The sequence below is a fragment of the Urocitellus parryii genome, chromosome 1 (assembly GCF_045843805.1).
Source record: "Urocitellus parryii isolate mUroPar1 chromosome 1, mUroPar1.hap1, whole genome shotgun sequence".
NCBI classification, from domain to species: domain Eukaryota; kingdom Metazoa; phylum Chordata; class Mammalia; order Rodentia; family Sciuridae; genus Urocitellus; species Urocitellus parryii.
This window is the reverse complement of record NC_135531.1, coordinates 219,866,174-220,010,352: the sequence shown is the minus strand read 5'-3', so window position 1 is coordinate 220,010,352 and position 144,179 is coordinate 219,866,174. Positions and strand designations below refer to the sequence as shown.

The following is a 144,179-nucleotide window of genomic DNA, read 5'->3' as shown; positions in this document are numbered from 1 at the left end:
AAACCTGGACTGCCAGGTTAGAGAGAAATAAATTTCTGTTGTGTTTAAATCACTGCTTTTTTTTTCTTCTTCTTTTTCTATAGCAGCAGTCAAATCTGCCTTCTGAACAGGATGTGCACATGTCGAATGTTTCTCATACTTTCATAAAAACAGCAACAGGACTCCCAGATAAATGACAACAAATTGCAATTTTATAATTATATGTTTTTCTTTTAGTTTTCCCACATGAAAATGCTATGGGCCTCTGCCAAGCCTGGCTAGGAATTATTTGATAGATAATTGTTGAACATGAAATTACAAATGCAATGTATTATAGTCAGGAACATTTTGAACATAAACTCCTGATGTGTCTGTGATTTTTGTAGTCAGATTCCTGGGGCCAAAGCAATATTAGTAAATAAATACAAGCAGAAAAATGTCCAACTCATATTATATTAGTGTGTTTTTCCAGGAGAAGTTCAACATATTTTTTTTCTTATGATTTCCAATATTTAGTTTATATTTTTCTAACATATTTTAATTGATTATGCCTATACTTGGAAGATATTTGTAATGTCAAACTGGGGCAATGTGTTTACATGTATATCTCAGAGGATCTGAGAAATTGGAACCAGTTTAGAAATTTTTCAGCTGATAATTAATGTTCTAAAAGGGTTCTTATCTACTCTTTTTTATAGAGAAGTTCAAGTGGCTCTTACCATCAATTACCAGTTCTTTCATTTCTGAGAATCCTTAAGAAACAAGCTGTTCATTTTGTTCCTCTGTGATTTTCAGACAGCTCTTTACAATTTTTTTTTCCACTGCCAGGTCCGAATTCTTATAATTCTGACTTAGAACAAAGTTGAAGACTGTGACAAGGTTCTCTTGGCACAATTCCAGGAACTCAAATCACAATAGAGCCACACGTAAATTTTTATGTGTATTCTTATACACATAAAAATAGTGATAGGGAACTGATTCTGGTTTTGTAGCATTGTCTTGTATATGTATTTAAGAGGGTAAAAACTGGGGGAAAAAAAGGATCATAGATATTTTCCAGCAATGCTAGCATGACACTTGGAATATCAATGGGTATTTGCAAAGAAAATATGAAGTCTTAAGAATGAGAAAATCCTGAACTAGGTTATGTAGCTTAGTGAAGAGCACTTGCCTAACATGTGCAAGGCCCAAGATGTGATCCTTAGCACCATAAAAATGTATTTTAAAATTATCATGAAATTCAAATGCTCAGGACAACCAGTTTCTAAAATATGTTTATATTTTATTCATCCTTTAAAAGACATAGCCCTGTATTTTGACAACAATCAAAAAACAGTTTCTATTTTTTTTTATTATTCTACAGTGCAGACTAAGAAATCATCCCCTATATTTCTCACCAGCAGCTTTGAGGTCTGAATAAACAGCCCCATTGAAGGAGGCAGAAAGGAGAATAAGGCTCCTGGGGAGATGGCTGATTGAGGCTAGCTTGAGAGAGCAGCTTTCTCTTGATAAGGACGATCATGTGGCTCTAGAGCATCCACCTTCTAAATACAAAATAGAAAACCTAGCTTCCTAATTTTGTATTTTGGTTTTTTATAATTGACAAATAATAACTGGGCTTATTTCTGGGGTGCGTTGTGATATGCACACATTGTAAAAAGACTTAATCCAGCTAATTAGAATATCCATCAACTCACCAACTTATTTTTGTGGTAAGAGCATTAAAAATTTTGTTGTAGCAATTTTGCAATCTGCAATACCTTTTTAATAACTGGGTCACCAGGGAGTACAATAGGTGAGTAAACCTTCTTCTTTCAATCTAACTGAAATGTTTTACTCTTTCATCCACATCTTCCTTTCCCATCCCCTCCCTGGCTTTAACCTTTCAACTTTGTTTCTATGAGATTGATTTTTTTTTTTTTTTTGGCTTCCACAGTTAAAATTGACCATGTAGTATTTATCTATCTGTACTTAGCTAATTTCATTTAGCATATTTTCTCCAGTTCCATCCACACTATTGTGAATGACAAAATTTCTTTGTTAAGACTGCATGGTATTCCACTGGTTATGTGTACCACATTTTCTCTATCCATTAATCTATTAATGAAAACTTAGGTTGTTCTAATTTCTTAACTACTATGAATAATGCCAAAATGAACACAAGAGTGTAGATATCCCTTTAACATACAAATTTCAGTTGCTTTGGCTATGTACCAAAGTGAGAATGTTAGATCACATGTTAATACTATTTTTAGGGTTTTTTTTTTTGAGAAATTTCCATACTCTTTTCAAAACATACTCATTCCCATCAACAGTGTGCCCTTTTCTCCACATCCATGTCAACACATTTTTATCATTTATCATTTTGATATCACAATGGGATATTATTGCCTTTTACCTGTTAGAATGGCTATGAGGAAAAAGAAAAAAAAAAAAAACAGAGCTGCTTTTTGACCTTGAGTGCTTATTCTGAGACCCCTGGCATTCCTCACATGCAAGCTTGGACTTCCTTATTTTCACCATTTCTTTTCAGGCAAGTCTGTGCTTTGTATGAAGTTTCTGGAGCATGTTAGAAATTGTCATACCTATATAATATAGCAGCATCAACGTATGTTTGTGCAGCATATTAAGCAGCATGAAATCAGAACAGCAAACAATTCTCATGTCTTTCATGTTACATGTGCCGTGTGGTGAATCACTGCTTTCTTCCAAGAAAAAAAAAATGTAGTGGATTAAGCGATGCTTGGATCATTCCTTTAGAAAATTAACTAGGTACTTACTCAATTACAAACTCTATTTAAAATACTTTGATACAGTAGGAAATAAACACCTCCCAGCTTTCATGCAGCATGCACATTGTACAAAACAATACTTTTTATTTATTTCAAATATTTTAAGTTTTCAGATAATTTAAATCAGATAAATTCTATGGAGAAAAGCAAAGAAATTTTTCTATGATGAGGTTCAGCCTGGGTGTGGGAATTAAGAGTGGAGGTGGTGTGAAGAAAAGGACAATCTATGGCAGATAAAATCAGAAATTTGACTATTAGATGTTCATCCCAAGCACTATTGCATCTAAATGAATGAATCATAAGGTTCTTAAGAAGGACAGCAAGAGTTCAAGTGGAGGGCAAGACTGTCAACCATAAAATCCATAAATAAGAATGTCCATAAAGTCAGATGATTGTTATCAAAAGAAAAAGTTGATAAAACTGGAGCACATATTTCAATGTGCAGCTCACTATTAAGAGCTTCATCATTGTAAAACTACTTCAGGTCCAGTACTATTATCTGACAGTGTTGACAAAATATTCATTCCAGAACAACAAAAAGTTTGTACAGCTTAGAACATATATTTCAATACCACTGGATTTCCTTTATTTGCCTCATTTTCATAATACTGGTTTACAAATCTTGCAATCGGTTGCCTGATCACTGCACATTGTATAAAGCAATACTTTTTAATGATTTCAAATATTTTAAGTTTTAAGATAGCCAACTATTGTTAAGTTTATGTTGTGTTTGAATTCACTAAAAGATGCATAGAATTTTACTGGGTAAATGAAAGTCAGGTTGCTTTAAGAGAAAGTTTCATGCACTGGAAAATGTACTTGCATTTTCACTTCAGTAAAGTAAAGATATGCTGGCAATGCATACGTTATCTATGTAAAAGAAATCAGTGATTGTTTGACACTATAAAATAATTACTGCCACACTTAAGACATGATCATGGTATGGGATTAAATTTGGGTTAAATGCGCTTATCATTCAGAGATCTACACTCATATATTTTTGTAGAAAATGATGTGATGTCTGGACAAGATAGGGTTATAAAATGATTGTTCTATGGTGTGGCAAAATTTTCCAAACTCCCTTTGGGAAATAAAGTCCAACACACACTTCTGCCCTTTACCTCCAAACTTCACTGTAGCAACTCAGTGTTCTCCACTAGGAGTTATTTTTCATCTGTACCTCGTATTCCAGATCACCAGATGTGGAAAGGCATATACAGCAAGAAAATTATAGTAGTTTTCAGCAACTCTTTCCCAAACAGCTACACACATCATACACACAACAGCAACATCATAGACTCTGGATATGCAGATTGGGAAGCTGAGAGACCATTACCCTTGCAGGCTCTATCTGGACAGCTAGACAAGGAGAGGGGAAAGCAACTAGAAGAAATGAACCTGAGTTTCTCTCTTCCTCTCCTACTCCTCTCCCTCCCCCTTTCCCCACCAAACACAAAATGGAGCTCTGTCCTGCTCTTCCTCTCCTCTCTCTTTCTCCAGCCACTCCATTCCATCATGCCCTGCAGGTTGTCGCCCCCCTCCCTCTCTTATCCCCAGTCCTCTCTCCTCTGCTACCTCCCTCCCCAGCAGCTGGTGCAAACGCCACAGCTGCTGCTGCTATTGCCTCTGCAGCCAATCTCTGTCAATATCACCCCGCCCACGCCCGATCTGGATTCTGAAGTCGCGCACTGGCCTGGGGATGAGGGCGGGGGAGAGAGTGGCGTGGCCGAGAGAGGGGAGGAGGCGTGGGAAGGAGACAAAAACAGCTTCCAAGCAGCTGCCGGCAGGCGCGGCTCCACTGGGCATCTGGGCAGGAGGGGTCTCTGGATCAGTGGCTGGGGAGCCGCCCAGGTTGATTTGGTTTCTAGCTAGCAATTCAATGGGGCCGGTTTACTGCTGAGCCATCCTGGCCCGAAGGGGCAGCAGCTAGTGAGGACAGACGCCAGGCTAGCAACACCTCCTAAGCAACCAGAGCTGAGGAGACCAGAGATTGGTGAAGACACAAACCCAAGAGAAGGAAAGGCCTCCAGGGAACCTTGCTTCACAGGGTTCCCACGGGTGCTGGTGGAGACCTGTCCCTGGGTCGCAAGTAAGTGATTTTTCTTGCTATGGTGTCCAGTCTGAAGATGGTAATAGCTGTATCTGCTGCCAGCTTTTTCCCACCCACCCTGGCTGCCCACTCCATACAATGCGTGGGGTCTTCAACAGAACTGAGATCAAGATTTGGGCCATGAATTCAGAGAGCCAGGGACTCCAAGAGCACTAGAGGTCTGTGGGTGTTTGCTCTGCACTGTATGTGTGGTTAGTTATCTCTTCCCAACAGGTAAGCTTCTGAAACCAAGGCACTGTTAGTGCACTATTTCTAGACTCCTTCTATGGCAATGGCTTTTATATTACATGACACCCTGATAGTAGAAATGGAATGAAATACTTCTAAGGAATCCAGTCTCCTTATTCTATGTATCTTAGTAAGTTCAAGATTAGTATTTTCCACAGAAAAAAATCATCAGTATAAAAGGAGAAGCATAAATGTGATTGAAAATGCTTGAACAACTGGGCATTTTGGTTTTGTTGTGTTCAACAACATGTTTTTGGTTTGTGTTGTGTTTGTTTCTTCGCTTTTGCACTGCTTACATCAGGAAGATGCATATCTTCTGGAGGTTTTGCTTTTTGTGGGAAGAGAGTTGATGTACACTGTATCCAGAAGTGACTCTGGTTATGGGTTACCTCCAGCACTTGGGACACTGGACAAAGCAGAATAGATGCTGAATCCATGTGGAATTATCCACTGATGGACCACTTTCATTCCTGGAAATATTGGACTGAAGTTTGGATATTGGCCAGGAAAATATTTTGAAATAGGAGGAAATTTGGGTGTTCCTTTTTGTGGAACACAAAAGGATTTCCTCTCACCCAAGAAATCATTCAAGAGAATGGTTTGTGGTAAATTTAGAAGGAAATTGGGCCTTCTAATAAATAGAGCTACAGGCCCTGTACCTGCTAAGACTAGCCCCGATTAAAATACAATAATCCAGTTGCTGCCTTTACAGGTAAGAAAGATATTACCTACAAGGAGTAATTTGATGAAGTTGTCTAATTAACAATAGAACTGTAAATTCAATGAGAAAATCTTTGGGATTTAGAATTATAAAACTTGATCTCCATTTTTGTACAAAAGAAGCAAATTACTGAACTTGATTAAGATTTATTTTCCTGATTTATAAAGGACACATCTAAAAGTTCTGCTAAGAACTAATTGACAGCAATTACATGAAGAGTTTTATGAAAGTAAAATTTTATAGAACTGTTGCTTATATAGGGAACTATTTTATGTTTTTTATCAACTTTATCATTCCAGTTCTCAAAGTCTAGTACAATATGAAAAGAAAAGTTTTTCAATTGCCCTTTCTTGATTGACTAGAGGAAGTGAAACTCAGAACTGTCACTTGCCATTTGTACAGTTATAAGCATGTTCCAAACTGTAAGCCTTTTTTTCTTGCAAAAGAGTGTGCTTTGAAGGCTCCTATCCTTACATACTTTTAAATATTCTATAAATATGCTTTACTCTCATTCTCTTTTTAATTTAAAATTATATTTTAAGTATGTGGTGTTGCTTCCTAGGAATGAAATCATCAATTATATTGGATATTGCTATCTTTATTTGGTCCATAAATTAATAAATCAGTGTTTAGGCATAAATACTCTTGCTGTAGAACTCATTAAAATTTTGCACTCAAGTGAGAGGTATTATGAGCCCCCTTTTCCTCTGTGGATATGTTAAAGTGATAGTAGAAATATCTGAAATTGAACACAGGCTCTGGTAAAGGGGCAAGGACAAGTTCAGACCCCTAAACCTATTGCTACATATTAGTCTCCATTGTAGACCTAGAAGAATGAAATTGTTAGAAATGACCATCATTCTGTTCCCAAAATGTTTTGTAGTGTAAAGAATTTGGTAGGATAGTTGATACACATGCTTAGGATTTTACCTAAGTAGGATGATTGCAAATCTAAGCATACTAGAAATTAAAACAATGGTATTTTGTTCAATCTCCTATTTAGGGAAGAAGCATCCGGATACACCTCATACATGGCTTGTGTATTGCAACCAGGGTACTCAGAGACAGATCTGCAACTCTCTACCTACCACCTGAGACTCTTGAAAGCTTATGATGCAAGGATTAGTGTAATATAGACTTTCTTAATTTCTGCGAATCTGATTCTATTTTTTGAAATAGAATAATTTTTTGAAATAGAATAATTAGAATCTGATTCTAATTATTTCCGCTAGCCACTCTCAGTATTGGTCAGTTGAGAAGGACATTTGTAAACCCTACCTACTGCCACTGGCTACCAGGAGTGCACTGTTACCTGTCATCATATGTGACTCAATTGTAGAAAGAGATCTCATTTTTCCCTGACGTGGTTCTCTTCTTTTGTGTTAGCTTGGGCTTTAAGGTCTCATCTCTGCGACATAGAAAGAGTGAACCTTTGAGGGAATGTTTTCATCTGTGCTTTTGTGGAGATATTTTTTATTTGGGACACATCTCTTGACTCTTTTAAGATCCTGGTTTCCATACATTTGTTTAAAATGCTTTCTTTTATAAACCAGTCTCCATTTTGCTGTACTCCAACCTAATATCCTAGAAAATAGATAACACTATTGTCTTCAAAGTATTTCTAACTTAACTGACTCAACCTGAAGCTGGCTGAGAATAGCTCACTCTGTGGACAGCTCAAAGACCTTGGTAGAAAAGCTGAAGGGAGGGTCCAAGAAAGAAAATTGTAAATTGAATGTCTGAGATTAGGATTAAGATAGGATATCAGACTTTAAACTAGAACCTCGGATGATAGGGGTCTAGGGGCCATAGTCCCTGGTTGAATATACTGTGCTCAGTGAAATATTCCATCCCTTCTGCTTTAAATGTTAGGGTGAGCCTTCTAGTCCACCAGTCTCTTACTCTCTAAGTTCTTCCAGAGCCTTCATGGTCTAAGCACCTGATTGCAAGCTAGAACTTTGGCTCTCATCCAAATTTACTTTCTCCCCTAGGCCCTTGAGCCCTAGGGAAGGATATATATATATATATATATATATATATATAATATAAAAGGATATATATATATCCTTTTATATTCTAATATATATATATATATATATATTTGTCGAACTTATAATGAAATAAAAACTAACTCATGCTTACCTCAGTACATTTCAAAACTCCTCTCTAATTGCTCTCCTATTTGAAAAGGACATGGATCTATATTATGTTTGTTTCCACATTTGAAAATCTAGAGTAGCTTTTGTGGGCAGGGAGATGAGAAAAGCAGACAATTTCATAGTTATCAGGAGCAGAGGTATATAGTTTCAACAGGCCTCTAGGGTTCTAGTAAATGTGCCAATTCTGGAATTTAAAGGAACAAACAAACAAAAAAGAATTTCGTAGATCCAGTGGCATCTAAAACTGTAGACCAAAAGGTCTCAGGGTTCCTAGTGAGTAAACAAGTTGCATTCATAACAGGATCTCCTTTGTATTACTCTAGCAAAGACAAGAAGAGTACATTCCTCCCTTTTGAGCTCTTAAATGGCCTCTGGCCAGATTGTTCTGGTCAAGGGTCTGACTGAGTAGGGCCATAGGAATGGTTCTGAAAAGATTCTGGCTTGTTTTGGTAGACTGGACAAGCACAAAGAGACATTTTCCTCACATCTGTAGAAGCAGAAGACCCTTCTATGGAACCATGCTGCTTTCATAGGGAAGTTTAAATGAACATGTTTTAAGCCAGAGCAGCTTTCCTTCTTGTTCCTGGAGCTCTTCCCTGCCTCCTTTGTCTGGCTAGTCATCAGAGTTCACCCCGGGGAGACTCATCCTCCACAGAGACTCTACCTATGCTATGTCTCCAAGCATTCAAACTTCCACTGAGCTTTCCTTGGACGCTATTTCATAATTGAATTTGAGATCAGGTACTGTTCTCAGGAGTTTGTCTTATATCTAGTCTTCTAGTGAACGTTGACAGTGCCCATTGGAATTGGAATGTGTGTGACTGCAGTCCTCCTCCCTGAAAAAGAGACATCAGCAAAGACCTCAGCTCTTGGTTATTTTAATAAAGCTTCATTAGAATCTAAATTTATGAAGCTTTGGGGCAGGGGGATTCAGTCTTTAAAAGGCAATTTTTGTATTTGGGAAAAGATGGGACTTGCACCTTTGAATTTTTACTGGTACTCATTTGTTTATTGAACTATTTCCCTTGTTTTTTTTTTTTTTCAATTCAGAAGAAATTCTGGATTGATATTGTTAAAAACAAAATGACAATGCACATGACAGACTTTTGTTCTTTTTTAAGACTGGGTATTATGCCATTGTATACATATATCACATTTTCTTTATGCAATCGTCCTTGATGGACATTTGTGTTCCTTCCATATGTTGGCTATTATAAATAATGCTATAATAAACATGGTAGTACAGATATATCCTAAACATATGGATATTCATTATTTTGAACATACACTATTTTTGACAACATAAATGAACAACATAGATGACTTTATGCTAAATGAAATTTGTGAGGCATAGAAAAAATGTAGCTACTCCTTGGTATTTAGGCAGTGGGTTCTTGGATCCCCTGTGGATGCCAAAATCTGCAGATTCTCAAGTCTTATATAAAATGATGTACTATTTGCATATGATTTATGTATATCCTCCCATATACTTTAAATCATCTCTAAAATTACTTATAATACTTAATATAATGTAAATATGTGTAAATAGCTGACACGTTGTATTGTTTAGGAAATAATGATAAGAAATGGTCTGTTCATGCTCAATACAGATGCAGGTTTTCTCCAAATTTTTTTTTTTTTTTTAGTGACTGTGAAATTGTTTCCTTATTTAATCAATACAAATCAAGGACATTGGTAAATAGCTGTTCTGCTGTCAGGGTGACACACAGTTCAAAGTAAAAGTCTACAAAGTAAAAATCTACAAAGCTGATGTTGTTTTCTAGGGCACTGAGACCTCAATTGCTGAGATCTGGGGTATGATCCTCATTCAGCATATTTCACTTACCTCTGTCAATATTTGCTAAGTCTTATTAGCATTTATGTCTATGATCTAAATGGTTTTGATCCATTGTTAGTTGAATCTACAGTTGCAAACCCATGGCAACAGAGGGCCTACTGTGCTACATGATCTCATTTATAAGTATAATCTAAAATAGTTAAACTCATAATTAGGGAATAGAATGGTGGTGCCCAGAAGATGGGGTGGGGAAATGGATGGGGAAAGAGGAAATGATGTAATCAAAATGTACAGTTTCAGTTAGGCAGGAGGAACATTTTACTGATTTGGACAGCATGAGAACTATAGTTAACAATAATGTAGTGTATGTTTCAGAATTGCTAAAACAATATGTTTTAAGTATTTTCACACAAAGAAATAATATAATTAATCAGTTTGATTCAGTTATTTTATAAAGTATGCATATATCAAATGTAACTGTACCTCATAAATATAAACAATTACTATTTATCAACTAAAGGCCAAATACAAATTTAAAAACTGATAATTTATACTTGTTTTTGAGAAGGTTGATTATTTCCAATTTTATTCCTCAAAATAACATATTCTAGGAATGAGTTGGCTGAAATTTTCAGAGTGAAGGAGTTGAGTTCAAAATGAGTGGATTCTAATCATTAATTGAAGAATAAGACCTACAGCCAAAATGTCTTGACCAGAGACCCAGACATAGCTGCAGGCAGATTCTAGATCCAGGGACAAAGTGGCAAAAGTCATCTAATGTAGGCCAGATAATCTGTCTACCAAGGACAAGTAAAACACTCGGTATTAGGTAGTCAAATCCAGAATGGAAGTAACCAATCCAAGAGGAAAAATAATGCTTTCCAAAAGCAGAAAGCCAAGCTGATAGAGGATGAGGGGAAATTTAAAGAACACTTGTTCATACGGATACAAACAAGTGAATCAGTGCCATTTAAGTCAAACTGTCTTTTTTCCTCAAAACTTCAGGGTGCAAACTTTTCATTTCTAGACTTTGAAAATACATTTGCATTTTGAGTTGTGTCCAAGCAGTATGGAAATGTTAACTGGGAAGCAGCAGAATTCCCTACAACTGTTTAGTCCCTTTCCAAAAAATATAATAGTTTATTTACTTCAAGAGCAGAAAATATTAGGCACAAAGTACTACAGTTAGACAGGAATAAATTTCAAGATGTCTACTGGACAATAAGCTAACTATAGTTAATGACTTGACTTCTTGAAAAAAGTAAATGAGTGTGGATATTACATGCTATCACCACAAAAATAGCTATTTGAGTTAATGCATTTGTTACTAGTTCTGCAGTGTATATATATTTTAAAACATCATGTTGTACACAATAAAAGCATACAATATTGTCAATTTAAAAATAAATAGTTTTGCCCGAAATGGTGGTGCATGCCTGTAACCCCAGCAACTTGGGAGGTTGAGACAGGAACACCACAAGTTCAAGTCCAGCAATTTAGCAAGGTCCTCAGCAACTTACTGAGCCCCTGTCTCAAAATAAAAATAAATAAATAAAAAGGACTGTAAATGTAGCTCAGTGGTAAAGCACCCCTAGGTACCAAAAAATAAAATAAAATAGTTTCTAAAATTTACCCAGAAACAAGTGACACAATTTGTTCTCAACTTTACATTTTTCACTTAATAATTGGTTTGCAAATCTTTCCATACGAGCACAGATGTATCTATGTCTTCTCTTTATTACTGACTAGTAGTCAGTCTATGATAGCAACATCCGAGTGTTAATTGCATTATTCCTTTATACTGTGCACTTTGTTTCTCTCTGTTGAGCTAAAAGTGTGTTGTAATAAACATACTTACAGATATGACTTCTCCAAGTTCTGAAAAAATTTTCATAAGGCAGTTTAATTTTGGGGTCAGGGTACATAAAGCTAAAAAGGTATTGACAAATTTCCCTTGAGAAGAAGAAACCCACCAAATTGCACTCTTACATGAACTGTATGAGGGTGCCTGTTACCTCCATGGACCAATCTGCAGAAGGTCATATCCATTGAGGTTAATCTGTATTATCCCTCTATAGAGTTTTAGTATTAAAATTATTGAGTATGCTAATTTTATCCTTACCCTTCAGAATTTCATTATCTTCAGTCATATTTCCTCACAGGCTTCTGCTTCCTAGAAGTCAGTGAGTTTATTTTTTTAAGCCTCCCGTAAAAGAAAAAAAGTAGAGCATTGCATTTAATATCATTTGAGATCTAATCTCTGTGGGGAAAAGGAATTCTAGTCAAGAGTGCTTTAAGGGAAAAAGGTTTTGCCTCAGAGAATTTAGCTGTGAGTCATTGTGCAATGTTGGAAAAGTGAATTCTAAGCCATAATACTAAATGCAGTGAGCTCCATCCCAAAATAGTCGATTTAAATTGGTTACTAAATGACCAAATTGGTCATAAGGTGTGATTCCTACATTATCAACAATATAGATTCTATTTAATGATTGTATTTCCTTTATATCTTTCACCTACATAAATGCTACATTTAGTCCCAAGTTAACTTATTTCATTGGTCTTACTATTATCTTTTTTTAAAAAAGCAGTTTTTTGAATGTCATTAGTGCAGTAGGCTTGGTACACTGTTCATGTCTGATGCAGTGTACAATTGTTTCAAAATACCTTGAAAACTATGTGAGAAGTTGTTTTCTCCTTATTTGCTATTCTATGTCCTCTTGAAATTGGATTTTAGCATATTATCCTTAGTCTAGGGATTAACTGTCCTAATTTTTTGTTTCAGTTTTCTTTATTCTGAACTTACCTTGCTCTATGATTTACATTCTTGTCTGCTAGCCTGATTTTTCTTGAACTCATCAGATAGATGAGAGAGAGAGAGAGAGAGAGAGAGAGAGAGGTACACTCAGAGGATATATCACAATTTCCCAATTCTCTCTGGCAGAGCTAATCTAGCATTTGTTTTCTCTTCTCTTTCCAGTTCCCAGAAAGCATGTACATTGATTCTTCAGATGCTACAGTTTCTATTCCCGTAGATAGGAAAAAATGGGCACAAAGAAGCTGTGAGTGCTGGGTGCCCACAACCTACATGGGGAGAATCTGTCTCCACAGTCTGGCTGAATTACAGGCAGGAATCACATTAAAAGAACAGGGGAAGCCACTGGAAGTGGGAGCAGGAAAGATGACTTCTGGCATCCCCTTTACAGGCGAGCTGAGGGGAAAGAGCTTAGGTATCCAAAGAGATGAAGAGAATAGGGATCTTCTGTTATGGAATATTGTTAGGCAGGTGTTTGCCTCAGCAACTCTGATTTATGCTTTCTATTTGGCATATTATCCTATATAGATCCACTATCCTTTTTTTTTTTTTTTTTTTTGCTGTTGTTTCATTTATCCTCATACTCAGGATATCAAATGAGAAGAAAAAAATGCACAAAGATGTCTTATTGCTTCGTAAAGGTAGTTGGATGAAGTGTAATTATCAGCCAATAGGGTTGGGGGTTCTTTTTATGGCACCAGAAATTGAACCCAGGAGCACTTAACCAATGAGTCACATTTCCAGCCCTTTTTACTCTTTTATTTTGAGACAGAGTCTCCCTATGTTATTTAGAGCCCAGCTAAATTACTGGGGCTGGCTTTAAATTTGCAGTCCTCCTGCCTCAGCCTCTTGAGCTTCAGGGATTATAAATGTGTGCCTGGCTCTCCGTTAAGGTTCTTCAGCCTGCCAGCCTTCATCAGAGTCATCTCAAGGAACTGCAACCTAAGATATTCTGAAGTTATCTGGGTTGGACCATGGGCTCCTAGGTTTTCAATATAAGCCCCAGGAGATTTCTAATGTACAGACAAGTGCTAGTTTGATCTATACCATCTATATGGAGAGAGAATTTTCTCTCTCTACAGCTCTCAGTACAAAGGTGTAGATAGGTGTTGATAAGAGTACATCATCATTTAGTCTTTTTGTCTTCTCAAGGGCTTCAGAATTCATGAGCTACAGATTTGACACAAACACATCTAGTCTTCTTCCCAAGTCTAGTACCTTGGTGAAGTTTTATGTCCATCTAAGCTAACACAGACCCAAACTAGGTATTAGCAATTTTTGTTTGGACTTACGTGACAACTGTTTCAAAACTCTTCTGTTGGTCACAGATTCAGGATACAATTTATGGATCTATGAGCTTAACTCCATTGCTGAGAAGCTAAGCAATAATAGAGGTTCAAGGAAATCTAGCTGTGTACTCACAGATGAAGTGGACATTAAGGGAGGTCCGCTGGTTCTGACAGTTTCCCCAGAGTTTCAGAGATAGTAAAAGCTCTGAAATTTAAAAATAGAAATAGAATTCAGGTCTTCTATCTCAGGATGACTAGTTATACTAAGTACTTCAAGATCAAGAGCAAATTTTAGATTCTAATCCCATGAGAGAGCCTCCTTTGTATTCCTCTGGGAAGTGACAGAAGGCACTTTTCTTTCACTTGTTGACCCCTAATATGGCCACTAGCCAGGAATTTTTGGTCAAGGATGCAATAGACTGGGTCCACTACACATAGAATTCCAGAACAATACTGGCTCCTTCACAACTTGCTCATATTAATGGAGTAACAAGGGATAATTCAGAAATCCTAGAGGATGAGTTCACAAAGCAGTGGATGTATTGAGAACATCTGGGAAAATTGGGGAAACTGAGTGTTTTAGAATATTGTGTTGGATCACTCTCTCTGGGTGACTAGCAAGGAACCAAAGACCTTTGTTGTCTTGGAAAATTCAAGTGGGAACATTTAAGGCTGAACAAGCTTTGCTTGTATTCTTGGTAAACCCCCTTTCTGGTGGCATTTCTTATTGGGGCAGGAGGCCCTTGAGAGGATCTTTTCACCACTAATCTGCACCCCTTCCTGGCATTTTAGCTGCCACTAAGCTCTTGTTACACTCATTGCACTTGTAAATTGGAATCAGATGCAGGTAGGAGGATTTGGTTTGGTTATCTGGCACAGTTTGTGTTCTTTTAATCCTATTATGTCTGCTGACTGTGTCATCCTAAAGCTTAACATCTTTGCTTCCGTCCAGAAGAAGATAGACATTAATTGATTGTTCTTGAGCTATTGGACAATGACAGTCTGAAGAATCCACCAGTGTTTGGATAATTTTAATTTCAGTCTCTGCTCCTCGTGAAGATTTAATCATTTTCAGAAATGAATAAGGTTGAAACTTTATTCTAATTTACTCACAAATCTGTTTCAGATTGTTCTTAAATTTAGTCATTTTATTTCATTAATACTTAGAGCACTATTGTCTAATATCATGCTTAGCACTTAATAACTATATGTTCCACAAATGAATGTAAAAAAATATAACACCCAGTACAGACTGAATCAAAATTTCATATTATACATCATATATATGTATAAATAGTAGGTGTGAATCAATAATTTAAAAATACATAAAAAAATTATTACACAATGGATAAACTTATTGCCAGATAGGGACATCTCAAACTGCAGGAGCAGTCATTTAAAGAAAAATTGGAGTTCACTTTAATATATCTGAAATAAAAATAAAAATTAAAAAATAGTGAATATGATTATATTATAGAGAGACTTGCTTGTTTATACAACATTTTTCAAAAGAGAGCAAGCATATTCCAGCAGTTTCCAAGGAATCTGAGAGGAATTAGAATGAGGGAAGTAAGGAAGATAGAGTTAAGCAGTCTGGAAAGCTGGAGCCAGAAAAATCACAGAACAGGGATCCAGAGTAGGTTTATCTTACCTCAGGCAGATATATTTAGGAATCTTGGCCAAAATTTGCACTAAGAGACTCCAAAGATACATAAATGAAAAGTCATTTAAAATGGAAAATAAAATGGTCTCGGGTAATAAAAAGTTGTAATGAAGTGATAGCATCCTAAAGAGATGCAAATACAAGAATAATCCCAAGAGTATCAACCAGTTATACAACAGAGGAGGCAAGTTTTGAGATTGGAGCTTGTGTTTGCACCAGAATTACATGACCATTTCCTACCAGATGTTAGGTCTGTTCAGCTGGCTGCCTTTTGGTCTTCCCACATAGAATCAGCTCTTTCCCTTGGGAGTGGAAGTTATTAAGTAAAATTGTGATATGTCTTGTATTATTCTTATAGTCTGAAAACAAACAAACAAAAAACAAAACAAACAAAACAAACACCAGATCCTTATAAACCTGACTAGACTCTGGGAATCTACAGAGAAGTATGCTATACTTTCAATTCCCAGGAGTCATCATCCACCAATATCAACTGTTCAAGCTGGGTCTCAGGACAAGAGAAAAATGAATGACACATCGAGTAGGGCAGAGGATAGGAGCAAGGAGGCTTCTAGATATTTAAGACTTTTGTAGCATGGTGGATTTTTTTCCGTTGGACATGTTGGGTTGCCACTCAAAGCCTATTATAAGGGTGCTTAAACATAGTTGTAGACAATTGTTAGAAGAGGAAATGCAAGCAAACAACTTGAAAGTAATAAAGATAAAATCTAAAAGTCTGATGAAGAGAGATACAAATAAAGCAGAAGAAAATGTAAAAAAATATATATAAAGAACTTGGAATTTTAAAACCTATTTCAGAAAGCCACAGTATTATATATAACCATCATAACTGATTCTTGTTATTACTTTGAGCTGTGAGTAAAAAATAAATTGTATTCTGCACATTCCTTGTTTAAATTCCAATAAATTATACAATTATTTCAATTTAAAAGATGGTTAAGCTTTAGTGCTTTAAAGTATTAAGAACAATGATAACTCATATTTACTGAAGTTATATTTAGATATTTTTCTAGGTGCTTTTTTATTTATTTAGTTTTTTATACTGGGGATTGAACCGAGGGGTACTTAGCCACTGAGTCACCTCTCTAGCCCTTTGTTATTTTGTATTGTGAGATAGGGTCTTGCTAAGTTGCTTAGGGCCTCCCTAAATTGCTGAAGCTGACTTTGAACTTGTGATCCTCCTGTCTCAGCCTACTGAGCTTCTGGGATTACAAGTACAGGCTGCCATATGGCTGGCTATATATTTCTTAACTCATTCATAATTATATTACTCTAAGAGGTAGTTATTCTTGCTATTTTATTCTATAGTTGAGAAAATTGAGTTTAAGGACTAAAGTCAAAGAAATTACCACACTTAAATCTAGAAAATCTAGCTCCAGAACTAAACATTTTTTTCCCAAATATTTATCATAAGATACTTCAAACATATAAAAATATAAAAATTTTTTGATAGGACTCTGCAATCAATAATTAGTATCTTCAACTACCATTTTTAGATAATCTCCATCTATGCATCCCTCTAATCATACATTTTTATAATTATTGACATTTAATGAAGCAGTTTTAAATATTCATGCAATTATAATATATAATAAGGGGAGATCCCTTGTTCCTTTACCTGTTTTCCCCCAATGGTAACAAAACTATAGGATAACAACTAGGATATTTTAATATTTTAATAATAAGATAGTTATAAATCACTGAATGAGTATTTCTCCAATAATTAAATTCTCTATATGAATTACAGTCAGTCATATAAGCCATATGTGATAGACTATCATTACTCATGACATAGATAGATAAATAGATAGACAGAATTAGGAATTAACTATTAGGGTTTTTTTTATATTAGGAAGCACATCATTTTCTAGTTAAGACCTATTCCTATTTTTAAATACTTCTATATGCATACACCTTAAAAATTGATGTGGTTACAGATGCATAAAAAATTAATAGTAGTCATTAATAATGATATACCATAAATTTTTTAATGATTACACCAGATGTACATGTTGACTTCTTCTCTTATTAAAATTACACTACTATGAAACATCTTGTGCATATAAATTGTTTGACATGTTTACCTAAGTGGTAAGTACCTTTTACTCAACTTACTAGGGAAAAGTCTACAGATTTCAATGTAAAGAGTTAGTGCCAGATTTTCTTCTGGAACTGTTATACCAATTTGCCAGAAATGCTAACTAGAATATCTTTAGAGTATGGCCTCACCAGCACTTTCTGTTGTTCAACTAGTACTTTCATCTTGAATTATTCATAAGCTTACTTATGCTTTTTTTTAAAGAGAGAGAATTTTTAATATTTATTTTTTAGTTTTTGGTGGACACAACATCTTTATTTTATTTGTATGTGGTGCTGAGGATCGAACCCAGCGCCCCATGCATGCCAGGCGAGCATGCTACCGCTTGAGCCACATCCCCAGCCCTTATGCTTTCTTTTTATAAGTTTTATTGTTTATTTTTTATTTAAATTTCATTTTCATTTGGGTAATAGAGTCATCTAGCATTTACCTGGATAATAAAAGTATATGGAGCCAGGGTTAATAGGGATTACCCAATTATGAACCCTTCTATATATGCTCCCAAAAAAATGGAGTACAAAAAGTAAAGCAAATAAAGCTGCACAAAACCCTTATGTTATGTCAGCATAACCAGAAGGCAGAGGATGCTCAAATTTCAAAAAGCAATAAAAGAAAAGCAAAACCAAATCCATTTGTACTTTACATCATGATCCAAACCCTTCATGGAAATTGAAGTAAGGAAGAAAGAGAATGCCACTGGTAGTGACTAAAATTGTTTTAAAATAATTGACAGAAAGGGAATGCCCACCCTAACTGTAAAATACTTGGGGTTAAGGGGGGAGCATTTTCCCCAAACTTTCTTGCATCAGTTATTAAATACCTCTATTTTCCACTATAATTTAGACAAAACACTTAATGTTTTTGTAGATTCTATATTATATATACTGATAATTTAAGTTATGCTTAATGACAATAACAAAACCAAAATTGGAAAATAAAACCATATGGTAGATTAAAAGCCAACTTTGAATAGTCTTAAATTCAAGAGAGAATTAAGTTTAAGACGAATAGCCAAGACCACAGTCATTTTCAAATGGCTGAGACATTAATAATAACTCAGCCTCAAACTGCCAAATATGCAGCACTTGGGCACTGCCACTGACTCCATTGCTACAATTGTCACTGAAGTTGCCAAAAGTTGCTACTGGAGCTTCTGTTTATTTTGCAAAAATGGATTGTCAACTGCCCCTCTTACATTATATCTCCAGGTCCAAATTTAAAATCTTCAGTGTATGCATTTGATTGGCTTAGCTGAAGAAATGGGATCATATCTTAAATTCATGAGAGATTAATTATTTTCTGTATTATCTGGCTCACTTTTTCACTTCCATTGCAGGAGCTCTCCTACAATGACCCATGAAATAACAAATTCCCTAAATTTATTCAGTGGGTTAGAGGATGGGGACATGGCTCAATGGTAGAGTGATTGACTAGCATATGTAAGGTCCTGAGTTTGATCCTCGTCATTGAAATAATAATGATAATAATAATAATAATAATAATAATAATAAAGGTTTACCAGGTTAGGCAGTATATTGTCCTTTCCAAATTAATGTTGCCTATGCTTCCTGATCTTCAGTTTTACAAAATGTGAAATATTTGACTTTGGTAACATTTGCTTAAAATTTCTAGCCATTTCCACCTGACATTAACCTGACAATTACTTAGCAATAAAAGTTGGTGGCCAAGTGGACATTTTCTAAAGGATCCACACTGAAGTATCAATTGTTTAGTCTTGCCTTAAAAATTGTAAGTTTGCATGGATTTTTTGTGGTATAATTTAAATGTATACAAATTTAGATTTAAATGCAACCTGATTAGCATTCATCTCCACCACCTAAGCAGCTACACAATGATGGAGAAGTTATGACATTGATCAAGTTCTGTCTCCACATCTGTAAAATGGCAATCATAAGGATGATATAATGAGAAACATGTAGTCTGGTGCCTCAAAACTGGTAGTCATTCAGTAAGAGTGGTCATAATTCAATTGTCAATACATTATAATGAATGTTGGTTCATATTTGAATTTGAAATTTAGGGAAAATAGTTTTTCTTTGATAATTCACCCCATATTTTGCAGGTTCAACTTTTAATTTGTACCCAAAATAAATCATTTCCAATTCAATCAGCAACTTAAATTATTAGTACAACTATAATTTGTTAGAGTCCTAGCCTGAGTTGAATGTGATGCATTTATTGCCAAAAACTTACTTTAGCTATTCAATTTTTTAGGAAGGCCTTCTAATGGACAGATTAACTATTAATCTTTCTATGTTTTTCAGTCTTTAGTGCTGTATTAAGATAGCTCACTGAAAAGCATGGTGCCTGAACCATATTATATAAATACCCCACAGAAATGCTTTTACTGAATTATTATTTAATGATTAATAATTTACAGTCTGCTTTCAACCATCTAGAAGTCCGACTCATGCCAGTTCCATTTGACAAATGCAGCCTTGCTTTGCAATGCTGTAGAAGACAACGCCTTCTAGCCATTCATTCTTCTAGTCAACAATCCCACTAGTTCCATTCAACATCAGAATTATCACCGAAAGCGTCTTCTAGGATAAGTGGGTTGGGAGAATTCATATTGATGAAGCCAGTAACATGGTTCCACGATTTCTGTGTTGTCTGATTTAATCTTTACAGCATTGAGAGATGCATAAGGGCTTCCAAATTTTACATAGGAGGAAAGTAAGACTTGAGAGATGTTATTGAGATCTCATAGCTAGTAGGTAGCAAAATGAGGAGTCAGACTATTTTACCATGGAGTAATAGCAGAAAAAAAGAGAGAGAGAAATTATACTGGACAATGCAATAAGAAGGCAGGCTAGCAAATTGAATCTTGAGGTTTCAATGAAAGAATGAAAAATATGCAGATTCTTTTTCCATTAATGGAAGCATCTTTGCAATAAGTTTGAAACCTCCCTTTTTGCCTACTTTTAAACAAGATATTCTTTATATAAATAGATGTAATAATGTTTGTTAGTCATCAGACTAGGTCCCTAAAAACATCAGTAAGAATTCACTGTAAATAATTCAGTAAGTAAATCAGTAAGAATTCACTGTAGTGCAAACAGATGTAAAAATGCTTTTGATTTTCTAAATTTAATGCTGTATAGGTTTAGTTTAGTTAATAGGGTAGTCCCAAATTTTAGGTCACCTGATACTGTGGAACACATTCAATCCCAAAATCTTAACATTGGAAGCTTCCAAAATTACAATTTATTGATATTTCCAGTAAATATTTGGACCCATTGCAATCATCCCACCCACTGTCAAGTCCATGCTTCCCAGTGCCAGTTAAGCAAAAGGTCTGTTGCCCAAATCAATTCATTCCATTTTTAACAGATATTGAGAAAAGTCTTTATTGTCTTGAACCAAATTTGTTCTGGGTTCAACTCACTGACCCCAGTTCATTCTTTCTTAATAATATGGATGTCTAATTTTCCTTCCGTATCTTTCATACCTGAAAATAGTAAGGATTTATTTACATCTTTTCTGCCTCAACTGTTATACATCCTTCCTTCTTTCTGTTGGTTACTATATCGAATCTTTTTAATTCAACCAACATCCTGTCCTGACTTAAAAACACTCCAAGTAAGAAGACAGTAGAATGAATCGAACATAACTTTCCTATATTCATCTATGAATACACAACCAATTAACTCCATATCATTGTTGTGGAACAATGGAAAGTTATACTCCATGTATGTATAATATGTCAAAATACACTCTACTGTCATGTGTATCTAAGAAGAACAAATAAAAAAAAGAATTTTTTAAAAAAGGAAAAAGAAAAAAACACACCTGTGAATTGAGAGGAGAGCAAAGGGACTTCCCCTGTTTTATCAATACAGACAAGGTTGTATTAGTTTTCTTGCCAGACAAAAATTGTTATTGATTTGTAAGTCTCATTACTATCAAGTAAATTTCCTTGACAAGTTTTTTTTTTCTGCCACAAGATCGCTTCTTTTCTCTACTGTAATTTTGAAGATTGATTTATTTAGGTCAAATTTCCAAGAGTTATATGTATTTCTTTCATATATTATTCCATTAGATTTGGTCTACCATTCTAAGGTATCAAATTTTATCACAATTAAAATTCACATTTATTCCCCCCTCTATTCTGTGACAATTACTGGGTATCAATTACACCCATTAAACAGTTATCATTATTTAACTCAATTTTATGACTGAAACAACAGGTTCAAACACATTAGGTAAGTACATTTAAATGAGGTCTTTCAGAATTTTAGTAATAGTTTTGGATTTGAATGTAGATCTACCCAATTTCAGTTTCAAAGTTCATGATGTTATGTTTTTTTTTAATTCCACTGATTTATTTCTCCACCACAACCTAAATTATTGATCTGTCTGATAAGTCATGTAGGAAACCAAAGGCTTTGATATGTCATATTTGTTGGTCAAAGGGGTTTTGGATAAAGTGCCTGGTAAGCCTATCTTCTAGTATTTATCCAGCACAGATTTTCATATTGAGACATTTTTAGAATTAATCTACTAAACATTTAGTTTTGTTTTCCTTATTAAATAATCAAGGCCCGTGTCGAGTACATAAAGCACAAATACAATTGGTTTTTGTACAAAGAAAAAAGTCCATCCACAGGAATCTTTGAAGATGGTGTTTAGAGGCACCCAGCACTCACCCACTTTCTGGGGAATAGGATCAAAGCACCTGGAGAGCAGCTGCTCATAAAAGTCATGACTGTGGGAGAACACTGAAGTTCAATAGTGGACAGAGACTTGGAGAAACCCAAGGCCTTTGGATAATGGAACAGAGGGTGGTGCAGTTTCCCAGAATCAGAAGGCAGTGTGGCAGAGGGTGGGGACTGAGGTAGAAGAGGGACAGTTCCAATGAGCACCACTAGAATGGGAATCAATCAACTATTTGCAGAAATACAGTTTAAACAGGCAGTCGACCTGGAATCATCGTCATACTGGTCTGCTCTAGACAAGTTTACTACACTTAGCAGTGTATTCTCATGGAACTTTCTTGAGAAAGTTGTCTGACTTGCTGTTCTGAGAATCAAAGAGTCCTGCATTTTCCAGCCTCTAGTTCTTCATGAAGGTAATACTACACTGACTTAATGGAGGCAGCTGCCTCCAGAGTCAGTTTGGACTTGGGGAGAGCCTCTGATGCAAAGCTGCTGAGAACTATGTGCCCTGGCCAACTGGACTGTGATATGTAAGGGAACTGAAGATGCTTCCACTTTAAAACTGGCAGTCCAGGAAGCCAGCTGCAGGAGTCTAGGGGAAGGAATAGTCAACATATGATTTTACATGGGAGCTAAGTCTCAGAACAGCAGAATCATGGGCAGTCGATTGCATGGGGCCAGCTGCCAACCCCTAGTACAGATAGTTGTGACTCTCTAACCTCTACCTGCCCTCAGTGGGTGCAGCACAAAAGGTGTCAGAGTTCTTGACACATTGCAAAGCCCCAAAACAGCCCTGCCTTGTAAGTGCACGGTGCAGAGGGCACTTATGCCAGATGAGTTCCATACTCCACACTAGGTTAGCAGCATGCTGCAATATCATGTCTGCAGCACTCTTGGAGTGCACAGTCTAAATAAAAAAGACTAAATCCTCTCCTCCAGAGCTCTGAGTTCCACCCTAGTTCATTCTGGCATGCAAGGCAACTCGGTTATTCCAACTGACTTCAGCAACAGACCACTTCAGCTAGTTGACTGACAAGCACCACAAAGCCAAGAAGCATGAGTAATCCTCAAACTTTGCTGTCTTGAAGGGGCGGACAGCCTAAGAAGATATGGAAGGAACCTCTGAAAAGCACAGGTCTCAAACAACCAGTCTTGTCTCCATAATCCAGCATGATGGAGAGAACATTTTTACTCTACATTAATCCTATTTTTGTTTTTGTTGTTGTTTTTATGGTGTGTGTGTGTGTGTGTGTGTTTGTTTATATGTGTATAAATAAATGTGTGTGTGTGTGTGTGTATATATATATATATATACACAAATATATACATACATATTTTTCTTTTATTCTCTTTATATTTAATTTTTCCTTTTTACTCTATTTCTAAATTAATTTTAATACACTTATCGTACACTTATATGATAAAAATTTACATTTTATATAATATGTATATCTTTTATATACATATGTATATGAATTAGATATTTACACATACTGACATATATATGTAGTTTTTCTACTCCTTAGTCTCCTTAATTTTTTTTCTTTTTCCTTGGTTTCTCTCTTTTTAAATTAATTTTACTTTTTATTTTTTAACTTTTTAGTTTATTCTATATTATTTCCCTTCTCTTTTTTATTGTTGTTGTGTTGTGGTTGTTTTTATGGGGATTTTACTTTATTTTTTTCTCTGGTTTTTGTTGTTTTTGTTATTGTTTGTTTTCTTCTTCTATGCAGTCTTGGGTATCCAACCCAGCATCTTGAGCACATTAAGTGGGTGCTCTACTGCTGAGCTACATACCTGGCCCAGCTTAGAGAAATTATTCCATATGCTAGCAAGCAATAGTCTGAGGCATGGCTGGGTCATGAAATCCTACTCCTAGACATTCACTGACTTCAGTCGAAGCAGAGAAAAAGAACACAATGGTTGTGGATACCACATCAAGGAGAGCCCTCTGCATAGGTTGCCCCCACAACCTGTCAGACTGCCCACATTGCTGACAAGACTGACAGAGTAACCACACAGGTGTACCCACACATTTTTCTGAGCATACCACATCTGCCTGAACTACCAGAAGGACTCCACTTATGCAAGACCTACAGAGAAAGCAAGTCCCTCAGGCTCCAATGCAGTTATGCACTGCATCAGAATTCACTAATAAAAGCCAAAGAAGCAACAAGGAAACTATGCTATGAAGTTCAATTGGAATTAAGTCACCACTACACAGCAAATTGATATTCCAGGGCAAAAGAAGGCTGCTTGCAAAGAAAGCTCTTATATAAAAATGTAAGAGACACCCATCCCAATAAATCAGCAAATCTCAACACAGAAACACAAGAAGTATGAAAACACAAGGCAACATGGCACCTGTAAAGTTCAAGATTCTCTAGTAACTGATTCCAAAGACACCAAAGTCAATGAAATGACAAAGAATTCAAATGAACAATTTTTAAAAACTTCAATGACTTCCAAGAGAATACATTGAATAGCTGAATGAATTAAGGAAGACAATTTGGAATGTGAAGAGGGATTCAATAAAGAGATAGATATTTTGAAAAAGAACAAAACAGCAATCTTGGACATGAAAAACTCAACAAGTCAAATTAAAAACTTCATTGAAGGCCTCACCAACAGACTGGATCAGTGGAAGAAAAAATATCAGAACTTGAGGACAAGGTTGAGGAAGTACCATATCCATACATTAATAAATAAAAATAAGAAAGAATGAACAGAACATATAAAATTTCTGGGACACCATTAAAATACCAGACACGCACATGATTAGAATAGACAAGAGAGAAGAGACACAGGTTGAAGACACAGAAAACTCATTCAGTGAAACCATATTAGAAAATTTCCCAGATCTTGAGAAAGACAGACATCCAGGTACAGAAGGCATTTAGGACCCATAAACATAAACATGACCATAAGAGAACTTCTCCACAACAATATTTTACAGTTAAACTGCCAGAAGTACAGAACAAAGAAAGAATATTGAAAAATGCCAGAGAGAAATGGGCTGAGGGTGAATAGCTCAGTGATAGAGCACTTGTTTAACATGGGTTAGATCTGGGATTCAAACAGAAAAAAAAAAAATCTATAAATGTGAAGTGCTGAGTCACACTGAAAGGCAAATCACTGCCCATATTGGCACACACCTGTAATCCCAACTATGTGAGGACTGAGCAGGAGGACCAGAAGTTCAAGTCCAGCCTGAGCAACTTACAGGAGACCCTGTCTAAAAATAAAAATATATAAAGGGTTGGGGATATAGGTCATTGGTGGGCACCCCTGGGCACTCTATTTTTACTGCTAAATAAATAAATAAATAAATGGGGACAAAAGACAAACCTATCATTATAACAGCAGACTTCTCAGCAGAATCTCTAAAGCCCAGTGTTTGAATGATTTGTTTCAAGTACTGAAAGAGATTAAATACCAACCTGGATTGCTAGACCCAGCAAAGTTCATGCTTCAGAATTGAAGGTGAATGAAGACCTTCCTTAAAAATCAAAAACTAGGGAAATTCATTACCACTAAATAAGCATTATCAGTAGATACTTAAAAGAATCCTACATCCAGAATAGTAGGAAGGATAAATACCATCATGAGAACATGGGAAAGAACAAATCTTATCTAGAATGGTAGATAAGCAAGTAAGAATTAGAGAAGTAGCAAACATTATTAATACAAAAAGCCATCAAACTTCCAAGATGAATGAGAGGAAAAAACCCAGAATATTCAAAACTACCAGAAAATAAAATAACTAAATGACAGAAACAAGTATACGCTTTTCAACAATAATACTGAATCCAAATGGTCTTAATCTAATTAATCTACTTTTTAAAATATTTTAATTGTTGTTTTTAAAATATTTTTTAATTGTAGTTGAACACAATATCTTTATTTTATTTATTTATTTTTATGTGGTGCTGAGGATCGAACCCATCCTTGCACGTGCTAGGTGAGCACTCTACTGCTGAACCACAATCCCCAGCCCCTGGTTTTTAATCTAATTAAAAAATGCAGACTGGGGGATGGATTTTAAAACATGACCTAAGAATATGCTGCATGCAAGAAACTCACCTCACCAGCAAACACATACACAAGAGGTGAGAAGAAGGGAAAGTGGTATTCCAAGAAATGGAATCCAAAAGCAAAAAGGAGTACTATAATCATACCTGACACAACAGGCTTTAAACCAAAATCAGAAGAAACAAAAACCATCACAGCCATATTAATAAAGAAAGGAATTCATCAAGAAAATGTGACAATTATACCACTAAATGTTGGAGAACCCAATTTTATAAAACAAACACTACTGGACAAAAAGCGAGAGGTAGACTCCTTATAATAATAGTAGTTGACTCCAATACCCACTCTCACCAATAGATTGATCATCTAGACAAGAAAATAAACAAAGAGGTTTCACTTTTAAATTACACTACCTATCAAATGTACCTGATGTACATCTACAGAATACTCCACTCAACAGCTACAGAATGTACATTCTTTTCCTAATCATACAGAACTTCTTTTCCAAATAGGTCACATTTTAGAATATAAAACAAAGTATTAACAAATTCAAATTTTTTAAAAATTTCCTGCATCTTGTCAGATGATTATGGAATGAAACTAAAAATGTTATTGCAAGAGAAACTACAGAACTAATGCAAATACTTGGATAATGATTACACACTTTTTAATGATCAGGGAGGGAGTAATTGGAAAATTCAGGGGAAATCTTTTAAATTCCTGGGATTAATCAAAATGGAAACACAACATACCTGAATCCATAAAATAGCAAAAGCCGTAGTTAAGGGAAGTTTATAGCTATGAGTGCCTACATTAATAAAATAGAGAAATCTCAAATAAATAAACTAATGATGCATTTTAAGGTCTAAACTCAAAATCAGCAGAAGAAAAGAAATACTAAAGATTAGGACAAAAATAAATGAAATAAAATATTTTAAAAATAATGCAAATAGGGGTTGGGGTTGTGGTTCAGTGGTAGAGCTCTTGCCTTGATTGCGTGAGGCACTGGGTTCGATCCTCAGCACCACATAAAAATAAAATAAAGATGTTGTGTCTGCCGAAAACTGAAAAATAAATATTAAAAAATTCTCTCTCTCTTTTTTCTCTCTCTCTCTTAAAAAAAACAAGCCTAAACTAAAAAACTAAAACTAAACTTACCAAAGAAGAGAGAAAAACCTATATATAATAGGAGATGAAAAAGGGAACATTACAACATATACCATTGACATTCATAGAATCATTAGGAATTATTTTGAAAAATTATATAACAATAAAGTGGAAAATATAGAGAAAATGGACAAATTTCTGGACACATATAAACTATTAAAAGTGAACCAAGAGAATATAAAAGACCCAAATAGATGAGTACTGAACAATGAGGTTGAAGCAGTAGTAAAACATCTCAACAGTGTTATATTGTGCATATTCAAATGTATCTGCATATTATGTATGAGTGTCTTAGCAAACTTTCAATGAGTGTCAGTTTTGTGCATGATATTGACAAAGACATTTGGAAAATAAGCAAATTTTAAGGTGAGCAAGAGTGAGTTTTTATATCATTAGTCTCGGAAAGGAGCTCCAAGTAGATATATGCTGATCGTTTCTAGCCCATAATCCCCTATTTAAGCTTGTTCCACGTCCAATACCTAGAACATATCTTGAGGACTTGGGAATAAACAACCATTTCTGATGTGAAGTTGTCCCTCTTTCTGGTCACAGGTGATTATTTTAATAGGAAATGGATCCATAGGCTTGGGTAGGCTCATTAGAATAACCTTTTACTTATTTATTTTTGACACATAGGTTATAAGTACATAGTGCAAACTTAAACTGAACAATCAAAGTTATGACTGTGATAATGTTTTTGGTTGGTACATTCTTAGAAGTAAATGAAGGAAGGCTTGTTCCAGTAGAATGAAGCAACATGAAAAGCAATGCAAAACCCAGAAAATTTATGATCCCATGAAAGAAATACGTAGTCAACCCAATAGATTTTCTCCATCGTACATTTATGACATAGAAATATACTAATGTGTTCTCCCCTTGGGTATATATGAGATTGCCTTTTTTTATTTAAAATAGTTTATATCCATCATTTACCTATGTGGGTAGTGGATGTCTAATTTTTATAATAAATGTTATTCCATTAATATTAACTCACCTTTTTCTTCTGATTAACAGACAAGCAAAATATTAAAGTATTAACTCAATTTTTCACAACAGTGAAAAATTCTGAAGAGGACACATGTGCTTGTGTGAATGTAATTTCTTTTTTAAGTTGTGATGGATAGAATGCCTTTATTTTATTTGTTTTATTTTTGTATGGTGCTGAGGATGGAACCCAGAGCCTCATGCATGCTAGCTAGGCAAGCACCCTGACATTAAGCTACAGCCCCAGCCTGAATGTAATTTCTGTTGTAGAAAATCTCATAAAAGAAATTCAGCTAGTGCCAGCACTGTGAGAGACATGGCATACGGATATAAAATGACACAATATCAAGTATAAAATTCTTTATTCTTTATTGCAATAATAAAATTACAGAAAAAAATAGGCAAATAAATAAAGAAAAACCAGTCAGTTGGCATTAAGTAAGATCAATTGCGGAGCAAATTTTGACAAGAATTAGAATAGAACAAGACAGCAAAATAGTATATTTATATATGTGAAAAACAAGGTTCATAAATGATGAAATAGTGCATGAAATTCTATTTAATGAACATGCTGTCAAGTGGCCTGAGTTGAAGTAGACAAAGAATGCAAAGAGTTGACATGTGCGGATTACTAGAAGCTTCACAGATAGTGTTACAAAAAGACTATATTCAGGTGGATTTATAAATCAGTTTTATTCAAGATACACAATGGAAATTATTGTAAGAAAACTATTTTGTTTAGCAAGGTCGATTATAGAAGTAAAAATGTTAATTTTCAAAGCATTGAATGTGTGTGTGTGTGTGTGTGTGTGTGTGTGTGTGTGTGTTTTACAATGCCTCAGAGGCGAAAGAGTTATTGTAGTCATGGGGAAACACAATGACTTTTCATTTACCTGTTTAATTGGTGCCTTTGGTGAAATTACCACATAGCCATCTGGGGAAAGAAAGTGTTTGGAAAAATGTACTTGATAAATATCCATATCAAAAGAGTAATTAACCCTCTTTGTGTTTTCATTTAAAAAATGGATATAATAGAGGAGAAAGGCACAACTTTAAAGATATCAGAGTTAAAAGTTTGTTTACATTTGACCCATACAAAAATTAAGGGAAATAATAAGACATAAAAGGGAAATGATAAGAAAAAATAAAAAGAAATGCAAAAGAATAAGGCCCAGAAACAAAGAAGATTAAGTTTAGGGAAGAAAAATAATTCAATTATTATGTTCAGTTGATGTGAAATAATTGAATTTGGCCAGGGGGAAAAAAATCATCTCTAGCAACCTTATAACACTTTTATTATTCTGCAGAAGTTGAAAGCCAGATTTCAATAATATAAAGAATGTTCATGCATTAGTCTTTTGTTTTCACTCTGGTTTTGACCAAGGATTCAAAGAGATTTCAATCAATTATTAGCCAGGTCAATATTATGTACCACCCACTCCTAGGGCCAATGTTCATTTGGGACTCACCATATAAATCAAGCAGGAGCAGTTGACAACCTCCTGATAATGCTACAGATGGGAGCCAGTAGTCCTCCACTGGATACCAAAGACATAGTGGGAAGATTGTAATAATTAATGCTGTCGACTGGCCAACGTGATAGATAGATTCATGATAGATGGGTAGATAGAGAGGGAGACACATATTCCTGTATAACAAACTCCATTACTGCATTACTCTGGAATTATCAGAATCTCAAAGCAAATGCACTTACCATATGCAAAAAAAAAAAAAAGAATGTTCAAGTAATGAGTAAATAAAGCCAACTGAGTCACTTGTGAAATTATAAATTAAGTCTAATATTAAGTCCAATAATACTCAGTTATAACCATTCACATTTCTATAGAATTTAGCAATGTGCTCCAAAAATGTATGTATTTCATTTGCTTGTCTCTATTCTAAAAATATTCTAGTTTTTGTAAATTAGATTTTCTTAATAAACCCAATTTTTATATGGAACTGAAGGAAAGTAATTTCTTACAGGTACAAAATTGGAAATGTTGGATTCTACGGAACCAAAGGGCCTTGTCCCTTTCACTGAAGAATCTCTTAAACTTATAAAACAGCATATTGCTAAAAAACACAATGAAGAACACGAAGAAGATGATTTAAAGCCGGACCCTGCCTTGGAAGTTGGCAAAAAGCTTCCATTTATTTATGGAGAACTTTCTCGAGGAATGGTGTCAGAGCCCTTGGAAGATGTGGACTCATACTACTACGTGAAAAAAAATGTGAGAATTAATTGAAATTATTGTGATTAAATTTTTATTATTTTATTTCCAGACAAAGCAAAATATATAATTGAGATAGGACAAAAAAAGAGAGAGTGAATGAAGAGCAGAGAAAGAGATAATTTTATATTATATAGAACTACCTAAGATATTTTATTTGGGGAATGCAGAGATTTGAGATTTTATCAGAACCGCTATATATTGGTTGGTTAGTTTGTATTGTTTACTTCTTAATATATATATATATATATATATATTATGTGCCTTCATGGGAACAATTTGTTTTATGACAGCAAAGTTTATTAGCTATTTATGGTTATCAATTTTAAAATAACTGTGAGATATTTAGAATTAACACAGCTATTTAAAATGGCCAACTTGGTGAGCTTACTCAGGAGACAGGAAAGTGAATCGAATCTGTATGAGTTTTTTAATCACTTTTTCTCATTTATTCATTCATATTTTCATACCTGATCTCCAGAAAGACTTGTGGCACCTATTGATATATCCTAGAACAAGCACAAAATGCTAAACATGAAAATAATTGTGCTTAGAAAAGATAGATCTGTGTGGAATGATGAAGCTGAAAGTCCTCACTGAGGAAGTAAAATTTGAATTAAAGCTTGCAGAACACTTCTGATTTTAATAACACAAAAGGAGAGCCTTTTAGAAACAGGCAAAAGAAGATATTGTTCTCGAATGTGGAAAAGAAAGCTTCATCATGTGACTGGGAGCATGGTTATGTTGCAAGTTGTGGGAAATAAGATGAGATCATGAAGATGTCAATAGGGATTTAATGTGGTAATCAAAGGACAGGTATGAATAAAGTGATTAAGTAAAGTCAGTCTGGTAGACTTCTAAATCACTATTGCATAAAGTAAAAAAAAAAAAAATGAAATAAAAGGGAGAATAATCCAAACTGCTGGATTTGAGGTCCAGATTATAGTAGGGTCTTAGAGAAGAGGGAGAGAATAAACCTGACAAGAAATGGGATCTGACTGACAAAGAATGTCAGGATTCTCAGCTTGGAAGAATGGTTGGAGCCATTGACAAAAATGAAGTAAATATAAAGTAGATTAAGTTTGGGGGGATGAAGATGAGCTCCATGGTAGACAAATGTGATTTGATATTCTTGTAGTATATTCAAACATATTATAAAATGAGTGAGAGGAGACAAAGTGGTTTTTGTTGTTGTTGTTGTTGATGTTTGTTTCTTTTTCTATATTAATACAACTCTGGAATACCTTTCATGATTAGAAAATAAAAATGTGTCAGCTGCATACTCTTGAGTGTTCTTTACAGTGCAAGTCTTCATCTCCATTATTTCAGCATTCAGTTGTTGGTATGCCTAAGTGATAAGATTGCTATGGCACAGTATTAATAGTTGTGATGTGGCAGAGAAAAGAGTATTTTGTTGTGTATATGATATGGTAGGCAAAGGCAGACTTGATATTGAAGACAAAGACAAGGCTATTGAAAATTAGAGTAAAGCCCAGAATTATTCATGGTCTAGTTGCCATGAAAAACGTGGGGCAAAATCACAAGAATAGTTTCATGTAAAAAGTGCTGTGATTTATCAGTGACACTGTGTTATTTAAACACTTGAGTTGTATTCAGTTTATTCTGTTAAAGATAACATAGAAACAAATGATTATAAAATTAATACAAATTTGAGCCCTTAAAAATTGAGAAACCATTTTATCTGTAAGTATTCATCCCTTTACAATGACACAAATTAACTGGTTACACATATATTACATCTTGTGTGAAGTTTGAAATGGTTCTGGAAAACAGCATAGAAAGAACACTTTAAGTAATCAGATTTATTTTCTTTATTTATTTTTAGACTTTTTTCTCTTTACATTGAAAAATAAAAAGGGGAGAAATACAATAACAGACAAACATTCATGGATTTTACCTTGAAAATGCATTTAACTAAGAATTATATCACAGCTTGATTTTTATTGGGACTACATATTCATAAAACACCAATGAGTATATGTTGGTATTAAGTGATTTATTTTTCTACATATCCACAAATACAAGACCAATAAGTAGTTACCGCTATATTCATATATAATTTACAGTAGACTACTTGAATATAGAATAGATTATATTTAATGTAAAATATTTGCTATTTGAATGCATTTATGCACAACACATAATGAACACTATTCTGAATGGATATACATATATATTATACATATAATATATATGTTTATTCATAATTTCAATGAATATATACAAAAAAACACAGACATATGCTCCCATATATACATATACATGTATATATATACACATATATAAATACATACAAGAACACACACTCATAGAGATATGAAATTCAGTTTCAATTTTAGGACACTTCTGATCATTCATCACATTTGTTAGGATTTAAATGCTTTAATATCCCAACATATCCCAACACATCCCAAGTTTCCATAATATAAAATTTTGGATTAGCTACGTTTATATAGTGATATCAAAGAAATCAGATTTTATTTCACAGATAATTGTTAATGATTAATATAATATTTTAATACACTAAATAATCTTTACTACTGAAACCAACATTTGATTTGTTCTTTAATAAAATTAACTTTTATACTTTCCTTACATTCTGAGATTCATGAGTCATCAGGATACAGTAGTCTTCCTGTTATGCTGGTGCTGTGGAGACCTGGTGGTGTGGTCTAAGGCAACGTCCTTGACTATAGCAGTGACAGGACAAAACAAAATGAAATTGGTAGATGAGCACATAAAAGTAAATATGAATGAAAACTGTAAAAATCTTTTCATTTGACTTAGTCTATAAAAGGATATCAAAAAGATATATAGCTGTCAAAATCCTAGATGGTAATGATAGTTGGCAATGTTACATAATTAATGAAATTCCAGTTCTACATTCTTATTTCACTTCATTTGTTTTTTATTCTTATAGACTTTCATGGTGTTAAATAAAAAGAGAGCAATCTTTAGGTTCAATGCTGCTTCCATCTTGTGCACATTGTCTCCTTTCAGTCCCATCAGAGGAACAACTATCAAGGTTTTGGTGCATCCATATCCTTTGCTACTGGCTTGTGGACTGTGTTTTAAACTGTGCTAATACTAAATTCAACTATTCTGTATTTAACTGTTGCTGCCAAACTTTTCTCTTTCAAATTGATATCTCACATTAGGTGATAATGAAATGTGAATAATGCTCCACTAGTTATTCCATGTTTGAAAATACATATGAAATATATTTTCTAAATACCCATAATAGTAGAAATTAACAAATATTAATGTCCATTGATTTTCAATAATGTTTTAACCATTTAAAAAATATTTTATTATGTGTTTTTATAAATTTTGATTATAGAAATATTTTTTCTAATATCATTTATTATCCACTATTCCTTGACTGTAGCTCACCTTTTTCCGACTGTTAATTTTAATTAGCGTCCTCATTGATTGCATATTTATGACTATGACTAATTGGTCATTATGGATAACAGCAATTGAGTAAGTTTATAATTTTATTATACATAATGTCACAGATGACTATATTTTCATTTTTAACTTTTTGTAATTTTGATGTCATAACATTAAGTTACACAATATATTATATACTATAACATTACATGATATAGTACTTATACTTTATATATAATAAAATATTTAAGGTATATAATGTATTTATACCTGCAACAGAATGAGTGAATTCTCCAAATAAAAATTATCATATTTATCAACTCATTAATTTTAGTATTTTTCTACCCTTTCATTATTCTTAGTTAGATTTTAAATACCTCTATTTCTCAATAGAGAAATATATATATTATATATATATATATATATAATATAAATGTTTGAGACTTTAGTTTAATGTTTTTGTTATAATCCTTATGGAGGATATAATTTCAAACTTAATATTAAAGATTAATATATTTTAGTGCCTTGGGTCTTTACTCTTGTAACCCAACACCTGATTTGTTTCTAACTCAAATAACTTTTTTTTCTCCTTTTCATTTATTAAGAAATTGTTAGGGCTGGGGATGTAGCTCAGTGGTAGAGCACTTTCCTAGCATATCAGGGTTCAATATCCAGCATTAAAAAAATAAGAAAAAGAAAGCAATTGTTATTGTTCTGTTCCCCTTTCCTCTGCCACATGACTTGCAATAGACCACAATGATGGAAAGACCCTTTGAAATTTCTAGGTAGAGACTTTCTTGAAGTTATGTCCCTGAGCTTTATCAGTTCCTAGAGCTGGTTGACTTTGGAAGGTAACTCTAATACTGGTTCACCAAAGATATCTTTGTGTTTATATATGTATAAAATAAAGGTAAATCTTACATATTTCCTTAATTATTGTTAACTATTGTGCAATGTTGAGTAAATTGATATTTTTATTATTTACATAGATGAAAAGCCTATCATCTCTGAGATAGAAATAGCTAAAAGAAGTTGGTAGCCAAACTCATGGTTAATGCCACAAGAGGTAGCCATCCTAGGAGACCTATCTAAAATGATACTCAAGCTCAAGGGCACTTGCTGTTTTGTTTGTTGTCTGATTGGTTGTTTTGGCCTGCCTACCAGACATGTTTTTACCTTTCTGATGACTTATTTTCAAATACCAGATAGTCACTTACAGATACAGTATTTCAGAACTGACAGTATGCTATTCTCACTTTTAAAATTTATGTGAAAAATTCTCTACAGGAATACTTTACTTGGAATTTACACATTTGAAATACTTGTCAAAATCATTGCAAGAGGCTTCTGGGCAGGATCTTTTTCTTTCCTTGCGGATCCATGGAACTGGCTTGATTTTGGTGTAACCTTATTTGAGTGAGTATTTCTTCAAGTTGCAAATACCTGAGTCTTTGGCTACACAAGTGCTTTTCACTTAAAAATTGAGTTCTACAAAAACTTCTGCTTCCAAAACTTCAGCAAATAAAGAATATTTAATAAGTCATAGTTGTAGTGAGTCTCTTGGGCACTCTTTCTGAGTGAGTCCTCAGAACATGCAAAGAAAATGAAAGAAATGAGATGTTTTCTATCTTGAGCAAAAATGATAAAGATTGAATTTGTACATTTTAACTGATTTTTTTTCACTGAGTAGAGAATTCCCTGAAGACTTAGGCGAACCTAGCATATTTGATTCTCACTCCTTAGTCAACATTTCATTCCGCTACATTGCTTGGACCAGTAAATATCCTAAATATCAGAATAAGATATTTTAAACACACACACACATATTTTTCTGTAGTGTTATATATAATTCTAATTGTTTCTTGTTATTTTTTTCAATGCTTCTATTTAGTATTTTTTCAGTAGATATAGAAATGATATTATTGCCTTCAAGTTTCTTTTAAAATAATTTAAAATGATATTCTAATTTTAGTTTTTGGTCAATTAAAAAATTACCTTTATAAAGAGTTTAAGCAATGCCTGCCATATTGTAAGCAAGCAAAAATAATAGATTAAAAAAAAAAACTTTTATAAAGAGTATAAACCAAAGACCAGGTGTGGTGGTGCATGCCTGTAATCCTAGCAACTCAAGAGACTGAGGCAGTGGGATTGTAGGTTCAAGGCCACCTCTGCAACTTAGTGAGAAACTATCTCAACAGAAAACATAAAAAGTGCTGGGTATGTGGCTTAGTGATTAAGCTCTGGGTTTAATTCCCAGTACACCCTCCCCCCCAAAAAAAAATAAAAGGATATAAGCAGTTCTTGCCATATTGTAAGCAGTTAAAAAATAGTTAATATCATTTGTAATTATTATCTTTACTACTTCTGTTGCCACTACCATTATTTTTGTTGTTCCTGTTGCTGCCAGCTAATACTAAGCTAACTTAGCTAACAACAAGAGAGCTCTTACATGTGCAAAGTGCTGATCTGTGTACTTTCCATATATTATCCCATCTTTTTCGCCACAAAAAGACTCCGAATCAAGAAATCATATCCCTACTTTACCATTAAGGAAACTGCAGCAGTATTAAGTATTAGCCTGCCACATAGCTAATAAATGGTGGATCCTACATTGCCACACACAGTCTGGCTCCAGAAGCTGTGGCTCTTAACCAACATATATTCTGCCTTCTCCAGTCACCATCATTCACTACTGTCACAACCCGCATCAGCCTACCTCTGTCCCCAGTATCCTCATCCTCATTCCTGCCGTCACCTCACTTTAAATATTGAAGATGGACCTCATTTGTTCAAAAAACAGCTGTTGTTTTTATTTTAACTCTCTTCAATAATAGATAACAAAATTTTATGAACATAAGATAGAATATTTGACATTAAATTATTCAGTGTGAAACTGTTATAAACTCCAGTAATTTTTTATTATGCTATTTTTATTGGTTCTTTTTAGTTATATACAACATTAGGATTCATCTTGGCATGAATATGGAATATAATTTACTCTAATTCAGTCCCTGGGACTTCCCCTTCTCTCCCTTCCTTTCTCTTACTATTCCTTTCCTTCTATTGATCTATTTATTTAAGTTTTTTTTTTTTTTAGTCTGTTCCTCTTGTCTCCTCCTTAATCTAATCCTTTGTCTACTCCATTGATCTTCTATTTTTTTTTTAACTCCCACCCCACCTACTTATTTTGGATTAGCTTCCACAGATCCAAGAAAACATGTAACCTCTGACTTTTGGGGACTGAACTCCAGTAATTTAAGTTTGTAAATTAATATTACCTGGCTACATTTCTTTATAGTAATTTTTGTCTTCCAAGTAATAATAAAAAAGTTTGCAAAATGGAATAATCTAAGTTAGGGTAGTGCTTGGATGTATAATTTTTAAGTGGATTTCAAAGAGCACAAGAAGCCAATGATAAGTTGTATAGATTCAATATGACTCCTAAATAACTCTAGTTTACTTCCACAGGATTATAACAAGATATTCACCTCTAAACTTCGTTCTAAATCTTAAAACTGTAAGAACTTTGAGAATTTTGAAAATTATTCCTTTAAACCAAGGTAAGAAGTGGAATTGGGTTGTTCTTACTAATTGTATTTTATGTATTTGTTTGAATTTTCTAACTGCTGCTCAGAGAAAATGTTAAATTGAGTCATGTTCCACTTAGAAACCAGTGATTCATCTATCTTTTAATTCATTTGTCACTCCAGGAAAGGCAAGGAAAAAAAATACATTTGACTGTTATTTATGTGATATAGAATCAATACTTAGGATAACAGAATATAAATTAATCAGCTCTATTTTGTTTTAATTACTTATTTTTACATATTAAATGTGCACTTATAAAATTATCCTTAGACTTCCGAGAGGAGTAGTCTAGACAGATGTCTAGTATGCCTCCTTTTCTTTATTGTATCAAGATACCAGTTGAATTAACAGAATTAAATTAGATAAATTCCTCTTTGCTGTAAGCGCTTGGATAGGATACAATTCATGTGCTGCAAAGTGCGGGGAGGTTGGAACTCCTTGTAAAATGATCATATTGTTGGGAGCTACAGAGGACTAATTTACGGCTTCCATTCTGACCATGTCCTGGCAAGAGTGCACCAACATCTTCTTATTTGTTGTTCTGAATGAATAAATACTTTGGAGTCCAGGATGAGCAAAAACAGAAAGACAGTATGGAGATCATAGCATATTTGTAACCTTTGAATATTCTAAAACACTGAATTGTACACATGAAACAGATGAATTCTAGGTTTTATGCCTTACTCAATATAGTTGCTTAGCAAAAATGGTCTGTGAATGAGTCATCCATGTGGGAATACCCACAGCTCAGGCTCTCCTCTGTTCCCTAGAAATGACCAGAACATAAAATCACATCACTTTTGTCATCATCTATATGTCAGAGGTAAGGATTATAAAAAAAAAAAATCAGTTGAATTTAAGGTAAAACAGGAACACAAACGGGCACACAGGCTGGTAGGGAGCTCTTGCTGTATTTTTTTAAAGAAGAATACACAAGGCATATAGCTGCAATATGGACTGCATAAAAATATTTTTGCAATATATAGAAAGAAGTATTTTAATGTTCATGAGGGTAGGAACAAAAGAAATTATCCATTTTGTATTCATAATAGAAGAAAACCTGGACTTTTTCAGGCAGAAGATAAAAATAAGATAGTAAAACAGACAAATACAAATAGCTTGAAGATAAAAACAAAAAAAATGATAAAAATGTAATGCTCTTGGTGAATACTCAGTGATAAGAGGAACAGTAAAATGTAGCATTACCAGTGCATCAACAAAACCACCAGGTGAAGAAACACTAGAGAAGTTGTGTATTAGCTCAAAATGAGGTAGATTAATGAAGGAGAGAAAACTAAGTTTTATTTATGGATAATTGGTGATCCTTGAAAAGAGGCCAGGGATAAATATAAAAAGGAAATTGTTTAAAAACATATGAGAACAATAGATTTTTCATTTTTTAACTGGAGGAAAACATTACAAATAGAAAGAGTTCATCTGATACTAGACAAATAAAAATAGAGGATACACTTATACTATTAAATTTTTAAAAAGCATTGAAGAATAATAGTATTGTAAGACTCCTACAAACAATTAAGTAGAGAAACAGATTACAGTTTCAGAGTGAGCAGGACTGTGGCCAGAAGGTGGTGACACCCTGATTCTCTACCTGTCTGTTATTACATGTGAAGTCAATAGAAAAATATTCTCATTCATGCAAGTATTCTGAATTTTTACAAGCATCCTGAATAACTGCTGGAAATATATGAAAATGAATAAGATATTCTAAATTTAATCACAGTATTAATGACAATTTGTGTTTTAGAAAACTTTCATATAGATACCAGCATTTTTAAAAACTTGACAATTTTCATTGAAATCTAAATTAACTCAGATGAATATTCAGCATGGATCCACCCACATTTGTGAATGGGAAACACCCTGTTGTAGTTAAAGAGCTGCTTCCCCTTTAAGCTGCTTCTCCTTTAAGTTCCTGCCATGCCTTCTCAATACCCTATTTGCATGAATTTAACTTTCCTTTTAAACTCTTATAAAGATTTGAATGTTGCCTGTCCAATACATCATGACAGATTACATATAAAGCTATGTATAAAGAAAATATATAATAATGTAATAATTAGGTCTAATTATATTTTGTAAAAACTCAGAGAAGGGAAAAGAGAAATGGGGAAAATCGGTCATTTTCTTTTCTTACATAGAAGAATTGGAGCAGATACTATATCCCCCCTCCCCCAGTGCTAAGGGTAGAACCCAGAACCTGAGGCTTCCCAGGCAAGCACTTCACCACTGTATTACAATCCTCCCAGCTCTGAATTATTTTTTTCTATGTAGAGATTCACATGTTGGCCCAAACTACAACTGAAATTTGACAGAAGTTCTAAAACAGATATATTTTATCTAAAATACTAGAGATCTTTGTATACTCTGGATATTAGGGCTCTATCTGAGGTGTGAGGAGTAAAAATTTGTTCCCATGATGTAGGCTCCCTATTTACCTCTCTTATTGTTTCTCTTGCTGAGAAAAAAACTTTTCAGTTTAAGTAAGTCCCATTTATTGATTCTTGTTACTAACTCTTGGCATTTATACACCATGGAATATTAAAAAATCACTAAAAAATGACAAAATCATGGAATTTACAGGGAAATGGATGGCACTAGAGCAGATTATGCTTAGGGAAGCTAGCCAATCCCTAAAAAACAAATACCAAATGTCTTCTTTGATATAATGAGAACAACTAAGAACAGAGCAGGGAGGAAGAGCAGGAAGAAAAGATCAACATTAAACAGATACACTAGGTGGGAGGGAAAGGGAGAGAAAAGGGAAATTGCATGGTAATGGAGGGAGACCCTCATTGTTATACAAAATTACACATAAGAGGTTGTGAGGGGAACGGGAAAATAAACAAGGAGAGAAATGAAATACAGTAGATGGGGTAGAGAGAGAAGATGGGAGGGGAGGGGAGGGGGGATAGTAGAGGATAGGAAAGGTAGCAGAATACAACAGTCACTAATAGGGCATTATGTAAAAATGTGGACTGTAACAGATGTGATTCTGCAATCTGTATTTGGGGTAAAAATGGGAGTTCATAACCAACTTGAATCTAATGTATGAAACATGATATGTCAAGAGCTTTGTAATGTTTTGAACAACCAATAAAAAATAAAATAAATAAAATAAAATACTAGAGAAATAAATTAGCCCTTATTCAAAACAGGAATCACAGTAAATCAAAAGGGAAATACAGATATATAAAAACCAAATAGTTGTCAAGTGTAGTGGCACATGCCTCTAGTCCCAGCTACTTGGAAGGCTGAAGCAGGGGAATCACTAAGGTGCAGGAGTTCAAGACCAGCCTGGGCAACATAGCAAGAGATTGTCAAAAAGAAAGAAAGAAAGAGAGGGGGGGGCGGAGGGGAAAGGAGGGAGGGAGGAAGGAAGGAAGGAAGGAAGGAAGGAAGGAAGGAAGGAAGGAAGGAAGGAAGGAAGGAAGGAAGGAAGGAAGAAAGAAAGAAAGAAAGAAAGAGAAAAAAGAAAAAGATTTTCAGTTCTCACAATAAATGAAATAGTGTTCTCATTTTAAAGATAATAAATTTGAGGCGTAGAAATTTTGATAACTTGTTAATTATCACAGAGTACTATATTCTCTCATGCATTGTTGAGCTGAGCCTCTGTAAGTGCTCTCATACAGACAGACAAGAAGAGAACAGTGGCAGCAGGTGGTAAAGCAGCTGAGGAAAGAAGAAAGAAAGAAAGGCAAAGAGGAGGAAGGGAGGAATGAAGTTGCACACCAAAATGTTAGTGGCAGTTTCCTCTAAGAGGACTAATTACATTGTTTTTGCTTTTCTCTTCTAGTTTCCTATGTTTTCAGAATATAGTGTAAGTTACTTAATAATTCAAAAAATAAATATATGTCCTTAAATAAATCCAGCTTTCAGTTTGACTTCTTACTTAGGAAACTTATACAAAGTTAACCTCATTACTGATTCTCATTCCTAATCATGAAAATTATTGTCACGAGTTTTATTTTATTAGCTCCAAAATTGAATTCTTATAAAACTAAAAAAAATAGTGCAGAATGATGCTATTTCAAACTATTTCTTGTTTTAGTATCTTTAGTGCATTTTGATTTATAACTTTACATCTTTGCTTTTACACTCATCATCACAGTTGGCATGACAAGCAACAAAGGAGAGAAAGCCGTTTTGTTGTCTAGTCAAGAGAAACAAACAAAAAAATCCAGTCTTACATATTGTGTCTGAATTATCTCATCAGGTGTTATAAACTAGCAATAATACAGAAACTTCAAAGTTTGATGTTTACTCATTTTGCTAGATTAGTTAATTAGATTTCAATTGATGTGGGAGAAATTTGTCACATCATTATCTATGAAGACATGAAATGGAGTCAACATATTTTATATACAACCAGAGATATGAAAAATTGTGCTGTATATGTGTAATAAGAATTGTAATGCATTCTGCTGTCATTTATTTTTTAATCAATAAAAAATATATATAAAAAAAGAGATTTCTGTTTTTACCCAAACACACCTTTCTATTTCCAGGACTGAAGTCCCTTGTAGAGACCCTGATCCAGTGCTTAAAGAAACTTTTTGGTGCCATTATCTTAACTCTGTTTTTTCTGAGCGTATTTTCTCTAATTGGAATGGGACTCTTCATGGGCAACCTAAAGCATAAATGCTTGCGATGGCCCCAAGAAAATGAAAATGAAACCCTGCACAACCGAACTGGAAACCCATATTACATTCGAGGTAAGAATCACCTGCCATCTACATCATAAATGAAAACAGAATAGTTTGAACTCTCACCTTCAGGGCAAATTATTTAAATGCTGTAGCTATGTGAAAGATTAATTTGAGTCTGCTTTGCTTTTGTTTTTGATTTTATCAAGATAGCAAAGTTTCAATCTTCAGTGAGTTAACCTAAATTTTCAAATATTATTATTTAAAATAATATGTCTAATTTTCAATTTTATCAGAAACAGATTAAAGCATGAGCCTCATAATATTTACATTTTTCAATAATTTTTTAAAATATAAATTTGATCATTAAAAATTTTGAGATGACTTAAAATTAAAAAGTTTTCTTATATTGTGAATTCTTACTATGTTGGATTTCAATTACTATTGCACATTTAAATTAAATACTTTTGGATCTACTTTGTTAAGTAATGGAAATATTTTAGTCATAAAATAGTAATGCAGGACAATATTGATTAGCTCTAATGCATAAGTAATTCATATGTCCAGTCTCATATATTCATCATAATTTTTGAGATAATACAATATCCACTGCCTGTTGCAAAAAAAAAAATGAAATAAGAATGCAGAGAAATTAAGCCTGTGTTCTAGGGCACTGTAACTACAAGGTAGTAAAACTAGGATTGTGTCCAAACTCAAGCTGCCTTTAAAATCTGTTCCATTTTCACCAGGTCATGCTTCTTTACTGCATTTTTCTCTCATATTAAAATTATCAAGTTCTTCCTAACATTGTTTATGATAATAAAAACCTAGTTTTCAGCCATTATGAATTATATATTAATAAATGTCATGTACCTGTGCTATATTAGTTTACTTATATTTTGAATTTAGTAAGTTCTAAAGCAAATCATAACTTTCATATGATTATGATGCAAGTAACACAAAATTATTAGAATATGAGTTTGTGAAATGTTTGAATATTTGTATCTATGTCATCATCTTAAATCTAGTATTGAAGACAAGGAGAGATGAAGCTTAAATCTTAGATTCTAATTGAAATTCCCATTGCATTCTTTGATGTTGTAATAAAAATATGCTACTTACCTGAAATAAACAATTTTGCTACTTGTCTGGTCACTGCTAAGAAAACAGATCCCGGATTCTTTTTAACTTTGTTAAAAAACACTATTATGGGGTTGGGGTTGTGTCTCAGTGGTAGAGCTCTCCCCTAACACTCATAAACCACTGGGTTCGATCCTCAGCACCACATAAAAATAAAATAAAGGTCTTAAAGTATGAACACCTACAGCTAAAAATACATGTTTAAAAAAATTATAATTTTTAAATATAATTTTAAGGATTATCACTTTAAAATCTATCCAACTGTATTTATTTCATTTCCTCAAATGACATGTTAAGAACTGCAGAAAATATTATGTTCATAAAACCTTCTCAACCCAATTGCCATATCATAGCTCTTGCATGTAGAATACTTTATACCATTCAGTGCTACTAATGTCAAATTTCATTTGCTTTTTTTGACTGCCAGCCAAAAAAACTAATCAATGTTACTTAGGTATTCATAACTTCAAAATTATTCTAAAATTATTTTAGGTGACAAATTAAAGTCATATTAGTTGTATTAGGGTAATTTACACACACACACACACACACACACACACACACACACACGTCTGTCCACCCTTCCATCCATTCATTCCATGGACTTGGTCCATGTAATTTCAGTCTAGAAACTAAAAGCCAAAACTCCTAAATAAGCATGTTCACACCATGCGACATGGTATCTACTATCTACAAATACACAATTTACATTTGATACATTTTGATTAACAGAAGATGTTAAGGCATCTGGATACATTTTGTGGACCATGATTTATATTAGCAAGGATTGTGGTTGAAATTATGAGATATTATGACTAGTAGATGGCACTGTATGATCAATGTAGTAGAATCAACTTCAAGGCAGGAAGAACTCATAAATTAAACCCAGGGACAGTGGAATCTGGACTTCTTGCTTACATAGCTCATCTGGAATAAACCTTGGGGGAAAAGGTCTTCAGTTTTCAAACAATATAATCTTGGAAATTTTTCTTCCTTCAGAACTCTAGTCAGACCTGGCAATTTTATTGATTTTTCCTGAACTCTAATTTTGAAAGGAATTTTCCCCTTTTTGTACCGAGCTTATCACTACCAGGGCAGTGAAACTTCACATCCCTCAAAGGCCTTTTGACATGTGCTTCAGATGGTAGGTAAAAAACATCAGCACACTTGCTGCTTCCTTTTCAGCTGTAAAGTGGTGCTCCCCTTCTATGGAGGTCCAAGTAGCTACTAACTCAAGGTCAGATATAGAACATGATGTCTTTCCTGTCTTACAGAAACAGAAAACTTTTACTACTTGGAAGGGGAACGCTATGCTCTCCTTTGTGGCAACACAACAGATGCTGGGTGAGTAGTGCTAATGTTTTCTTCTATAAAGTCAGGAATATCCATCAATAATACTTATTGAGTGATCATTTCTTTCATCACTGCTTCCCAGTTAATTACATTATCTCATTTTATTATCAAAGTCAGACTAAGAAGTTCTCTTACTCCCTTTGGGAGGTATGTAACAAAATACTGAAGACTATGCGGCTTAAAATCATCGGAAATTTACTTCTTACAGTCCAGGAGTCTGAAAAGTTCTGATCAAAGCACCAGCAAATTTGTTATCTGGCAAGGGCCCATTTATTGGCTTATAGATATATCTTTTTGCTGTAAGACATTAATCACTTTTATGAGACTTTGCTCTGAACTGATCATTTACTATAAACTCCACCCCTTAATGCAACCACTTGGGGGGTTAGAATTTTAGCATACAGATTTTGATCATAGCAAAAGTATAAATATGTTAGTATTAATTCAGTTTTACAGAAAGGCTGCATTCAAGGTCAAAAAACTAACAGATTGAAGAGCTAGAATTTCAACTAGGGTCTGATCTTCTGTTTCCAGTGAGCTCTTACCTTAATGAGATAAAAAAAAATACCAAGAAAGACAATATAAATCTGTTCTTTGGCTGGAAGCTTTTAAAGAACAGACATATTAAAGATGTGCTGTCATTTCACTTTTTATGTCTTATATGACTTTTAGGGTTAGAATTTACCTTAATAGTGGGCTGGGGCTGTGGCTCAGCGGTAGAGCGCTCGCCTCACACATGCAAGACCCTGGGTTCAATCCTCAGCACCACATAAAAATAAATAAATGAAATAAAGGTGCTGTGTCCAACTACAGCTAAAAAATAAATATTAAAAAAGAACTTACCTTGGGCTGGGGATGTGGCTCAAGCGGTAGCGCACTTGCCTAGCATGCATGTGGCCCGGGTTCGATCCTCAGCACCACATACAAACAAAGATGTTGTGTCCGCCAAAAACTTAAAAAAAATAAATATTCAAAAAACCTCCCTCCCCCCACCTCTCTCTCTTTAAAAAAAAAAAAAAGAACTTACCTTAATAAAATTGTTATTATTGAAACACTATTTATAAATAATTGATTAGTGAGATAACAAAGTTTTCATGTCTTATATTCCTATAATTTCAGATGGAGCAAATAAAAAAGTAGAAACAGGGCACTTCTCAGCATTGTTGAACTTGTGTGATCTCCTTGTGTTACTTTGCGTAGTTGGAATGACTTGACATCTATCCACAGGCTCAACTCTTTCTTAGGATCTGGGGCCCATATTCACAAAAGGCATAATTTCTGGGAAGTAGCATAAGTTTTATAGCTTCAGTTCAGGTGATTTAGACATTTTGTCACCTACTCAGCACAAATCATTGCATCCAGTACTGCTGGGCTTCCATATTATTCTCAAATTGAACCCAAGAAACCATCTTGTATCTGTACATCCTACTTTAACTAGCTCTTCTTATGTACATCCCTAACTCAAATAAGATCTGAAATGCATTTTGAAGGTACCTGGGGATTAATATATAGAACACAATGATATATTTCAAGACAAGAAGACAATGTCATGGGATGTTTCACTTATACTGATCTTACTTGACTGCGTGGATAAACTACCTCTTGAGTTAGTGACTAAATATAGCATTAAAAAGCTGATTTGCTCATATTCTGTGGGTCTGCAATTTAGAAAGCCTCAAAGTTGTGGCCCATTTGCAGAGTGCTTGCCTCATACATATGAGACACTGGATTCAATCCTCAGTGCCACATAAAAATAAACAAAAAAATAAATAAAGATATTGTGTTCATCTATAACTAAAAAGACTTTTTAAAAAACACAAGTGCTCTTTAAACAATACTGCTTTGTTCCATTAATGAATATTAAAACATATGATACGACTAAATTCAAAATATTGTGGGAGGGAACTATTCAAGAGCTTGGCTAGAGAGAAGTAGGACTTTTTGGGTCACTACTGTAATAATCTACCACAACATAAAAGTTTGAGGAGTCCCTAAAAGGAAAGAAAATTAATATTTAATCTGATTATTCTCCACAAATGCAAGTTCTGCTTATCAATTATTGATGTGATAAATGTTTTCTCACCCTTAAATAGTAGGATCTAAGATTTGAGGAGAGAACATGTGAAAATTAAACTCTCCATCTTGGCATATTTATTTTATCAGTATCATTTTCTAACAGCTGAACTTTCATTTTGACGTTTGGATATTTCCCACTTAATTTTGGATAGCAAAGATAGAGTTAACACTATATTGTTATATTCTTGAAAATTGCCAAGGCATTTGATTTTTAAGTATTCTCACCATAAAAAATAATAAGTATGTGGGTAATACATATGTTAATTGGCTTGATTTAGCCATTTCATAATGTACACAGATTTCTAAACATGTTGTACCTGTAAATGAATACAATTTTTATTTGCTGTTTATAATAAATAAATTGATGCAATACAGTCTGAAAAATCCATTTTTTGGAACCCCTTTTTATTTAGCTTGATTAACAGTGTTCATGTGTATCAACTTAAAATCATATGTATTGTTTTGGCTATACATTTTTGGAGAGAAGACTAATTCTTGTGGAAAGGGGAGCCCGTTACTATTCATGAACAAATGTTTTATATTTATGATTTGGCCATAATCTGAATGTCACCTAAGAGTAAGCAGTTTTTCTTTTCTTCACCTCCTTTAGTCAGTGTCCTGAAGGATATGTGTGTGTAAAAGCTGGCATAAATCCTGATCTTGGCTACACAAATTTTGACAACTTTGGGTGGGCTTTACTTGCCCTATTTCGATTAATGACTCAGGATTACCCTGAAGCACTTTATCACCAGGTAAGAACAGAGAACATGTTCATTACCCTTAAAACTGGGCCAAGACCTCTCTTCTAAAATAATGATCAAATGTAAAAAAAAAAAAAAAAAAAAAAAACCTCATTATATTTTGATGTAGAGAATAATTTAAAGACAGAAGAAAAGAGAACCAGAATTAGTGAACGTCAAATTCTAAACTGGCTGTCATGCCAGGTCTGCTTTTGTATGTGATATCTTATTTAATCTTTAAAACAATTCTAAGAAATCAGTACACACTGTTCCCAACTACGATGGTTTCATTTAAAATTCTTTCAATGGTGTTGACATGATACAAATTAAGTAGAAACCACACTTCAAATTTTGAATTTTGATCTTTTCCCCAGCTTGTGATATGTGTTTTGAATACTTCATGCTGGGCAGCGGTAGCTAGATACAGCTCCCCAGAGGGCCATGCCATCAAGGGGGAAACAACCAATACTGTATGGTTGTACTGTGGTGTTAGGCTATGCAGTTCAGTAGGTTGGGTGTACTAAGTGTCACATTTAGGACTTGTGATGCTTTCAAAGTGTGATGAGTTAATTGCGAAGTGATCTCATCTTAAGTTGAGTAGCACCTCTGCTTTTTATGACACTGAGATTCAGATAGACTAGGCAGTCTTCCCACATCAGATGTCCCTGCTAGAGCTCGCTCTCCTGCTCCAAAGCCTGTGATATTTACCCCTTTGATATTAATTAAGAGCATTTCTAGATAATTCTCTAGTCAAAATATTTTAAGCCTATGAAATTACCATGTATTAAACAAATATTTTGAATGCAAACAGTGTACTGTTTCTTTTTATTCTTCTATTTCATCTCATTCCACTTTGATACTAATTCTTGCTCCAGTTACAATAACAGAAGGCTTGCTCCTATGAGATTTAAACTCCAAATTCTAAGAATTCATCTTCAGACCTAATAATTATATATGTGACACAGATTCTCAGAAATGTACAATATTTATTAAAATGGAGGATCGGTTTTTTCTTTAATGAGAAGTACCATCACATTAGAAAATGAAAATTAATTTCAAATCAACATAGTTAATAGCAAATATAGTAAACTAGTACAAATTACTCTAAATTCTGAAGGTATTTATTGGTCATAGAGACCATTATTTTTTCAAACATCCACATATGCCAGGTGTGGTAGTGCACATCTTCAATCCCAGCTACTCAGGAGACTAAGGCAGGAGTATGACAAATTTAAGGCCTGCCTCAAAATAAAAAAGACCCTGTCTCAAAATTAAAAATAAGGACTGCAACACATGGTGGCAGGTGCTTGGAATCCCAGCAACTCAGAAGGCTAAGGCAGGAGGATCACAAATTCAAGGCCAGTCTCAGCATCATAGTGAGATTTTGTCTCCCAAATAAGTAAGTAAAGAAGAACAAAGGAGCCTGGTGTGGTGGCACATGCTTATAATCCCACAGGCTCAGGAAACTGAGGCAGGAGGATCTCAAGTTCAAGACCAGCCTCAGCAACTCAGCAAGGCTCTAAGCAACTTAGAAAGAATAAAAAAGGGCTAGGGATATGACTCAGTGACTAAGCACCTCTGGGTTCAATCCCTGATAACAACAACAAAAAAGGTGATTTACTTTAGTGGTAGAACATCCCTGGGTTTGATTACCAGTATCAAAAAATAAGAATATAAAAATAAATAAATAAATAAATAGGGCCGGGGATGAAGCTTATTGGGAAAACACACCTGGGTTCAATCCCTAGTACTGCAAACAACAACAAAACTTACACTCATCCTATGCTTAGTTTGATTGACAAGATAAATTATGGGAAGTATTGTACGTATATATGTGTCATTAATAATGATATAATAATGTATTTTAGGCATAAAGGTTCAAAATATATTATCAAATGGAAATCAAATAGACTAAACATACATGTAATATAATTGCATTTGTGACAAAATAAATACAGGAAAATATTACAAATTATATCTTTTTCTTTAAAAAAACTGTTTTTCAAATTTTGCTAATTTAATATTTTTATTGTTATCTCCTAACATTTTTGACAAGTATTGATGCTTTTTCCATAATACCAGGAACTTTTTATTTCTAAAATAAAATTGGCATGTGATCCTCCTTCTAAAATTCCTTTAGTGGTTTCTAAATGTCCATGGAATGAAGTTCGAAGTCCCTGTGCATGACACATAGTGCCCCTTCAGATCTAGTTTCTACATACTCGTCCAGATTTATCTTTTGGCAATATATCAGGATGTACTATCTACTCTGTTTGAGTATATATATGTACATATATACTTTTTATATATTTATTTCTCCTAATTATATTTCTCATAATTCCTTGTTTCCATAAATGATGTGCCCTGTGCCTAAATTTTAGTCTCCTATTATCTGCCTTCAGTCTCTTGCTACAAACTCATACGATAGGTACACAATAAATGATAGCTACACTGTTAAACAGAACTCTATTCCATAATAGTGGCCCCTATTTTGTTCATTTCTGTTCTCCCTAAATTAATTAAATTATTTAATTTATCCTTTTGTTTTGAAGTATATATTTTATATCATATATATATATATATATATATGAAAATTTTTCTTTCTTCAGGTAGAGCCAGTACTTAAGCTGTCTTGTGATTATACTGTACTTATTACTAAATTATTTTCATATTTCAATTTCATTGTTCATTTTAAAATAGGAGAATACAGAAAGATGAGTAACATGTCCTCCTTTTTTCCTGCATTCTACTTCTTCTTAGATTCTTTATGCTTCTGGGAAGATCTACATGGTATTTTTTGTTGTGGTCAGCTTTTGGTTTGCCTTTTATTTGGCAAGTTTGTTCTTGGGCATACTTGCCATGGCCTATGAAGAAGGAAAGCATGCAACTGATGAAAAATCTAAGGAGGAACCAACATTTCAGCAGCCTATAAGCAAACTTCAAGAAGGAAGCGAAGAAGCTGAGGTATAACTTTTTTATGCTTCTGAGAATCACAGTTCTGGAGGTGTCTTCTCAAGGTCTTGGAATATATTGCTTTCTGATAGATGCCCTTATCTCTGTGTGAATATGATCAAAAAATCAAAATGGGTTTCATAACAGGAATTGAAATATGAATTTCCTTCCTTGATACATTATAATCAGAATGACCAACATGTTTTAATATTTAATTTCTATACTTTCTGTTTCAAAATTTACATTGCTGCTGATGATAGACTATGGAGATTATATGTCTTTAGAACTGTAATTCTCCCAATACAGCTACACTTTACTGATTTAAACTTGGTTCACAGAGAACATCAGAATTAACTTTGGAAAATGCCTATGTCCAACTTAAAAGTGATAGTCTATCATAACTTAGAAAGTATGAAGCACTGAAAGAATGGATAAGAACACAGTACCAAAATCACAGAAAGAGAAAATTTTTGACTTTCTACTTCCTTCAAAGAGGAAATAAACTGTGCCTCATAATTATAGGGAATTAATTTACCCATGGAATAATTAAATCGTTCAGTAGTAAAAACTAAAAATATTTTGCCCTAATTTTTAATTAATATTGCATTTGAATATTTTTCCAGGTTACTAGCCTCATAGCAAAAAATTTCAGTCTGTGAATTTGAAAGTCCCGATGGAGTAACATTAATGAAGTTGTGGGAAATCAATTTTTAAAATCTTAATAGTGCTAAAAGTGTGCTAAAAAGAAAAGGACTGAGGGGGCTGGGGCTGAGGCTCAGTGGCATGTGTGAGGCACTGGGTTTGATTCTCAGCACCACATATAAATACATAAATAAAATAAAGGTCTACCAATAACTAAAAAAATAAAAAGAAAAGAAGAGAAAGAGAGAAAGAAAGAAAGAAAGAAAGAAAGAAAGAAAGAAAGAAAGAAAGAAAGAAAGAAAGAAAGAAAGAAAGAAAGAAAGAAAGAAAGAAAGAAACTGAAGAAAGCCACCAGAAATACTTTTTGTTATTTTTCAGGAACTCTCACAGCTCTTCCTGTGAGAAAGAGATGAGAAAAGGGTCTTGACTAAAGCAGAGGACGAAGCATAGAGAGGAGCCATACCTGGAAACTCTTCCACATTAAGCTGATAAGACACAGGGAAAAGGAAAGAGCCAACATATACTCTGACACCAAACTGGACGTGGAGGGCTGGTAGTGTGGTTCATTAATAACAAAGTTCCCTTCTAAATTCAAAAGGGGGCAGTGTTAACTCTCCCAAAGATATAAATGTTTTATTAAGCCACCATTAGTGGTAGAAGCTCCAGAAAATCACCATACCCAAAGGTAGAGCCTAAATGACAGGATGTGGGGTCATATCCAATGGCTTGATAGATAGTTGTGTCTGTAACGCATGTACCCTTGAACAAGAAGCAATTATGAACTCTGTGAAGAAAACATGTATAAAAAGCAGGCTATTAACACTCATGAGTAAGTCACAGAAAAACAAATTACAGAAGCTGTTTTTGTCCAAAAATGAGTCCCAGGTCCTTCGGATTGAATGATTAGTGTCCTGAATGGTATGCTGAATATGTAATTTGTTCTGAAGTGGCATTTCAGGATCTCAAGGACTTGTGGGTACCCACAAATGTATCCAAGAGTAGAACAATAGTCCTCTTATCCCAAGATGAAATGCTCTATTAGCTCTGATTATGAAAGAACTGAATATTTCCCAATATCTCCTCTCAGTTTGCTACTTGGGATTATATAAAGCCTTCCTGGTTTTAATTAAAATCTTTCAATTTTAAAGATCTTCTTTTCCTGGAAGATGCTTAGAACTTTTGGTCATGCAGGGTTTTCTGGGAAGTAAGAGTTAAAAAAAAACAATTCTTAAGACTTATTTTATTTTATATAAAAGAAAACACAGGGAGAGAAGAATCTAAAATGTAATATACCAAGGATTCTTTAGGTGACTAATGTGATTAAAGAACAGTTAGATTCCAATTCCAATGCTGGAATTATAGGGAGATGGATTAGATTCTTCATATTACCATATTATAGGAAAGATGCAGGTCATATTGCTATCAGATATATATGTAGATTTATGTATTTATATAATAGGTTTCAATTTATTTCAGCCACTTAATAGATGTATGATATTTGTGAAGTCCACTATCCTTGCTAAATTTTTTTATATATCAAATATATATGATTACAGTATCTGTCTTATAAGTAGTTGGGAATTCCAAATGAAACAAACACACATAAAGCACTTTGTCATGTTTAGATGATATTAGGCAACATAAAAATTTTATAAGGAAATATTAATAAAATTATAATAACATGTCAGTATCAAAGATGGCTTTTAACCATACTATCACACACAACAATCCACTTAAAACCTTGATCATTATAGAAAAAAAAATCTGTCTTTGAGTAAACCTCACATTTCAGATGTAGATTTTTATAACAATATAATATTCATATCATGTGACAGGTATTGTTCATTTACTGTGTGTCAAATTCTATGAAGATGATTTGTATACGTGATAACATTACCCACATGACAACCTTTTGAGTCATAGAAATTATCATAAAATCTTATATGAGAAAATTGAGTTTTAGTCTCCAAAGAAGAAAACGTAGAACTAGCCATAATATAAACCCAATATTAAAATTCTTATAGTTGTACACTATCAACTTTAACTCATATGTAATAAAGATTATAAAGAGCCAATGGGCACCATTGTCCCAGTGAAGAAATGTTCATTAATACAAAATTCTTAAGTCTTTGTATGTTTGCATAATTAAAACAACATGAGCAATGATAATATTAACAGCCAATAAAGTTAATCATTAGCCTGTGTGACAGATATATGACCTGTCCTCCGGAATTCTCAAGTTTAATCCTTATTGTTCCCACTATTAGTGTGATCTATACTCACTGGTATCAGGTTTCTCTAAATTGAGGAGAACCCATCATTCTGCACTTCTCTGCCTTTTCTGGAGGGCAAATGCTGAGACACTGTCATTCCTCCAGTTACACAGTGTGCAGGTAAAACTTTCCTACTGTTTGCTACTGGCAAAACCTCAGGAAGAAAGTCAGACACTTAAAACTGAGGTAGGAGGATGGAGAGTTTAAAGCCAGCCTCAGCAAAATCAAGGTGATAAACAACTCAGGGAGACCCTGTCTCTAAATAAAACACAAAATAGGGTTGGGGATGGGGCTCAGTGGGGTCAAGTGCCCCTGAGTTCAATCCCTAATACCCCCAAAAAATAAAAAAATTAAAAAATATAGTATTTTAAATATTTTTAAAAATATTTTCACATCTAAGCCAACATCATGTAGCTCAAGTAAGTAATTAATTTAAAGCATTATTCCAACTCAACTAAGAAATGGAGATGAAAAACTTTTAATAAATACAAATACAGTGTTTATCTTCATGAAGCTAGTGCTTCGTGGGGAAATAAACTATAAAACTGACACAAACATAAAATTGTATCTCTGGAACACAAAATGAGGACGAGTAGGAAACACAATGCCCAATGTGCATTATACTCTTGCTGAGATCCCAGTTAAATCTAGTCAGCCTTTGGTATATTCTTTTGCCTTTATTAATGAAAGACAGGAGAAAGAAGCACCTATTAAATTGTACTGAAAGGATACAGTATGTCTACTAAAGAATTGGATAACTCTATATACTAGAAGTGACCCCGTATCTTTAAAAAATAAGTCGTATTAGAGAAAATAAATAAAAATCACAAGACAGTTCATAAAAATCAAAGATAGTTAATAAATCTCCCAAAGAAATATAGTATATTGACCTTGCTTATATTTGATTTGAACAATTCAACTACAGTGGAATGTTTTTGAGCAATGAAAGAAAACTGAGTATGATCTAGGTGTTGGATATTAGCGAATTACCAGTTTGCTGATCGTCTTAATGGTACTGTGATATATGTCTTTTTAAAAGGTTTTTCTGAAAATTATGTGATGTCTGAATTTTATTTTAAATATTTCAGAAAAAAAGTAAAGTGAAAATAAATGAAATAAATTGTTGGGGTGGATACTGGATACATTGCTATTCATTGTATTATCCCCTGTTTTTTAAAAAAAATATTAATTCAAATGGGACAAGTCCAATAAAGCAGAGGGACATGGTGCTTTGAGAGCCTTTAATAAATGATGTCTGAGTCAGCAAAGGTTTTTATAAGAAACTGGCACTTGAGCAGAGAGGTGGAAAGGAGCATCCACACTAAGGGGAAGGAGGGAGCAGGATGAATCAGAGGATTAGAAGGGCCTTGTGGCTTCATGAGGAGAGCAAGTCCATGATGAGCAGGCCGGATATTCAGAGATAAGTGCACAGGAAGTAGGCCAGTGTTCTTCCTTATTCATGTATCTCCAGCAAAGAAAATTTAAACCAGTTATGAAAAGAAGAATCCTTGCCCCTTTTCCCAGTCTAATCATGATGTAGGGCTGTTTAAAGTTCAGGCAAATGATAACTTCGATTTTGTGTAATAAGGAAATCAACTCTTAAATTTAAAAAAAAATAGCTAGTGCATTGTAAATAACTATATCCTTACTAGTTAACCAAATTGTGGGCATTCATTCAATGTTTGTAAGAAGCTCAGTCAAGGTAAACATATTACTAACCTTGTATGTGGTTCATTCTTTTTATATTCTAAAATATCTTCATAGTTCAGGCTAAATTAATTAAAAAAATTGAGCCTCGACTATGTAGCAGTAACATTCTTGATGATCTCACTTTCAACCCCTTTCACACATACTAGTTATCTTTGCTGGATAATTTATTTTTCATTAGTGCGATCCCAACAATTATTGTTGCTCTCTAAACAATAGCTCCATAAGAAGTAATTCCTGTGAATTTAGGAATTAATTGGGATATTCTGCACTACATTGCAAAATATCATATGTATGATAAAAATAACATAAAGTAAAATATATAAAACCCTGATCAAATTTTTCCTTTTGTTGGTTTTTATCTCATGGAAAATTAGAATTCTATACATTATAACTTCTATTTTGTGTAACCTTGTAATTCAGCTAAAATATACTTTCTGAAGAAAAGACAATTTTAGTAAATAAACTAATCTCACAACCTGAGTTTTTAGCTTACCATTCAATTTATTTTTTCAGTGAGGAAATGAAGCTCTTAGTCCCACCATGTCTGCCATTTTCCTGGTGAAGCTCAGTATGCAGTATAAGTGGTTTTTAACTCCTCTAACTCTACTACTTAAGAAATTAAAGGATATTTGGCTGATACTGAATGAACTGAATATCATGACTCCATTGCTAGCTACTAGCCACTTCAGATATGCCACAGTAGAATTTGCCAACAAGAATATGATGGCTATGCATTATCAGTGAGCCTCAACCAATTTCCTCAGTGCTGGGGCAGCAGCAGCCCCCATGACTCCATTAAAGGGCAGTCTCATCTATCTACAGCACATTAACAAATACAGAAATATTGTCATTCTTTGTGCTCCCATTGTGAAAACACTTGGAAATCACTACCATGCAATATCTACTCATTGTCAGATGAGTTCAATTTTGTACATCACTAGAAATATCTTTGGCCATTCTTGTGATTAATAGGAATGTGTAGAGATTGTAATATCTGCATCAAATCCTAGGACTTTTGAGCACCTTTCCCATGCAAGAATTATTTCAACCTGTTAAAAAGATGAGCAAAGCAGAACATCACTTAAAAACAAAACAAAACAAAACAAAAAACGTTACTCAAGACACATGAGAAACAGAAAGAAATGATACCTATCCCAGGCAACTCTTTAAAATTCATTCAGTTATCTGATATTCTTGGAGACTTATTTCATCATTAAAAAGTCAAATCATATTATTTTATCAAGATAATTTACAAAGGTATAAAGTTAACATGTCTTTAAACAAAAAATTAACATATTAGGAAAATATTCTTATTAATCAGTAGCATATTTACTGACTAGATATTTTATAATAATCTTATTGAATTGTTTCTCAGTTATGAATAATACCACTAAAATCTACTAACATTTACTCTTTTTATAGTTTAGCTCATAGTACAAAATTTTATTGGATGCAAGTTGTAATATTTGTTTCCCAAATAATCCTAAATCATTTTAATATTGCCAATAATATGAAGAACTACAAATGATAAAACCCAGAAAGTCTCCTGGAGGTTAAGAATCATCATTTTAGATTGGTGAGATACCTTCTCATAGTTAGAGTCTTGGACATGTAAAAGGTAGAAGCCAGTATTAAACTAATTTTCTTTTCAGAGTAAAACCACACAAATAGAAATGAAGAAAAGATCACCAGCTTCCATGAACACATCTTTGGATGTATTGGAAGAAGATACCCTCAGACATAAAGAAGGTAATGTGATCAAATTGTCAGATACTCACTGTGGAAGGTACTACTCCTAAGAGTCTCTTGTAAATAAATCCTGCTACCAGAATTTCTGAAGCAATAGCTTCCAAACCTTGGGTGGCAATAAACAAAATTTAAGAAAACTGTGAGAATATGAGAATGAATGATACATACAAACTTCAAAAGCAAAGTGTCTTGAACATTGGAACTTACCATCAAAGAATAATGTGGAATTTTCTCTAAATCTTAATATGTTGAACTATTAAAATGTGACTAAAATTAGAAATTGGAGTGCACAGCTTGCCCTTGTTAAAAGATTTGAACTGTGGGTCCACTTACATGCAGATTTATTGGAAGATTTGTGACAATTTTAAAAACCTTACAGGTGACTCAGGCTAAAAATATTGAAAAAACTAAGAAAAAGTTAGGTATTTGATGAAAGCCTGAAATGTGTACATAATGGTCTATTTATTGCTTAATACCATAAAATATCCACAAATCTATTATAGAAAGTTAAAATTGTCAAAACATGCACGTACAGATCTTACATGATCTTACATGCTATTTGCTGTTGAGAAAATGTAAACCAATGTAAAAATACAATATTAAATCATAACTGCATAAAATTAACTGTAGTATCTATTGTTCCATGGTAATAATCTTGTAACCATGTCCTGTTGCTATTGCATGAGCTCAGTTGGTAACACCTGCTGAGAATGTCATATGATGTTAATCATCTCCACATGAGCAGTTCCTCTCTCCAGTAAAGCGTGTATCACAGCTAAAAGTGACTCTTGATATTGGTCAAATTATACTCTTATGTTTTGCATGTACAAATATGTAACAAAATATCCCACCATTATATTACAAGTATAATGCACCAATAAAAAATTTCAGGAAAAAAGTGATCTCTCATAGTTCTAGCATATATAATACATATACATATAAACTTTTCACTGAATGTTTATGTTATCTGTAAAGCTTCTGGTCAACATGAGGCTATTGGTACTTAGGTTTGGAGCCAGTCAACTTAATCTGGGCTTTTAAAATTTTTTATCAGTGCATTACAGTTATAATAATATTTGGGTTTATTTTGACATAATCTTACCAGCATGGAATATAATTTTCCCCACATCAAGATTTTTTAATGCCCAGGTGTCTTTGTACGTAATCCCCACATTGTTCAAAGCTCAACTGTATAACATTAATATCTCAGGGTCCTTTCTAGACTCATCTCTAGTTTTTACATTTAACTGGCAATTCTTTATCTTGGGCAATACAGAACAACATTATTTGTAAATTGTATAAGTATAGAAATTTTAAATCATAATGTTCTCAATTATGTTATTTTATATTTGTTTTCTTGGGAGATACTTCTATGTTTTTCTACTCATATGTAGTTTGCCTCATTTTTATTTCAGTTTCTTTCTCCAGTAAAGCATTATCACAGCTAAACTCATCAGGCATAAATAAAATAGGGGAAATTTATTTTTCTCTGTTTTATTTTCATATATAATATTTCTAATTAATAACTCCAAATCAGAAGTTTAGTTCTAAACCTCTCTTTGCAGACAAAATTCAATCATTTTCTATTAGTTAGTATTTAAACTATTTTCTAATGTTTAACCTTTCTATTCTTTCATTTCAGAACTTAAAAAATCCAGGAAGAAGTGCCCATTGTGTTGGTATAGGTTTTCCAAAATTTTCTTGATCTGGAATTGTTCTCCCTGTTGGTTAAAATTGAAAGAATTTGTCCATAGGCTCATAACAGACCCATTTACTGATCTTTTTCTTCTCATATGCATAATATTAAACATATATTTTTTGGCCTGGGAACACTATCCAATGAGTGATGACCACAGCTATCTGCTAAGCATTGGCAACTTGGTAAGATCTTCATTGTACATTGTTTTCATTTGCAAATTCTGTTTTTTTCATTCTTCATTATCCTCATTATTTTATATCTCAAGTATTTGTAACATGCATCATTACATTATTATTAGATGATGTATTGTATTCATGCTCTGCCCTACACCCCCATTTTCCCATCTTGTGAATGTTCTTATCATTGAAAAAATTTACATCTGGAGTTTGAAATCCCATCATTTAAATTCATGATTCCTATAGCCAGGCATAGTAGCAAACACCTATGATCCTAGCAACTTGGGAGGCTAAGACAGGAGGATCAAAAGTTCAAAACCAGCCTCGGCAATTTAGCAAGGCACTAGATAACTTAGGGAGAGACTGTGTCCTCAAAATAAAAAAAAAAATAAATAAGAAGGGTTGGGGATGTGACTCAATAGTTAAGTGCCCCTGGGTTTAAAAGGAGAGAGAGAGAGAGAGAGAGAGAGAGAGAGAGAGATATTCCTACCCAGATGCTCATGGTAAACCTAATTGGAAATTTCTATTGCCTCTGCCTTCACAAATATACATTCATTCACTTGGTACCTCTGTTCCATAGGTCAGAGTAGGTACAGGTGGAGTTACAGGCACTGACACCTGAATTGTGGATTCTGAATCCTGATTCTAAAAGTTCCTGGCTCACCTGTTCCTTAACCACCTGTCTTTGTCTCAGATTGGAGCCTGTAATTTTGGCAAGGTATTTTGAGATTCACCTGTCCTTTTCCCACATACAATGCAAAATACAGAATGGATTTCTGTGAGTTTAAAAACAGGTAACATTTAAACAAATGTATACTGTTTAGATGCTAGCTACTTGGTTCCAATTCAGACAAGACTACTACTATCAGTTTCAAATTATACATTTACTCAATATTAAAACATTAATTTGGTTATTTCTGCCAGTACAGTTTTTGTTTATTTATTTAGCCTGGGGATTGAACCCAGGGGTCCTTAACCACTGAGCCACATCCCCAGCCCTTTTTATCTTTTATTTTGAGACAGGTTCTCACTAAGTTCTTAGTGTCTTGCTTAAAGTGACAAGGCTGGTTTTGAACTCATGATCCTCCTGTCTCAGTCTCCCAAGCCACCTTGCAAGTACAGTTTAAAAGACCGTTGCCATAGGTTTACTTTATAGTTTTTTCCTAGATCATACATGTACTTTACAAAAAATTCTCTCACAGATGGAAAAATTAAATTTCTTAAGATGTACTCCAGATTTTTAAAGAAACTATTCAAGAATGGAAAGTTCCATTCTCAAATATTCTTTTGATTTCTTCAACATTTCATTAAAATAATCAGAGATTCCATATATAGGTACCTTACATTAAGTTGTTAAATAAAATGCACGTGTCTCTCATTATAGACTCTAACCAGCTCTTGAGAGAGGAGCTGTAAAAAATGGGGGTGAACATTGATGTTGTATCTTAAAGCTTCTGTGCCTGAAGTTTCTGATGCAGGTATTGGAATCATTCTCACCCACATGTTTTGTTTTTATTTAGGTTTTCCTTGGAATTTTTACAGCAGAAATGATTTTTAAAATAATTGCCATGAATCCATATTGGTATTTCCAAGTAGGCTGGAACATTTTTGATAGTTTTATTGTGTTACAAGGTTTAGCAGAACTTTATCTAGCAAATATTGAAGGATTGGCCCTTTGTCAATCATTCAGGATGGTAAGTAGAATCCAGTGCCTGATTTTTGTTTCATCAACGTTTATCTCAGCTTCCTTAGACATTACATGAGTTGATTCAAATATAAAATGTTTGAATTAAATAGATGAATGAATTAATGTATAAAGGACCTCATGGAGAAAAAAAGACAATTCCCAACACTATTATTATAGAATTAAAATATTTAAGGCCACCGAGCTTTGACACACAGTGATAGGAACCAGTGCTAGGGTGTCTGGGTAAAACAATGACAAGTCCCGGAAGTGAAATTTCCACATGGGACTAAGAAGCTAGAATCAGACAAATGTTTCTAGATGTAGGATAGCAGAATTTATCTTAAACTTGTTTTAAAATGGTAGATTGTTAGTATGGAGATTATTAGGTCTACAGGTAGGGAGATGGTGAGCATCAGAAAATTTGTCAAAGAAATAAATTGTATTAGAATAGCATTTATGGAAATGTTAATCCCCCAATAAATAGTTTTGTCCTACTCTGGAGAGAGGTTAAAACATATAGGAGGGATCGGAACAATGAAGCAGGTTGAGCATCTCCAGATCATTACTTCCTAGAGGGTAGCTTCCTCAGAATCCTGCCTTAAATCCTCAACCATCAATGTTAGCGTAATAATAAAAATATATACAAGATGTAGTCATCAAATTTATGGGTGAAACAAGACTGGCAAATGCAGAAGATGTTATAAAAGATAGTATCAAAATATTTTAAGAGTTACTAATGAACTGAATCTAATATGGTTAAATTTTATATTGGTTAATATAAAGCCTTACTCTTCAGTCCAGAAAGCTAACTATATACTAGAAAAGATCGGAAGATATAGTTCATGTTATGTATAGGTTTTAGATGACTCTAAGTACACTATGCTAACTCTAGTTATAGTACCCAAAAATATTAAGCTAATTTTATACTGTATAAATACAAATTTAAAAATCTAATAAAATAGAAGGGTAACTGATGTGATACAGCAATCTGTATATGGGGTAAAATTGGGAGTTCATAACCCACTTGAATCAAACTGTGAAATATGATGTATTAAGAACTATGTAATGTTTTGAACGACCAACAATAAAAAAAATTAAATAGCACTAGAAATTAAAAAAAAATAGAAGGATATTTAGACTAAACCTGGAGTGCTGCATTTGGTCTTGGATATGTGATTTTTAAAATAAAAATATACAATAAGATCTTCAATGTCAAAATTGAGTGGATCCTGATGAAACTTTCCAGTGTCACCTGTATGTATATTGTGGAAAATTTTCCAATGCCTGTGAAAAGAAAAAAAAAAAAAGAAAAGAAAAGAAAAAAAGAAAAAAAAAGAATGGATACTTGTCCTACCAGATATTAAAACATAAATCTATAGTGATTATAAGAGCACAATACAAAATTGGAGTTGACAAATAGATCAATAGAAAAAGATATAAACAGTGTACAAAATTACAGAATATGTTAAGATGCATTAAGAACTGTATGTAAAATATTCAGAATATTGATGATGTATATTAATACTAGTTAATACTAAATATTACTTTAAAGGTGATAAATGTGTATGTGTATGTGCATATAAAAATTTTAAATGTACGTCACAATGAATAACGACCAGGTTTTCTTGTTTGTTTCTTCTTATTGTTGTTGTTTACGTTGCTCTATTAGTTGCGTATTTTCAAGTTGGGGAAATATTGGCCAACATTTGAAATATTGATGCTGACTCTTGGAAACTCACTGTCGGCCCTGAAAGACTTGATTCTGCTATTGTTCACGTTCATCTTCTTTTCTGCTGTGTTTGGCATGAAGTTGTTTGGTTGGAGTTACAAAGCATGTGTCTGCCGCATAGATGAAAACTGTCAACTCCCACGCTGGCACATGCATGACTTCTTTCATTCCTGCCTTAATGTGTTCCGAATTCTCTGTGGAGAGTGGATAGAAACCTTGTGGGACTGCATGGAGGTAGCAGGCCAACCCTGGTGCATCTCTTTTTACATGATGGTCATTTTAATTGGAAACTTACTGGTAAGGATTCCATGCTTTTACATTTTCCTTGTAGAAATTGGTGTAATATAGCCTGGTGTTTTCAATGACCCAGTGGTCCATAACTGCATTGTTCAAAATAGAGACCACTAGCCACATGTGGCTATTAAGAGTTGAAATATGACTAGTTTCATTTGAGATGTGCAAGAAATTTAAAAGACACACTGGATTTGAAGTTTTCCCCCCAAATAATATAAATTATGTTAGCAATAATTTTATTGAATGGATTTTAAAATGATTCTATTGAAACACTTTTAATTAAATAAAATACATTAGTAAAATTAATTTCACCTGTTTCTCTTTGCACTTATATATTTTTTGTTCAAAATTACATATGGGACTTGCATCATATTTCTTTTGGATAGCAATACTTTATAACCTTGCTACTAAAAGGATCATCAGTATCATGTGGGAGATGCTTAGAAATGCAAAACTCAAACCCTATCCTAGACCTCTGGAATGATAATCTAAATTATGATACTAACCCCAGGTGATTTGTGTGCACATTAAATTGTAAGAAGCACATAAATATAACAATGTCTTTCAAACTCGCCTGCACATTGGAGTTACCTGGGGTATTAATGATAATAGGCTGATGCCTTGGATCTACTCCCAGAGATTCTGATGCTATTCATATGTGGCTTGGTCATCAAAATTTTCTAAAAAATCTCACTTGACTAAATAGTGCAGCAAAGACTGTAAACCGGTAATCTATAAAAACTGTATGCATTAACTAAAAGAAGAAGGTTTCACTTTAAAATATTCAAGTAACTTAATGGGTGAATTGAATCAGTGGCTTTCTCTGCTTCTAAGAGAAAGGTGTATCTTATAAAAATGATTCTTACAGGAAAAAAGACTCAATAATTGCTTTTTATCCATATGTCATAAAGATCAAATACATTTTCCAAAAGACTAGGAAAAATAAAATAAATCACAGGTTAGATTGAATTTTATCTGTGCCCTCCCTTCATCTTGTTTATCTCATTGTTATTTATTTATCACATTGGCATTGTATTTCTTGATGTGATTGTCTGTTTCCTTATTGAACTGTTAACTCCATGAAAGAAGGGGCCATGGCACTTCTCTATGTCACAAAACCTGGAACAGTGCCCAACATAAAAAATACTTTAATTTTCTCTGTCCTCTGTCCTCTGTTGCTATGAATACACTTCCAATTCCCAGGGTCATAGAACACTATTCTAAATGGATGAAACAAAACCAAATTGATAGATCAGTACACATAATTCAAAATACCATTGCTAGATCTTGTTTCCATGGTAGTATGGCACAGAGGTTCAGATGGAGACATTGTAGGCATGCTCTGCACCTCTGTGTTCTGCCGTTCCTGTCCTCCTTGAACCTTGGTGTTCTGTGTCTTACCAAGACAGCTGCTGCAATCTAAAGCTTCACATATTCATATCATATTGTTTTAGACCGTTTTTTTGCTGTTGGGACTAAAGGATCTGAACAGAACAACTGTAGAGGAGGAAGAGTTTATTTGCGGACTCATAGAGGTCTTCATCCATAGAAGGCCAGCTCCATTCTTTGGAGTTGTAGGTGAGGCTGAACATCATGGGACAGTGTACAGCTCCCATCATGGTGATCTGGAAACAGAGACTCCACTTTCCAGATACAAATATACACACCAAAGCCACATACTAATTCCCATCTCCTCCAACCATACTCTACCACTTCACTTACCACTCAGTTAACTCCTATCAGGGGAATTAAGTCACTGATTGAGTTAAGACTCTTAGAACTTGATCATTTCTCCTCTGAACCTTCTTGCATTGTCTCACACGTGAGCTTTTGGGGGACACCTTACATCCAAACCATGATACATATCTAGTCAATAGAGAAGAGAATTCCTTTCTTAAAAGCCATAGTAAACTTTTATTATTTTACTAACTCTGAGTTACATGCTCTTTTCTGAACTAATCTCTATTACCCAGGGTGAAGAATACATTTATGACAGTAAACTACTCAGAGCCCTCCCTCCCTTAGAGGTAGAGATAGCATCAGTCCGAACCAAGGACTAATTAGAAAAGGGCAATATCCCAAGTGAAATGTAGATTTCTGTCTCTGAAAGGAAGGGCCATGACTGTTGAGAAAAGTAACCACAACCACAACAACAATAACACACATACACACACTCACACACACACACACACACACACACACACACACACGCACGCACGCACGCACACGAACATGTAGTCCAAACTCAAAGAAGCAGAAATGCTGAAGCAAATATATGAACTCCACTCTCTTCTTTTCTTGTTTCTACTGACCAGAAACTTCAAGTCATGAACTTCCATTTCCAGTTGTTGACCATCATATTTCTTCTTTCTATAAGTCCTTTAAGCTTTATTTCTTTCAGCAGTCGTCCATCTCTGGGACACCATGATAACAGCACTAGAGTAAATACAAGAGGAAAAACAAATGAAAGGGGAGAATTAGTTGAGTTTTTACCCTCAACACTTACAATGTAGATGGTGCAAACTGAAACTATCGGGCAGTTTTCAATTTAGTTTTGTCTTTTTCTCCTAATAAAATTCCAACACTGATTCAGAGCTACATAGAAAACTTTTAAACATCATATGCAAAGGCAAGAGTTCAATGTGGTTTTCAAAAAATGTTAAATTGTAGAAAAGTAGAATGCAAACCCAAACAAACATAGGTTTAAATTCTAGTTCTGTCACTTACTAACTAGTGCTTATTATGCATATTATGAAGACTTTTTAAACCTGACTATATTTAATGGGAGAATGAACACAAAAATAATGAATGCTTATGATGTTATCATAACATAAATAAAACAAATAAAATCATTTAGCATCCTATAAACAGTTTATGAATATTTGTTTTATTTCTCTATAAAATTTCAACTTCAGATCTATAGGTTTTATTAATCATTTAACATTATTTAGAAGTTTAAATTCCTAATAGACCGTTTTTTTTTTTTTTTTTTCTAGGTGTTTTACCTGTGATTTAGATAGTTGCCACCAGGTGAAATATACAGATTGTGGTTGCATAAACCAAACTGTAAATAATAAAAATATGTAAATAAATTAAAAACAATACAAAATAGAGTTGCAATGCAATTCTAATCATGCACTATTCCATATATATGTGTATATTCCCAAATTAAATGTTTTGTTAAACTATTAGTAGAATATTAAAATAAAACATCTTCAATATATGTTAGAAGCCTTGATGCATGTTTATTTCTAGATTCTTAATCATACAAATAATTACTTCACCAAATTTTTAATTCTATTTATTTTTCATATTATTTGATTTTGATATGGGCACTTAATTCTCACTCAATGTGTGGATATCTCAAAGTGAAGACAGCCACCTAGAACAGCAACTCATTTTTTTTTTTTTTTGCCTTGAGAAAGACAATCTGACTGATAAAATAAGCTTTGGAATAAGACAGTCTTGAGGCTAATCCATGTGACCTTTGATGATATCTGTAAGCATTGCCTTTTTTCATCTCTAAAGGAGAAACAAATCATGTTGCACAGAATGTTGTGAGTTTACAACCAGAGTCCTGGTTACACAGACTCAGCACAACATCTGCCACAGTGAATAAAAACCGAACAGCCTGTAGACCATATGCTCGGTCCTCAAGTCTTAGGTCAGCCTTTTTAGAGGATTGCTTATTATTGTTTTAAAAGAAACACAACATGAACTACACTTATGCTCCTTTACTGTTCTTTCTTTTATTTATTCTAATTGGTTATACATGACAGTAGAATGCACTTTGTCACATCATACATAAATGGAGTATAACTTCTCATTTTTTCTGGTTGTACATAATGTAGAATCACATGGTCAGGTAGTCATAAATGCACATAGGGTAATAATGTCTGATTCATTCCACTGTCCTTTACTTTTCCATTTAGGTACTTTACCTCTTTCTGGCACTGGTGAGTTCATTTAGTTCATACAAAGACTCAACAAGTGAAGAGAACAATGAAGTAAAAAATATCCAGCTTGCAATGGCAAGGATTAAGAAAGGAGTAAACTATGTGCTTCATAAAATATTGTGCAAAAAGCAAAATGTTCCACAGGAAACAACGGACCATGTAAATGATACATACGTTAAAGAGAACATTTCTGACCATACGCTTTCTGAATTCAGCAACACCCAAGTTTTCCTCAAAGATAAAGAAAAGAGCAGTGGCACAGAGAAAAACACAATGACTGACAATGAAAGCCAGTCACTTATCCCCAGCCCCAGTGTCTCAGAAACTGTACCAATTGCTTCGGGAGAATCTGACGTGGAAAATCTGGATAACAAGGAGATTCAGAGCAAGTCAGGCAATGGAGACAGCAGAGATGTAAGATGTTTTATTTTCCTGATTACTGATTATGTATGGTGTTGTTGATAAGGAAGTCAGTTTATGCTGAACTTCCGGAGTTAGATTACCCTTTCAACCCTATCTCCCCCACACTTAGCTCCTGTTGTTATGCTCTTGATCGTATTACTTAAATCACTTACATTTCTAAATTTTAATTTCTTCATCTATAGATGAGGATAAAGTTGTACTTCTTAAGGAAGTACAAGACTCAAGATAGAACTAAGAAAAATAGCCTAATAGCACAACCAAATATACCTTATATATCATAATTACTTAGAAAACATTAACGTAATTGTGAAATTCTATAAATTAATAAGCAGACAGTGATGAAAAGCATACTAAAAAACGAAGTTTGTAAAAATCAATGGGTATGATTGGAGAAGTCATTCAACTTCCCTGGGCTTTATCATCTTCAAGATATGAGAATGGATTAGAAGAGAGCAAATATTCTTTCTTGCTTGCTCAAATTCTAAGATTATACTCATTTTATTTCTGCAACATATAAAATAAGTAATTAAATTAGACTAAAAGAATAAGAAGAAAAACAAAGAGTTTGAATTATGAATAGGTGGTAGCTTTGTAAACCACTGGCTTCAAAAAAAGAAAGGGGTTACATTTTGTAAAAAGAGCAGGTTTTGTTGGCTTACTGTTTGCTCCCTTACTGGAAGAGTCTTATAAATCTCCATTTGCAAGCGGCATAATGACTTAACTAGAGTGTGATCTAATAGAAAGCAAAACCTACAGGATCACATAATGTACTATGGGCTTTTTGCTTTGGACCTATGTGAGGAACATTTCAGTTTGCTCAAAATCCTCAAGAAGGAACAGAGAATGCCTTTTGCAGGGGTCCAACATCTCTACACCATTTTCTCCCCCAGAACTCTCCTGGCTTGACAGATCCTCTCCATAATTACTTCTCAAATTGGTATTTTAGAAAAATTGGATTTCACTTAAAAAGGATCTTTCTAGCACCTATTAAAGACAACTTTGTTTTAGTTAGAGAAACATTTTCTCCCCTTAACCTACTCAATATTCTCAGGTATATTTACACTTAATTAATACCATTAAAAGAAGACAGGAGAAATTGCTGCCAAAAACCCTACTCTAGCATCTCTGAAGACTTTGACTACCATTCATCTCTAGGTAAATTCATATATTGGCAGATATCTGGAAACTTCTTGCAGCATCTTTAGAAAGTCTGGAGTATGAAAATACATAAGAAAGACTTAATGTAAAAATAAATGTAAGTGTTCAAATTTCAGAAGTTGTCATGTATGCTACGTGATTATTTAGTCCTATTTCTTGATTAAATACTCACAGGAGATGTATTCATTTACTTATATGTTTAGTTATGCATATAATTTCATTAATCAGATTTCAGATTCTGCATCCAGTAAATATTTAATATGTTGATCTAAGAAAATCAGAGAATAAAACATAAAAACCACATGTGATCTGATAATTCATACAGTACTATTTTTATATTTTTGCTTACAGTATTTTAATTAAGTTTTAATTAAAATATGTATTTATTTTAAAAATAATACACTTTACATCTGATTTTGTAACTTTTTCTATAACCTAGCAGTATATCATGGTCACTTTTATGCCATTAAATAATCTACTAAAATAAATTATTTATTATTTTTATCTTGATTTATGTTTAAAACTTAGAAAACAGGGTTTTATGAAAAATTTACTTCAAGAAGTATGTGAACAAGGGTTTTAAAAACTCAAAAATATAATTATAAGATGTACGACTATAACAATTGAATGCCAAAATATTATAGTTCTTTACTAATTTCCTATTCTTAGATAAATACATTTCTACAGTTTTTTTTCCCATTAGAAATCAACAAAGAAGACATAAAGCCAATTGAGACTTGAAATAACTTTTTAAAACTCAGTTTTGTTGGGTACCATTTCTCTAGATGCTTAATTTTGTTTAGTTGAGCACCATAATCATTTGCTGACAACTGGCATTGTAAGGATTAAAGCAAAACTTTCTGTTATTCATACTTATTGAAAACCAAAAGACATGATAAAATATTTATAATATTCATAATTTCCTCTTTTGTTTGAGTTCTATCCATGTCACACTGGCTTTCTTGGAAATATTAGAGAATACAATTTATATGCCATTAACTTTAGGATCATGGTGATTTGTTGGATGATATGTTGTATATTTATTCTTAAATAAGGAAAAATGAAAGACTATGTGAAAATAATTTTAATTAAAGATAAAGCATGTCATTTGCATTATTATCATATGTACAAAGCAGTGATCACCTGGGTTTAGCCAGACTTGAACTTTAGTCAAGAGTAGAGAGGGAAATAAGGTTCATCTCTGCAACAAGGCTCTTTCCATAAGACTCGTGCCACTCTCCTATGTCTGTCCTAGGTGCTACTCCTTGTGTCTTTCCCTCATTTTATTTCAACAGTAGCCTCATATCAGTCCCATCCACTGATGAGAAACACAAGACTGGACTGAATTTTACAATACATGGTTATTTATTCACATAGCATCAAGGAATGATTTACTTTGATGCTACTCATCTACATGAAAGAGCATATAAGCCACCCTTATTAATAGCCTTAATAAAAATTTAGATCCCAAATCCTTTCATAAATTGGGTGATTATTTATGCATTTTTGAATAAAATGTTATTACCTAAATGTTCATTTTAATCTAAAGTTATTTTAGCATACATTATTTGTTTAAAACCATCAACTCACACCAATAAATGCACATTTCAGTATCATGAAATTGGCCTAAACTCTTTTAAACCTAAAAATGTTCTTTCTGTACATATTTTTTCTCACTTTTGAAAATGAATGAAATGAACCTTGGTGACAATGAGCAAATTAAACTCACAACTCTTTTGGTGGGTCTTTATATATTTTAGAAAATAAAGCAATCTAGCTCATCTGAATGCAGTACTGTTGATATTGCTATCTCTGAAGAAGAGGAAATGGTATATGAATGTGAAAAGGCAAAGTATCTTAAAAATGGTAAGACAAATGTTTCTTTGGTAATGTTATGGAAATTAGACTAAATGTCCCTTAATCTAAATAATACCATTGAATTGACTTTTAATGTAAAGAGTTTATTAATTTTGCAAAGGGATACAAATATTAACATGCATGAACACTGTCCCAAATCCTGGTAGATACTTATAAAATTTCAAGAAAAAAGTCAACATTGGAGAAAGAGGGATAGAGCCTATTTCCCTGAGAGCCTAATGTAATGGTTGCAAAGGTTGACTCTGGAATCAGACAAATGTGTACTATTTACTTATCTTCTCTCTGTTTCCTAATCTTCAAAATGATAAGCCCCCTGGGGTTATTAAAAATATTAAATAAGTGTGTATGTGTGCATGTGTATGTACATATAATCTCAGAAGAGAAAGAGAACCTGACCCAAGGAAGAAGTAGCTTTCAATAAAATAACACCATCAGCAGCAGCAGCAGCATTCACTGAATTGTCTTATATTTAATGTAGAAAAGAACCATGAGTAGTGGTATGGCAGTGAAATATTGTTTATGATGTTGATTTCATTGATCATGCTTTAAATCATATTAGGTAAACTCATCATGTCCATATTTAATTTTACACTATTAATTGTGTACCTACATATATTAAAATAGAGCATGATTTAGGACTAAAACAGAAAATTAGCATAGTTAAATGAGCACTGGAAAAATACATGTGTGTATGTGTATTCACTGAAGTGAATGTGTGTGTGTGTGTGTGTGTGTGTATGTATGTTTGTATAGAAGTGGACATATTTACATGTTGAAGTATTTTTATACCTCATGGATTGGGGTCAGTATTTAAAATATTCATGAAAACATCCTATAGCTTTCATAGAAAAACAAATCATGATGATGACATACTTCTATGCTTCATATGAATATTAAGAAGTGTAGAAGTGTATACTATATGGTTCCAGTCAGTAATCTGACCCCCTAGGTATATAGGACACACCTTTCAATTACTTATAATTCAAATTGGTTTCTTAACAATATTAATGAACGATTACAAGTTTGAACATTTGACATCACTGAAAAGTCATCGAAATGGAACTACTAAGTACTCAAATTTCTATCTTCAAAATAATAATCTGTTCTCAGCAGCTTAAATTCTAGGATGCTTATTATCTAAGACAAAGGAAGAAACATGTCCTATATTTTTTGACTAGACATGTATAATTTGACTCTGAGGAAAATTGTAAAATTAAATGTTTTTACTTTAAATTCCACCCACATCCATTTCTTCATTTTCTCACCTGTTAATCACTCCCCTTTTAAGCCTCACATTTTCTTTCTGCAACTCTCTTGACTGGAAGGCAAAGTTCAGATTCAAATGCATACACACATCCCACAAAGTACTTCATAACCCTTGTTACCTCCTTAAACAGTCACATCCAATTTCCCATGCCCATGCCAACCAAGAACTAAAATTGAAACAATACACTTTATTATATCTCTTTAACGTCTTAAAAGAATCTGTGTTTCTAAACAGGAATGTCACATGATATCAAAATGCAATGTTCAGAAGATAATTGTAAAAGCAAGGAATTAGTTCTATTCTCAGATTGTCCCACATAGTGAGGGGATGTTCTAAGTCACCCTGCCTTTTCCAACTCCTTTTCTCCTACTACTAATGAGCCAACAAGTTAAGCTTTTCTTTTTCTCCTTAGTGATTATGCACACTATAGTAAAGGTAACAATCAAATGTTCACAAATATGAAACCAGCTGTATTAGAATCTATAAATAAATAAGAAGGTTTGAGATGTTTCTTTCCATGCATTTGCTAAATGCTTGTTCTGGATGGTTTCATTCTTGACAGGTTTTGAACAAAGATCTTCACCTGGTCAAATCAGTAGAGTATCCAAGAAAGCAAAAATTTGGCAGAACATAAGGAAAACCTGCTGCAAGATAGTAGAAAACTGTTGGTTTAGGTGTTTCATTGGCCTGGTGAGTCTGCTCAGCACAGGTGCCCTGGTAAGTGAGCCCACAGTTTGAGTGATGTTTAATGGGGACAAATGTTTCATAATTCTTGCTTTCAGAAAGTCACCTTGCCAGATTTATTTTCCCAGAATACTTATTACTTAGTACAGCACCAACTTTCATATTCTGTGATTTTAATTTTAGAAACTCTATGTTACACTTTCTTGGAAAGTTCATCAATGTATTATTTAATATGAATATTAAATTTAAGTGTAAAGATTTAATCAATAATGTCATTTCAAAATATATGAGTTATAGCAGGAAAGTAAATAAAAAATACCTGATTCTCCTGATTTTAATAAAGTTTTAATTAATAATTTAGGTACTCAAACTGTTATGTTGTCGTAGTACTATGGTTCCTATTCCACACCAGAAAGGAAGTATTACATGATTTTTAAGGGCCTTTGAACTGTGAATATATTTACCCTTTGACCCAAAGATCATAATTCTGGAGTATTATCCTACAAATATCTGAATATGTACTAATTGCATAAAAGAGGTTATTCACAGAAAGACTTTTTTTAATAATAGTAAAGTTTGGGTGGGGAAAAAGTTTATAATAGGTGAGAATTTCTAGTATGTTACAATGACCTCATGGATTACTGTGCAATTATTTTTTTAAAATGATGCCAAATGCATACTGATACTGCAATACTCCTTGATATAGTAAAGCAAAATAAGAAAGGTCTAGTATAATATGTAGTCATGCTGCATTTTATGTAGGAAAAGAAGACTAGAATGTGTAGTGAATTTGGTTGCATTTGGTTAAAATAGGTCAAAACTGAATATACAAGAACTAGTTAGTTGTGTAATACAGGGCAAAAACATTGAAGTCATGGTTGGGAACCAGACTTTGCAATGAATGTCTTTTCAAAGTAAGCTTTATATTGACATTTAACACACATTCTGAAGACTGTACTTCACGTCTTAGGTGTCCAGCATCAATGATTCCCATAGAGTGAATGCACCTGTGTAATTGTCACTTGGATTGATAAACAGAACATCACTGAAACTCTAGAACTGTACTCTCACCCCTTGCAGTTACTTCCCCTCTCCAAGTGGTAGTCATTTTGTGGATGTCAAATGCCATAGATTACTTTTATCCATGTTTGAACTTTATAATAATAGGTGCAAACAGTTCTGTGCTTGTTTATTTCTTCCTCTTTGCATCTTGGAGCATCCCACTTTCTTGTGATCATTGGAGTCAATTATTCCTTTAGTCTGGTAACTTCTTTTCATCTTACTACAAAATTTACCACATGACATCTTAGTTCGAGTTTTAGTGAAGACAGACTGTCATCTAATCCCCTATTATAGGATCAAAAACCTCTGATTCCACTTTTCCTAGTGTTAAGGTAATGGGAAAGCACAAATACCCCAAGCTGACTTGCTAGATACTCTTCCCTACATATTTTTCCATCACAGATTTTTTCAAGCATCATGGTATGTTTACATGGCTCAAGTGGAACAGTTACTTAGAATGTAACAAATCTATTTTAGAACACTTTCTTGCACTAGGTCCTACTGAAAAGTAACAGTTTTCATGTGAACTTTTGATTTCAAACCTGAAAAGACCCACTGTATTGTCAGTCTTTCTTAGTGGTAGAAGATGTATGTCTCTCCAAAAGACCTAGAGAATTTACTATCTTGTTCCTAAGATGAAATTCATATGATGTCATCATACAATGAAGAATATGATGTTAATTACTGTCACTGGAGAGTGACTGCATAAGCGACATATTTGCCTTTTTATCTAGCTTTATATTCTATCCTCTCTGATCAAGCTTGTAGTAGACTAAAGAATGGTTTCTAAATATGCTCATGTCATAATCTTCAGACCTTGCGAATATTAATATATGGCAAAAGGGTCTTCTCAGATATAATTAATTTAGAATCTTGGACTGGGGATATCACCCTGGATTATCCATATGAACCTGATGTAATCACAGAGGTCCTTACAAAAAAAATGTAAGAGGAGTCAGAGTCAGAAGAAAAGATGATATGAGGATGAAAGTGCCTACCCTGGCATCAGATGATCTGAAGAGGAAGAGAAACAATGCAAGCCAGGTAATGTAGGCAGTCCTCAGGAGCTGAAAAAGAATGGAGATAGATTATCTCTTCAGAGCCTCATAAAGAAATCAGCCCTAGGGCTGAGGGTGTAGCTCAGTGGTAGAGCAACTTGCCTAGTAACCTTGAGACATGGGTTTGATCCACAGCACCAATAAATAAATAAATAAATGTATTGTTTCCATCTGCAACTAAAAATGTACATTAAAAAAAAAGAAATCACCCTCCCTAACACTTTGATTTTAGCCCAATGACACAGATCTGACTTCAGTCATTGTTATAACATAGATTTGTATTGTACCCTCATTTTGTGCTACTCTTTTGTGCAGCATTGGAATGTAATACCCAGCTCCTCAGGATCCCAGGCAGACTCTCTCACTTCCTTTCAGCATATATTACTGCATCCTACCTATGAACCAAGTCCTCTAGAATACAATCCCTGTCCTTCCTTAGCAATATTAATGCTTCTCTAGCTACTTTATGAAGAGATTTGACTTTTTTTATTCTGCTGGTGGTCTGAACGGGAAGAGAAGGTAGATCTTTAAAAAAAAAATAAAGTGGTTTTTAAAGGCATTTCTGTCATTAAGGTTTCTTCATGCCCCTCAAACAATATTAGATTCAGTTTGATTTTACAGGGAAGCTCTGCAGTTAGAGGGTACAATAGTACTCCACCTTCATTGAAAAGATTGCTGACTTTAGCATCTCTGTGTCAATCAGCCATTGTCTGAGGTGTATCCCATTTGGGAGTGGAAATCTGCTCCTGGGTGAGAAATCTGCCTCCTTCTTGTATGGTAGATGCAATTCTCCAGAGAGTTTCAGTTGTGTGTTATCAAGCAATACTCAGAGTCACTATGGAATGAGTAGATTTTCCCAATAAAGGGGCCCTTGGTGAGCAACACCAGAATCAATACAGTATGTACTTTTGAAGAATATGTTATGTGATAGGATGTATTGGATACAATTATGTCATTTGTAATTTTTATTAACTCTCCATCTGCTATATTCTAACTAATGTAGTTAATACTTTGTTTCTGTTGTACTTTTAACTATAAAAAGAATGTAATTTTTTCCCACTATGACTCATCTTTTTCTAGATCTTTTGGTTTCAATTTTAAATATATTTTCTTAACTATTATTTTGTGCACACAAATTTATTCTTATGAGACCGATCCCTTGATCATTATGAAGTGCCCTTCTTCTTTAGTTATGCATTTTATTGTATTTGAGATAGAATTTCATTCCTTTACATGTGAAAGAGTTTGTTGAAATTATATTAGGCAAATCCTTAATTTTTTTACCCACAGGCTTTTGAAGATATATATATAGATCAACGAAAGACTATTAAAATCTTATTGGAGTATGCTGACATGATCTTCACTTACATCTTCATTCTTGAAATGCTTCTAAAGTGGATGGCATATGGTTTCAAAGCCTATTTTTCCAATGGCTGGTACAAGCTGGACTTCATGGTTGTCATTGTATGTATTTTACAGAAAAAAAATATTTAAAGGCTATTTGATTTACTCCTATTTTTACTCTTTCATATCTCATTCTTTTGCTTCATTATAGCTCCTGTTTCCCTTCTCTGTACATTTTTAGTGGCTCACATGTCATCTTTATTTATCTGCAGTGTTTAACATCTAATCTCATCTTGTCATTCTAAAATTTTAAAAGTTCAGGACTAGGCTCCTGGACTATTGAAATACCTGTGAACCCACTGCTAACAGAATAGGTTTGTTGCACAATATCTTGAAAATACCAGCTTCCTAAGGTCTTTAAATTCTACTGACTTGACTTTTAAATAAATAAATAATATCCACAATTGAGTAAGAATTATAGCAAGCAACAAGAATTTCTCATTAGGACCACTAAATAAATTCGAAACTTGTGTTTAATGAACAAATGACTCCACATTCTGTAGCAATAAAGAGAGATCTCCTCAATAGGGAACTCCTCAACCTACAATTAATGGCTTGCAATAACTGACCTCTGCCTTTTAAATTAATTTTTACAAATTTATCTTCTACTCCGGTCAAACTGCACTTTAACAAAATCACCTTCCCACTTTCTAGTCATTGTTCTTACATGTCCACACCACTCTTTGCTTATACAAATGACTCCCATGCTTCAAAGCCTAACTCAAGATCATCCTCCCTTTAGTATAAGGAAAAAAATGTTCATTGACTTGAAAATTTAGAAAACATGAAGATATAATAAATTGTAAGCATAGCTCTATCACCTTGCTCAATTTTGATTAATATTTCTCAAACATTAATCATTTTTATCTACACATATTTACTTTTAAAATCACTTCAGTACATAGTTATACTTTTTGTAATTTGTACTTTTGACAATAATATTCATACCTTTCTTGAGGCCTGGTTTCTGAAATCTTATTGGGCATATTTTATTAATCATAATTTCACATGGGTGAATATATGAATATATTCCAAATATTGTTTTAATGCATATATCATATATAAATACTGTGTTGCAAATAACTATAAAATTGATTCTTTAATTTTAATTTTAAAATGTCTTTATAAATATAATTCTTCATCATAAAGAATATAAGTACATATTATATTAATGTTGTTATACTCTTTATTACAGAAAAAAAATTTATATTTTTAAGTGATTTTAACAATTATGGTCTTATAAATTGTTCTAAGTCAATAATAATAACATTTTGAAACATCTGAAAATATTTCAAAGTTTTATTGAAAGCTTTGACTATCATTTTATAGTAAATATGAAGTTTATTTTATATGTTATTTCAATTAAGACAGTCATATTAACTCTTTTTAAAAAATATTACAGGTGTTTTGTCTTAGCTTATTAGGCAAAACTCGGGAAGATTTAAAACCACTTACTTCCATTAAGTTCCTTCGGGCACTCAGAGTTCTATCTCAGTTTGAAAGAATGAAGGTAAATATAAAGTTTCTAGACTGATATATGGGTTTTTATTTGAGATTACTAAATTTCTGTGAATAAACAAGATTTGTTGTCTTTTCATCAATTTCAATATAATAAAAACTTATAGCCTATAGCATGAAAATAGAGGGGAATGTTTATATTGGTTATGTTTATTGAGACTTTAGGTCCTTATTGCTCATAAGATATGAAAACTAATAAAGCTGAGCGAAAAGACCATAATAATCGACAGGGAAAATATAGTTTCAAAAACAATACCTTTCTAACTCAAATAAATACATGTTAGTGAAGTTGTCTCAATTTTTAAAGATGTAACTGTCAGAAAATGAAATTTTGATAGCTAAATTTTTAATTGTGAAAATATTTTACACACAAAGTTGTTATTTACTAAATGAGAGGAAAGTTTGAATTCTAAAGTAATTAAATTTTTAAAAATCAGACATCACAAATTATTAATTTTTGCTTACATCCTCCCCTACTACCATGTTAAAGACTTTTCTAACCCATATGGAGAGAACAAATAGATTCATTCATATAAAATGTCCAGGTTTTCATCTTTTGCACCTGTAATAGAATTCCCATATGATTAAAACTAAAAAAAACAATGGAGTCTATGGTCACCATGAACGGTAATCATATGAATGCAGATAAACAGTGGTCAATTGTGGGCAGAAATGAAAGAAAAAGTCCAATTGTACATTTTATTACATATGCACGTATATGTGCATTTTACATTTTTATTTATGTAGATTATTTAACATTAGTCTCAGTATTTAATTAAAAATACCCAATATTACATCTTCAATTCTATGATATGACTGAATAAAAAAAAACCTATTTATGTTTAAGCTGCATTATCTTTGTAATTTATATACTTTATCTTAACATATTAAGTATCATTGATTAAGAAACCATAACACTTAAAATCTTTCTGCTTGATCAAAAAGCATTTTTACATCAAAATAGAAGTGAGAAATTCAAATATAAATATATGTTATTTAAAATATATATTTTGAAATATCATAAAATTTAATACTAACACCTTTTTATAGCATATACATATATACACATATATAAATCACAAGCACATTTATTATACATTTGTATATTTTTGGGTGGTTCTGGGGATTGAATTCAGAGCCTATCACATGCAACGAAGTGCCCTACCACTAAGTTACACCCATAGTCCACATTAATTATAGTTTAATATGTATGCTAATATGATATTATTTTTATAATTCATGTGACTCTTTGGTTGACTCATTATAACAGGACTTAGGTTTGATCTATCTGTTTCTCAAATGTATTTTATTTATTGGAGTTGGGGAAGAAACAGTTTATGTAGCAAATACAGAAAAATTCTAAATATTATATAACTATAACACAAAAATCTAAAATAGTAATTGTAGTTGATAACTATAAAACAGATTTTATTAACCACATCATGGAACTTTGCAATATGGTGATATTTACCTGTGATTCTAAACCAAATTGTGGAAAATTAGCTGAATTATGTAATTATAATAGATTACATATGTAATTAGAATTTTAAAAATTTTACATTTCTGATCTAAAGTTTGCATGTTCATTTTTTTATATGCTAGGTGGTTGTGAGAGGTTTGATAAAAACAATTTTACCTACTCTGAACGTGTTTCTGGTCTGCCTTATGATCTGGCTGATATTTAGTATCATGGGAGTACACTTATTTTCTGGCACATTCTATGAATGCATTGACCCAACAAGTGAGGAAAGGTTTCCTGTATCTGAAGTCGTGAATCGGAGTCAGTGTGAAAACCTTGTGTTGAATGAATCCATGCCATGGGAGAATGCAAAACTGAATTTTGATAATGTTGGAAATGGTTTCCTCTCTTTGCTTCAAGTAGTAAGTACCCTTTTGGACTTTCTTTTTTTCTTTTTTCTTTTATCAATTATATGTTCATCTGCCGCAGTCTGGCTGGGCAAAAAATAACTGAGCCACCACAAAAGCCTTGTAGATTCAAACAGCAACTCTTTATTCCCGAACTCTCACCAACACTCTACCCACACTTTCCGGGAACACACTGCCTCTACCAGGCTCTGCGCGCCAGTTCTCTCAGAACCCCTTGAGAACTTCATGGGAACTCCAAAGGAGCGAGTGCCTGAGGCAGCAGGATATGCCCTATTCCCAGCAGGATCCATCCTAAACCCCTGGAGCCACCCTAATCCCTGAGCAGGGTCACCTTTCAACCCAAAATGCCATGCATCATTCCTACTTGGCTATGGCTCTCAGCATTCATCCACATTGTAAGTTGAATGTCAAGGACAAGATATGAATTATTAATACATTTGGTTATAAGATATTTTATCAATTACTATTTAAGGCAGAAGTTTTATAAGATATATTATGATTTGGAGTTACAGAGGTGACAATTGCCTGCCCTATTGGAAGGAAGAAGTGAAGAGAACAGAAATAGCAGGTATTGGCCAAACCTGCTTCCATCATCACTGACCCTGTGGTCACACGACCACAATTCCTTGGTCCTACTTGAGTTGCCTTTAGTATTTTTCTATTTGGTGCTTTCAAAAACGGCTACTAAGGAAACCCAGTATCTAGCAGACATTAAATGGCAGACATTCCTTTCTTATTTATCTCACAGAAAATCACATCTATACAGCTATCAGTAATTCTGGCATTTGCCAGCATGCACTTCTTTACCATCCATTTCCCTATTTTTCTTTTTTATAATATAAACTATTTTAAAATATTGTATTATTAATTATAAATAGACTAAGAAAAATAACTGACAAATAATATATTAATTAAAAAGCTAAATACCTCAGTTATCCAGTATGTTGAAGTATGGCAAGTTTTAGTATCAAATGCTTTTAAGTTTTAATAGCAAATTGAGCTGTACTTTTTATTTGCCATGAAACATAGATTTCCCTAAGAACTAAATATATATTATTTTTTATAGGCAACATTTAATGGATGGATCACTATTATGAATTCAGCAATTGATTCTGTTGGTGTAAGTACCATATAATCTTAAAGGCATTATTAAGATTCAAGCAAAGTCATTTTTGTGACTCAAGCACAAGAGACAGGTGATAATTTATAAAAATTAAATATTTTCAGGTTGTATATTTCATGGGCAATGAAATCCTTCTAGAAATATATGTAATGATTGAGTCCCAACAGGCCCACTTGAGGGATTACCATATTTTGTAACAATAATTAAGTAAATTATTGTTATTCAATAATTTATTTAAACTTTAGAGTTTAAATAAGCAAAGCAATAGCATTCTTTTTACCAGAGAGTAAACAGAAAACATTACCTTGAATAACATTGCTAGATTTTCTTATCCTAAATTGTTTTATGAATCTTAGGTTTACATAAATTATCACCAGAATTTTACTAATTTTTAAAAATTCAATTTTAGGTTAACATGCAGCCTGATTTTGAGTACAACCTCTACATCTATTATTACTTTATCAGCTTCATTATCCTTGGATTATTTCTTCCTCTGAGTATGCTGATCAGTGTTATTATTACTAATTTCAACAAGCATAAAATAAAGATAAGTATAATAGTCCTTTTTTGTTCATCAATGACTGAAAAAAACAAACACATTTATAAAAATGCCAATTCACATAGCTCAATGTCATTTTTTAAATTTTTAAAAATTTTTAGTTGTAGATGGACACAATATCTTTATTTATTTTCTTTATTTTTATGTGGTTCTGAGGATTGAACCCAGTGCCTCGCACATGCTAGGATTGAACCCAGTGCCTCCCAGTACTCTGCCACTGAGCTATAACTCCAGTCCTCCATGTCATTTTTATTTGGTACAAATGCAATAAAATAATGATTGTTGTTCTTGCACATTGTTGCACATTGCTGTAATGTTCTTCCTTATATTGCTTTCAGTATTTAATATATACACAGCCAGATTAAAAGTTAAAAATTAGGGCTAGAGCTATAGAGTGGTAGAGCACTTGCCTAGCATGTGTGAGGCACTGGGTTTGAACCTCAGAATCACATAAAAATAAACAAATAAAGCCATTCTGTCCATCTACAACTACAAAAAAAATTTAAGTTAAAAATTCCCTGTATTTTTATATGTATATTTTATAAATAATGATGTGCTGGAAAATGGATATTAATATTGTGTATCTGCTCAAATATATGAAGTATACACCAATATACTCAATGCCTCCTAAGTAGGAGTAATCAAACCCAGGAATAGAGAATTCAGACAGAAATGAACAACCACTTGTGTGCACAAAGACTCCCTTCAGGGCTGCCACAAAAGTAAAGACCTCAAAAGACATGTGAGTCCATATAGATGCCCTACTAGGGGCCCTACTGTCAAAAAGCCTTTCAAAAACATCAAAAGAAAAAAAAATGGTTTAATTTGGAATTTCATCTTCAGCTGTGTCATCAAACTAAATCACGTGCAAAATCTGGTATAACATTTTGAGTCTCTGCTAATCAGATGATAACAGAGAGTTCAGTGATCAAACACAGTTCTGATTGGGTGCTTCAGCTTCCTGGCCACTTCCAGCTGTGGGTAACTTCCCATGCTTTGCTTCTGTACTACCTGTTGTTGATTCCTGTCAGTGTTAAGTGACCAGGTTCTATTTAAGGGCATTAACAATTCCTATAGTATCATAAAATTATATGCACTAGAAACACAAAAACAATTCAGCCGTAGGCGGTGCTATGAAGTCAACACAAGGTACTTTTGGAATAAAAATAAAAATATTTTCTGATAGTATCTATAAAGCAAAGCAACATAGAATATATGAAAATATATATTTGACCAATTCTCTTCATCCCTGCATATTAAAGGGCACAATAAGCTTTACTTTTATCTTCTGAGTTCAGCCATCCTTAGTAAACCTTCTAAAAAGAGAAAGGGCCGCAAAAGACTGGAAGGAGAAAAATAGGGTTAGCTGCACACAGGAAATAAAAAAAAAAAAAAAAGGTTTTTCAATATTACTCATTGCCAGTATTACAGGTTTTGTATGTATTTTTATGCAAAGTTGAAAATGTTCAAACATGATTTAGTTTCTTACATTTAAGCTTTTTGCGAAAGTTAGATCAATAATTCTCAAATTTTCTATAAGGGAAAATTTGGATTATATGGCATTTTAACATCTTTTTCTTTTGTTGCTTTACCAAGGAGGCTCAAATATCTTTATAACAGTAAAACAGAGGAAACAGTACCGTAAACTGAAGAGGCTAATGTATGAAGACTCCCCTAGACCACTACCTCGCCCAAGAGTAAGAAGAAGTCTAGATCTTTTTTTGAAGCTTTAAAGAGATTGACTTTATTTTAATGAAAGTGTGCTTCCAAAATTCTTAACAAATTATTTTGACAATAATGTAAAATATGTTCCTTGACAAAACTTTAAAGGACCATGTTGTGCATTGTTTTGACTATACACTGTCATTGCAGTTTGGCAAAAATTTAGACTCACTTATTTTCCTAATTATTTTAGGAGGAAAGCTGTAAAATCTAAAAACTATGTGCATGAATATTTATCCTACTAATAAAACTATTAAAGTTTTTTTCTTTATTCACAGAATAAGTTCCAAGGCTTTGTCTTTGACTTGGTAACAAATCAAGTTTTTAATATCATCATCATGGTTCTTATCCATGTTCAAGCAGTAACCATTATGATCCAAAGTGATGAACAGAGTCAACAAATGGATATTGCTGTCTACTGGATCAATGCAATTTTTGTTATATTGTATACTCTAGAATGTATACTGAAGCTCATCTCTTTCCATTGTTACTATTTCACAATCATATGGAACATTTTAGATTTTGTGGTGGTAATCTTCTCCATTACAGGTAAGATTTGCTTTGTCACAATTTCATTTGTAGTAATATCAATTCAAGAAAACTCTCATAAAAAATTTCTCTAGTATTTTAAGAAGCAAAAGAGGTAGGAACTTTTTTACTCACAACATAAAATTTTGCATTTTTTGCATTCATACATACTCACATGCCTGACAGATAATATTTGAAAATACAATTCTTGAACCAATGGCATAGATTTCATATCACAAACCACTAGATAAATGCTGGTTTATACATTCAGATAAAACATGCATTCATTTTCTAGATAACACTGTAAGGATCTTTATGTGTTAGAATTCCATGATTTGTCAAACTCACTGTTATTCTGTTTCCTCTAATAGTAAAACAAACAAACAAAAAAAAAACTATTTACAACTTTTACATATGAGAATTTTAGGTTTAAATTAATTGTTTGCTGGTTTTCTATTACTTTGGAGATCTCAATTATTTAACATTTTTATAATTATTATTTTGTGAATAGACATCGTGCTACATGCAAGAGCACAGTGATCAATGAGAGAGACATAATTTCTGCATGCACACAGTTTATAGTCTATTAAAGGTTACAAATAATTGAATAGTGCATTTAAATGCTGTGCTATTGAAGTTGGTAAAGGAGGTGCAGGGTGCTATAGCAGCATAACAGGGAGAAGCAACCAGTAAGTAAAGGTCAGAGAAAAATATAAAATTCAAATAGAAACCTATAGATGTGCTTCAGGCAGAAAGAAGTTTCTTTGTCTACTGCTCCATGACACACTCACCAGAATGTAACTCCATGAGAGTGGAGACAATATTGAAGGGTTCATTGTGTCAAGAACTGCTCTATGTAGTTGTTATTGGAAAATGTAGATAAATAATTTGCCCAATTGTATTTTCAGAAATTCAGTCAATAAGGGAATTAATGCAACCAGTTATTCAGAGAAAAGTATAAAAAAAAACTTGATAGAAGAGTACATAAAGGCAGGAGGGAGGTAATAGGAAGAAAACAGGTGAATTACAGAACTAAAGCACTCTGTGAGATTGAAGTGGAAATTGTTAATCAGAAAACTAGGGTTGGGGAGGGCTATAATAGTGTAGTCAAAAGAAAACTGAATTTGAGATTTCAAGGTTGTCAGGTATCCTGGGTCAAGAATGGGGTTATACATATGGACTATTAAAATTAAATGATTAAAAGAACTATAAAAGTTTGAAAGGTTGGAAACCTAGAGATAGGCCTTTGAATGGGCTGTGAGTAGAAGATTCTGGGGTGAAACAGAAGTGACCCAATTCCTGAAGTCTTTAATGAATATAAATGTGGTGCAATGAGTAGATTACAGAGCCAAAGAATGATAGAAATGGTATAGTTGAATGGTGGTAGGATCCACAGAGTTTCAGAACTTTATTCTATTTTTTAATTAAAAACATAGTGGGAAAGAGAAGTGTCTGGAAATCTTACTGAGAAGGTAGAAAAAAATGCTATTCCATCTTTCTTCCCTGAGAAACATGGAGTTGGGGATGGAGGGTGATGAGCTTCATGCACTTGAAATTAGTGCATGGAAATAATGTCAACAGGGTGAATTCAGATTTTAGAAAAGAAAAAGTTTTAAAATTTAGTAGTGAGGATGTGAAGACAATTTGTTTAAAATTAAATGAGGATACTTCCTACGTAAGATGAGTTTGAGAGATTGAGGAGAAATGAGAGCTTGGGTCATAGTGGAAGATTCCCTAAAGCACTGCAGAGAGAGGAGGGAATGGTTGGAAGAATGTCTCCTGAGTCCATGAGCAAGTTTAACAGCAGTATAAGGCAGGATTCTTCCTGTCAGCAAGCATAATATCTCATTTACAAACTGTACAGGATTCTCCCCTCCACCACCTTCTTGACACAAAGCAAACTATCCCTAAGTGCCAGGGAAAGCTTTCCATATTCAGTTCACATGTAAACTCCTAGGACTCAAACACTCTTTATGGAGAAAACAAATTACAATCTGTACATCACTGAATTCCAGGCGTTTCTGTAATTATATTTATCAACTAGGTCTTTATAACTTGCATTGTAATAATTTTAAATGTCTACAACTGGTAACAGATTATAGAGTGTTCGAGAATAGAAATCATGTCCTTCATCTTTGCATATCTGCATGATGCCTTTATTAGCATTCAGTGCAGATTGGATTGAACAAACTTTCTTGATACAGAAATTATCAGAAAAAATACAGCTGATGTTCTTTATTATGAATCCAAATCATCTGTGATTCTAGAAAGACTGGATCTGGTGGGGGGATGCATGGGAGAAATGGAGAAACATTGATTAGGGCAAAGGGGAGGGGGCATAGCGGTAGGAAAGATGATGGAATGAGATGGACATCATTACCCTAGGTACATGTATGAATACACAAATGGTGTGATTCTACTTCGTGTACAACCAGAGAAATGGAAAATTGCATTTCATATTTGTCCTATGAACTGAAATGCATTCTGCTGTCATATATAACAATTTAAAACAAATAATTTTTTAAAAAAGACTTGATCCATAAAATTCTTAAGATGATAGTCCACAAGAATTTTCTTCCAAATTTTCCTAGGTACCCTTATCATTAGCACCATTAGTATTTGACTAATCCAAACTTTTAATATACTATTAAATGTGAAGGACTAAGAAAGGATTAACCAAATACAGGAAAAAGCAAGTAAGAGTAAAATAATTTAAGTTTCTCTAAATACAATTGTATTTGAACAGTTTTATTTCCTCTTTCTTTTCCCGCACCTAGGGCTGTTTCTGCCTATGACAATAGGATACTACCTTGTGCCTCCTTCACTTGTACAACTGATCCTTCTCTCTCGGATCATCCACATCCTGCGTCTTGGAAAAGGACCAAGGGTGTTCCATAATCTGATGCTTCCTTTGATGCTGTCCCTCCCAGCATTGTTGAACATTGGTCTTTTCATCTTCCTGGTCATGTTCATCTATGCGATCTTTGGAATGTACAATTTTGCTTATGTGAAAAAAGAAGCTGGAATTAATGATGTGTCCAACTTTGAAACCTTTGGCAGCAGTATGCTCTGTCTTTTTCAAGTTACAATATTTGCTGGTTGGGATGGTATGCTCAATGCAATTTTCAACAGTAAATGGTCTGACTGTGATCCTGATAAAATTAACCCTGGGACTCAGGTTAGAGGAGATTGCGGTAACCCTTCTGTGGGGATTTTCTATTTTGTCAGTTATATCCTCATATCATGGTTGGTCATTGTTAATATGTATATTGTTGTGGTTATGGAGTTTTTAAGTATTGTTTCTAAGAAAAAATCCAGGACCTTGAGTGAAGATGATTTCAGGAAATTCTTTCAGGTATGGAAAAGGTTTGACCCTGATAGGACACAGTACATAGACTCTAGCCAACTTTCAGACTTTGCAGCTGCTCTTGATCCTCCTCTTTTCATGGCAAAACCAAACAAGGGTCAGCTCATTGCTATGGATCTTCCCATGGCTGTTGGAGACAGAATCCACTGCCTTGACATCTTACTTGCTTTTACTAAAAGAGTTATGGGAAAAGATGCAAGGGTGGAAAAACTCCTCTCCGAGGTAGAATCAGGGTTTGTATTAGCCAACCCTTTTAAAATCACATATGAACCAATTACAACTACTCTAAAACGAAAACAAGAGGCAGTTTCAGCCACCATTATTCAGCGTGCTTATAAAAGTTACCGCTTGAGGCAAAATGACAAAAATACTTCAGATATTCATATAATAGATGGTGACAGAGATGTTCAAGCTACAAAAGAAGGTGTCTATTTTGACAAAGCTAAGGAAAAATCGACTATTCAAAGCCAGATCTAATCCCTACTTATCACCTCTTTACTTTCTTCATATATCCCTCAAATGCTAAAAGCTTAAGAAATTAAAACAATGATCAGAGAGAGTGAAGCTATCAATTGTTTACACCTGGTATGTGTTAAGCTTCTGTTCACAAGTCTTCATGCCAAACTCACTTTTCACCTCTGTTCAGTCTAACCAATCTATCAAGAAAGATAGTCCTTAAATATTGCTGCAGTTAAAGTAAGTGACCTTTTGACAATCCAGTGTTTTGCCTGCATGGCTCATTAGATGTGTGCCTACGCTAGAGGACGGACGCAGGTGGTGGTAAAGATTACCAGCCAAATAGGTGTCCTTATGTATTTTACATCTGCTTTAATGGGCTTCTAGTTGCCACTACTATGACTTAATTACAGGTAAAGAAGGGCTCTCTTAATATAAGCTTTCTTTTTTATTTGATAAGTTAGATTGGCAATTTTTATGGTATCACAAAAAATAACCTTACACAAAACTAGTGAAATCCTACAGAGCATTATATCATCAACTCGCTTAAACCAATGCCAGTTGGGTCAAGGGAGGGTACAGTTGTTTATTAGGAAGTGCCTTTGAGATCAATCCCAGAGACTCTCAAGCTGATTAGAACCATTTTTGTGAAAGATTGGTTGAAGCTCTACCTTCTGTTTTTGTTTGTTCTTTTTTTTTTCTTTTCTTTATTTCTTCCCGCCTCTTCCCCCCACCCCACTGGTAATGGGAATTAATTAATGGGAATTATTGTTCTTGGTTCCTGGTTTCTTATCTTTTCCTCTAGTTCTATCTAAGCTCCAGCTCTTCAGCAGGATAAATTCATAAACAGAAAAACATCCATCCATGAAACTGCCATTATGGCCTACATTTTCCTCTCACTTTTTTTTTAGAGCATACATTTACTAAAATGATACCATAAATAATACATTAGTAGACCCAACTCTATCTTACTATAAATCTAATTTTTTCCCATTTATCCTTAGTGTAACATTAAGTATGTATGACTTGGCAAATGCATGTTATAATATCGATTAGAAGAGCTGAAGCCTACCAGTATGTGTAGTGATTTTCACAGTGTCTTGATCTTCCTTGGAAAACTAGCCACTCCAAAGTGCTTTTCACTTTACATAGCTCCTCATAGCTTAAAGAAAGGAAATGAGCATTCGAACTCTGGGGGCTGTGAATTGGGAGATGAGAATGGAAGTCATCCTTTTATAGCATTAGTATATGCAGATTAAGTTTCACTTACTTATTTCTTTCTAAGCATCTTAATTTCATCATATACAAAAGTAATTTATAAATTGTTTATATTTCAGAAACTTTAAAATTTGAAATGTTAGTTTTCACTATTGAAATTATTCTTAAAGTTAGAAAGATTTGTTTTGGGAGTTATTCATAAAAAAGTAGTCATTTATATCCATGTAGTTCAAGAATCTGGTACTTACTCCATTTGTATGAAAACTAATTTCAGTGTGCCTACAAAGTCCTAAAGGATTCAAAAGAAAAACCTGCATACTGTTGACTTAAATAACAAGATTTAAAAAGGTAGTATGACATTGCCTATTATTTACATATTGGTAATTGTATTTTTATTATAAATGCATGATCTTGAGCCTTAACAATTATATTTCTGCTCCTCAAAAATTTAATAACCTTACCAAGATGCCTTTGAGGGACCCCTAAGTAAATGTAATTTCAGGGTTCAATTTTTTTCTATACATATTCCTTCCCTTTTTCCTCTTGCTCTCCATCATGAGATGGGGACCAGAGAGCAATCAGTGTTGACTTACAACATGGTGATAGCTGGTGCTTTACCAAGGCTTCTTGCTTTCCATTTCTTGAGATGCTTTAGTATGGAAACTGCTCAGAGATTGACACTGTAATATAACTTGCTTCTATAAATTCAACAAAGACAAAAAAACTGATTTCAGTCTGAAAATTATTACTTTTACTTGTAAATTGTGTTTGCCACTAACCTTCCAAAAACTGTGTAAAGATTTATTTTTAACAAAATATTACAATATATTCTACTTTTTAGAAACTATAGAAAATAATAAAGACAATCTGTTGATGACAGTAAGATTTGTTTGTTTTTCTTTTTTATTTGATAAGTCACGTTGGTGATTTTTATGGTAACATAAAAAAATTTAGTCAAAAATTTTTTTTCAGTCTCAAAATTTAAGATTAGAAACACTTAGGTTTCTTTACCACACTTATTTTTTATAAAGTAAATGTTAATACACTTACCAGAGCCCCTATACATTGACGACATATAAAAAACAATTCTCTTACCAAAATCATAACTGCAATATTACAAACTAGAGCTCAAAATCGTTAAAATTCACTTTACAGAAAATAATACCGAATTAAATTTATTGGTGTGCTACTACTTGTCAATTTCTGTTTCTTCAAAACATTTTATTTCTTTTTTATTAATAAATACAATACATTCAACGCAGTTTTAGACAATGGTGATAGCTACCATGTATTCAGCTGGTAGCTATATCCAGCCCTGTGCTAAGCTTTTTTCATGAATGAAGAGGTGACCACTCTCAGTTTGTAAATCAAAAACAATAGGCTTGGAAAGGTTATAGGTTACAAAAGCTTTAATAGGACACAAAACTTGTAAGGGACATGGCTAGGACACAAAATCAAGTTTAGTTTCAGAACTTAATGGAAGGCCTCTATCTCTCCTCTTCTCCCCTGACACCTCCTATACTAACCCCTTTTGGTCAAGGGAATTTTAAATGTAGACAATTCTGTTAGAGTCTGTAAACAAGTCTGGATGGCGCCTGGCATTTTGCCAGGGGGAGTGGTTTGTGAGGTGGTGCCAGCGAGCCATTAAGTGTGGAGATTTCTTATTGGTTGACTGCTGTATCTAGTTTATGTTAATTTAAGATAAGCTGTGTGGAACGTATAAATACCTCTGTTGTCCTACAATAAACGGCTCCCACTCCTGCTGTATCAATCTACACAAGTTGCTGGTCACCACCCCCCCACCCCCCCACCCCACCCCCACCCCCGGTTATTTTGCTGCAGCCGGACTCTGGCACAGTTCCTAGAAGAAGAGAAGCACAAAGGATAAAATTACAGAAGTTTTTTCATTCAACCTATATTAAATACTAAATGCTAAATGCACACTTAGAGCTTACTCGCATAAAAAGATAAGATACTAAACAGCTTACTATCGTCTATGGTTATAATTTATGGTAATTTTTATACTATTGGTCTGAATTGCAATACATATACATGAAGAAATGTTGAGTACTACATTGGAAATTGGAGATAAAGTTAGTAAAGTGGGCCCCTAGAGGAAAAAGGAAGAGTTTTCTCAATTAGTGAGGATTAGCTTCCTTTCATACAGAGGGACCCTTAAGAAGAGTCCACCCATGGAGATGACACATGGGATTATGGCTCAGAGCTCTTCCTACTGGAAGATATAGTAAGGAGCAAATAAAGGAGAGCATGAACCTTGCACCTCAGAGATTATCAAAAAAATAAAAGTTTGAGCAGAATTACTCTGGGTGCCCTGAATTCCTTCACAGACATACTTAATTTTCCCTTTGGTTCCTGAAGTCTCTCCTTTCTCAGGTGGGTCTACATTCTCAACTATATGGTAAATAATAAACTTTATCAAATAACTGAGTGTTACAACCACAAACAGGGATTTTTTTCACCTTTGTTAGGTAAACCAAAACTTTCAGGGTCAGACACTTACTCATTCCTTATCTGGATGCAAACTTTTATCTTCGTTAACTCAAACATCACATCATAGCTCACAGAATTCTCTCTCAACTCCAGTCCTAGTTTCCAATTAACTATCCAGTTGGCTCACCCCCACTGTGTTGATCAATGCTAGTCTAGGCTAGGTGAAAGTCAGTAAATTCAAATTATCTTTAAGTTCAGAGTTCAAGTTCTTGCAAAATTCCATAAGTATCTTTACTTACTTTCTCTCCCTCTTTCTTCCTTTAGTAAAAATATTTTGAGTACCTCCTAGATATTCAGCACATTAATTCACAGATAAATGAAATTGTCCTTTTCCTTAAAAAGTCCTTTCTTAGTTTGATAGATAAAACATATTGGAACTATTTGTTCGATTCCTTACTATAATGGAAACCCTCAAGAGGATGTCGTGGAAAGTCTTACTGAACTTCACAGGAAAGCTGGAACTTGAGCAAAGTTCCATAACGGATGGGATGTGTTCAGGGGACACAATGAAGTTGAATTTCAATCCCAAGTTGAAACACTAGCGAATATTGAGGTTTAAAAAACTTAATAAAAATCATGTCTCTCTTCTTGTATGTTCATGCAAAAAGCACTCAGGATCAAGTGAGGGTAACACTAGCAGTTAGGGTATTCTTGTGATTGGAAAGAAAGTTGAAATCTCAAGAACATTACAGTTCAGAAGACCCAAAAGAACATTAAGTGTGTTCTCTCAGATACCAACCACAATATATATTACATGTTAGAAAGCCCATATTGGCAGTCAACTATTTTTTTAAATATTTTTGAGGAATAATTTATAGTACCAACAAAATCCTCTTTGTAAGGTGCATAATTAAATGATTTTTAAAATATTAACAAGAAAGCATCACCCTAATCTTCACTTAGAATATTTTCATCACTGTTGACAGTCAATCCTAATTCCACCCTGCCCCCAGCCCTGGGCAACCACTAATTTACTTTATTTCTATAGATTTACCTATCAATAAATGACTTATATGTGTGGAATCATATGTGATTTTTTGTGACTAGCTGATTTCATTTAGCATAATGTTTCAAACTTTACTTATGTCAAAGCCAATACTTCATCTGTTGAATAATATTATACTGTATAGTTATAGTGTACATTACTTTGTTTGTTTATTCATTGCTCAGTGGGTATTTGGGTGATTTCCACATGGTAGCTATGATGAATAATACTGCTATGAACATTACAGCACAAGTTTTGTGTAAAACTATGTTTTCCAATCTCCTTATTATATACCTAAAAGTGGAATTGGTAGCACTGCATTAAATTATTTGAAAAATTTCTGTTCTGTTTGTAAAAGTGGCTGCACCATCTTATATTACTAGAAGAAATTATGAAGGTTCTAATTTTCCCCATACTTGCCAACACTTGAAATCTGTATTGTTTATAGCCATGCTATGAATGTGCAGTGATGTCTCACTATAGTTTTGTTTGCATTTCCCTAGTGGCTAATGGTCTTGACCACATTTTCATGTTTCCTATGTATCTGCATATCTTCTTTGGAGAAATATTTACACAAATCCTTTGCCCATTTTTAGTTTAGTTTTTATCTGTTATTGTTTCTCATAAAATATATACATATCAGATGTCAGATTTCCAAATATTTCCCCATGATATGAGTTGTGTTTTCTCTTTCTTGTGTCTTTTAATATGCAAATTTTTAAATTTTGATGAAGTCCAACTTTTGCTTGTGATTTTAGTATTTTATTTAAGACACTATTACCTAATCCAAGTTCACAATTATTTACTCCTGTTTTCCTCTAAGAGTGTAATAATTTTAGTCATTATATTGAAGTTTATGCTTTCCGTTTATTTTTTGGCATATAAGGGTTTAGGAGGGAGTCTAAGATTAAGCTTTTTTATGTGGCTACCCAGTGATCCTGGCATTGTATGTTGAAGTGCATTTGTTCCTCATTAAGTTGTCTTGGCATTCTTTTTGAAATTCTGTTGACCATAAATGTAGGGTTTTTTTTTTGAACTTTCTAGTCCCTTGACTTCAATGCAAATACCAAATTGTGTTGATTACAGAAGCTGTGTAATAGGTTGAGAAACAAGGAAATTTGTGTCCTCCAGCCTTAGTCTCCTACTTTCAAGATGATTTAGGCTATTCTATGGCTCTCATGTATCTATAGCAAATTATGATCTGCTTGTTAATTTCTGCAAAAAGGTAAACTGGGATTTTGATAGGAATCACATTGAATTTAAAGATCATTTGGGGATTATTGCAACATTAGCAATATTGAATCTTCTGGTCCATTCATATAGAATACATTTCACTTTTATTTAGAGGCTTATCAATTTTATTGACTTTTTTTTAAAAAAAACAGCTTTTAGTTTCATTGGTTTCCCCTGTTGTTTCTTTTTTTTCAATTTTATTGATTTCTGCTAATATATTTCCTTTTTACTCTTAGTTTTATATTTTTAAAATTTTCTATTTCTTTGACGTGAAGAATTAGATTATTCACTTGAGACCTTTCTTCATATCTAATGTATTTTAATGCTATAAATTTTCTTAATAACCCTATTTTAGTTGCATCTGACATAGTTTGATATATCACATCTTTATTTTCATTCAGTTCTGTGTATTTTTAATATTTCTTTTAAGGATCTATCTTTTACCCATGAATTTTTTGGGTGTGTTGTTTCATTTCTTAATGTTTAGAAACTTTCCAGTTGTTTTTGGTATTGATTTATACTTTAAATCCATAGTCTCCAAAGAACACCTTATATTCAATTTCAATTATTCTAAGAGTACTAAGGTTTGTTCTATGGCCCAGGATACCAAGTTACATCTTGGTAACTGCTCCATGGACACATGAAGAAAACGAGTATTCTGCTGTGGTTTGGTGGAGCATCCCATGTATGTAAATTAAAGCGTGTTCATTCACTGTACTGTTCAGACTGGCTATATCCTTGCTGATTTTCTGTCCTAGGTTCTATCAGATGCTAAGAGGGAACTATTGAAATTTCCAGCTAGGACTATGAATTTTTCCATTCCTCCCTCCTTTCAGCATTATCAGATTTTGCTTCATTTTGAAGTTTCATTATTTGATGTAGAACTTTGTAGGATTGCCATTTAGGTTGCTTTTTATAATATGTGTTGTTCCTCTTGGTTGCTACTATCTTTCTGAAGTCTGTTTTGTCAGATAATAACACAGCCAATACTTCTTTTTGAAAAATTAAGTTTTGTGTGCTACATCATTTTTTGTTTTACTATTTTATGTTCAACTTACATATGCTATTGAATTTGAAGGGAGTTTATTGTAAAAAGTCTTTAGTTCGAATTTGTCTTTTATTCTCTTTTTATTGGTATATTTAGACCAGTTATATTTAACATGATTTGTTATGTTAGCACTTAAGTTTGCCATTTGGTTTTTTTTTTCTTCTGTTTTCAATCCTTTTTTTTCTTTTACCTTCTTAAGTATATTGAAACACACTTTAAGATTTAATGTTGATTTTATTTTATTTTTAAGTGTATGTCTTTACATATATTTTTATTAGTGGTTGTTTTGCATGTTACAATATCTATTTATCTATATTGATTTTATCAACTTATCTGTGAATTATGAGTTTACTGGAATATTTTGCATGAAATGTATAAACTGCTCCAATTCATATATTTTTATCCTCCCCATATATAAAATATCATCATCCTGGGAATCCAATGGTGTTATAGTTTTTGCTCCAATTATCACATATGATTTATAAAACCCATTATATATACCCATGTTTCTGTTCTTTGCATTATTAGTTTTTCTTCCTGATGGTCTTTAATTCCTTCTTTCATTCATTTCTTTCTATTTGAAGACTTTTGTCTAGCCAATGTTTAAGAGTCATATCAGCTAGTAATGAATTCTTTTTTCCCTCTGAGAATGTTTTGATTTTCCTTTTCTTCCTGACAGGTAAATTCACCAGACAGATTTAGAATTTATAATTGACAGTTCTCTTCTTTTAGCATTTGAAACATATTTTGTCCCTTTTCTGACCTCCAAGACCTCATATGGGAAGTCCATTGACCTCAATCTGGTATTACTCAGTAGATAATGTATCATCTCATTTTAATTGCATTCAAGATTCTTCTATGTCTTTAATTTTAAAATTGTTAATTGTTAGGTGTCTGAAAATATCTCAGAAATGAAAACACTTGTATCAGAAATCATGGTGTGGGGCACAGATAAAGGGATGTCAACAAAACCTCAAGGTAATTTTAATATATACTAATCATTAAGAATCAGTTATCTAGATATGCACTGATAGATGTATGTAGCAATTCCAATTTAAATTAATAAGCAAATTAAATAAAGTAAATAAAATTTTAAAATTCTGATTCTAATTCCCAATAGTCATATTTCTGGTATTCAATAAATATCTCTCTAAAGTCTAATTCAATGATAGTACAAACTATCATTTGAGACAACATTTCCATTGTCTCAAAAAAAAAAAGTTCTATTAGACAACATAGATCTAAAAATAAATGAATTTGTCTGATTAGTGATTTTGTAAACATAAATATCTGGCAGCACTTAATATCTTTCTTGTGCCATTCCTATGCTTCTCTCCACTATCCTTCCCCAAACTTGAGCTCCTCCAGGTTTACTTACACAGGTTGTTTCAATAACTTCTCTTTGTACCTGTTGCCAAACTTCTTCTCATCCATCCTTCTTGCTACTCTCCCAGTCCCTAGTAGTTGCCATTCTCCTTTCTCCTATGAGATAAGCTTTTCAAAAATCCCACAGTATGAGTGTGATCATGCAGTGCATGTCTTTCTCTCTCTGGCTTATTTCACTTAACATGATGATTTCCAGTTCCATCTCTATTGCCATAAATGATAGGAGCTAGAACATCATGGTGGAAGAGTATGGCAGACGAAAGTTGCTCAAAACATAGACACCAGGAAACAGAGTGAGAGCTCCACTCACCAGTGACAAAATATGAACCTCAAAGGCATGCTCCCAGTGACCTACCTCTATTTCTTCAAATAGAAAGAAATGAATGAAAGAAGGAATTAAAGACATCCTTCCTGCCTACAGTTACTGCCCAGTAATACATATCAGTGAATCAAACATTGATCAGGTTAAGGCTCTCAAAACCTTTTTGTTTCACCTCAAAACTTTCTTGCATTGTCTTACATATGAGCTTTTGGGAGACTACCTCATATTTAAAACATAACACTATCTAACATACTATCTCATTATAATTAACTCTTTACTAAAACTATGGGTAATATAGGCAATAGTTTCTAACCCTATCTTAAATCTCTCCAAGATCCTTACCACTTAATTGTAAGAGAATTATTATGAGCCCAGAAAACAGTGCAGGGTGAAGTAAGACTGCTTTTGATCATTGAGTATAACATGCTGTTTCAGTATATAAAAGAGCTACCTTGGCTAGCTATTTGAATAAATGTTTTTTAAAATTTTTCTTTCAAGCTTGATAAATCTAGTCAAAGAAAGTATTTTTTTCTTTCAACTGAGTGAAACTTCTTTATATCCAGGTAAAGTGTTGACATAATTAGGACAAGCAAGACTCCATATAGTAACATCTGTTTAAGTAAGAGATATGTTGTTTATTTCTCTTTTATGTCACAGAAAAGTGGCAAAGATTTATTCTTAAGATGTCTGCTTTTCTCCTGAACCTTAAATTATTAAATAGATTGCTGTCTCCTTACATTGCTTTCTTCAGTATTCTCAAAAATTCCACTGCATTGCAACCCAAGCAAAATGAGCCAAGGTCTGCTGGGGATCTCTGCTGCAGCAGCATTTGATGTACACAGGAATTGTCTCATAAATAATCTACAATTATAAACAGGTGACCATATCAAACTCTCTTCACTTAATGCTATCCCCAAATACTTTTCTGAGGAAAGTAATTGGGTACTTTCATTAGCAATTGATCTATACAGGAAGAAAGTTTGATTAAAAGCCTTGCAAGGCATTGATTGCATGTGCATTATGTTACATTGACCTGCATTATTTTCTACAGAAAATTGATGTACATCAGAGCAACAACCAGAAGAGTAACACTAAACAAAAATGTAAAACATTATAAAGCTTCAGTTATGAAAATCCAGAGCAATTTTTTCACTGCAGAATATTTAAGAAACACCTTGTGTTTCACCTTGTGAAACACCTTGTCATTAGTAAGTGCTGGTGAGACACTGTTTGGTGCTGATGGAACAGTTTATAGGATATGAATCCACTTTGGTCTATTTTCTTAACACCAATGACAAGAAGTGTCAAGAGGCTACAAGCAGCTTCCTGGAAAAGCTATCATTAATCTCCAGTATGATCACATTACCTTTTTATTATTTTAGATGAAAAAGAATAATTGGCCCATTTTCCCAATTACAGCCTATGCTTCAAATATACTATATCATATTCTTTGTGCATTCACCTCAATTAGCCAGAATTATCAACATAGTTTTCTAAACCCAGTTTCTGATATTGGTGGGAGAAAGCTGGATAGCCCCCATGGTAATGTCTAAGCCTTTTGACTCTTAAACCAATCTCAATAAGAAATGGAAATGTGGTATACTATCCCAACTATGTTATGAATTATTAAATAGAAAGCACTTATGGGCATTTGTAAGGCTGCATTGCAGGGTTGTCTGTATATGTAGCTTTATTTTGTAATGTTTTACCTAAGTGACTATTAAGACATCAGACATCTTACATAATACTACCTGTAAGTGCCTATTTTTTCTTTGATATGAATAATAGTCATTAATCTAGATGCTACAGAGATTCTATGTTGCTGAATAATTATGAACCATTTTATTTATATCATTACTCTGTTATGATTATGTTCTCCACTTAGTTATTCCCTGATCATCTTTTTTGGCTTAATGCATAAGGATAAAACATGCTAATATGAAAGACAAAAAAATAAATTCTAAGATGTCATTTGTGTGTTATACGATCGCTGGAGAAACAGGAATTATTTAAAGCTATTTTAAAATGAAGTCAGGGTCTTCTGTTTCCATTTATGAAGGATTAACTGCTGTGGAAATTGCTGTCTCATTGTAATAACTAGAAAAGTGGATAAAATGTATGACAAAAATATTTTTAGATATTGAACAATAGACAGCACATAACTGAAGCAACAGAAGGGAGCCTGAGAGAACTCAATTTACAGATCTTTGTCCTGTATCACAGGCTGCTCTGTATTTGATTTCTTTTTTTTTTTTTTTTAATATTTATTTATTTTTTTTTTTAAGTTATTGGCGGACACAACATCTTTGTTTGTATGTGGTGCTGAGGATCGAACCCGGGCCGCACGCATGCCAGGCGAGCGCGCTACCACTTGAGCCACATCCCCAGCCCGCTGTATTTGATTTCAATACCCTTCAGTACAATCCTCAGAGAGATTACACTAATCTGAAAATAGTTTAAATGCATGGCATATTTAAGGAATATAATAAAACTTAAAATACAATGGTGAATAATGTCAAATTAATACTGTCTAATATCCTATCAAATCCTTCATTTAGGTAGGGAAGAAACTGGAAATATGACTGCCAACTAGAAATAAAAAGATACAGGTTTAGTTATTATGTAAATTATGAGACAAGAAGACTAGGACATTAAAATAGACATTAAAAGTACAACTAGACAAAGAAGTAAAGGAACAGAAGAATATAATAAGGAGAGATTTTGAAAATACTCTGCATATCCAGATGGGAAACCTAGAGATAAAGTCAACTGAAATGAAAGATAAAATGGATGGATTCCAATGTAGATTAAACACTGAGTAAGAGATCAATGACTGGAAGCTGTAGGAGGGAATTATAGCATTAGATATATGAAAATGTTACTCTAAATCTAACAATACAAATTGAAATATTGCTAATCATTTAAAGTAAATATGTATATATATAATAAGATATAAAGATAGATATGTATATTAATATACATACATGTTATATATGTATGTATGACAAATTAATGCATTAAATATTTAGTTCAAAAGACCAAGATAAAATACATACAAAGAAAGTAGCAAAAATTACATGCATAAGAGGAGAATCAGTGAAATATAAAATAATAATAGAAATGGACATAATAAAAAAATGTGTTTTCTAAAGAGAAATAGTACATGATAGGAAGAATTTAGTATTAATACATTTTAATACATGAATTAAACAGACTAAAAGTACACACAAACACACACACACATACACACACACATGAAAGTATAAAATAAGAAATAGAGAAATATGGAAAGATTTGTGATCATTAAATAAATCAAAATGACAATCTGAAAGCTAGTCTGTGATGAAAAATTGTCACCAGAGCCAGGTGGCTTATTAAATTTTTAAAAATAAAATCTCTATGTAAACTATCCAAGAAAAACCTCCTGAACTCATTATATCATATCTACTTGAGACTGACAAATAAAAGACAGTACAAAAAATCCTATATAGAGACATTAAGGAAAATTATTATATACATAATAAAAATTTAAATTAGAAAACATTTAAGCAAAGGTATCCCAATCAACTTCAGTATCTGAAATATATAAAGACAGCTCCACATCAGAAAGTCTACCAAGTGCTGTTTATGACAATAATATATTCAAAAAATAAATACATTTTTCTATTGAAAGAAAATATTAATATTTATTTACAAACAAGTGAAAAGCCTTCTACATGTTATGAATAAACTAACCTTAAATGAACAATACCAAGCTCAGAGCAACAGGCCTATTTTTAAATAAGCAAATAAGTGTCACTATCATTTTTGTGTGAACCACCATTTCATAAGAGATCTTAATTTATGTCACAATAAAAAAGTAGAGTATCATATATAAAGTAAAATTGTTATTTCTAGATTACACAATTACCAGAACATATAAGAGAGCATTCAAAGAAGTTATAATAAATGAGAAGTCAACAACAACCAGAAAAAAAACAACAAGTAGGTAATGTAATATTAGGGAAAAGAGCTAGCAAGATGATTAATGAAATGACTAGTAATAATTCTAGTTTTAAAATGAGGAAGAACATTATTTATTAACTGATACATAAAAGTTATATTTGCAGTACCCTATTATATTTATATATATATATATGTATATATATATATATATCATAATGTTTAAATCAGGTAAAATATTTTATCTCCTCAGAACACTTATCATTTCTTCATAGTGAAAACTTTCAAAATCCTTTTAGGTTTTTGAAATGTATTATTATCTATGGTTACCCTATGTACTATTATGTAATAGTACATCAGAACTTCTTGCTCATATCTAATCATAATTCAGACCCATGATCAACATTTCCCCACTCTTACTTTCCCCAGTCTTTGGTAACCACCATTCCATTCTCAAATTTTATGAAATCAACTTTTTATATGGTACATATGTGTGAGCTCGTGTGGCTCCTGTCTTTCTGTGCCTGCCCTATTTAACTTAACATAATGATATCCAATTCTATCCATGTTGTTACAAATTACAAGGTTTCATTCTTTTTACAGCCAAATAGTATTCCATTATACCATATTTTCTTTTAAAAAAAATTTTAACTGTTAATTTCCCTCTTAGTCCTCCATTCTTTCTACTTTTATTTTAAGACAGGATCTTGCTAAAGTTGCTTAGGGTCTTGAGCTTGATCCTCCTGCCACATCCTCCCAAGTGGTTGGGATTACATGTGTGTTTTTTCTAGTTCTATAAAGAATTTCATTGGAATTTTGATAGAGATCCCATTAAATCTGTAGATCAATTTGGGTAGTATGGACATTTTAGCAATAATGAGTTTACATTCTAGGAACATGGACATCGTTCTACTTTTCTGTGTTCTCTTCCTATATATATATATATATATATATATATATATATAAATTTGATAGTAGAGATCTTTCACCTCTTCACTTAAATTTATTCCTAGGCATTTTTAATTATTGTAAATATGATTGTTCTCTTATTTTCTTTTTCAGACAATTCATTATTGACATACAGCAACACTACTCATTTTTGTTGGTTTTATGTCTTTCAACTTTTCTGGATTTATTTATAGTTTCTAATAGCTTTTAGTGGAGTCAGCTTAAATTATTCTTTTCCAATTAAGGTACTCTTTATTTCTTTCTCTTGCTTGATTGGTATGGATGACACTTCTATAACTCTGCTGAATAAAAGTGGTAAAAGTTCTTTTTGTCTTGTTCTAGATCTTACTGAGGTGTGGCTGGGTGTGCAGCTTAGTGGTAAAATGTTTGTCTAGCATGCACAAAGCCCTGAGTTGGATCCCCAGAACACCAAAAGAAAAAATAAATAAATAAAAATAAGACACAAACAAATCTGAGAAAGAAAATATTCAGTTTTTTTTTTCCTATGGGAAAAAATTTAACCAATATTATGTCCATTTAAAAAATAATACATGGATAACTATGTTGATAATGTCAATATAAAAATATGTAAAATCTACTAAAATTAATATATATAGTTAATTATTTTTTTTACATGGCTTCTGTTATTGAAACTAAAGCATGGGATCCCAAAATTTATGCAGAAGAGAAATGCTCCACATATAGAAAGACATAATGAGTAACAAATAAATAAACAAGACAATCAATTTCTTCTATATAAAAAAATATTAGTAATTTTTTTCCTTTCTTATTTAATGCCTTCCATACTTCTTCCCCTTTTAGCTTCCCTCAGTTCACTCTGTGCTTTCTGTATCTTCTTTCCTCTTTTCCTCCCTTTTCTTTCCTTTTTACTCATTCTTATAGCATATAGTTTTATAATGGAAAAGAATAACTGTAGCAAATGAATCAGACACAATGTTCTGGGTAGTGATTGTTCACAAACCCTTCCATGACCTACATTTTTTTTTATATAATTTCAGAGAAACTTTGACTTCATAAGCATTTGATGTTCTTTGAGCCATCAAATACATCTAAATGAAGGAGTGCCTCTGAAGTAATGTTTTCCAGATAATAAGATGGATCCCAAGTAGATCTTGTTGAATTAATGATAATTTTTGAATTAGTACAAATTAGAGAGGATTATCATAGATTAATAATTTACTCAAAGTTTAATAAATGGCAGAATATTTTATTTTCTTGGAGCAAATTCTATTGTGACAAATATTCTGGGATAGCTGATTTTTGGAATATATTTTTTTCAACCAAATTATCAAGCAAAACTATCAAGCCAAACTTTAAAAAAAAAATGTTTTATCACATTTATATTGAACACTTTAGTACTGAAAGTAGTGAAACATTCATAAAAATTATTTTAGGTGTTGGGCATGGTGGCTCAAACCTGTAATCTCAGTGACTAGGGAGGCTGATGCAGGAGGTTCACAAGTTCAAGGCCAGCCTCAGCAACTAAGCAAGGCTCTATGTAATTTAGTGAGACTCTGTTTCAAAATAAAAAATAATAAAGGCTTGCAGATATTGCTCAGTGATTAAAAGGCCCTGGGTTCAATTCCCAATATTAAAAAAAAATCCACTTTATGGATAATGCTATAAATTCTACTCCTGCCATCACACATCCCCAGAAGCTAATCATATAGAATCACTTATTGAATGGTTCCTGTAAGCCAAGTACTATGCTAAGCACTTTATATTTATTAGCATTATAACCTTACAAGAATGTCTTTGGATTGGTATTATAATTATTACCAATTTAAGGATGACTCACGCTAGTATATGCCTAGATAAGATTGAAACCTATATACTCAGATGTTACACTTCAATATTTCTAAGTAAAAACTGTGAAATGTTTCTTCCTTTAGTCAGTAAATCTTATATTTGTATAGATATTTATTTGTGTCTATCTTGTTCCATAATGGAATTAAAGTGACTTCCAAAAACACTTAGATGATAGATTGGAATTTCTGACCACAATACTTCACTCTTCCCTGCATTGATATCCTTTGCCTAGTGGTGTTGGAGTTTCTTTCATTCAGTAATGAAATAAGTTCATTTCTTAACCCATGAATCTAAGCTTAGACATGTGACTTGTTTTGTTCGAAAGAATGTGGCAAAAATTCTACATACCCGTTCTGAAGTTGGGCCATCAGAGATCTTACACATAAGCATTTGACCTGGTTTTTGCAGTTGATGTCTTTGTCTAAAAACATGCCTAAGTTAGTCTGCTGGATGATAACAGATCTGTCCAGTAGAATTGATTTGCCCTCTGTCCCAGCCTAGATCGTCTGATTAGTCACAGCCAGTTAATCTCCAAATACGTGAGTAAATTCAGCCCACATCAACATTTGACAGCCAGTATATTCCTGACTAGCAATAAACACAAATTGTCATATGCCAGGGAGATTTTTGTGAATATATGTTATTCACTAGTATTATTATGCCCATAAACAAACAAAATATAAAACAAGTTTCATTGAGAAATATTTGTAGAATTCACTCCATCCTAGACAATATTCTAGGTGCTAGGTTTTCAGTGGACTCAGACAGAGTCCCTGCTTTTTTCAGAGATTAAGAGGACACAGGAAAAAAAAAATTACATTAATGTACAAGTAAAATCTTCATAAAGAAAATGTAGATGGTCTAATAAAGACTGATTGGGAAACAGAAGATATAAGGCATGAAGTACGTGGTCAGAGAAAGAGAGGACATTTTGATGTGGTGTTAGTATTAATTTAAGAAGGTAACGTTTGAACTGGTGTTTGAATACCCAGAAAGAGTTAACCATACTAAGATCTGAAATCTAATTATTCTAGGTAGACAAAACAGTAATGCTGACTCTAGCCCGGTGTTCTGGGTAGAACTGTTTCCCACCAAAGGATATGTTCAAATCATAACATTCAATACCTGAAAATGTAATCTTATTTGGAAGCAGGGTTCTTGCAGATGCAATCAAGTGGAAATGATTCAATGATGGACTAGGATGGATCTTATTCAATGGCCAGTTTCCTTATAAAAAGGCAAAAGTTTGTACACAGTAACCCAGCCAAGCAACTCGAAGAATTATTGACAACTGCCAAAAGCTAGGAAAAGGCATGAAGCATAGAGAATGTTTACCAAGAACTCCAGAGGACACACACACACACACAAACCTAGTCTGCCAAAACCCTGATATTAGATTTCTAGTCCCCAGAACTTTGAGAGAATAAATTTCTGTCATTTTAAGGTAACCAATTTATGTTATTTTATTTTGGCAGCCCTAGAAAACAGACACTGCTTGGAACAGGTTTAGATTTAAGATCTGAATGAAGACCCATGAGATTGAATGGAAGTGAGGGGGAGAGTGTAGAAAACAAAGTGGAAGTGATAGGCAAGGACGTGGTTTTTGCAGAAATAAGCTATGATTTAGCTTTTAATATAAAAAAGAAAGTGAATTAAAAATAAGGAAGGGAAATATATTTTTAAATGATTGTCTGATGGATATGTTAACCAACTTGATTTAATCTTTCTATTGTACCTCATGGATAAATAGGTAATTTTATTTGTCATTTAAAAATATAAATTTTTAAAAAATAAGGTAACTATTCACACCATGGAAGTCTTGTACTTGTTAGAATTGGGCTATGAATTTTGCCCTTGATTCTCTATCATCCTATGCAAAGAAACTTCATGAATCAAACTGCACATTGGACAACAGCAAACTAGTTTGCCATCACTGGTAGAGTGAAGGCTAATCTCCTTATCCTGTCATACCAGTCCCCCCATGTTTCTGCTTATCTTTTCAAATCCATCTCCATTCACTCTCTTCCTCAAGCATAAAAATCATCCTGCTGATCTTAATCCTTTTAACGCACCATTTTCTTTCTCACTTCCTGTGTGTACTGTACTCACTTTTTCCTGGAGCATCTTGCCATCATCTTGCCCATCTTCACCCGTCTAACTCCTGTTATTCTTTATTGTGCCATTAGTTCACTTAACAACTGGGTTTCTTCTCCTCACGAGACACCTTTTAGTACTATATTAAGGAAAAAAAGTAGATTCTTTCTGTCTTCCTTCCTTCCTTCCTTCCTTCCTTCCTTCCTTCCTTCCTTCCTTCCTGTGGTGCTGGGGATTGAACTGAAGACTTTCTGCATGCAAGGCCAGTGCTCTACCAACTGGGCTATGTCCCCAGCCCCCATAATTTCTATTTTCACACAGCTTTTGTTTAACTGATTAGACTGATAAAATACTTATACAATTAGTTAATATACAAGTATGATGGAAAAGAAGTTCAATGTACTGTGACACTGTAAGTCAGGGAGAGCCTGACTCAGTCTTGTGAGTTGGCTTCAAGCTGAGAAATAATTGATGACAGATATACGGCAAAGAGTGTGGGTGGCCTTCCAGTCACAGAATACTGCATGGACCTAGGCCTTTGAAATGAAAAGAACTAGTTCATCTTCAAACAACCTAAAGAAACTACTTCTTTTATCTGTCTCTCTCTTCCCCCTCCCTTCCCTTTTTCTCCTATTTGATGGTTGATTTTTGTTTTCATATGACCAAAAGAAGTCTCTGGAGTCATAGATGACATTAAAATCCCAGATATTCCACTTATTAATTTGTGTAAAATTTATTTAAGATAAATTTCAATACCTTTTCTGTTAAATCGGAATATAAAAATGTCTAACTCCTGGGTTGTTGTGAAGATTTAATGTGGTTACTATGTTCCCAGGACTGGCATGTGGAGAAAATGCAACAAGGCTATTTCTCTATTTATTTATGTGTTTAACATTGACCATTAGCTATGTGTTCTGTGTACGAAGCTCAGCGTTATACTGTTTTATAGATATGATTTTACTCATCCTCACAGACTCATGTGAGGCAGGAATTCTTGTTCCCATGACAAGAGAAGAGAGAATGATGCTTAAGTGACTCATGATCACACATTCAGCAAACTTCCCCTGTCTCTGAAGCTGACCATAAATATATTTGTTTAGCTCTGTTTAAATGTAAGAATTTTGAACTTAAATACAAGAGAAGAAACAAGATAATATTTCATTATTTTGCAGTCGATGACCAGGCCTATTACAAAGTGAATTCACCACAAGACACGAAAGCAAAGTAATTGAGGGAAGAGCACTAAAAAATCAATAAATTAGTCAAGCTGATCATTATGATTTTGCTTCTTGAGAACTATGACTTTCTTGACAATTCCACTTGTCAATTCCAAATATGAGAGACTTCAAAACCCCTCTGGTATACATAATGAAATGCCACCATTAGCCAATGGCCAGCAATTCAGCCTTCTATCTCCATCCTCTTCCTTCTTTGGTTCCCATAAGGCTGGTGCTTATGGTAATATGGCTTAATGTAAATCACAGACCCAAGAGGTCAGTAAAAACCCTTTTGTCAATTGGATCTCAGTTTACCTGCATCTGATTGTGTGGCTTAAGGTGGGATACACTACATGTTTTTTTCTGTTATTTTGTGGTGCTGGGGTTTGAACTCACAGCCTCACCCAAGCTAGGAAAATGCTCTACCACTGTGTTATGCCCCCAAAACACATTATAGGTTTTAATCACACTACAAAGCGTATGGTTAAAATAGTTTAGTGAAAAGAATATTAGTCCCTCCAGATGAGGGGTTACCAGTGCTGTGCCATGACTGGAACCAGTGAATAGGGGAGTTTTCACTTGTCCTCAGCTTCTGATTTCTCTACAACAGGGCTCAGTACCTCCCACCTTCAGCCCCATTATAAACAGCCGTGTAGATGGCTTGGAGAGCACTCCAGTCTCCTTGCCACAACTGTTCCAATATATCAATCACCCAATTCATTCTCTGGCCTCCTGCCTTGTTTTTTTTCACCTTTCATTGTAAAGTCAGAAATAGTGCCAAATGCAAGAAGCTAGAGACTATTTCTCTCAAAACCCCCAAAGTTATCCCAGAATGATACAACATAGGGCAATGAACTCCACTTCTCTAAACATTACTAAGCAATGTAGACTACTTCCAGTACTGAGGAGTCAGAAAGATTTGTATGGAAGTTCAGTGGGATGTATTCTCCAGAATTAGAGCTGAGAGGAAGCAAGGAATCCAGGTTGGGCAGAAGAGGCTGAGCAGCCCTGCACCTGCAACAGCAGCCTCAGTGGGCTCCTGGGAAGAAACAGAACAGTTATCCTCCTGTGTTAATCATCCTTGGGCGTAGACTGCTTCAGGAGGGGTCACAACATTGTGCAAGGCCACTACCTCCACTTAAGGACAGTTTCAAAGTAGGATCTCAACTATGAGCCTTTAGTAGCCCACACTACCTCTAACTTACAAAATAGGTCTACTGTTCCTGAACAAAGATGGGCACCAATACAGTGTCCTCTACCTCTTACCAACTGTGGTACATAGAATCCCAGGATACACTGGACATCTTTTTTCCTCTCTGTGTAGTGCTACCAAATATGGGTCTCTAAAATGATAAGTATTGTTATGCTCGAATTCGGGACCCCCAAAGACTACCAGAGACCCAAGATCGTTGTAAGCAGCAAAGAGGTAGCTAGCTCGGTCCTCCGCACGCACACACAGCAACTGGTGAAGCTAAGAGGCCCAGGGTTTGCAGCATTTTTATACATTTTTTGGAGAGGGCAGGGACTTCACATACATCATAGCCTTTTCTAGCAAATCATCACACACCATGGGAAAATCAAATAACAACTCTAAAATATGATTAGCACATTCACTGGCAGAAACAAGTTATCTGGCATCCCAGGTATTTCCCTGTCTCATGCTGATTGGTGGCTGCTAGGGGGTTGCTATGGATCCCCACCTAGCCTGACTGAGTCAGGGACACCTGGCACAGCAGATCTCTCCTGTTATTTGTAGATAAACAACTTAGCAGGGTGGGAATGTGCTTAGGCGTGCTCTGTGGGTTTTTCCAAGGACAAAGGTCATGTCCCTTTCTTGGACAGGCTTTGCTCTGAGATAGAGGCTGGTTTTTTAGTATAAGTCAAGAAAATAATTACATGTAATTGGATTTTGCAAATAAAATCATTTTAACTCTTTAATTTTGAAAATAAGCATTATTAGATACAGAAAGAGACTGACAAATATTTTCCTTTGTTAAAAATACTACTTTATTCTGAGAATATTTTCCATGTACTTCTTTTATATTTTATATTATATAGTGTATATATATATATTTAGTTGTAGTTGGACACAATACCTTTATTTTATTTATTTATTTTTATATAGTGCTGAGGATGGAACCCAGGGCCTCACACGTGCTAGACGAATGCTCTACTGCTGAGCCACAACCCCAGTCCCCTCCTTTGGTTTTAAAATTAGATTTAAAAAATATAAAATGTAGGTTTTAAATGTTATATGTGGTAATGAAGCCAGATTTAAAGTTAGGTAGTCAGTGTAGTTAGGTAAATCGGGTCTAATATCGAGTAAGATCTAAAATGGAGGCCATGCTGAGAATGATTCCAGGAAACGCAGGACAACTCATGGAATGTTAATGAAGTCCTGAAAAGGCCCTAGGCCAAAGTCCATCCCAAAGGAATGTTAATGAAACCCAGGAAACAGCCCCCAGCAGATTTGAAGATAGTCCATCACAAAGAAGTGTTAATGAAGTCCTTCCTGCCCAGATTACTTGTTTGGCCCACCTGTGTCCCACCCCTCAGGCCTTCCAACCTACATTCCTGCACCAAAATTATAAAAAGGGGAGACAACCGCACTTCCACGGATTCCACCTCTTGGGTCCCCTTCTTCCTCTGGGAGAAGTCTTTTCTGCTGTCCTTTAATAAACTTCTAATTTCTACTCTGACCTTGCCTCGGCATGTGCTTTTCTGGTGTTATTCTTCAACATCGGGGAAGCAAGGACTTGTCACCGGCCAACAGCAGTAACAGTAATTTTCAAATGAATTTATGTACATATTCAGCTTCCTAAATGTTTCCAGTTGGGTATCCCATAGTATCTTGAACTCACTATTTGTAAACCTCTACTCATCATCTTCCCCCAATAGAACTGTTTCTACTACAATATTCCTTTTTTGTGGTAAAGGAAGGTTTGTTAATAAAACCAGAAGCAGCACTAATTGTCACCCATGTTAAACACTTCTGATTTAGCAAGGCCAGGCGGCGGTGCATGCCTGTAATCCCAGAGACTTGGGGAAGTGTGTTGGGAGTGAGGGGGTGCTGATGCAGGAGGATCACAAGTTCAAATCCAGGCTTAGCAACTTAGTGAGCCCCTGAGTAACTCAGTGTCTCAAAAAAATAAAAAGGATGTGGTTCACTGGATAGCATACCTGGTTTCAATCCCAAGTACAAATCAAGAACAGGAACAACAACAACAATAAAAATCCCTTCCGATATATATTAGAGACTTCTGTCCTATCTGGATCCACTAATTATTTTATTCCTCTCAAATCTACTTAAACAGAAAACCCATCAGTTCTTATCATCCTCCTTCACTTACAATCCATTTGTCTGTTTCTATTTTTTCTCCATTGTTTTATTGATCAAACCATCCTTCCCAGTGTTGCCAGAGTAATATTTTTTCCTTTATTAAAGAATAAATTTTCTTTTATTAAATAATCAAAATCAAATATGAAGATGACAACTCAGATTTTCAAAAAAATTTAAATGACTCCCATTCTTATGGAGTACAACTCAGCAGGGTATATTGCAGCCCTCCTATAAACACATTCCCTTCCCCCTGGGCTTATCTTTCTTTATTCTCCCAGGGGCTTCTTAACTTTCATTTTCAGAGAAACCAAGAAGCCTGAAGTCTCACAAAGGGACCTATCTTTGCACACTAAGTGACACCCTACCCACCCCACCCCCAACCCTGCGTGCCTGGAATGTCTCTCTCCAACCCCATCCACCTGACTAATTCTTCAGCAACTTCCCTGATCCACCTCAAGCATCCTGTTTTCTGGGAACCTTTTGCTGGCACTGGTAAAAGCAATTACAATAAAATGTGAGGCCTGTTTTGGTAAGAGAAAGATGGGCCTAATAAAAACATGGCGGAAAAGAATCTAACCCATACTTTGTAGGTCAAGTAGGATTTAAAGAATGTGATTTGGGGGCTGGGGTTGTGGCTCAGCAGTAGAGAGCTCGCCTAGCACGTGTAAGGCCCTGGGTTCGATCCTCAGCACCACATAAAAATATAAAATAAAATAATAATATTGTATCCAACTACAACTAAAAAATAAAAAATATATTTTTTAAAAAAGAATGTGATCTTTAAGATATGCAGGATGACAGAGGTGGCTCAAGTAGTGGTATTAAGGCAGAGTGCTCCAGCCCAGGAGAGTGCAAGAGCAAAGATCTTGATGCTAGAGATACAGATACAATACAGAATCAGAACTTGATCCTGAGGTCACCCATTCAGTGGGGAAATGTGGAGAATTAGTTGGAGCTGGTAACACTGAGATTGACAGAGCAGTGGGGAGACTGTTTGCAGAGCCCAGATTATAGTTCATACCACTCCATTTAAATGGTAAGAATAGTGGTAGAAATCTTTCTATTTAAAACATTTTGGTGTGAATTTTTCAACAAAAGGAAAGAAGGAAGGGAGGGAAGGAGGCAAGAAGGAAAAAAAAACAAATCAGATCTGAAAGTCTATTTGCCAAAATTGACTCATAGAAAATTGTTCTGATAAACAGTCAGAAGTAGTTGTCTTTATTTCCTCTAAAACCAGATCTTATGTCTGAACACCAGCAAAGTTTACCTTCATCCTTGTTTATAATGTTTTTGTAAAACTTTCTACTGCTTTTGAACACCAGATGGCAGTAGATGTAGTGTTTATCACAAAATGAAGGAGGGAGGAGGGTTTTGAACTGTATCTATTAAAAGAAATAGTATATATCCAGTGTCCACTATATACATTGTGCTAGAATTTGTACTGGAACACCTCTAAAGGAAACAATGATGACCCAGTGCTATGAAGGTAATTTCATATTTAGTTTTGAGCTTTCTATTCAATGAACTCTCACTAGATCATTTCTCTTAATTGTATAAAAGACAGAAAGTCATTTTGCTAACACTTCTCCAAATTGGCCATCACAGAGAAAACATGAATTCATGTTGCTCACAAATAATGATTCTTCAGTCTGGATTATGTTGCAATGAAAATGTATTCATTTTAACTTTAATATAGAAAAATTTTCATATTCATAAAAAAGAAATAAATCCAAAATGGAAAAGAAGAAAGTACCTTTGTAAGGGTTCGGCGAAAAGTCAGAGGAAGAAACCACCAAGAGACTGACTCATGCAATTGCAGAAGGGGATTTATTGAGGATCCAATTCAGCGAGCTGAGGCTCTAGGCTCACTCAAGAAGCCAGAGCAGCCCAGAGCCCAGAGCAGAGGCTAAGCAGTGCTTAAGTACACTTTTTGAGGAGGGCGGGGGCTTTGCATACATCAGAACAAATCAGCATGAGGCACGGGAAAATTGAACAACAACTCTCATACATGATTAGCACATTCATTGGCGGGAACAGGGGAACAGGTCGGATGGGGGTGATTGGTCACTCCTAAGCGGGGTACACATTCAAACTGATTGGTTCGGGCCCTATATGCTTATGTGACAAACTGCACAGGGCCCTAGGCTAAATGAACAGTAGGGCGTTGTCTTAACTATCTCAGGAATTTCAGGTTCTGGGTGTAGCAGAGGAACTTAACAATACCTGGTCTTTCACTTTTTAATTCAGGCTTTGCAGCTTAGAAACTTTACTCTTTCACCTTGAAACTAATTTAGTACAAACTTTCCCATTTATAGAGGAAAAAACTAATATACACAGTATTAGGAGACATGCCCAGAGGCACAGTAGGAACTGCAGATCAGGAAATAGCTTTGGTACTCTATCCATCACACCACAAGATAATTTAATTTCTCCAGCATGTTTGACTTCAGTCAACAGGTTTACTTGTGAATAAATGAACTACTGAGAGGTTTATTTTGTTTTTTCTTTATTTTTTTCTTGTACATAAATTTTGTTTTCAATTCATAAATATAATTTGGCTAATATTTTCTATATGCATATATCATTTTTATGAGACATAGAAAAGCCACTTCCTTATGTGGGTGATGTACTATAATGCTTAGGCATACAGGCTCCAGGGACAAATTATTAAGTTGATGGCTTTTACATGTATTTGTGTGTGTCCTTGAGAAAGTTGTCTAATCTCTTGTATTTAGTAATCTCTTGTATTTTAGTAAACTTGCCTGAAAAAAAAATGGGGTTGATAATAAAATTAGCTATCTCTAACAGTTGTGTTATCGATTAAATGAGTTATGTAAAGTTTTTGATCTAATTCCTGGTGCTGTTAAATAAACATTATAGAAAGTCATTGTTTGGATCTACCCACCTGCTCTAGGCTAAAATTAATTTGGAGCTATACACAATAAAGTTTCTTTTCAACAAGCTAAAATGAGGCTGTTTATTTAACCTCTCAAGAAATACGGATAAGAGAATAATGGTTAATCTCCCAAACTTTCAAATGGCATAGTAATGAAGTTTTCTCTGCCTTAATCCTTACATTAAAAAAGGCAACCCCAAGTAACTCTATATTAACCAATCAGTTATTGTTCTATTATTCTGTCTCTCTGTCCCTCCTATGTCCTCCTTGAAAGGAAAGTAACTTTAGAATCACCAGTTGGCTTTGGGGTTTTCTTTCTGCTCTCTCTCTCTCTCTCTTTTTTTTTTTTTTCTGTCTATAAAACCATCCTTCTCTGCTTGGTTCATTTTAGCCTTTAGTTTATCTCATGAAGTAATGTGTTGTCTGACTCCAAATCATAAAACTAAAGTATTAGAATTTTGTCCTACTAACATAAATTGAAAAAGGAGGCGCAAGAGGTTCATACAAACTTATTAGGCCCTTATACATGAGTTGCAGGATAGTAGTTTTAGCCTCCCAGTATCCAAAGTCTCAAGATCTGGTTAATTTAATCTTTAACCTTTCAAGTTAGTTCCTCCTAAATGTAATGATGTTTTCAGGGTGATAAACATATAAATAAGTAATCAACTGTCAATCAACAGTCTGTGCTATTTTTGTTGAATTATACAATTGTAACAACTAGTTTGCTGGACCCCCCATTGTTTTTGTTGTTTGTTTTTTTAATTTATAAAACCAGATCCCTTGGATAACATTTGAGAGCACTTATTCTAGGCAAGTAGAATTTGGGATTTGCAGGTGGCTATAGCACTTTTGTTCAGACTCTTTGTCTTTATGCTTGAGGTAAAAACAGTACCAGTACCAATTTGCCTTTTAAGTTGACATTTTGTTTGTTTGTTTGTTTGTTTTGGTCCTGAGGATTGAAACCAGGGGCACTTAACCACTGAGCCACATTCCAAGCTGCCGAAGTCTGGCTGGGCACAGAATCACGAGCCACCACACACCTTGTAGATTCAAACAGCAATTCTTTATTCCCGAACTCACACGGGCCTCTACACACGTTCTGGGGAAATCCAAGTTCTACCGCAAAATTCACGTACTCCACCAGGCTTAGAATCCCAAAATACTTTTTGAATTCCAGGAGAACTCAAAGGGAACTCAGGCGGCAGGATACGCCCTATTCCCAGCAGGAATAACCTTAAACCTGGAACTGCCCTAAACCTAGATTGTCCTAAACCGGGAACGCCCTAAACCCAAGGAGTGGGATACTTCATAAAACCTGCAGGATACACCCTAAACCTGGATCCACCCTGGTCCTTGAGCAGGGTCACCTTTCTCAAACATATATGCAATGTCACAGCGAATGTCCAAGGCAAGTCCATTTCCACGAGTCCTTCCTCTAAGCAACATGGGGTACGCTGGCAAGGAAATTTCGATGCGTCATTCCTACTTAGCAATGGCCCTCAGCACCAAGCTCAATTTTACATTTTATTTAGAGACATGGTTGCTTAAGGTCTTGCTAAATTGCTGAGGCTGGCTTTGAACTCAAAATCCTCCTGCCTCAGCCTCCCAAGTAGCTGGGATTACAGGCATGCTCCACTGTGCAGGAAAGGTTAACATTTTTAGAGATCACAGAGGGATCTCTAAAATGATTCACCTTTCCCCACTCCCCTGCAGCTGTCTGATTCTGGGGCCTCAACTGGAGGCCAGGGGTAAGTTTTCTAGGGATCCCAAATCTCCCAGATTTTTTATTTTAGTTGAGACTGGTATTTATTTTAGCTGTTTTCTGTGAGAATTAGGAGTAGAATTTCATCTTTACTCTTGACAGAAGTTGAATACTGTATTCCACCTACCTCTGCAGAAGGTTTGGATCTAAGATGAGAGCAGGGTAACTCACTGGTATGGGTCCTTAGGTGTAAAGGCTTTGTAAAATGCAGTTGCAAAGTTTTTTCTTTGTCATTCAGATCTACTTTTGAGACCAACCCTCTTCATTCCCATCCCAGTAAAAAACACCAGGAGAGCAAATCTCTCTCCAAAGAAAAAGGCATGACTCTTTCCAGTCCAAAAGGGGGCTCTAGACAATTAGATCCTTAGTGAAAGTGGGGGTACCTTGGTTCATGAAGTCCTCCTATCCCATAGGAACTTCCACCAGGAGGATATTTTTAGGGAACTTTCAGCACACTCAGAAGGAAGGGATAAAGGTTGTCACCTGGCACCTTGAACACCCAAGTTATAAGACAATTAGGAAAAGGGCAAAATTGATTCAAGAGTTATGGTTTAAGGAATAAGCAGTCTGTGATAGAACACATTTCAATATATAAACATTATTATTAATCTCACTGACCAGTACCAGTAATAATTTTAAGAGTTCAATCTATTGTTTCTCTGAAATTTTTTCAATAAAAACATACTGACCATATCTTTATAAAGTATTATATACTGTTCAACTTGTCTTCACTACGTTTCACATGGTGATTCATTCTTAGAATATCAACAGGTTTTTTTGGAGAGTAAGTTAATTCAGACATCCCTGAAACAGACTTCAAATTTAAAATCTATCATGTTCTATTCATAACTATACAAATGAATCATATATGTTTTTATTCTTTCTCACTGTTCTAAAATCCTGAGTCTACTGAAATGCTTAAAACATAAGGTAAAAATAACCAAAAAAAATATCAAAACAAGTGTCAAAAGATATAACAAATATTACTTAATAATTTGAAAATCTGAGATTTCAATAGTAAGCCTTAACTGATTATAATTTAAATAACAAACTTAGAATCTACAATGTAAGAATCTATAAATGGCAATGGAGCCCTTACAAATGCATCAAAGACCTTTTATCACTGAGCTTCTGTGGACTGCCCAGCCTCAGCTCTCTTTAGACCCCTCTCTTCAGAATTCTTGATTCACAAACTAGAAATATTCATCCACTGATTCTTTCTCAACTATTTTCCCCATCTTTACCTTAAACCTAACTGTTCTGTTGAGAAGTTATTACCACGTCTTAGACTACACATTCAAATCTGCCAACACTCTAATTATGAAAGTAATCAAAACAATCCCAACCCCCCTGTATTTCCAAACTACATTTCATAATGCATAGCAGAATTTTAAAGTAGTATCTTGGAAAGTTACATCTTGATATCACTCATGATAAATGTGCTGAAATATATTTGAATATCTCTTTTGAAAGTATCTTTAGTGCCTCTTTATATATCTTTGATGAAAGCATATTCCTGATACTTGAGAGTAAATTTATAAATCTAATATGCATATAGAATATTGGGTAAATATATTAAAATTCTTATTCAAAGTTAAAAATAGTCACAGATTCCTATGAATTATAACTATAAAACAATTATTGCATCAATATTTCATCATTTCAAATAGTATTAAAGATATATTTATTTATGCAGGTGAATAAAAGTCTGGAAAGATAGTAGTCAAACTGCTAAAAATGGGCTGTACATAAAGTTTAAAATAATAGGAGTCATTGACTTTCCATTCTTCACATATTCCTTTAATATTATCCAAAGTAGTAACTGTTGCTTTTACATACAGTGAATTATCATTTCTGATACTGTTTTTCATACATAGAAGTTCTGCTTTAGTGTTTTGATATCTTCTCTTTCTCTCCTCATGATCTTCAGATTTTTCTCTATTATGTTGAGCATACTTAGCACTTATGTTACAGAATTTAATGTCCTCATTTGCTAATTTCTGGATGTGTTCTTACTGATGGATTTTTATTAGCTGTGTCTTGTATTTTCCTTCTTCTTTCCATGCCTGATATATATATATATATATTAATGTGGGTTGCCAGTCAATGTGAATTTTATGTTGTTGTATTCTTTTAAAAGTGTTGGCTTCATTCTGGCTAGATTTAAATAATTGAAATCAGTTGGATCCTTTGAAAAAGTCTTGCTTTTAAGCTTTGCCAGAGTAAGTTTAGAGCAACTTAAGACTGCAGCTAGTGTGCCACTAAGATAATACTCTTCATAAGCCTCTACCCAGTATTTCCTGTAGGAGATCTTTCCACTTTTACTAGGATGAACATAAACTATTTCCAGTCCTTTGTGAGGTCTAGGACTTTTGTAACCTACTGCTTAACATTAGCTCTTTTTCTAGCCTTGGGTATTTCTGTTCTCAAAAGCTTGAGGGCATTCTGCTTCAGATCCCTGGTGTGTTCTGTAAGCATCCTCCTTCTCTCAGGTATTCTGTCCAGCAAATGATAGTTGCCTCAGCCTCTCCAACTCTACTGTCTACCTTCTCAACTTGGGCAGATTGCTGAACTCTTTTGGGGTTCCTCTTTTCTGAGTTACAGTCTTGAAATTACATTCACATGGTGAACTGGGCTAATGATAGGTTCATCTTATTTCTCTTCTTTAGGAATCACAGTCTTTTACACTACATTGCACAAGTCCAAAAATGGTGTTTCATATACTTTGTCTCCTTGTGTAGTTTAAGAATTTTCTTCCTGAAAAAGGAGATATCAATAACAGCAGTTCTAATCAAAAAGTACATCACAGAAAGCACTGTTCTAGTAATGGATTCTTCAGTGGGCTGTTTGACCTTGTGGGAACAGTTCTTCATAAATAACTTTAATCAATCAGCATACTTATTAAGCATCTATTACATGGAAGGTGAAGATATATTTCTTTTTCTTCACATGAGTTTACTGGCAAAAAATAGTCAAAACTATGGCAGATTAAACCAGAAAACACTCTGATGCTGATACATTGAAGAAACTCTTTTCTTCAGTTGTTATATTATTCATAATTTGTTCAATACAGAATGTTCTAGAGACTGGGAGTGGCACATGAGATAAACAAAAGGAAAGAAAATAAACAGCTGGAAGATAAAATAGAGTTGGGAAAAACAATAAATTATATGCACCATTCTTTTCCAATAAACTCATTGGCAAAATTCTAGGAGGGATCCCTCAGACATATCATAACAAGAGCCTAGGTATATTGGGAATAGCATGTGCTTATGAATGGATGCTTAGAGTGGAATATATACAGAGAGAGATGGATAATCTATATTTAATATCCATATCATTTTAGTGGCAGGTGAAAAGTAACATCAGATCTCTTTCCAATCCACAGGTGGGAAGTACTTTTCTGTCCATTAAAATATTAATATTAATATTAAGCATTGTGCACATCATTAAACAGTAGATCATCCAGTCCAATATCCTGTCACTATCTTTTTTTTTTTGCACTGACTGGAGATTGAACCCCGGAGCACTCTAGCACTAAGCTACCTTCCCCACCCTTTTTATTTTTGATTTTGAGACAGGGTCTCACTGAGTTGCCGATTCTGGCCTCATACTTGTGATCCTCCTGCCTCAGTCTCCCTGGTATCTAGAATTACAAGCACTATCCACTGAGCCTGGATTTCCTATCAATATCTTAATTGATGTTTTCTGGATAGTGCATTAGCCATCAAAGTTGACACTAAGTTCCTATAATCAGTCCATATGGTGCCATCACTCACCAAGTCATCTTAAATCAACTTTTGTCTTTTTTTCATCTCTAGGAATAATAGATCTGATGAGTTTAGTCCATAATCTATAATATAATGATCTGGTTTGTTTTCAGTTTTGTTTCTTTAAATGCTTTGGGTATTGTAGGATCTGTTGTTCAAATCTGTTTACCATATTCATAACTTTAGAATTATTGATCTTTTTTCATTAATTGTCTTCTTCAGGTAGAGTCTTGGTGTTCTTAATACATCTTCATAAGGAAAGAAAAGAAAAATAGATTTAAAATCCTGTGAGTTCTAATTGTTCTAAATGTCAGATGGATTATTTTGTGATGAGGTTGGATATCAGATGACAGAGAGTAACAGAAAGGTCTTTTGGAGCCAGTTTTAATTTCAGTGGCTGTGCAACAGAAAACTTAGATACAGAGGTCTTTAGCAAGGTGGCACAAAAATGGCCACCAAAATTAACCCACAATGGATCAAAGACTTAAAAGTAAAATGCAAATCTATAACACTCTTAGTAGATAACACAGAAAAAACCTGGGGCAACATTGGGTATGGTGATGATCCCCCATCCACTGGGATCAAACCCAGGACCTTAAGCATGCTAGGCAAGCTCCCTACCCAGCCAGGTGATAACATTTTAGATACAACAAAAAAGGAATACTCGATGAAAGAAAAAGAATGGTAAGTTAGTCTTCATTAATTTAAAAAATTTCTGCTCTGCAAAAGTTGTCATGAGAATGAGAAGATAAGTCACAGCCTAGAAGAAATATTTGCAAAGGACACACTTGATAACAACCTGAAATACATAAAGAACTCTTAAAACTAAGAAGAACAAAACAACTTAGTTTTAAAATGCACCAACCAATTTGACAACTCAGTAAATATATGCTAATTGCAAAAAAGTGATCCATACCAAGGTCAAAAGGGAAATGCAAATTGAAGCAACATGACGCAACACATTTGGTACCAGCAATAGGTATGAAATCCACTACATACCTATTAGAATGGCCAAAATCTAAAATAAGGATAACACCAAATGCTGGCAAGGGTGTTGAGTAACAGGAATTCTCAGTCATTGCTAATGGTAATGCAAAATGTTCTAGCCATTTGGGAACACAGTTTGGCAATTTCCTACAAATTTAAACAAATGATCACCAACAGTACAATCATTTTGCTTCTTGGTGTTAACTCAAATGAGTTGTGTTATGATTTAGATAGAAGGTGTCCTCCAAAAGTTTATATTTTAGAAAATGCAAGTATGTTCAGCATTGAAATGATTAGGTTATGAGAACCTTAACTAATTAGTGGGTTAATCCACTATATGAATTAACTGTGTGGTAACTATAGGCAAGTAGGATGTGACTGGAGGAAATAGGTTACTGGGGTGTAACTTTGGGGTGTATATTTTGTGCCTGTTGAGCAGAGCGCTCTCTCTCTCTCTCTCTCTCTCTTTCCTAGTTGCCATGTCCTAAGCTGCTTCCCCCTATCATGCCTTTCTTTCTTTCTTTCTTTCTTTTTTTTTTTTATTGGTTGTTCACAACATTACAAAGCTCTTGACATATCATATTTCATACATTACATTGAAGTGGGTTATGAACTCCCAATTTTACCCCAAATGCAGATTGCAGAATCACGTCGGTTACACATCCACAATTTTACATAATGCCCTATTAGTAATTGTTGTATTCTGCCTACCATGCCTTTCTGTCACGATGTTCTGCTTCACCTTGGGTCTGGAGCTATGGAATTGTCTGACCATGCACAAAACTTCTAAGAACATGAGCCAAAATAAACTTTTCCTTCTCTTAAGTTGTTCTTGTCAGGTCTTTTTTTTTTTTTTTTTTTTTTTTTTTTTAGAGAGAGTTTTTAATATTTATTTTTTAGTTTTCGGCGGACACAACATCCTTTTGTTTGTATATGGTACTGAGGATCGAACCCGGGCTGCACACATGCCAGGCGAGCGCGCTACCGCTTGAGCCACATCCCCAGCCCCTTGTCAGGTCTTTTGTTATGGCGTTTAAATTAAGTTGAAATCTTCTGTGCACATAAAAATCCTTCTATACAGAAGCTTTATTCATAATTGCTAAGGCTTGGAATCAACCGAGATGTTACTTAGTAGGTAATGAGTAAATTGTGGTACATCCAGACACTCTAGTATTCTTTAGCACTGTAAAGAAAATGAGCTACAGGGCTAGGGTTGTGGCTCAGAAGTAGAGCACTCACCTCGCATGCGCAAGGCCCTGGGTTCAATCCTTAGCACCACATAGAAAATAAGTAAAATAAAGGAATTGTGCCCAACTACAACTAAAACATAAATATATTTTTTAAATGAGCCATAAATCATATAAAGACACGAAAAATGTTAAGCAAATATTGTTAAATGAAAGAAACCTATCTGAAAATACTACACACTGTATTATTTCCTTTATAGAACAATGTGGAAAAGGCAAAACGATGGAGATATTAGAAACATCAATGGTTTCCCAGCATTGCGGGATGAATAGGTGGTGTATAAAACTTTTTAGATCAGTGAAACTACTCTGTATGTTAAGATAATCGTGGATACGTTGTAGTGGTACCTCTTCCTCCATAGAAAATCTTAATTAAGCTTCTCCAGAAATCTTGACAATAATTGATTTTAGCAGTATCAGCAAAGGAGTCTCTACAAAAGAGTTCAATGTAGGTAAACTTCCTATTTTCCTATTGCTCTATTTTACTTGACTACTGGCCTAGAAGAAATCAGGACTCCAGGTGTTGAACACCCCTTTACTAGTTTTTCACGAATATTTATCCAGTATAGTAGTTTGTAGAAGTGTGTTTGCAAATGCAAAATGTGATTAAAGAAATAAAACAGATCCTTTAACAAGGCGTCTGGCCTTGAGCTAGAGCTTCACAGAGATCTCTACATTTCTAAGATAAGAGAAGTTATCAATTGGGCTCCATGGTAACAGTTGACAGGGAGAGGAAAGAAAGGGGAGAAGAAGATCTCCCCTTCTCAGGTGTTGTCCTTGAAGGGTGAAACAGTGAAAGAACAGTGAATGAAAAAGCTGCTTTTACATGAACTTGCAGACTGTGAAATTCTGAGCCCCTCCCTTTACATCCTGGGTATAAAGTTCTAAAACTACCTGAACTCAGGGTTCAGGGGAATAATTAATTACAGTGAAAGCTGTACCCTCTGAACCTGCTATCTTTGGTGCCTTGCCTCATCTGTCCCCTACAAGAAAGTGTTATTGTACATTTGTTCAAACCCAAAGACTATGCAACTCCAAGAGTGAACCCTATTGTAAACTATGGACTTTGGATAATAAAGGTGTGTCAATTAAAGTTCATCCACTGTAAAACAAAAAAACTGTACCACTCTGGTAAGGGTGGAGGGAGGAAGGGAGGCTATGCATGTCTGAGGGCAAGAGGTATGTGGGAAAACTCTATTCCTTCCTCTTACTTTTGCTGTGAACTGAAAACTGCTAAAAAATAAAGTTTACCAAGGGCCTTGTACATGGGAGGTAGATGTTCTACCATTGTGCTACAACCCCAGGCCTAAAATCAAGCTTAAAAGTTACATGCATCACATATAATCAAAGAGGCTGTAATTTTTATTACAATTGAATTTTCCTAAGTCTGAAACCAATCTGGGAAGAGAAAGTCACTCCTTCAGCATATGGCATTGAATAGGAAGTGACATACTTCAGTTCCAAGTAGAGCTTCTGAATTGGAAGTTTTCTTCCTTCAGTAGCACATCTTACAAATCAAGAATAGAAGGTTCAAAGTCTCAGGGCAAACCCAGGAAGCTGAGAAAGCAGCAGGGCTGGGCAGGCCCTGGAGCTTATAACCCTTGTTGTTTACCACTAAGCCTCATTTCCATAATAAGGATGTGGAAGCAAATAACAACATAGAGACCTGTCCTTTAATTAGGCCTGAATCCTAAAATTCCCTGTGCCCCAGAACCATGCCTTCTCCCCTTGGTGGAAATTTATTGTTTCTTTTTGAAAAAGATAATTCATTCCTATTTTCATTGTTTTTCCTTCTAGGTGGCTGTACAGAACACACACACACACACACACACACACACACACGCAATTATAAAGATTTTCTTTCACAGTGGCTCCTTCCAAGCTCTGAAATTCTGGCCCACATCACTGATGATACAACTAGATGAAGGGGTCCAAAGTCTGGGAAAAGGCAACTCCTTCCCAGGGATTCCCTCCCCACCTACTACAGTCTCTTACTCCACCTTCAAGAAAAATACATTTTTTGCCTGCTTTGAAGACTCCAACTAGATTGATTATTAAAAAGAAAGAAAGAAAGAAAGAAAGAAAGAAAGAAAGAAAGAAAGAAAGAAAGAAAGAAAGAAAGAAAGAAAGAAAGAAAGAAAAAAGAAAAGAAAAATCACAGCCCAGAGACAGGTATCCAGCACCAACCACCTCCCCATTCTCCACTAGCAAAACCCCAGGGAAGGAACTAATTCCCAGCCTCGAATCCCTGAGCCCAGGGCCAGGCGGTGTTGTCTGGCTCCTCACCCACTCCCACAGCCCCAGTTCTTTGCCACCGGTCTCCACCTCCTCCACCCCAGAGTTTTTCTCCCGCTCTGCCACCAACCTAACAAAGTGGCTTCTCGGAAACGTTAGCCAATTCTGCTGAGCTGGAAGGGAGGAAGGGGATAATGGGGGCGGGGGTGAAGTAAGGGAAGGGCTCTATCTGGCTCCTGGACACACAGGCGCACACATGCTCAGGCCCCACCCAAAGAGGTGGCCCTGGATCGGACGTTGTGCGACCCCCTCCTCCCTTCACTAGCGCTTTGTAGAGAGGCTGCAGCAACACCCCCACCGCGCCCCTAGCTTGGTCCCCGCCCTGCGACCGCCTGCAGAGTTGGAAAGAGGTTTGCAAGGGTTGGGGACCCGAGCGAAGAGAGAGCCAGGGAGGGAGAAAGAGCGGCGCTACTGTCTGAGGAGGGCGGGGTTGTTGCTTCCCTGGGCGCGCCCTGGAAGGAGGGGCTCAGACTCGGTGCAGGCCCTACTCAGCGCTCCAGCTGCGGCTGTCTGGTTCCAATACCGCCGGCTCGGCAGACTGGGGGTTGGACTGGGTGCCAGCCTCTGGTAGTGTCGGGCACACGCGGAGCAACAGGATACCAAAGAAAGGAAGAAAGAGCAGCAGAGAGGCCGGGAGAGAGGAAGGGTTCCTGCAGTGCGTGCTCTCCCCTGGGCTAGATTCTGCAGGGCCACTGGGCGGGCATGAACCGCTGTCAAGGTCGCAGGTAAGTGCCTTTTTTTCTTGCTCCTCTAGTCTAGCGGGAAGAGAAGCTACCAGGCTCTCGCCCGTACTCAATGATCTGCCACACCCACCTGTACCCATTTTCACACGCCTTGGTTTTGGTCACTGGGTTTTACAACACCTGGAAAGTAGAAATGAAAGAAGCTGGTGGGTGATCCTTGCATTTGGAGGAAGAGAGACTGAAAGCAAACTCTGTCAATAGCAGTGCTGCTGCTTTGCTGGGTTTGAACCTGTGGGTTTAGTGCCAGGTTCTGAACAGTTGTGCTGAGGAAAGGCAGGGACACAGAATGGTTTCCTGTCTTTTATTTCTTTTGGTATCTGCTGACAGAACTGCTAGATGACTTTCAGTACCAGGGGCAGCTCATGATTCTTTCCCAACCAAAAACATGTGGTGTATTCCCCATCTGTAAATCTGAGCGCGCAGAATCAGTATAGCTCATGCCACCTGTGGGAGATCTAAGAAGCGCCGCATCCCTTAAGAGCACACAGACGGGAATAATGGACAAGGAGGCTTAGCTCCCCTTTGCTCAGCGCAGTTTATGTTCTGGCGACTTATAAACCCTTAATCGTGAAATTCAGGTCAGACCCAAAATCATTTGAACTTTTTATCTGCGTCAACCCAAACTTTCATGTGCTTTTAGAAAACAAAAACATTTTCGCTCCTTATGTTAAAGACAAAAGATCAAAGCAAAATTATGAAACTAAAAACTTTAATGCTAGTTTTTATGATTTTAGTTCACATTTACGCACTTTCTATTTTCAAAGTTTTAACGTTTGTAGTCAACTGTACGTCCTCTGAAGCTATTCATGAGAGAGAAGCTTACAGAAATTTTTCCAAAGGTTGATTTAATAAGATAAAGGCTGAATCAACATAAGCTTTGAAAAGAATAATTGATTTTCAGTTAGTGGTGGGAGGTTTAATTCTTTTCATTAGCACCGTTAATATTCTTTTCTATTTCTTTTTTCCTTACGGACAAAAGAAAGGTGTTTTTCTTTTAGATTTTTTAATTTAAGATATATTTATTATTTTTGCTTTAACCTCAGTAAAACTTATTTATATATAATCTACAGATTATTACTTTGTCTATTTTAATGAAACGTCTTAAGATTCTTTTCACATTATTTTTTAAAAATTCAAACTAGAATTTAGAATTTACTTTCTTAGAATTTATGGCAAGATTTTTTTTAAATACATTATTCATAAGCTGGTTTTAGGTGATTCCTGTATATGAAATTTTCATGATTATTAGCTCATTACAAAATGCTTCACAAAATATGGCATTTGATGTAATGGAAAATAAACTGTTTATTAAGGTAGCTGATGATTTTTCTGCTTCAGATACTTTCTAAAATTTTTTTTTAGACACTTAAAGGGAGGTTCCCTCTTACAGGTAAATCATTGTATAGTCAAAGAGTACAATGACATTTTTACAAAGACTGGGTGTCTGATAGACCATGACTCCTATGGTAAAGAGCTGGGCTCCCTGGGTACCTGATGCTTCTATGGAAGAAAGCTGAGTCAGGTCTGGCTCTCTGCCAAAAGTATCCCTGTGCCTACTTATTCCCCTAGGGCCCACAGATAATCATGGGAGTCATCCTGTGTTTTTGCTACCTGTTGCTGAGGTGAGTTTCAGCTGCAAAGAAAAAGTAAGAAATAAAGAAGAGAAATCAGGGTCCTGTTTGCCTTATTTAATATGTCCAACCTATTTTCTTTGTGGTAAGAAAAAAAATAGAAGTTTGAATTTGCATGGATAATAAAAACATTTATATACCTTCTATTTCTATTAGATAATGTAAATAACAATGAAGTGCTAGAAGTTCATATAGTATTTTTGTATGACAAGACATGACCCTGTAAAGGAGTTAAATTTTATTAAAATAAATGGAACATTCTCAATGTCAAAATTCACAATTTTTCCTGAAACTGTGTTTCAGATCCTTTCCCTAAATTTTTGCAGTCTGAATAAGTGGCTCCATCATTTACCAGATGTTGAAGTCATCTTTGATTGTAATCCCTTCCTCATAACCCTATTTCACCCCTGTACAGCCTGTATGTAGACTCATTTAATTTGTCGCAAACATGTCTCTATTCCATTATACATATCAAATATACATCTTTCACTGTATTTTCTATATTTACACTGCCACCCAATGAGTTCATCTCATCATCATAATCTACCTGCATGCAGTCCTATTTTATGGGCTTCACATTTGTTTCTTGACTCCCATAATTTGTTCCCCTATAATTCACTCTCCTTAGAAACAGTATCTTCATGTTGCTCCTTAAAAGCATTCACTGGCTCATCACTGCATTAAAAAGTAAAACAGAAACAGATTGATTACCAATAACAGTAGATTTCTTTCTTTTAGCATACATTTCACTCACTGATCTCTTCCTTCTCTTTAACCTCAACAGAACCCATCTTCCCCTGATTTATGTGTTTCTGCCACACTAGTCTTTTAGCACCCGGAGCACATGAAGCAATATCAATTTCACTCCCAAAGACCTCACATGCTGTCTCCAAGGCCGAGACTATCCCCATTCACACATTCTTTACATGGCTAGCTCTTTCTCAAACTTTAAATATCAGCTCAAAGATCTCTGTCTCAGAGATCATTCTTGATCACCTTGTCACAGTATGTTGTCCCCTTTTCCTCTTGATCTTGGTACCTTGTTTGATTCCTTCATGATTCTTATTATAGCAGGCAGGTATTTTGCAGATTTGCATACCTAGGAGCTCCAAGGGAACTCAGACTATGTCTTTATATTGACCCAGCTTCCAGAATAGTGCCTGGCATGAGGCAGGAGGGGGGTTGCATATATTTATATAAATACAAAATAAAAAGACATGAATTATTTCACCATAGTACTCACCAATGCTGGAAATCTTGTGATTCGATTTTGTATACATTGAATATCCAGGATGTTTGGAACCCTGTGCTATGATTTTGAGAAGGTATAATTTAAATGTCCTGAGATATAGTCCCTCTTTCATCAGTATAGGTGATAATATGTTCAAAGATAAGTAAGGCAGTAAGGCAGTGACCACAACTTGATTAAAATATATTTTAAGGAAAAATTAGGCTGCATAAACTAATATGATTTTAGCAAGTGATTCCTAATCTACATTGATGACATTATGAGTCTGCATCTTTACCAAGGATTTAAGGGCCACTCAGTAATTATTAAGCTTAATTTTTTTTAAAAAATAAATATAGGCTTTGAAGTGAACTCAATTGATAGAAGCCTGATCCAATGAGACTGGGACCATAGATTGAGTGTGTAACTGATCTCAGTTTTTACTCCAGGTACAAGGAACAAATTACCTCACAAATACAAAGCACTCACCAAGGACGGCTTAGGGAGAGACAAGGGTCATGAGGACCCACCACTATTACTGGGATAGAGACAAGGGCTTCAAAAGTTATACTAATGAATAATAGTGTCATATACACACTAGAATTTTACTACAAATACACTTTGTGTGGCCATAGGTCCTCCTACCATTTTTATTTTTCAAGACTGCACTTAAATATGCTACACTAACTAGCAGTTTTGTTTTTAACAATTTGTTGAAATTTTAGCTTTCAGATGGGTTATCAGCTTTGGTTAATGATTTTCTTTAACATTAACAAGTGGCCTACCACATTGTTTTTTGTTGTTTGTTTTTTGGTGAAAATTTTGTCTATCATGTTTCATCTTGAAGAACTAAATTATTTCATGAATTGTCACTGGGGATTGTGTTAAATTTTCTATTAAATTAGCATATTGGAGTCATTATGAAGTTTTGGAGTATATCTGTGTACTAATTGGATATGGTCCTCCACTTTACCCATCACAAATTAGCTAATTTATTCTTACACAGGAGTGTAAGGACTGTCACATCTTCCTTCAGAAGTAGGTAAGTTAGATCACCACTCTGAGATGGCAAGGTCATAATAAAATAAAAATTATGAGATGTTATGAAAATAATTTTATATGAAGATTTATGAGAGAACATTCAAAGAACGTGAACAGAATAATTTTGTGGAATATCAGACAACAGTTTTGGTGTCTTGACATCCTACCAAATGAAATTTCTTCATTGAAGATTTTTACTTACTCTTTCCTCTCTGCTTTGCTGGAAGGAAATCACCCTAGGCAACAGGAAAAGCTATAAGCTCTTGGCAGCAGAAAGTGGAATGAAGTACCAAGGACTGAAACCCTTATGGGTGGTAAGGAAATCTGCCAGACCATGATGAAGAGGGGAAGGAAGAGGGAATGCCCAGACAGTGCCAGTACACTTCATCTGCCACTGACAATTTTGAGTTGATATAATGAATAGAATTGAATTATTCTACATCTTTTTAGCCCAACTGAGAAAATAGTTCTTTCCTCTTCTTTCTTTCAAATAAGAATTTACTATAAGTGAAAGCATGATACTATTGCTTCTTTCATACAGGAAATGGAATACCCTTGGATTTTTAAAGAGATATAATAGTCAGTCCCAAATGCCATATATTATTGTTAAAACACACCATTATTTTAATTGTAGTTTTATTGCTATTCATTAGGATTTTCTTTCTTTTTTTTTTTTTTTTGTGGAGTACTTGAGAGATTGTTCTTACTGATCATGAATTTCTTTAAAATATCTCCCTGGATTTTTAAAAAAGCTTTCTGAAACATTTATCAAAATATGTTAACACTTCAACAGTACCTGGGCTTGTTCACTTGGGAATTTACAGGAAGTGAGTGCATTTACATTGTCATTAACCTAGCATCCTTTCCTACCCAAATACTTTCTTTACTCCTTTTCTCTTAAACATGTGATATATATATATATATCAGTAAATACTCCACTTTATGGTCAAACTATTAGTGAAAATAACTAGAAAAATTCATCTTCTAAAGAAAGATTAATAAGATTAGAAAGATACAATAACATAAAAGTACAAAGACATTTTTCAAGAGATTGATAATGAAATTTTATATATGTCCTATGCCAAACTAGACTCCATAGAGTGTCCTGGTAAGGTTGGCTTTTTTTAATATTTTGTTTTAGTTGTAGATGGATGCAGTACCTTTATTTATTTATCTTTATGTGATGCTGAGGGTCAAATCCAGTGCCTCACACATGCTAGGTGAGCACTCTACCACTGAGCCACAATCCCAGCTCAAGTTGTTTTTTTCAAATAGAAGCAGTTTCACTGGATGTAGTGTCTGGCAACTTTAATTAGTTGCTTATTTCAAATTACATATCTTTTTTTTTTTTTTAAAGAGAGTGAGAGAGGGGAGGGGGGGGAGAGAGAGAGAGAGAGAGAGAGAGAGAGAGAGAGAGAGAGAATTTTTAATATTTATTTATTTATTTTTTAGTTCTTGGCGGACACAACATCTTTGTTGGTATGTGGTGCTGAGGATCGAACCCGGGCCGCACACATGCCAGGCGAGCGCGCTACCGCTTGAGCCACATCCCTAGCCCTCAAATTACATATCTTAAACCAAATAAATATTTTAAAATTGGTCATCTTTGTGAGGCTTGATACTTTAGAAATTAGAAAACAAATATTTAATCCCATATAGAATAAAACAAAAAAATAAGAAATGTTATATGATCAAATATCATATTTCATGTATTGATTTGAATTCCACTAAGTGATTATTCTTTCAAGTTCAATGGAAAAACTTCCTTTAGGGCTTACTGTAAAGGTAATTTATCAACTGTAAGTAATTTTGAAAGCAATAAAAAATAATAGTTTACTGGTGAGTAATGTATTCACTTTCTCTGAGTGATGGTATGAAATTAACTTTCCTTCTAGGGAAATGAACTGGGACCAATCTTTGCAAATAATTGAAGTGATGATTTTATTTCCCTCTTAACATAATATATATTCTTGTTTCCGTATACAAACTTGGTTTCTGGTAATTCAGGTTTGGAGGAGGGAAATGCCATCTTCAGAGATCAACTGGGAACCTGGTTCCCATAATCCTGCCAGATCATCTGTCACACTTTCAGCAGTGAAGTTTCACAAAATGGCTAGGCAAAGAAGTACTTTTTCAAATTCATATTACATTCCTCCTTTATTTCTGAGTCTTTGTACAATATTTTTATAAAGTTTTAAAAGCACAGAGAAATAGATTTGTGTTCAAATTAGTGTAGAGATAAAAGCTTTTTTATCTAGATATTTCTCTCACTCATCATGCAGTCTTAGTCAAATGTTAATTTCTCAAAGGCAGTTTCAGTATCTGTAAAATTGGTAATATCTATTGGTAAGGGCTGGTTGTATAGATGTATAGGTGAATATATATACGTGTGTGTGTGTATGTGTGTGTGTGTGTGTGTGTAAAAACAGCCACTTGAATGTCTCACACATGATAAGTGGGTGTTCAATGAAAAAGCAGCTGGATATTTGGTAACTTAGCATATTATAGAATGTATTGTGATTTTATTTTGAATACAAATGGGGTGGGAAGTTTCATAGGGATGTAATATGAATTTGAAAAAGCACTTCTTTGTTTAGCCATTCTGTGAACTTTCACTGCTAAAAGTCTGCCAGATGACCTGATAGGATTATAAGAAGCTTGTTCAAAGTTGATCTCTGAAGATGGCATCTATTTTTACTTTTCCTTTGTATCCAACTCCAATGGACGCTGGTAAAGTAGTTTCCCCTAGTTTTAAAGACAGTTATAATGTTACAACTCTAATTTAGGAACTTCATTTTGAATACTTCATAACATTATGTTGATAAAATATTGTTATTTGTCATTGCCACAAAGCTCATATTAATTATCTAAAAACAAATTAGGAGCAAAACATGAAGGGATGTTCAAAATCAAGAATTTCTGGGCTGGAGATGTGGCTCAGCGGTAGCGTGCTCGCCTGGCATGCGTGCGGCCCGGGTTCGATCCCCAGCACCACATACCAACAAAGATGTTGTGTCCGCCGAGAACTAAAAAATAAATATTAAAAATTCTCTCTCTCCTCTCTCACTCTCTCTTTAAAAAAAAAAAAAAAAAAAAAGAATTTCTTGTGTCCAACTGCACTTTATGTTTTTGATCCTGGTCTGTTAGAATGCTTCATTAAAGAAGAGCATTTCAGTGGAGGAGGTGATATGCTAGATGTTATATTTGGGGATCTTACAACAACTAATATCTACTTTTATAGAAAAAGATTTTTAAAGTATATTCAGAAATTTCTCATTTAATTATGGCAATCAAACTTTTTACAGTAATTCACTCACAGAAATATCTATCTGAATTTTAAACAAGCAAATAATGTATCTGAGCATGGAGAAAAATATCTGCCAGAACGTCCATTAACTTACTTAATTTTATTGGTTATACGTTAATAAAACGAGGATCTTGTAAAGTAAAGCATGAAATAAGGGTAATAGTTTAATAGTTCCAATTGATTGTTTTCTTCAGAAATTCACAAATCTTTATCCAAAAGAATAACAGGCTATGTGTTGCAAGAAATGGCCAAGACAATATCAGAAAAATATAAAATAAATAATAACAAATACCTTACCATAGGGAAAATATAACTGACAAAATTGACATCTTGCTAATATTATTGACAACAATAACATTAATTTAGCAGGCTTATATCTGAATTCTGGTGGGCTTATATCTCATTTATGCCCAGCAGAAATTTAATGGATTTTCAAATTCTCACTTTAATTTCTCACAAGCATCCTTTCAGGTGGGGACACTGAGGTTCAGATGTCACTTAAACTTTCCAAAGACTCACAGTGAGTACTAAGTTTGAATAGAATACACTTTTTTTTTAATAGGAAAGAAAATTATGTGTGTTTGTGTGTCCCAGTAATACATTTGCACTTATCCCACACCTGGTTGTTAGACTGCCAAGTACTCATAAAAAGCTTTTTAACCCATCATTGAGCTAAAAATAGGGGGGGGGGTACATTTGCAATTTCAAATATAGCAAAGGATGCAATCACAATATTAGAGAAGAAAAGATTAAAGATTGTTTAAGTGTTCACCTTGCATACTGACTCTTAGGAGCTACCTTTATGTTAAACTAAAATTGAGCTTTCTTTATGTAAAGAATATCTATACATTTAAAATGTTTTTTGGAACATGTTTTATAGGCTGTGTGCCTTTGATTTCCTGGACTAGGGGTGTCATCGTACTATTCTGAGTTAACTTTATCACCATTAAAAATGTTTTGTTTGCCTTAATGTTATAGCCTCAAAACAAGAAAAAGGACTTTCTCAAAATAGGTGTTTTAGTCAGCTTTTTCAATGCTGTGACTAAAGGACCAGACCAGCACAATTATAGAGGAGGAATAATTTATCTGAGGGCTCACAGTTTCAGAGGTGTTAGTTCACAGAAGTCCAGCTCCGTTCCTCTGGGTTTGAGGTGAGGCTAAGCATCATGGCTGGAGGATGGCAGAGGGAATCAGCTCACATCATGGTGACCAGGAAGCAAAGATAGAATGAGACTCTCCAAATACAAATATAGACCCCAAAGCCACGCCTCAACTCCAACTTCCTTCAGTCACACCCTACCATTTCAGTTACCATTCATTAATCCCTGTTAGAGAACCTTCTTGCATTATCTCACATGTGAGATTTTGGGGGACACCTCACATCCAAACCAAAATAGGCAAGAGTTGAAGAAAGAGAAATTAAGAGGAGATGTTATTAAAAGAGATATTTGAAATGTTTAGGGTCAAGTCCATTCTGAAATGGAGAAGAAACAAGGACTGGAATTACATATACGTGATCCAGGATGTTAGGAGACAAAGAAGCAGAGCAAGTAAAGTGACTTTGTGAAAGATGAGGAAAGAAAAAGACAATGTTCATCTGAAGTATTATATCCTGGAATTAAAGAATTTGGGACACACACACACACACACACACACACACATATACGTATTCATACAGTTATGTTGGAATATTGACCCTATGTTTTATTGTAGCAGTTGCAGTGTTTCCTAGGTCTTTGATCCACTTTGAGTTGATTTTTGTGAGGCAAAAGACAGGGATATGGCTTTATTCTTCAATATATGGATATCCAGTTTTTCCAGCACTATTTGTTAAAAAGACTGTCTTTTTTTTTCAATATAAATTTTTGGCATCTTTGTCAAGTATTGAATGACTGTAAGTATGTAGGTTTCTATCTTCTCTTCTACTCATTTGGTCTTCATGTCTATTATTATACTGATACCATGCTGTTTTTGTTGTCATAGGTCAATAGTGTGATTTGAGCTCAGGTATTGTGATGCCTTAAGTATTAGTCTTCTTGAGCAGTATTGCTTTGGCTATTCTGTCTTTTACTCTTTCATATGAATTTTAGGACTACTTTTTCTAGTTTCAGTTCCATGAAGAATATTGTTGCATCTTTAAATAGGGATTGCATTGAATCTGAATATCACTTTTGATAATTTGGTCATTTCGACAATAGTAATTTTGCCTGTCCGAGAACATGGGAGTGCTTTCCACTTTCTAAGGTCTTCAATTTCTTTCTCAGGGTTTTATATTTTTCATTATAGATGAAAAATATACCTCCTTGGTTAGTTGTATTCCCAAGTATTTTTTTTTTTTGTTTGAGGCTATTGTAAATGAGATTGTTTTCCTATATGGAATAAGAGTGGTAAGAGTGGACATCTTTTCTTTGTTCCTGATCCTGAAGAAGTGGTTTCAATTTTTTCTATTCAATATGATGTTGGTTTGGGGTTTGTCATATGTACTTTTTATGATTCTGAAGTAAGTTCTTTCTATCCTTGTTTTTTTTTTTTCTTTTAGTGTATGTAACATAAATGGGTATTGAAGGCTTTGGCTGTGTGCATTGATATGGTCATGTGATTTTTGTCCTTAATTCTAGTTATATGGTAAATTACATTTATTGATTTGCATATGAAATAAAAACAAATTGATCATGCTGTACAATCTTCTTGATGTGTTTTTAAATATGGATTGCTAATCTTTTATTAAGGATTTTTTAGTGTTTGTTCATCAGAGATAATGGTCTGTAGTTTCTTTCCCTCAGTGCTGGCACCTACTTCTTACATAAGACTCAAAAATCTCAAGAAATAATAACCAAAAATCAATCAGAATTGGCTTCAAATTATAAAGTCACTACATAGCAAACAAAATAATTGAGAGCATGAAAGAGAGCCAATAGAACTGGAGAATATTTTTGCCAAATATTTTCCAACAAGTATTTTCTATATCCTTAATATCCAGAATATAGAAAGATCTCAAAACACTTAACAACAAAAAAGCAAAAAAAAAAAAAAAAAAAAAAAGAACCAATGAACAAACAATAAGACCTCCCCCCAGTAACCAATCAATAAATGGGCAAATGAACTTAACAGTTCTCAAAAGAAGAAATATAAATGGCCAACACATTTATGAAAAAAAATATGTTCAACATTCTTAGCAATCAGTTAAGTATAAATTAAAACTATGCAAAGATTGCATCTGACTCCAGTTAGAATGGCAGCCATGAAGGATACAAATAACAATGAATTCTGGTTAGGATATAGGGAAAAGGTACACTCATATATTGTTAGTACAAGTAGTTTGGAAAGCAGTATGGAGATTAGTCAAAGGCTAATACATGTATATCAATGTTTATAGCAGCACAATTCACAAGATCTGAGTTATAGAACCAGGCCTGGTACCCATCATCGATGAATAGATAAAGAAAATGTGGTATATAAAACACAGTGGAGTCTTACTGAACCATAGAAAAGAATGAAATTATTGCATTTTTTGCTAAATCGATGGAGCGGGGGAAATCATGCTAAGTGAAATAAGTCAGACTCAGAAAGTCACAGGTTGAATGTTTTCTGTCATAGGCAAAAGCTAGAGAGAAATAAGGAATTTTTTTAAAGGAAAGGGGGATATCATGAGAATAGAAGGGAGAACAGTAGATTGGAGGAAGGGGACTAAGGAGGAGAGAGGAAAGCAAAAAGGGAGGAACTGTGAAATTAAATCGATCAAATTATGCTATGGGCATGTATGAATATATCACAGTGAATTCTATGTTTCTGTATAACTATAATTTAAGAAAAAAATGAATCAATAGAAGGAAGACTAATAAAGGAAGGAGATGGGGAATAGAGGAGGGAAGGAAAGGGGAAGTGTTGGGGATTGAAATGGAACAAATTATGTTATATGCATTTATGAATATGTCAAAATGAACCTCACTAGTATGTAAAACTGTAATGTATTCATTGAAACAGTTTTTAGAAAATTGAAAATGGGACTGGTGATGTAGCTCAGTAGTAGCATGCATGAGGTACTAGGTTTGATCCTAACATCAAACAACAACAACAACAACAAAATTAAAAATATATATATCATCTGATTTAGTAATCCCACCCCTAGGTATATATCCAAAGGTTTTCAGAAATTCAAGGAGATATCTGTGTTCCCATGTTCATTAAAGCATTATTTATAATAGCTAAGTATGGAGGGAAAAAAACCCCAATATATAGAGAGGTGAATTGATAAATAAAATGTGGTATATACGTAGAACAGGATATAGTCCACCTAAAAAAGAAGGAAATTTTATTTATGTCAACATGGATGAACCTGGAAGACATTATACTAAGTGAAATAAATATTCATAGAAAGACAAATAATACATAATTTCACTTGTATGACAGATTTAAAGTGGTCAAAATACGGAAATAGGGAATAGAATGGTGGTTGCTAGGAGGTGATAGGAGGAAGAAATTATAGTTATTTACAGTGGGCATAAAGTTAGTTATACAAAATGAACAAATTCTAGATTTTGCTGAACAACATAGTGCCTATAGTTAACAATGCAGTGTAATATACTTAAAAATGATTTAAGAGGGTAGAACCCATATTAAGTGTTCTTAACAAAAAAAAATAATAAGGCAAAGGTCACAATAAAATCTTTGGTGGTAATAGATGAGTTTATTTCTTTGTGGTGCTATAATTTTGGACATGTATGGTATTATGGATAATGAGTTTGGAGATATATGTATATATCTCCAAAGTCATCAGATTATATACATTATATTTGTTTTTATATATCAATTATAGCACAATAAATCTCTATTAAAAGGGTTCCAATTATATCTTGTTCATGAGAGCATTTTCATCGGGGCCTTAATGTGCAGTTTGTTCTTAATACATCTGCTAAAGGAGTCATAAATATTTTTTTTTCACAACTATGTCCTCAACTTTTATTTAAAAAACAAACAAACAAACCTCCTTTTCACTGTAATTTACTTTTTACGAATGTGGTAGAAGTAAGTTAACCGTGACTTGGAGGCTTTGTTTAGCTTTCTGTCATTGCTAAATCCTGAAGAAATAATCATGCTTCTTGTTTCATACTCAGAAAAGGAACAGTACTTTTTTTGGCCACAGTTTAGGTTCACCAAACCTGAATGACAATTTTAAGCTTTCTTTGCACAAAAGTGTTAAAAGGCATTTTAGCATATACTCAAGTTGATTAAAAAGGCTGAAATTTAAATCCTCTTCTAAAAGGGTGATCTTTTGGAGGATTTGATTAAGAGGTGAACTGGAAGATAAGAAAAAAGAAACAGAGCTGAAACTCCATCTGATTTGTCTTGGGCTGGTGACCAAGCCATTAAGCTGCATCTGGTTGGCCTCCAAAATGTGTATGTCAGGAGTTGGCATCCAGGTTGGCATTGGTGCCATTGAGGCTTGTGGGGAGAGAGGCCCTGGCAGACATTCCCAGTGCAGTGGTAAAGGAGTGTTGAGTCTCTCCAGGGCAGCTCTCAGAAGGCTTGGCATCTCTATTCTGTTCATTTATACATTTCCTGGAATTTATAAGTACTTCTTCTCTCCTTCCCTTTTCCAGTATTCCCTCTCTTCCTTCCTTCAGGAAGTACATATTGAGTAGCTACTCAAGCATTATTGTGGACACCGTAGGCACAGCAGAGAACAAAACATGGAGATCTGATGCTAGCTTTGAGAGAAAGATAATGAATAAATAAATATCCTCCCTCCCCATCATTGTGTTATCATAGTTGTTGTGAAGAAAAATGGGGCAGGACAAAGGGAATTAAGGAAGGAATTACTTAATAAGGGTGCTCAAGAATTAGTCAAGAAGCAATATTTGAGGAGCGTCATAAAAGAAGTGAGGAAGAGATTGAGATAGCTAAGGAAATGGAGATTCATTCCACTCACAGCAAGTTCAGGAGCTTTCAGGGCATGTGTGGTGTGTTTACAGAGCAGCAAGAAAACCAGGGTTGTGGCAATGAAGACACCATGAGGGAACGTAGTAGAAGACAGGATCCTTTTCTTAATGTTGTAAAGATTATTAATCGTCCCTAAAGTTTATAAAAATTAGCATGGGACAAATTTTGTAAAGGGATGAGTATGCCTTATGTTAACTGGGTCCCTTTTTGGATATGGGTGACACATGATCAGAATAAATGCTTGAGAAGCTCATAATGTCATACAAGATAATCTTTTTGTCATTCTTTTGTAATTTTCATGTAAATGTTTTATATTCTATTTCCATCTACAAACAGATTGATTTCTCGAAAGCCTTTATTACTTACTACTTGGGGAAGAAAGGGCTAATATGTCAAAGGTTAAAATTGAAAGTATCTTCAACTGTTCAAAATTCTGGGAACTAAAGAGTAGTAAAAGTACAGTGATATTTTCCATATTTTGATTGATTTTTTTAAAATCTATTTTTATGTTGTGCTGAGGATCGAACCCACTGCTTCACTTGTGCTAAGCAAGGGCTCTACCACTGAACTATAACTCCAGCCCTTGATTAATTTTTGTGTCTATTATTTGACATGTCCATACAAGTCTACTGCCTGGCAAAGTATAAACCAGGGAAACTCCTGGCATCTACTCAGGATTGATCCGTTGCTAATTATTGTGACTTTGGTATCCTACTAATTCTCTCTTTCTTCTAAATTTCAGGAAATTTTGTGTATTAAAAATAATATGCTAAAATACATAACATGAAATTTAACATTTTAACCACTTTTAAGTATTCAATTTGGAGGAATTAAGTCCATTCACATAGTTCTATAGTTATAACCACTATTCCCATTCCTCCTGCCCCTGAGCATATGGTAACTACTATTCTACTATTTTGCCTTCTTTATCTATGAATTTTACTGTACTACGTACCTCAGATCAGTGCAATCACACAGCATTGTCATTTTGTGTCTGATTTATTTTGCTTAGCATAGTGTTTTCAAGGTTCATATATATTGTGGCATGTCTTAGAGGTTATTCCCTTTTGGATTATACAGTATTCTGTGGTGTGGTTATGCTGCACTCTGTGTGTGTGTGTGTGTGTGTGTGTGTGTGTGTGTGTGTATTTGGATTGTTTCCACTTCAGTCTACTGTAATAATGTCGGTGTGCACATTGGTATGCTAATTCCTATGTAAGTCCCTTCTTTACATTCTTTTTTTTTAAATTTATATATGACAGTGGAATGCATTGCAATTCTTATTACACATGTAGAACACAATTTTCATATCTCTGGTTGTATACAAAGTATATTCCCACCAATTCGTGTTTTCATACCTATACTTTGGATAATATTGATTATCACAAATTCTTTTTAGTATGTATGCAGAAGTAGAATTTCTGGATCACACAATAATTCTAGGTTTAATGTTTTGAGAACCCTTCCTTTCTCAGCTGTCAAACTTCATACTGTTATCCAAAGCAGCCACACTGTTTTACATTGCCAGCAGTGATGCAAAGGGTTCCAATTTCTCACTCTCAGCAGCATTTATTTTCTCTTTTGATGATAGGCATTCTACTTGGTGTGAAGTGGTATCTCTTTGTGGTTTTGATTTGAACTTCCCAAACAACCAGTGATTGTAAGCATTTCCCCATATACTTATTGGCCATTTGTTTATATGCTTTGGAGGAATGTCTATTCAGATTCATTATTTACTTTCAAATCATATTGTTTGGTTATTGTTCAGTTGTTGAAGTTCTTTTACATTGTTGATATTAATCTATGACCAGATGACATGATTTGCAAATATCTTCTCTTACTCTATAGGTTGCCTTTTTACTCTCGGGTAGTGAGATGCACTAAAGTTTTCATAATGACAATGTCCAGTTCATCTACTTTTGTTTCTTTTGCTTGTGCTTTTGGTACCATATCAAAGAAATCATCCCCAAATCCAACATCATGAATTTGTTTTTCTATGTATTTTTCTTAGCATTTTGCAGTTTTAGCTCTTATGTTTAGGTATGTGATCAACTGGTGTTTGTTGTTGTTGTTGTTGTTTGTTTGTTTGTTTTTTAATTCCTGTACACATTACATATAAGTGTATGGGAATCTGAGAGTCTTCAACTTTCCCTCACCCATTGCTCTCAGAGATCTGGCTTTCACTCTAGATGTGCCTCACTCTGAACATATACCTTCCCTTCTCTTTCAGCAACTCCCCATCTCCTTTTGTCTTTCTCTCCTTTTCTTTTCTTTTCTTTTTTGATAAGGTAGTTTCAAATTCTTAAATAGTTGGAAGATTATACAGTTAACCTAGGGGGATTCCTGGTAGGGAAATTATAGTGTATCTATTAATATTCTTATACTTCCTCATGGGCTATTCATCATTTTGACCAGTGCTATTACTGGAACACTTGGATTTTTTCTCTTCCTAAGTAATCTAGAAACTCTCAATTCATTGCCTAACTCATTAAAAACTTCAGGTACTATATTTTCTAATATATGTATGAGATGTTCCAGTTAAGTCAAACAAAGATCTGTGTTGCTGTGGTTATGTTCTCCATATACCCTGGCTCAGTGCTTTGCAAGAGTAGGTGTTCAATAGTACTTGAGTGAGTAAACAAATGACTAAATGAAAGAAAATAAACCTATTTTGCTCCCTTAAGTGTCAGTAAACCAATGGTTTCTACTAGTTAGAATTTTAGATTTGTTTTAATAAAACAAACTTAAAAACTCTCTTCTTTCCCTTAATTCTCAGTGAAGATACTCATTTTTCACTCAGTTTTGTTAGAAGTATTTTCAGAAGAGTTTGCTACAAGAACTAAAGTTTGGTGGTCAGAGTTTATAACCACAAACATTTCTTGTTCTGCTAGGTAGTCATTCTACGAGGTCAGGTATGTTTCATAAATGGAAAGTGATACTATGGAAATTTAAGGTCATTGAATAGTTTTATTTATGAGAATATGATAAATAAACATCTTTTTAAAAATAAACTGTCCAATGGACAAATTAAAACAATGGTTAAAATAAGCGAAATCTTTAAGAGTTGAACACATTTGCCACTAAATAGTCATAGATGATTTTTACCTAAATATTCACTTTATCTAGGAATTCAAATCTCCCAATGAGATATTTTCTGGAATACAAATTTGAGAAAAGGTAGGAATTATTTTCTTTTCATTTACTTCTTGCTCTGTGGCCACTACATGGAATTTTTCTCAGAATTCTGTTTATTGGGCTGGGGATGTGGCTCAAGCGGTAGCGCGCTCGCCTGGCATGCATGCGGCCTGGGTTCCATCCTCAGCACCACATACAAACAAAGATGTTGTGTCCGCCGATGACTAAAAAATAAATATTAAAATTCTCTCTCTCTCCCTCTCTCTCTCTCACTCTCTCTTTTTTTTAAAAAAAGAATTCTGTTTATATCTGTGAAATTCTAAAAACTTTTCACCAAAATGGCAAAAAGTAAGAAATATTACCATGCTTATCTTTTTGAAAAAATCACACCCTTCATCTTCTGAATGTTTTTAAGTTACAACAAAAAGACAATATGTTTTAAACACCTTTATATGGGTTTTAGCATATTCCCAGATTAAAGTCAGCATTACTAGGTGCCTTGCCATAAGTATAACCTCTAGTTCCAAGAGGGAGAAGAGAAGTATGAAACATAGGAAGTCCCTCTGCCTGTGAACGTTAGTTTGCAAAGGTATGTTTGTAAATTTATGTTTTTTTTTTTAATTCCATAGTACTTTACTACTCATAGATGAATTCTCATTAAATAAGTTGTTGCTTAGAATCATAAGACAAAATTACCCTCTTCTGCTGATATGCATCCTGAAAGCATGTCTACTCCTATAGTCTTGAGTAGATGTCACCCTGTCTCAACAATGTCCACAAATGTTCCAAGAATCCTTGTGCATGCATGCTACTTAATTCATTTCTTTTGATATTGAATGAAGAAGCCTTGAGTCTACCAAGCCATTTCTGACCTGTCAGGAATATTTCATCAGCATCTGTCACTGTGCTTCAGTTTTACCTTCTTATCAGAATCCCTTACCTTCTGTTGCTTTAGCATTAAGTTTTGGAGCATCCATTTCTGCTAATGAGGAAAAATCCTCTGACCAGTGCTAGAACATTTTACTTTAAAAAATATTAATAATGTTTGTGTCCTGCTGGTATTACCTAGGCTTGACATTTTACCTTAATGTGTAATCCTGCTGTGCCCTAAAGAATCATTTCTAATGTCAAAAGATTGATGTTTATGGACCTGCACATTCATTAGTTTCATATAGTTTTGATTTTTGGTTTCCATCATATCACAGTGTCTTTCTCTATTATATCTTTCTTTTAGCATGCTTGCATTTATTCAGCCTGACAGATTTAATCATTTTCAACACCTTAAGAACAATGCACATCATGCATGGACTAGTGAACCTCAGGTTGACAGGGACTGAAATGGCCAAGTGACACATCCATCGCCATCTTCTGGTAGAAAGCAGTGCAGTCCTGGGTTTGCAATGAGCAAAGGTGGTTTTAATCTTTAAAATATACTTTAACTGGAAGTTCTGTTTAGTGACACACTATGTTATAGAGTACAAGTTACTTACCCTCTGATTGTGTGGCTGACTGGGAACTGTGACTTGCTACCACTGCCCAACATCATAAGAGATTATAGAAAGACATATCACTAATTTATAGAAAACATCAAAATTCAAAGTGAATTTTCTCCTGAATGCATATCACATTTGTGTCATCATGAAGCCAAAAACTCACAATCAAATTGTCATAATGCAGGAAACATTTAAAATATATTCTACACTTAAAATATACCAGGAAATGTGCAAAGATCAAAATGCAGCATTCATTTCTCCTTTTAAAATGACTTTATAGGAGAATCATGCTCACTCTGTTTTGCAATGTAAAAATCCAACCTTTAAAGAGGTCGGTTAACTTCTTTAAAAATATAAACTAGTAAGCAGTAGAGATCTGACTTGAAACCATGAGTCTCTCACTTAGGAGGCACCAATTGAACATGTATGTTCTACTTTTTCCTGTTTGACTGCAGACCTAGATTTTAAATGAAAGCCATAAATATGTTAGAACAAAATAAAGCATAAATAGAAAATGTGCTCTACTTACAATTTTAAGGCTTTATTTTATTGACTAACTTATGGTTTATCATTTAAAAGCTGCAACATAAAAGGGTTAAAGGATAATAATATTGTTGGTACTTTACAGAAACTGTGTCTATTCTACACGTAGCCTTGTACAATGTATTTACTTATGAAGAATTTGCATAATGCCACAGAACTAATTATATGGAATAATATAACAAACAAAATTCAAAACCTAAGTTTACCTGGTGCCAAAGTTATTATGCTCTTTCTCCTAAATCATGTTGATGTTTTGGGAGAAGTGGGAGCATACACATCATAGTAAAAGTATACTCGCTATAGGATGCTTTACAATAAAAGTGTAGAACCTCTTCTGCAGCCATACTTTAGTGACCTCAGAGGTCACTTAAGTCTATGATTTTGTGCTCTCAATAAAGGTTAACTCCAAAGAATAGAGAGATAAGATATAATAAAAACTAAGACATATTTTTTACAAATTCCTTATACATGGTATATAGATAAGATTTCACATTTTTTTTCTGTTAAAACTTCAGACATGCCTGCAATTATTAATAATGTTCTTAATTTCCTTTAATATAATGTACTTCTTGAGTTTATAAACTTTATTTTCATATGAATTTCAGGAATACTATGTTTTGTGAACCTATGCATACAGAGATAACTTCTGGAACATAATGTAGAGTAAATAATCATTATGGGATGTTATAAAATGCTAGGATCATGATATTTTTAAAACATTTATCACCAAAGAATCTAGGAATACGTTTTTAACTATCAACCTGCTACTCTGCGTATTAAATTATCACATATACGCCTTAAATTTCTACATACCAATTGTTCAAAAACTAAAAAGCCACAAAACTTTTTTGCATGATTTTTAAGACACTGTTTTTGAAGCTATTAGGTAGGTTTTTGCAAATTAACCATTTTTAATAAATAATAATCATTTTAAGAATGTGTTAAAATAATTAACACAACACTAAGTGTGAAGTCAAGATTTCAACAATTAGGAAAGTATTTAAAATTATTATTTATATATTGATTATTGTACTTAATGTATACTTAACATTAGAGGTTCTAAGATAAATAGGCAGCTTAATTCATTTGTCTTAATATGATGGTGTACTTTATTTTTGAAACCCAAAAAAAGATTAAGAAGGAGATTGATGCTGGTGTGGAAGCCCATACATGTAATCCCAGTGGCTCAGGAGGCTGAGGCAGAAGGATTGTAAATTCAAAGGCAGACTCGGCAATTTAGTGAGGCCCTAGGCAATTTAGAGAAACCCTCTCTCAAAAGAAAAGAGAAAAAAAGGGCTGGGGATGTGGTTCAGTAGTTAAGTGTCCCTGGGCTCAATCCCTGCTACTAGACAAAAAGAGGAAAGGAGTCATAACACATAAAGATGGCAGTTCTTTTTAAATTAATCTGTTTTTAAACTTACTGCAGTCTCAATGAAAATGGAACGAGAATTCTTCCCCCTTTGAAATTAGATAATCTGACTCTAAAAATATGCACTAAAATAAGAGCTACATATGATAGGACTAGTCCCATTAAATATCAAATCATTTTATGAAACTAGAATAATTAAAATAGTGAGGTACTGGTACAGTAGATAGCTCAATGAGATAAACATCATGTTTAGAAATAGACATAATTATGTGTGAGAATTATAAAGGTGGCATCTCAAATAAGAAGATTCAAATATTAATTAAAAGGAATAATTAAGACAACTTAGTAACCATATGGAAAAAAACAAATGCAGATCACTAACCCACAAGTTAATCTCAGATTCATTTCAGATTGATTTAAAATAAAATATAAACCACAAAATTACTGAAAGAAAATATGTGGGAATTTTTTAAATTTCTCAAAGTAGAAGTTTTATTTGTTTCTCAAAACAAATAGTGAACTAAAGCACTAGAATAATTGGAGAGGTTTGGTAAATTCAATTTAATTTTTTTTTAAAAAATGTATGTAGGCCAAAAGAAAGTCATTATCCAAAAGAAATAAAGAACTGCAAATTGATAAATATATTTGCATTATGCCAAAGGAAAGAACTAATTTTATTATTTTGTTAAGACTTTCTAAATTAATAAGATTAAAGACTAAAAGTCCAGTATAAAAATGGAGAGTGTTAGATGCTGACAATCCATAGGAAAAGAAGTACAAATAACTTCTAAGCATATGAAAGGATTCCTAACTTCACAACATAAAAGAAGAAGCCAACTAACCTGACAAGAAGTTATCATTTCCCACTGCTTAGAATTACAAAGGTAGAAAAAGTATGAAACACTTCCATGAAGATAGGCTAAAATAATCCCTAAGACATTGTCTGTGGAGGGTATGAGTAGATAAGGAATTTGGCAATATTCTCTTTCCAGAGTAAATGCAGTTGCAATCATGACTCAGCAATTCCAGCCTGTCATTTGTTTCCCAGTGTCATTGCTAAATAATTGTGATACATCCATAGAACTGGAATTTATGAAGATGCTATAAAAAGTAATGGCCCTATACATACTAATACAGAAAGATTTCCAGATTACAATTTTAAATGACAAAATTGAGGTATTAAACAATGTTAATTAGGTTATTGTTTAGGTGAAAATAAAATTAATAACTCTGTATGTTCCCATAAAAACATTCAGGGAAAGAATCTTGGTGTCTGGGAAGCTTGGAAGAACTAGAAAATTATTTTTCATTATACATTCCATGGATATAATTATTTATTCTTCAAAAATAAATATAAAGAATGCACATTGGACTGAGTGATTCAACTTAAAAGTGTTCTGGTCTTGACACAAATTCAAAGATACCAAACTGGCAAAAAGAAAAAAAAGAAAGAATGCAAAAGAAACTTTTATGAAAAGAAATTAATGTCCCTGGCACAACAAGCAGCCCTTACCAAAGAAGGAAATAATAAATACCCCAACGTTTATAAAGGACCAATAAATACATTTAGCAATAAAAGAGTAGAAATGTCTCAGAGAATACACATTTAAAAAATAATCACCTATCAAATTGGAAAGCATTTTTCAAAAGACCTATTGTTTGGTTCTGAAAAATATATGCTTATATGTTACTGGATGGATTATAGAGTTTTATAGCCTTTTCAGAAAGTAGTTTGGCTATGTATATGTATATATGAAGACCAAGTTAATATTTCATAATATTTAATATTTAATATTTCATAATTAAATAATTAGTAGCTGGGATTTCAAGTATTATCATGGCAAACAATATTGAATATTTAATATTTCATAATTTTTCACTGAATAAGGTTAATTTTATTTGATTTTTATACTCTTTAATATTTTCCAAATTTTCTATCAGTTAAAGTATTCATATTCAATATATTAATATCTACAATTTACTTGTACACATGACTTCCTGTAAAGGATTATGTCTTAA

At 34.0% G+C, this 144,179-nt stretch overlaps 1 protein-coding gene across 2 annotated transcripts; it reads left to right on the top strand.

Annotated features, from left to right (window-relative positions):
• The first annotated feature begins 30,529 nt into the window (after positions 1-30,529).
• Positions 30,530-87,322, top strand: Scn7a (sodium voltage-gated channel alpha subunit 7). 2 transcript variants are annotated; one of them, XM_077798684.1, is made up of 24 exons: positions 30,530-30,763; positions 33,705-33,823; positions 34,178-34,267; positions 35,465-35,593; positions 37,646-37,737; positions 42,292-42,498; positions 44,844-44,913; positions 47,609-47,750; positions 50,499-50,702; positions 56,968-57,064; positions 58,707-58,945; positions 60,460-60,633; positions 62,296-62,652; positions 66,582-67,019; positions 69,947-70,052; positions 71,894-72,048; positions 75,426-75,599; positions 76,942-77,049; positions 78,660-78,938; positions 80,011-80,064; positions 80,477-80,614; positions 82,219-82,323; positions 82,627-82,897; positions 85,654-87,322. In XM_077798684.1, the coding sequence occupies exons 1-24, from the start codon at positions 30,530-30,532 to the stop codon at positions 86,718-86,720; spliced, it is 5,049 nt and encodes a 1,682-aa protein (XP_077654810.1). In that variant the 3' UTR covers positions 86,721-87,322. The 2 variants fall into 2 exon arrangements, with proteins under 2 accessions (XP_077654810.1, XP_077654806.1); XM_077798680.1 differs by having other exon boundaries at positions 80,477-80,618; positions 82,223-82,323.
• Positions 87,323-144,179: the final 56,857 nt, after the last annotated feature.

What these genes read in the sequence shown, in the direction of transcription:
- Scn7a (XM_077798684.1), top strand. Translation starts at nt 30,530, where the DNA reads ATGTTGGATTCTACGGAACCAAAGGGCCTTGTCCCTTTCACTGAAGAA. An exon ending in AAGGAAGCGAAGAAGCTGAG is followed by an intron (nt 50,703 to 56,967) that starts GTATAACTTTTT and finishes TTTTCTTTTCAG; the next exon opens with AGTAAAACCACACAAATAGA. An exon ending in GGTAATCTTCTCCATTACAG is followed by an intron (nt 82,898 to 85,653) that starts GTAAGATTTGCT and finishes TCCCGCACCTAG; the next exon opens with GGCTGTTTCTGCCTATGACA.